The sequence below is a fragment of the Pan troglodytes genome, chromosome 9 (genome assembly GCF_028858775.2).
Source record: "Pan troglodytes isolate AG18354 chromosome 9, NHGRI_mPanTro3-v2.0_pri, whole genome shotgun sequence".
NCBI lineage: Eukaryota > Metazoa > Chordata > Mammalia > Primates > Hominidae > Pan > Pan troglodytes.
This window is the reverse complement of record NC_072407.2, coordinates 95,968,901-96,084,714: the sequence shown is the minus strand read 5'-3', so window position 1 is coordinate 96,084,714 and position 115,814 is coordinate 95,968,901. Positions and strand designations below refer to the sequence as shown.

At 41.9% G+C, this 115,814-nt stretch overlaps 1 pseudogene; it reads left to right on the top strand.

Annotated features, from left to right (window-relative positions):
- The first annotated feature begins 24,479 nt into the window (after nt 1–24,479).
- On the top strand, nt 24,480–102,624 carry LOC129136374 (uncharacterized; annotated as a pseudogene).
- The last annotated feature ends 13,190 nt before the right edge of the window (nt 102,625–115,814 follow it).

The following is a 115,814-nucleotide window of genomic DNA, read 5'->3' as shown; positions in this document are numbered from 1 at the left end:
AAGAATACAAGGAAGGAGCATAGAATGAGTGCCATTTTGTCAGTAGCTTACAATTTCCTTGGATCCACAAGAAATACATACATTGAACAAGATGAAAACTAATGCTGGGAGGTAGAAACAGAACAGTCAGTGTAATAAGATCCTAGGGGAAAGGAAGGTGAGCAAGGGCTTCGACGGACACTTTTTCTACCTGTGTTTCTTCATTGAGCACCCATAGTCGCTGGGTGTGGTGTTAGAGGCTGCAGATTTGACACTCAGTCCCTGTTCCTATGGGCTCATAGGCCAACGTAGCTGAGAGAAATAGTGCAGCGGGACGGGGTGGTCTGGAAAACCTCCCAGAGCAAGTAATCTCTATAAATGGAGCCTAACTACAGAATGGATGCTGTGCCTGTGAAGTCAAAGGAGAGCTCTGAGCAGAGGGAGGGGGCTGCAGATATAGGGGAGGGTAGCAGAGAAAAGAACTCCAAGAAGGAAGGAGGGCTTGGGCTCAATTTAAAAATACTTTTCTGAGGTCCCCCAGATGCCTCTCCTAGGCCAGGACTCTTCCCTTCACTAATACTGTTTTTGCCTAATTGAAGTTAAGGAAAGCACTCCTCCTCCATTTCCTCCATATTTTCTTTCCACTTTCCTTTTCTATCTTTCTCTTCCTGACTTTTGACAGTAGCATCAAGAGAATGTCTATTACCTAAAAAATCTGCCCAGTCTTTCAATTTTTTGGTCATTTGTTTAAAAACAGTATTCCTTATTAAGAATATTTTCATTTGTGTGTGACTTCATTGCCCACAAACTGCTTCTATCACCACAAAATTACATCTTAGATATGACAAGAGACACAATGTCAGGTCAAGGGCTTACTTGCAAATCAACAGAGGGACTCCAGGTGAAACTCCAGTTAAATTAGGCAATGGAGCTGTCCAACTACCCAGATGACCCAGGAGAGCAAAAGTCCACGTGGCCTTGGGTTTCAGCAAGGAAGGAGTGTGCAGCATTCCCAGACCCCTTGGTGCCCATGACAGAGGCCAGGAGTCAGAGGGTCGGGACAGCAACTCAGCTTGATTGCTAAGCAGGAATACTCTTCACCTGCCTATGGCCAGGACTCCGGGCCAGAGAAAAGGAAATCACACAGAGTAATGCCTGTCATCAACTGCAATCACATTCTCCACATAGCAAAAGAAATGGGTCCCCAGTCTCTCTTTTCCCAGAACAAGAACAGGTGGCACCTGGCAGCATAACTCGGTGGTTTCTACACGATGGCCTGGTCCTAAAAGCCTTTGACATCCCCAGCTTCTCAATGCCCTCCCTCTACTCCCTTATTCTGCCCGTTCCTTGCCCATTCATTCATGCTAAAGATCCAAACTCAGGTATGCTCTCCTCATTACTCAAGACAGGGCTGACTACGTAAACAGAAGCAGATCCCCAGTCTGTGCAGAGCTCGTGCCGAGTGCTGGAGCCCAGCCACACACCACCGCAGACCTGACGCCAGCCCCCAGCGGGGCAGCTGTGCTGAGGTTGGCTCCTCAGGGCCACCTCTTGTCTTTACTGCAAGATATATTCTGATTCTTCTAGTGTCCCCAGTGGTAGCTTGTTACATGACTCTGCTCTCCTAGAGAGTTACATGAGTCTCTGCTCTCCTAGAAATAGATGACTGATGTTACTACTCACAGTAAATAAGTTATTATCAATAAATATTTTATCAGTTGTAACTGATATTATCAAAATCATAAATACTTATATTGTAGTCATTACTAATGGTAGTAAATTTAATTGTTTCATAACAATCCTTGTAGAGTTAATGCATATGTCCCTGAGCCCTCAGGATATCAAAATGTTGTTTCTCAGGCATAATATTGTCTTAAGTAATAAAATTAGAAACCATAAATCTATGTCTTGCTGCTCTTTTCATCCAGTTCTCCTTACTTCGCCAGGGTTTTAAGTTCTCACAAGGTTTAGGCTCCCTCTAATGGTCATATTTTGTTACAAAGAAGTTCCTCAGGTTCACCCAGAAATCGGATCTGATCTGCCCCTTGTGGGGCATTTAGTAGCCATGAACAGGGTGTGGTCTATCAGAGGCGGTGCCTCCTATTAGAGGGAACTAGAACCTGAAAAGGTAAAACTCAACCCAAATTCCTCTCGAATCTTTGGAAAAGGAGTGAACATTTAAAAATTTTTAAAACGTGAAAGTTGTTTCAGTAACTTATTAGAGAGGTCGAGGTGATGAGATTTTCATGCTTGATCCAGAAGAGCAATGAAATCATAACTTAACATGAGACAGATCACTAGAGCCTTGGGAAAGCAGGGGTGGGAGAGGACCCACGGTCCATCTAATTCATCCGCCCACTTCATCTTCTTTTCCGTCCACCACATCCACCAGGGGAGCACGCCGCCTCCCCAGTCAAAGAAGACAGCAAACAAGCCAACTGTGCTTGGGGCAAAACTGGAGAAGAAGGTCCTATCTATCTATTCTTTCTCTGTTTCAAGTATTATATATATTCTTAATTTTCTATTTAATTATCTAATTTATTAAAGGCAAGCGAATTACACATATGCAGCAAAACTGTAACTAATAAAAGCAAAATCACTATTTCTGAAGTTATTTTCCAGACTGCATCTTCAGTGTCAGTCCTGAAAATGATCCAACAAGACTGCCGTTTAAAACATAAGAGACTGTCCACGTGTTTGTCTCTGCTTGTTCCTGGATACTTCCTCCAAAAACAGAGTAAATTAATTTAAAAAGGCAAAAGGAGGGAAAATGAGATCATAGAGTAGGAAGATGTCAATGTATTTGGGGAAGATGAAAAGTAAATGAAAGTGTGGTACCTAACTTAGAAGGGGAAAGGTGAGTTTTGAACACCTGCAGAGGACACCAATGTGACTTCATGGAGTCCAGACACACAGTCTGGAAAGGCTTAGGAACTAGAAATAATTTGTAAGGTCGGAGTGAAGGACAGAGCTGAAAACATCTTGTGACTCCAGCATCGACTAGGACATCTGCATCCAGCCAGCAGACAAAAAAAAAAGAGGGTGTAGAATCGCACATGAGGAATTTCTATGGGCCAAGAAGTAGCACACATCACATCAGCCTATATTCTACTGGCCAGAATTTAATCACATGGCCACACTTACCTCCAAGGGAAGCTGGGAAAGGTGATCTAGCTCTGTGTCCAGAACAAAAAGGAAATAGGTTTTGGTAATCATGTACCAGTTTCTGCCACAGGCTAATTCTAATTGCTAGAGCAAATGATAAAGTTCAAACAAGGAACATACCACTTTCATATCACTTATATCTTCTCCATGCTCTATTACGGGGTGCTCACTGAATACTGAGTCATAAACCAAAATACCTCTGAGAGGTTGCTTTGTGTGCTTAACAATAATATTGTATAGTGTTTACTCTGTGCCAGGCATGGTTTTAAGTACGCTACATACACAAACTCATTTAATCCTCCCAACAACCCTGTGAAGGAGATATTATCCTCCTCATCCCCATTTTACAGATGAGAAAACTGAGGCCCATTGAGGCTGCATAACTGGCCCTGATCACTTAGCAATTCAGCAGCAGAGCTGAGATGAGAAATCAGCCAATCCAGTTCGAGTCCACGCTTTTAACCTAAATTCTTCTACTCCAAACTGACTCTATACAAGATCAATAGGAATTCCCCAAGTTGAAAGCAGGTGTTTAATGTGCCTCTCAGGATCAGGAGTTGTCCTGGTATTCGTGGCTCCTTACAGTGCAGGACCATTTTCGGCTTGGGCCTTAGCCAGGAGGTTCTTCTCCCACCATAGAGCAGCAGTGAATGCGACCATGACGCCAATCACTCAGACTAAAGAGCTAGGTTTGTGGGGCCCGTATTCAGGCTCTGGCATGGCTCAGGGCACACTGAAGGAAAGCCGGCCACGTGGCAATGCCCTGGGCAGAGGCAATCATAACCATTTGCTCTGAGAGCAACATTAAGGACTCAGGAGTCGGCTCTTTTTAGCATGATATGAGTGGGTAGCATTTATTGAGCATTTAACCCACCTGAGGCCCTTTCACGCTAGTTTGTGACCAGCATCTTTCTGTTGATAAACATGACTTGCATGTACCAGGAACCTTTAATCCTCACCACAATCTTATGGGCTATGAAATAATCCTGCTATTATGATGATCCCTACTTTAGAGATAAGGACACTGGGGACCGAGAAGTTACGTAACTCACCCAAAGACATACAGCTAGTAAGTAGCAGTGGCAGAGCAAGGCCACTCATGTCCAAAGACTTTTTTTTTTTTTTTTTGAGACAGAGTTTCACTCTTGTTGCCCAGGCTGGAGTGTAAATGGTACAATCTCAGCTCACTGCAACCTCTGCCTCCTGGGTTCAAGCAATTCTCCTGCCTCAGCCTCCCAAGTAGCTGGGATTACAGGTGCCCGCCACCATGCCCAGCTAAATTTTGTATTTTTAGTAGAGACAGGGCTTCATCATGTTGGCCAGGCTGATCTCGAACTCCTGACCTCAGGTGATCCACCCTCCTTGGCCTCCCAAGTGCTGGGATTACAGACATGAGCCACTGTGCCCGGCCTGTCCAAAGACTTCTTGCTGTTCAGCAGCAAAAAAACATGAGCTGTGTGGAAAGTGTAGAAAAGGATCAAGGGGGCCTGGGAGAAGGGGAACTCAGACTGGACCCCAGGGAAATGTCCCTAACTATGAATTTATGTTTTTTTAATTGTTGTTTTGTTTTGTTTTGAGACAGGGTCTGGCTCTATCACCCAGGCTGGAATGCAGTGGCATAATGTCAGCTCACTGCAACCTCTGCCTCCCCGGCTCAAGTGATCCTCCCATCTCAGTCTCCTGAGTTGCTGGGACTACAGGCACACACCACCACGCCAGGCTAATTTTTGTATTTTTTGAAGAGATAGGGTTTCACCACATTGCCCCCGGGCTCAAGCAATCTACCCGCCTTGGCTTCCTAAAGTGCTGGGATTACAGGTGTGAGCCACCACACCTGGCCTGTGCTACTTCTTGAGTGAGATGGAACTGGAAATGTAGAAGTCTATATGGAACTCAGGTCTAGTTATGCACATATTTTGTGTTTATGCAAATAATTATACCACCTAAATCTCTCTGTTATGTCTATAAAATGCCTCCTTGTATTGGGATCAATGTCTGGAGAGGGAGGACCTGGACCATTGAAGTCAGAGAGAAGCAGACCTGATAAGCCCATCACCCCTAGTGATGTTTTAACAAGTCGGATGTTTATGGGTGTTCTTTGTGTTTCATATGCCAACGTGTATAATCATGAGTACACATGAATGTGTAATTATGTGTACAACACTTGTATGTGAGTGAAACAAACATATCCACAACTGGGTTAAAGTGCCACATCTTTCATCTATTAATTATAAGATCTAGTGCAAATTATTTATTCCATCTGAAGCCCAGGTTTCCCCTCTATAAAAGAATAACTTACCAGATTGCTGTATTAAATGTAACTAAAATCTCTATAAATCAAAAAACTTGATTCAAGCATGTACGTTATTATAGGTATATGGATCCGTGTATAAAATGCATCCTTTTTTTGAGACAGGGTCTTGCTCTGTCACCAGGCTGGAGTGCAGTGGTGCAATCACTGCAACTTCAACCTCCTGGGCTCAAGCAAGCCTCCGCCTCAGCCTCCCAAAGTGCTGGAATTGTGTGAACCACCACACCTGGCTAAAATGCCTACTTTAATGGCCTGCTTGAAATTTTATCTTGTTACTTCTGTCCATGGTTTTACAAACACCAGTGAGACTTCTCTGTCTCTCCTTGTGATATGGTTTGGGTGTTTGTCCCTTTCAAATCTCATGTTGAAATGTAATTCCCCATTATCCTTAGCAAACTAATGCAGGAAAAGAAAATGAAATGCCACATGTTCTCACTTATAAGTGGGAACTAAATGACGAGAACACATGGACGCAAAGAGGGGAACAACAGACACTGGGGCCTATTCGAGGGTGGAGGATGAGAGGAGAGAGGAACAGAAAAAATAACTATTGGCTAGTAGGCTTAGTATCTAGTGATGAAATAATCTGTACAACAAACCCACATGACACAAGTTTACCTATATAACAAATCTGCATGCATATACCTTTGAACCTGAAATAAAAGTTTTTAAAAAAATAAATGAAATCCTCAGTGTTAGAGGTGGGGCCTGGTGGGAGGTGATTTGATCATGGGGGTTGATCCCTCATGAATGGTTTAGCACGATCCCCTTGGTGATAAGTGAGTTCTTGCTCAGTTAGTTCACAAGAACTTTGGTTGTTTAAAAGTCTGGGACCTCCCCTTTCTCCGAGTCTCTTGCTCCCACTCCCTCCATGTGACATGCTGGCTCCCCGTCACCTTCCGCCATGATTGCATGCTTCCCGAGACCTTCACCAGAAGCAGATGATGGCACCATACTTCCTGTAAAGCCTGCAGACCGGTGAGCCAAAATAAAACCTCTTTTCTTTATAAATATCAACCGCAGGTATTTATTTAAAGCAATGCAAAAATGGCTTAATATGCCTTTTCTGCTCCTAGAAGCACATTCATTGGGGAATGATGTTAATGCTACTATTTGAAGAAGGTTTGCACTATTTTTGATCCTGAGGAACTGTGCACTCTTGAGGAGAACCATCAAACAGTATAAAGAGATATTTGGCACATCAGGCACCACAGAACAAATCACAGAGTCTCAGCTGGGGGACTCGGGTTTAAATAAACTCATTCAAAGGGCCAGCAACCAAAGATGTGCAGGCAGTGGTTCTAATTATCTGCTGGGTTCACAGTCTACTGTTCCACGATGGGGGAAAAGGCCTCGAAATTACAGCTGGTTCTGTAGCTGCACTCAAAATCACTTGCAGGGAAAGAGAGGCTGCAGGGCCAGAACCCTTAGCACAGGTGGGGAGCACAGACCAGCTCAGGGGTGCATGCCTCCCAACCGAGGACCCACTTAGACACATTGAGGGCTTGACGGAGCAAATAACCAGTGTCCTCTAAAATATGTGTTCACTATTAGATAAAGGGTTGTTATTTCTACTTTATAGACAAAGAAACTGCAACCAGAAGAAGTTCAAGAATTTACCCTCAATCGCACAGATAAAGCACCTAGCACAGGGCCTCTACATTGGCAGGTGTGCCAATTATTTCTTCGGCAAATAATCACAGGTCAACAAATGACACTGTGAGAGAAAGGGTCTTTGGCAAGATTGAGAAGAGAGTCTGAGATTCTGTTGGCAAAATCATGCCCAGATACACCATGCAGAGGTGCCCAATATTAGCGATCTCAACTACAGAGACCAAAAGACTTAAGAGTTCTCATCATCAGCATCACTGCCCACTCTGTCCACTTGGTTGCTGCCACTAGTCCAAGGCTTCATCAATGAACAAAATGAATAGAACCATTGACTGAGAGGTAGGGCCCTGGGAGGAGGTTGGGGAAGGATGGTCAAAAATAAAAGAATCTTGGGCCAGGAGCGGTGGTTCATGCCTGTAATCCCAGCACTTTGGGAGGCCGAGGTGGACAGATCACAAGGTCAGGAGATTGAGACCATCCTGGCTAACACGGTGAAACCCCATCTCTATTAAAAATACAAAAAAAAAAATTAGCTGGGAGTGGTGGCGGGCACCTGTAGTCCCAGCTACTCAGGAGGCTGAGGCAGGAGAATGGCGTGAACCCGGGACATGGAGCTTGCAGTGAACTGAGATCATGCCACTGCACTCCAGTCTGGGCCACAGACCAAGACTCCATCTCAAAAAAAAAATTAAAAAAGTAAAGGAATCTGAAGGAAAAGGAATGAAGAATTACATATATGCTCACCCTGGGTGAGCTGTGTTGACCAATAGGCATCAAAATGGAAAAAGTAAAGAAGTGATTTACACCATTAACCTCTTGCAGAGGAAAGCAACTTCAGTAAAAAAGGAAGTTTAAAATTATGATACAAGGCCGGGTGCAGTGGCTCACGCCTGTAATCCCAGCACTTTGGGAGGCTGAGGTGGGCGGGTTACCTGAGGTCAGGAGTTCAAGACCAGCCTGGCCAATATGAAGAAATCCCATCTCTATCAAAACCACAAAAATTAGCCAGGCATGGTGACGCACGCCTGTAATCCCAGCTACTCAGGAGGCTGAGGCAGGAGAATTGCTTGAATCCGGGAGGTGAAGGTTGCAGTGAGCTGAGATCGTGTCATCGTACCTCAGCCTGGACAATAAGAGCGAAACTCCATCTCAAAAAAATCTATATATGTATGATACAGCCAGGCCTCTGGAGCTACATATCTGATTATAGAATCACATGGTTCCATTTTCTCAAAGGTTTTAGCAATATACTCATTGTCATTGCACAGAAAACATTCAATTTGGTAGATTAAAGGAGAATATGTTCTCTGGGGTAGGAAACGATTGTTGCAAGAACAAAGACAAAGGAGGCATTGTCCCACAGCCACCAAGATAGAGGAGGGAGCAGAGTCACGGAGGCTCACCCCCCTGGGTGATTGGGTGGCCAGACTCCTGGCAAAGTGCTCACTGTGGCTGCTCTCTATCCATCACTCAACACTAGTATCACAGCTTCAGGGGGCAGGGGGACAGGTGATACGGGAGAGAGGGTTTCGTGGACAATCTACTTTTCTTCCTTGGCTGGTTGAGAGACCAAATGCAACAGGAAAACCAAAGCCCAGCCAGGAGGCCCCACTGCCCACAGCATTGTGAAGTGTAGTCGTCAACCGTCCCCTGAGCAGGGGAACTGCAAGATGACAAGATGAAAGATGACAAGGTGATGCTCCAGCCCTCTCAAGCCAATAGTGTGGGCAGTTTACACAGACATTTGCACAGGGCTGGGGACCCACCCGGCCGCCAACATCTGGAGCAGACACAGTGGAAACTCATCCACTGGGAGAACTTCTCTGAGGTTATCAGGAGTGACCCAGAGACCCAGTGACCCAGAGTAAACACAGCACCTCTGCAGCTAAGTTGGCTGGACCCCCTGCCCTGGGACACCTGGCAGAGGAGGCAGTGTTGGCTCTTGCTGAAGGAATCTGAGCCACTTTTTCCACACTGGGAAGAACAGGAGGGAGGTCAGAGCCAGACAGAAAGAGGGAGCCCTGTGCTTCAGAACCCAGGCAAATCTTTGCACTGAGGGGCCACAGAGGAAACTGGAAAGACCTCGGGTTTCAGCCTCTAAAGAGACAAGGGGCCTCCTCCCCAAGGGGGCTTTGGGGGAGACTAAATAGCTGTGGTTAGTTGCTTAAACTGGCCTGTAAGGTGGGTGCCTGGGACTTAACTGCTGTTTAACTTACTGTTGTTAGTCTTTCAAGTGGTCACCTCTTGCCTTCTGAAAGGTAGAAGGAACCAGAGCCTGCCCAGAACCCCCAAGATGGCTGATGCATTCTCTGGGACTACACCCCAGCCTGCAGGGCCCCCTCCACTGCCTCTGAGCCGTCTGCCTGGGGCACTTTGCCCAGGAGAGGCTGCCCAGTGTGCCTGTGCCTGCAGGCCCCACTGTCCGGGTACTGGGTACCGGTACTTTCCCAGCTGGTCTAAAACCTTAGTGTAGTGACCATGCTGTCCAAACTCAAACTGAGAGGATAATAGTTTAATGAATATGAAGATGATTATATGGGGAGCACTGAGCAGACTATATGAAAGGGAGTCTATAATTAAAGAACTGAGGGGCTTGTGATTATCCTGCCTGTGGAGCATGTTGAGGCCAAAAGATGTGGGATCTGGACAGACTCCAAAGAAAACTGCCCCATTGAAAGTTATGTGACCTCAGGCAAGTTCCCAAGCCTCTCTGAGCCTCAGAATGTTCCTCAGCAGATGCATAAAATAGGTGTAATAATGATGTCTCTGTCACTAGACTATTGAGGAACCAAATGAGATAATACCTGCGAGCATGACTGTGACTATTTTTGCTGTTATTTCTAACTATCTAGCCAGAGAACCTTGAACAAATAATTTCAACTCTTTGGGGCTATGTTTCCTAGAAAATGAAGGAATTAGATTTCCCAGATTCCTTCACAGCTCTTAACATTCTTGGCCATCATCCATGAGAGTAATTGCCTTCCCATAGTTTTATTAAGTGCCAACCTTCAGGGCTGCATGGTCCTCCTTTCCAAATGTGGCCCCAGTCTCTACCCATCCCCTCTTTCCTCTTGAAAAGATCTATAGTTTTCCTGTAGTGAAGTGAGCACGCTATATTCATTGCAGCAGTAGTCAGAACATCTAGGAAGCAACAGAAGGCTGCTGGCTTTGCAAGTGCCCTCCAGGCACAACCCTGAGAATGGGGGGAAAAGCCCCTTTCACAGACTGAAAGGTTCCACAGCCCTGGATTCTCAGTGCTTCCAGTTTCTAATCACAAGCCCTAACTGGGCATAATTGGAGGTGGAAATGAGCAGACCTACATTTGAGTGTCAGTTCTGTCATTAATCAGCTGGGAGACCCTGGGATCTTATTTAATTTCTATAAACTTGTTTGCTCATAAAGCTATGGAGCTATCACCTCATTGGGTTGCTCTGAGGATTAAATGAAATAATGTCTATAATGTGCCTGGAGCAAGTAGCAATAATTTTATGTGTTTTTGAACATCATAAAGTGTTATTCCGCATTAAGTGTTGTTGTTTTGTTTTTGTTTTGTTTTGTTTTGTTTGAGAAGGAGTCACACTCTGTCCCCCAGGCTAGAGTGCAGTGGTGTAATCTCATCTCACTGCAACCTCTGCCTTCCAGATTCAAGTGATTCTCCTGCCTCAGCCTCCCAAGTAGCTGGAATTACAGGTGCACACTGCCACACCCAGCTAATTTTTTGTATTTTTAGTAGAGATGGGGTTTCACCATGTTGGCCAGGTTGGTCTTGAACTCCTGACCTCAAGTGATCCACCTGCCTCAGCCTCCCAAAGTGCTGGGATTACAGGCATGAGTCACTGCACCTGGCCCCCATTAAGTGTTAAATTTTCATTATCACTGCTGTTGGTGATCATAATGGGGAATGATGTCACTAGTTTCAACCTCCTTCATCCAAAGAAGCCAGAGGCAGGCAGCACCCCATTCAGGCATCAGCTTTCTACAGCCGTGAATTTGGATATTAGATAGAAATAAGACCCCAGGCATTATCATCCTGCTTAAGCCATTGTTCATGAATAACTTTAAATCTTCTGTGAGCATAAAAAGCTGATGCTGGACATTTTTCCATTTTATTCCCAAAGAGAGAGAGAGGTTCCTGGCTCTTCAAATGACTGCAGGTTTCCCCTGTGGGAAGGGCCATTCATTGCACCAGGCCTCCATGTCTAGGGACCTGAGTGGTGAATGGGCAGCTATTCAAGAGCCAGTTAGCAATCCAGCATGAAGCTGAATTGAGAACGGGCACAAAGGGATGTTAGCACGAGCACCACCTAATCTGAAACAGGAACTCCTACTGGGTCTCAGAGGCACGTTCTGCGACCCCTGGGCCTTGCAGGGAGCACCAGCACCTCATGCTCCCATGGCAGCCTCCATTCAGAAAATGCAATACTGACTTTACTCCAATCTGACTTAAGTTCAGAAAGAGCAAGCACAGAGAAGAAAGCAAGATAGGAAATCTTCCTTTCTCTCCAAGTGCCTCCGTTCTGGCTTCTCTGAAATCTCCAGGCTCAGTACACTCAATCGATGAAGAGAGTGAGAAAGGAAATTTTCCACATGAATAAAATGAGAGGACAAGATGATTCAGATTCCCTTGGCTTTTTATTTCTCCAGCTACCAAGCATCGAGAGACTTTTTAATGCAATCTCTTATTTTCCCCCTCTAAACAATCCCACAGGTGGGTGCCATGGTAAACTCCATTTTGCAGATGAGGAAATTAAAGTGAAAGAAGTTAAATAACTTGCCCAAACTCACACATGGAGGCAGGGTTTGGACCCAGGTTTGGGTGGTCCAGGGCCAAGTTCATAATCACTATGGGAATTGCTCTGGGAAAGAACCAGAATAGGCCAGGTGCAGTGGCTCATTCTTGTAATCCCAGCGCTTTTGGAAGCCAAGGCCGGCAGATCATTTGAGGTCAGGAGTTTGAAACCAGCCTGGCCAACATGGTGAAACCCCATCTCTACTGAAAATACAAAAATTAGCCAGTCGTGATGGCGTCGCCTGTAGTCCCAGCTACTCGGGAGGCTGAGGCATGAGAATCACTTGAACCTGGGAGGCAGAGTTTGCAGTGAGCCGAAATCATGCCACTGCACTTCACAGAGCAAAACTCCAGCTCAGAAAAAATAAAAAGAACCAGAATAACAGTGATTTCCTAAACATTACCTCAGTTCCCCCTGTAGTAGATGTTCAGTAGACTCTCTTTAAAAGATTCCCCATAATCTTTAAAAGAGATAGCTACTATAAGCCAGGTGCTTCCATATTTATTAGACTTCTTTAGTCTATGCACCACTACCCATGAGGTCAGTATTTTCTCTGCATGACAGAAGAAACTGAGGCTCAGAGAGGAAAGTGGCTTCCCAGGTCATCTTGCCTACCAGTGGCACAGCTGGGCTTGATGCATTGCTCGTGCAGGTGTGAGGTTGGAGCACTCTCTCCTGATTCTGCAATGGCTGGAGTGGGGCAGCTTCCTGGTATCAGCTGTTTTCTCTTTCTCTTCCAGGGAAGATTGACACGTGCTCTGACAATGGCTCCAGGTGCGTGGGCATACTGAGCTTGGCCTTGGCTACCACAGTCATCATTGCCAACCTCCTGCTATACTTTCCCAGTGGGCAGGTGCTGGAGCCTGCCAAGATCACAGACTTGGTCTGGGTTTTCCATGGCTTTATAGGAGCTAGACTCTTGGTAACAATGAGATTTATCTATTTCTCCTCCCTCAGATGAAGTGTGTCCCTAAGGACTTGTCCAGTCACAAAGCAATAATTTCATCTGGGGGCCACCTTACCTGTGCCCCCAGAGCATGGCCGGCTGCTCTTCCTCTGTATCCCACAACATGCTATAAATAAACACACTCCACATTGGCACCTGGCACACTGTATTGCAAGCATCTATTTATTTGTGTGCTCCCCCATTAGGCTGTGAGATCCATAAGAACAGAGCCCAAGTATCATTCACCTTTGCCCTCTAAGTGCCTGCCTAGCAAAGTGCCTGGCTTAGATTAGAGCTCAATAAATAAATTGTTGTTAATTGCATGAAAGATACACTTTAATCAAAAGCACAATAATAGGATATTTGTCAGGTTCATCAAAGATGACCATCTTTAAAAAGTTATGTAGCTATCATCAAGGCTTTCCTAGGTACAAGTAAGGTGTTAGCAAATCTTTTCTGTAAAAGGTAAGACAGTAAATACATCCATCTTGGTGGACTATGGGGTCTCTTTTTTTTAACTGCTCAACTTTGCCATAGCCGGGCAAAAGCAGCCATAGAAAATATATGAGCAGATGAGCATGACTATGTTCCAACAAAGCTTTAGCTATAAAAACAGGCAACCTGCCAGAGCTGGTCCACAGCCCATAGTTTGCTGCCCACTGAGACAGGCATGGGGTGTTTTCCTTCCTTTCTACCTTTGTTTTCATTTGGCTCCTCCTCTTCAAGGTATCCAATGGTCACTTACGAAAAGACAATTTATTTGTGTGAAATCCCAGTGCCAAGCACTGAGTGCTCAGCAAATGGGTGAATAAATGGATGGGGCATAAGGAATTCTCTCAAAAACAAGGTGACCACTTCCCCTCTGGGTTTTTCTTCACCCTAGTAGGCACAGTGATGTTGCGAATTGCATCCAGTGACCACCAGCCCCTCACCTACATGGCAGAGGCTGGGGCTTCCTGTGCAAGAGTCTATCTAAATCAGCAAAACTTTGGGAAAAACTGTCTGTGTCTCAGCTCAGCGCCCTTCCTCACAGGCAGCACAGACCTAGGAGTCCAACAGACGCTGCTCAAATCATGAGTCTGCATCTGGCCTGCTCTGCAACTTCCCTGTGCTTCAGTAAAAAGAATCAAACTATCTTACAACTAGGCGGAGGACACTGAATGAAATAACATACATAAAGTGCCTGGCACACACACAGCGGCCAGTAAACATGCATCGGTCCCCTTTCCTGGCCCAGATGACCAGCTCTACCACCTCTGGGGATCCAGCCAAGCACCTGTCTCCTGCTTCTTATCCACCCTATTTTTGAAGGACAGATTTGCATTTCTCAGCTCCACTGCCAAGCAAATTACACAAATCCTTCTAAGCCTCATTCTCATCATCTGGAGAATTTACAAGAACATCACCACCCAACTTCTTTCAATATGTAAATGAACAAATACGGTGCAAACAGCTTGTGGTCACGTAGGTTTCCTAATAGCAGAATCCCAGAGTGTTTACTGAAAAAGAGTGACCCATAGAAAAATATTCTGTGGTCCAGAGGGATGCAGAGTATAGCCTGGCTCACTCATGGACCAGACACTCTGTCTCCATAGCATCCCTTAATACCAACTGGCTTGTCCAGCTCTCACTCCAGCTTTCCAGCAAAACCTCCCCCAGCTCTCCCAGAGAGTGACATGGGAATAATGCAAATAGGACCAAACCAGGCCATGAAGTTCAATAACATAAAATCCAACAAACCAAGCCAGTCTCTATTTCTCTTTTCCTCCTTCTCTCTCTTTTTTCTTCCTTCCTTTCTTAGTTCATTCAGTCATTAGTATACACTCTATACCCTGACAGGCACCCAGCTAAAGCAAACTAAGGCAGCGGCCATGGAAGTGGAGAGGGGAGGGTATATTTGAGCAATGTTAAAAGATCAGATTGGCAGGACGTGAAGACGTATGGGGTGTGGGGAAGGGGAGCAGTCCAGGTTGGCTCTGGCATTCTGGCCTGGGTGCTAGGGGAAATGATGGTAGCTTTCTCCGAGGCAGGGACCTCAGGGGTGAGCTTGGAGGGAGGGCAGAGGACCCTATGTTGCTCTAGTTTACATCTACACCAAGGGATCAGAGGATGGTTGGGCTGGGACTGAAGACCAGGAAACAGACGAGATTAAGAGGCACTGCAGAGAAGTGATATGGGAGCCTCCATAGCAGAAGGTGTGTCTGGAGCTGGTGCATAGAATGAGAGGAGAAAAGAACTTGGGTTAAAACCTTAGGAAGCACCAGAAACTGAGGTATACAGAGGAAGAGAAGCCTGTGAGGAAGACTGAAAAATAACTAGAAAGTCAAAGGCAAAGCAGAAAAGAGGAAAATTAGGAAAGCTGAGGAAGGAGAAAGTTTCAAGGAGTGAGAAACTGCAATGTCAATTGCAATAGGGGGAATATAAGCTGGGCCCTGAAAAGCATCCAGTGCACAGCAATGTGTACACTGGATCTGGGCTGGAGCAGTCCTGGGGGAGTGGCTGGAAACAAGATTGCAGAGGACTGAGGAATGAATGGAGGTGAGGCGCTAGGGGCCTGGTATAGCACTAATCTCCCCAGTGGCTCAACTCTGAATAGAGGAAGAAGGGGCAGGAGATTGAGCTGCCCTTTATAACATAAGGAAAGCTAGAACAAGATCTCAAAAGCCACAAGGGACACTCTGAAGACAAAAACAGGCACAGCCATTTATTTAGCATCAGCTTTATGCTTAACATGGTTTAAGGATTGACGGAATAAAACCAGAATTCACAGTTACTGCCCTTTAATAATAATTGTAGCAGGCATTTTCGCAAAGGTTTAGACTGTATTAAATCTTGCACACAAATCATTTATTTCCTTCTCACAACAATTTTGTGAAGTGGGTATCATTATCTCCATCTTATGGGTGTGGAAATGAGGCCCAGGCAGATTAAGTCATTAGATTATGGCCACACAGCTGGTGCAGGACAGAACTGAGACTCAGACACCCATCTGACTCTGAAGCCTGTGATCTCTCCATTTCTCCACTATTTGACCCATGCACTCACGTAAGATAAGACACAGGGAAAGATGGCATGCCTGAAGTTCATGCCAGCAGAGGCCCTGCTCCACATCCACGGTTCTGCAAAATAGCATGTGGAGTGCTTGGGAGGGCTCTCCAGCTAGCTAAGGGTTGGTCCAAGTTTGTTTGGCACAATGTCTATCAGGTGGAATAACACACCTGAGTAGGAAACAGCCATCTTTAGCACCAATCACACGTCAATAATACATGCCCAAGGATATGTCTTCATCACCATCATGAGAACTGGGGGTTTCCCAGATGTTCACATCTGCAAACACATTTACCAACCATCACACAGGGGGAAGTGATTTTTTTCATGAAGCCAATTCATCCATTGTAGTTAGTTCTTGTTCCTCACCTGTGGCCCTATTGTTCTGCTCTTTCTCCTACCCCACTGCTAGAAGAAACCTGTGGAAATGTGAGCACAAATTTTATCACCTCATCATTGGCTTCTGATTCTGTGCCAGGCACTGTGGTAAAATCTGCTGGTCCACAGAGTTCAAAGCCCACCTGAGCAAAGGAGAATGTCATGTGCTCAGTGCAATAGTTGAGGTTAACCTGAAGGAAGGAACTAATAGTTCTGCCTGGCAGGGGTCACTGAAAGCTACAGAGAGGATTTGCATTTGTTTTCTATTGCTGCTGTAACCAATTATCATAAAGTTGGTGGCTTAAAGCACCAGAAATTTATTCTCTCACAATTCTGAGGGCCAGCAGTCCAAACTCAAGGTGTCAGCAGGGCCACACTCCCTCTGGTGCTCTGGGGAAAATTCGTTCCTCATCCTTTCCAGCTTCTCATGGCCGCTGGCATTCCTTGGCTTGTGGCCACATCACTCCAGTCTCTGCCTCCATCTTTCCATGACATTCTCCATCTGCCCTCACAACTCCTTATGCTTCACTCATAAGGATACAGGTCATTGCATTTAGGACCCATCCAGATAAACCCAAGACAAGCAACTCCTCTCAAGATCTCTAACCCAATCCTATCTTTTGCCCTATAAAGTAATATTCTCAAGTTCCAAGGATTAGGAAATGAATATAACTTTACAGGAGAGTGCATTTTTTCAGACTATCACAGGAGATAGTATCACCCTCAATGGGGCCCTTTTAGAGTGAGTAGTGGTTTGCCTGATGGCAAAGGGTGAAGAGCGTATTCAAAGGCACAGGGGCAGGAAAGTCCTGGGCCATCCTGGGAGCCCACAAGCTGGTGTGTCAGGAGGTCTCAATGAAGGAGAAGTGAAACTCTGACAGCAGGGCAAGACCAGGGCATGAGGGCTCATGTACCATGTCCAGGGCCTGAGTTCATCACATAAACAGTGAGGAATTGTTAGACGTTTTTAAATAGGAATAGAAACAAAACAAACTTTGCTCCAAAAAGCTCACATCCCCTTCATTACGAGAGCATTTTTGTGACCACACTAATGTTGCCCTCCCTAATGTTGTTGAGAGGAGGTAGAGAGGGCTACTGCTTTCACAGATGTGTGGTAAGTACTGTGGGGTCTACAGAATTTTTAACCACTCCCAAGATCTACCCCAAAAGGCTTTATTTCCTAGGCTGTGGGCTTTCCCTCTTTTGAAGGGTAGACTATTGACCATCTCCTAGTACTTGTAACTCCTTCCTTTTAAAGCACAGGAGTGTATGCAGGGCTCTAGCCAACAGAGATGGGCTGTGCTCCACAAGGCACCAGGAAAAATGAGCCTGGAAGGAGGCTTCAAAGAGAGTCATTGCAGTGGACCCAAACACTTATCAGTGCTGGGAGGCCAGCCTGCTGAGGTATTGTTGTTTGTGCTTCTGTTGTCTGTGGAGATGTCTAGAACCTTCTCCTCCCTTGGCTTTCTTATTTCCTCAGTAACCAGTGAGATAACACATCATAAAACTGGTATTCCAGCAAGAAGGAACACTGGAGATTGTACAGTCAAAAACTTTCACAGATGGTCCCTCTCAATGGCCCACGAAGAATAAAAAGAGAAAAAAAAAAAAAAGGTTCGTCCATGATGTATTTATTTCTCATTTCCAGCCCATGGCCATATCATGCTACTGCTCTTTCTCCTACCTGGTACTGCTAGAGGAAACCTGTGGAAATGTCACCACAAATTCTACAAACGTATCCCACATTTGACAAACAAGAAAGGAAAAACCCTGAGAGACTGAGTGGCTGCCCAAATTCACATAGCTCTCATTTTAGAGCTGGAAGGAATGTTTAGGATGACAGCTGACCCCTGAACAACACAGGGATTGGAGCACCTATCCTCCCCACAGTCAGAAATTTGCCTATAACTTTTGATTCCCCCAAAACTTAACTACTAATAGCCTACTGTTGACCAGAAGCCTTACCAATAAAAAATAGTCAATTAACACATATTTTGTATGTTGTGTCTATTATATATTGCATTCTTATTATAAGAATACAGTATAAGTACAATTAGAATACAGTATATAGTACCCACATCATAAACTAGAGAAAACTAGTTTATTGTACTAGTTTTCTCTAGTTTATTGTATGAATACAGTATATAACACACATAACATACAATAAACTAGAGAAAGAAAATGCTATTAAGAATCATGAGGAAGAGGAAATATGTTTACTATTCATTTAGTGGACATGGATCATCATAAAGGTCTTCATCCTTGTCTTCACATAGAGTAGTCTGAGGAGGAGGAGGAAGAGGAGGGTTTGGTTTTGTTGTCTCAAGGATGATAGAGGCAGAAGAAAATTCACATATAAGTGGACCCATGCATTTCAAATCCTTGTTGGTCAACTGCATTTACTCATCCCCAGGTAGATTACAAAGCTCCTTGCTTGGGGACAATCTTATCATCTCTGGACCCCCCCCCCCCCAGACCCTCCACAGATCCTGACAAACAGTGAAGAGCCTGGGGGGTCCAGAGATGATAAGGACACCCTGAATGAGCGTGTGGCTGACAGGGCTGGGACTCAGTCTAGGTCTCCTGACTCCCAGCATCACGCTCTTTCCTGCACATAAAACTGCCCATGTCTCTGATCACAGTTCTGACAGTTTTTGTTCATACATCTTTTTCCTCCCTTAAAGAATAGAAAAAACTCAAATAGCCAGAGATCATCCTGCTCCAAAGATTCTGTGCCCCAACCCTTGCAGCCCCCAGTCAGAGCCTCCCCAGAGACCTTAGACTCCACATCACCTAGGGCCAGCTGCCTGAGTCATTCCATTCAGCTCCCCCAACCCTCCCTGTGGTGAGAAAGACACAGCATGGATGTGTCAGGAATCAAAGCTCATGCTTTGAAGCAAACGCGTCCTTCAGCTTTGCCCCACTTCAGCAACGCACTAATATGCAGGAAGGGTCACTGGTCTTCCCATGGCCTCACCGTCATACTCACCCATCCAGTCAACAAGTATTTATGGACTTTGTACACTATACAGGCCCTGTTTTGGTCACTGACTCAGGCATTAGGTAAGTAAGGTAAGTAATTATTCATTTACTCACCCAATCATACAACATTTACTGAACACCCACCACCAGGATGGCAAATAGGCTTCATTTAGAGCTCCAGTACTGATCAATTGGCCACTCTGTTTTGAGAACTGTGAGGCCTTGTCCAGGCTTGATGGGGAAGAGTGCAGGAATCCATTACTGATGTCTGTCATGAGTGCGGATGAGGGGACTGGCAGCACACTTACTTCTATGTGCCAGGTGGCTCACAGGCCCCAGGAGTCAACCATGGATAAGTTTCACTTCCTGCTCACAATTTTGTAGCAGATGATTTCATTCTTTCAAATTGCAACTGGGACAAAGGGTTTCTCAGCTCTAGTGCCCCATTTTTACCTACTTGGGAAACAAAACAAGGACACCTACCTAGTCTAGCATCTGGAAGAGAAGATTTGGGCCCTCTTCAATTTACCAGAAAACTCAGTGGATGGATCTTTAAAAAGATAAGTTCCCATCACCTCCCTCACCATTGTTGCACTGAATTTCTGGCTCTTTCCCATTTCTGATGCTGTTCCATGTGCTTTAGGACACACAGGGCACTATGGGGGCAGGTACTGTGTGGCCATTTCTTCACTGGGTTTGCTCAGCGGCCCCTTCTGTGACACAGAGAGTGGAAACTATCCCCTTTCAGGAAAGACACTCTGGAGTGAGTAGCATTCACAGTCTTGGAGCAGTGTCTCACATCTGAAGAGGATACAGCTGATGACCACAAAGAGCATATTCTCTTGGTATTGACTGTCCATTATGGGGCCAGGTACTTCCATTCATACCTCCTATCTTGTTCCTCTCTCCCCACTTTCTCCCAAATCAACAATGTCTGAGAGATGATTGGCCTAGGAAGCAGCCCTGCATGGGCCCATGAATTAAGCAGTCCACCCAAGGTATTCAACCCAATACCTTGATTTCATTAGCTCCAATTTATGAACTCCACCAAGTAGGTGTCGAGGGCATGGCTAGGTGCTGTGGGAAGAGAAGGGGTACAAAAGAAGGATAAGACAATTTTACCTGTTTGCAAGAAGCACACAATCTAACTGGGGAGATTTAACTACTAAATTTGGGGTTGCACAAATATTCTGAAGTGGCTGGACCCTGTGATGCACATTTATTTTCCTAAAGGAGTGCAGGAAGAAACCCAGCGGCAGTTGGTTTAAAAAGACCCTGCTTCTCTTGTCATTTCATATTCTCTCCCTTGCAGATTTCATCATCCCCATGGCTTTCAGAGCCATCCATCCATTTATGTATAATCATGACTATGAGTATTCCTCAAGTGTCTCTCTCCAGCCCAGATATTTATTCTACATTTCTGAGCCAAATAACTAATTGCCTCTCTGAAGTTTCCTCTTGAATGTCTCACAGCATTTCAATATGAATATGCCCCAAACCCTTGATGTTCACCCCAAATCCCTTCAGTCCATGCCCTAGATGGCATCTAAAACCTGTGAGTCATCTTTGATTCTTCTCTCTTCTCACTTCCCACATTCAATCCCCTGTAGATTCTACCTCCACAATACATCTTGAATCTGACCACTGCTCCCACCCAGTCTATTGTCACTTTCTTCTAAATGTCCATCACCCTTCGCCTCTGCCCCTACAACAGCCCTCCAAGTATCTCAGTCTCATTTTGCTCTTCAATCCTTTGGCCATAGATCAGCAAAAGAGATTTTTGTAAAATGTAAAGGTGCTGGTGAGCCCCAGAAGTCTTTATTTAAGGAACTTACAATCTCACTTGGAATTCAGTAGGTACAGATATGGACAGCAGTGAAGGTAGAGATAGAGACAGAGATATCAAAAGATATAGAGGCCTGTGAAATATGGCCTGAAAACCTATTTCATATTCTCTTTGTCCAACTAGGGTACTCTGACTCTGCATCCCTTAGGGTTTTTACTTCAACGCTGTTTCTCTGCTGCTAGCCTCTTTCAAGGCCAGGGAACCCCCCTTTTCCCCGTGAAGCTTTCTCCAGCTACTCTAGTCCTCTCAGACCTTTCCTTATTCTATGTTAATAATTATGACATAACTGAAATAGATGCCTACTCCATGACAGACACTGTGCTAATTATTATCTTACCTGATCCTCACAACCATTCTATGCCGTTGATGCTGTTTTAACCCCATTTTAGGCGTAAAGAATCTGAGGTGCAGAAACATTTAGGAAACTTATCTATTTAATAGAACTTCTTAGCGAGAGAGCTGGAATCAAGACCTGGGTCTGTGGGACTTCAGAGTCATTGCTCTTTACCACACCCCACTTGTATCACATGCCTTTCTATCTCCTCCTATGCCCTGTTGAGTGGCTATGTCTGTATTCACAACGCCTTGCTGAGATGTTGTGCTATTAGAGGGAAAGATGTCTGTTCAGCCCTCTCTCTGATGGACACATAATAGGTCTGCTGTCTCTATGAAGGTGAGAGCAATAAAGACCCATAGATCTGTAACCCCCTGTACTAGACTAGTGCTTTTCTGATGCTTGTAAGTGGCAGCTCCCTCCCTTTACTGTCTTTGTTACAGTAACAAATAATAATAGAGCCCTATGAAATATGGCCTGAAATCATATTTGAATTTTCAAATAACTATTTGGAAGTTCTCTAATATAGAGCTCTATGAAATATGGCCTGAAAACCTATTCCATGTTCTGAATTTTCTCCCTTGTACTAGCAGGGACAACTATTCAACCAACCCACCTGGGCAGTCACCAAGAGTCTGTGCATATCATTCTCTGGAATGCGGTCTTACTTTCCATCCTCCTGAGGACTGGTGCTGTGGAAGCTGTGCTTTGCCTTAGCCAAGTTGTCAGTGGACTCTGCAGCCACTGCAGACTCTTCTGTGGTACATGCATCTAAAAAGGACACATCGGTGCTTCTCGGGAATTTCCTATCATTTCCCCTTGACCTATCCCTTGCTGTCTCTCTGCTCCCCTAACTCCACACTCCCAGAGGTAAGCCAGTAACTGTGAAAGGTCTTTTGAAATGGAGAATTTCACTGGCCACTTTTGGCTTAATTGGGTAAACTTAATAGCTTATGGCCAGCCGGAAGAAATTATTGACAGATGCGAAACAGTTTCCCATGGTTCAGAATAACTGGATTTAGTAAATGTCAATTTCCAGAGTTCTTAGAAGCTGAGAAAAAAATCAACTTTCTTACCAGGGCTGATTTTTATAAAGGTCAACAGCTTTTCAACTTCATCTTCTTTGTTAGACTCAAGATCATCATTCCCCCCAAATGATCTCTAAACATGACATAAGAAGTCATTGACTTTATGATAATTAAAATAATAATTATGATGATGATAATGATAGACACTCACATTTATTGAGTTGTTACTATACCCCAGGCCCTGTGCTAAACACTTTATCTATAGTATTTCAGTTAATCCTCTGAAGCAAGTAGCATTATATTGCTGTCTCACAGATGAGGAAATTCAGGCTCAGAGAGGCTTAGTTACTTATTCAAAGTCAACAAATCTAAGTCTTGAGCCTGATTCTGGCATTTATATTCTTGACCGCTCTCCAGTGGTTCTCAAAGTTTATTGCTTAGACACTAGTTCTATGAATTGTATTTCAATTCATCCTATGAAACAAGGATGAACTGAAATATAACTGAGACAATGGGTTTCTCACCTCTAGTGCCCCACTTTTTGTCTACTTGGGTCACAAAGCAGGGACACCTACCTAGTCCGGCAGCCCATCGTGCTACTGGGCCTATCATGCTACTGCTCTTTCTTCCACCTGGTACTACTAGAGGAAACCTGTGGAAATGTCACCACGAACTTTAGAAATGTATCTCCCATTTCACAAACAAGAAAAGAAAAACCCAGAGAGACTGAGTGGCTGCCCAAATTCATGTAGCTCTCACTTTAGAGCTGGAAGGCATGTTTAGGATGGCAGCTGATCCTTGAACAACACAGGGATTGGGGCACAAACCTAATAATAGATGTTACTCATTTATCAAAGAAAAAAGGAGGGGAGGCTTTAGCCAAATAAATTTGGGGTCACTGGATTAAAACAAAGTTAATAGGTTTATCTACTGTGAGAGTTGAGAACTTTTACAAAGCGGGTACATTACTAATCTCCAGGAAAAGAAAAGCAAATGCACAATTCCCCAGTCTTGTTTAACCACAAAAACCATGTTCTCCTGGGACAGTTTTTATGGGGCTAACATCCCATGGGCACACTTGAGAAATATTGCATGACTCACAGTAATGGGGTAGAACCTACCACATTTAACCCTTAAGAATCCAACAGGCTTTTTTAAACCACCAAAGAAGCAGAGAATAATGGGATAAAATAGGTTAAAAGCTACTCATCTATGTTTTTTAAAAAATAAAAAAGCTTTGCTATAATAGCCGGAATCAGAAGGGCCTTTCCAGATTTTTGTCATAATTATTTGCCATGATTGCAACAAACATTTTTGAGAATTTAATGGATGGGTAGAAGCTATGGCAGTTCTTAAAGAGTTACCAGACAAGGTCCCTGCTTCAAGAAGCTTGTAAACTAATATATCTTGCAGTGCTGACTGCTTCCAAAGCAAAATCTAGGGCTTCCGCTAGCCAAAATAGCACCTTTGTTCAAATTGGAGGAAAAAAATTGTGGAGAACACAGCTTGGCAAGCAGACAGAACCACTGGCAACTTTTTAGAGGTGCCTTTTCCTTCAGGCTGATGCAGCCCATACTGGGTTGAGGAGTGTCCCCTAAAAATTCTGTTCAAACAGAACCTTGGAATGTGACCTTGTTTGGAAATTGGGTCTTTGTGGAGGTAATTAGTTAAAATGAGATCATTCTGGATTAGGGACGGCCCCAAATCTAATATGACTGGCATCGTTATAAGAAGAGGAAAAGAAATACACACAGGCATAAAAGAAGGTCCTGTGAAAACAAAGGCAGAGATTAAAGTGCTGCTGCCACAACCAAGGAATGCTAAAGATTTCTGGTAGCCGCCAGAAGCTAAGAACAGATTCTCCCTCTGAGCCTCCAGAACCCAGATGACACCTTGATTTCAGACTTCTGGCCTCCAAAACTGTGAGAGAATAAATGTGTTGTTTTAAGGCACCCAGTTGGTGACAGTTCGTCACAGTAGCCACAGGAAACTAATACCCAGCCCCACGGCAGGCGTAGGTCAGGCCTGGCACAGTCTGGATCTCAGTCCCTGACTCAGACCATGGATGCTCGCTGCCTTGTACAGAAACAAGCTGCTCAACCAAACAGGGTGACCCTGCTGAAGCCGCAAATGCCCAACAGTCCTGCCAACCCTGGATGCTTCTGTAGCTTCCCTTTAACTCTCCCTCCGGGCATGAAACCAGACACAGACTACCCAGAAGATGAACTGAGCACTCTGCAATGGGCCCAGCACACTGCTGCATCTGAGACCATCTTCTCGGCCCTAACAGCCCTGGGGGGCTCTTCTCTCTGGTGGGGAAATTGGGCTTAGGGAAAGGACATCCTTAGGACAGTCATCCCACCAAGTAGAATGACTCTATGCAGCCCGAATACTGTTTCCCTGGGAGGAAAAAAATCCAAAACATAAACTTTTATAAGCTGTTTTAATTAAAACACTCTTTGTAAAGTGATGGATTTGAAGCAAGGGAGGAGAAAGGTTTTCTGGCAAAAGTGTCTTTTGTGGTGTTTCTTTGGTGAGCAAAAGGAACTCAACTGATGAAAACACCAAAGCACAAACATTCTGTGGCCAGTAAAGTGGGTGGAGGGGGCAATGGAGACAACCTCAGGTGGGGCCCAGCTTGTAACGCTGGCAGGGCTCTGTTAATGTGCTCCATAAAGGGCTTTGGAGGGCAGGAGGAGCACCACCAACATTTTAAATGTGAGGCCAACCATAAAACGATTCATGATTAGTCCACTAAAATGTGTTTATTGGCAAATAGGAAAGAGATCCCTGAAAATAAGCAGGAACAGGTGATTTTCAAGGCTGACTTAGGTCTCCTATTCAGCTACTCAACAATTATATCCGAGCTACGTGCAGTGGCTCACCCTGTAATCCCAGCACTTTGGAGGCTGAGGCAAGAGGCGAAAAGTTCGAGACCAGCCTGGGCAACCTAGCGAGACACCATCTCTATGAAAAATTTAAAAATTAGCCTAGCATGTGTCTTGTGCCTGTGGTCCCAGCTACTCAGGAGGCTGAGGTGAGAGGATCACTTGAGCCCCAGAGGTTGAGGTTACAGTAAGCTGTGATCGCACCACTGCACTCCAGTCTGGGTGACAGAGTGAGACACTGTCTGAAGAAAAAACAAAAAGTAAAACAAACAATAACAACAAAAACAAACAAAAACACAATTGTTTCCTGAGTTCCTACTATTTGCAAAGCAAAAGTGTCTGGAGAAAGGAGGGATCAAGGGGCTCTCAGTTATAAAAGAAAGGGTTTAAGTGGAGTGAAGTCTCAGAACACAACACCCAGACATAAGGCAGAAATGGAGGAGGTGGAATTTCCACTTCAATCTCTGTGTCTTTAAGCATATCTCATCTTTTAAAATTCCTTACTCTCATTAAAAAGACAAAATTTAAAGATCTTAATTCATCATTCTAGAATCAGGCAGCTCTCAGAACCAGAACAAGTTCAAAGGACTCCAACCTGCCACGTGGTCAGACAGCACTGACGAACAGAAAATACAAATGAGGTACAGAAATGGAAGTGAGGTATAGAGACAGCCTGATTGGTTACTGCTTGGGGTTTGCCTTATTTGAACTTGGTCTGAACAATTGACAGCCTGTGATTGAATGAAGCTCTCAGCTGCTATGATTGGCTGAGACTCAGCTATATGTTACAAAAGTATATTCCTAAATTAGGCTTCCAATTAGTTTATGTATGAAGTTAGGCTGCAGTTTGTTATGTGAAGACTCCTGTATGGAGACATCCTCAGGTCAAATTTAGTTTAATTTAACACTCAAAAGAAACCACATGTTTTCCAGACCAGAGTTGACTGATACTGTTTTCCAACTCTCATTCTGTATGTTTATAACAATTTTATATCGGGATACAACAGTGTGCATATAATGTGATACATGTGCTATTGGAAGTGTTAAGAATATCTTTCATTAGTGCATTTGAAAAATCTTTCCATTTTACCCTATACACTGTGTGCATAGTACAAAAATTCCCATGTTGTCTAGAATAAGCAAAAATGACTTTTATAAACATACGATTTTTCTAATTAAGCAAAATTATCTAAAAGATTCATCTGTCTGCCAAGCCTGGTGAAAGGCTCTTACAGTCGTGACACTGACTTGAGGCAAATATCATGGTTCAAAGGCTCATTGACAAACCAACATCCAGTATTTCTTTCAAGCCAAGTGGGTAGAAAATAATTTTAAAAGAGGCAGATGCACAGTAGGGAGTGGGGGAAAAATTAAAGCTAAAATAAGTAGCTTTAGAAAATTTGGAAAATTATGTTTTGGCTTTGAAAATTTGGAAAATGTTGGAAATTGTAAGGCTAGAGACAAAGGAAATTGTATATAAACACTGTACTTTAAAGTTGCTTCTCACAGGGGTATAAGTTAAGAATTATGAAACTGCTATACACGTATACTAGGGTTGAATGATGGATGGTGAGAGCCAGTGTTCTCACTGTTAGAAGAAGTTACAGATAAGCAGAGACAAAGCTAGAAGGAGTCCATGTGGTAATAGATCAGAGTCAGAGACATCAATCTAAACTCACATTTAGCTTAACATAGATACAGATGGATAGATATAGAAATATATATATGTGTATGCATGATTATACACACATACCTATATTTCCTAGCTCTGTCTGCTGCAAAAACTAGAAACAGTTATACCTCAGTACCAATGAGCATACCCAGAGCCAAAATCTTGAACTCTACTGCCATTCTCCAAAAAAAACAAAAACAAAAACAACCAGGACTCCTTGAAGAACACAATCTTGATTCTAGGGATGGTGTAATATTGTGACATAATAAGAAATATATATTTGGCCTTCATCCCAGGTTCCTAGCACAGAGCTCCTAAACCCTTAAAGTTTCCTAAGTGATGGGGTGAGAAGAGTGCCTTTTGTTATAATATTTGGTATTTGTTCCTGGTTCCTGACCCAAGAGAGTCTAAAACGCTTGGAATTTCCTGAGTGACAGGAGTGAGAGGAGCATCATTTACTTTTCCTCAGAAGCCCCTTTTAACCATACTTGAGTTTATGCTGATGAGGTATCTCTTGGTGGGCCCATACATAGCTTCAGGATGGGAACTGGTTACCAGAAGATCAGCCAGTGATTAGATGGTTGAAATTTTCAGCCACACCCTCTGACCTCCAGGGCTGGAGATTGATTAATCACCAGTGACCAATGATGTAATAAATCATGCCTACAAAATAGAGACTGCAGAAAAAACCTGGGTTGAAAGAAAACAGTTTTTTCAACTGGGTTCAGACTGCTCCTGGGCTGGTGAACACATCAAGGTGCAGCTGGGGGAGTGCATGGAAGCCTCGCACCCCCATCTTCATGCCTTGCCTTCTGCATCTATGCTGCTCTTCCTGAGTTGTAGCCTTTATAATAAACTGACAATAGTGAGTAAACTGTTTTCCCTGAGGTCTGTCCAGGGATAAGTTCCATTTGGTTATGATATATAACCCTTTTTATATAGTTCTAGACTTGGCCAGTGCTTTTTCACCAGCCACAGCTACATCTCATAGACTCTTTCCCAAAGCAAATCTCCTGTGGTGGCACTAGATCATATCTCTGATCTTAAAAACTGCTAAGTGGCAAATAATAACCAAAAAGCTGAACACTATTCAGCTGGATTCCTCAGGAGGCCCTCAGAAGCTTAATGAGACAAGCCGCAAAGGTGGCTCAGAGGACAGAGTGGTGGGAACCCCCAATTTATAGCAGGTTAGTCAGAAGTACAGGAGGCCTGGACTTGCAATTGGTGTTTGAAGTGGAGGAAGCCTTGTGGACTGAGCCTTGAACTTCAGAATCTGACTCTAACTCCAAGTAGATAGTGTCAGAACCGAACTGAATTGTGGGGCACCTTTGCTAGTGTTAGAGAACTGGTTAGAGTAGGGAAGAAAAAAACACATAGTTGGTGTCAGAAATGTCATGGGAATGAAAAACAGATCTTTGTAGATGGGGATGAAAAATACAAGATGAGCTTGAAGCATCTTGTGTCTGAAAGTAAGGAAGTGCTCAAAAACCAAAAGGGTGGGGGCATGCCAAAAGGAAACAGAGGTCAACCTAAAGTATCTCCCCATGGCCAAAGCAGAAACCATTTGAGCAACAAAACAGATAAAGCAATGTTATGTGTAAATAAATATAAAATAAATATTTATAACTGCATACTGATATAAGTACATAATTACATAAATAATAAATGGGAAGGCTAATCTTCCTCACAGAAGAATTCCAAATAATTTATGTAGATTCCTAGGAAATAGAATTTAATTCCCCCATCCCTTTGAGTATGGAGTGCACCTAATGACTCACTTCTAAAGAATGAGAGTATAGAAAGTGGGAGGAAAGTCATTTTACAGTGACAAAAACTAGAAAGGTCCACCTAGGCCAGGTGATAAAGATTAACATCAGTAGCAATGCCATGTTGATGGCATGTACCACTGAAATGATGTGAATGGAATACAACTATGTTAGCTTCACCTCTGTGGTCTTCCTCCCAAAACCCATGACCCCAGTCTAGCTATGAGAAAAACATCAGACAAACCCAATGGAGGGACATTCTACAAAACATCTGACCAGCACTCCTCAAAACTGTCAAGGTCATCAAAAACAAGGACAAGCTAGGAAACTGTCATAGCCTAAAGGAACCTAAGGAGACATGACAATTAAACATAATGTGATATCCTGGATGGGATCCTGGAACAGGAAAGAACATTAGTGGGAAAACTGGTGAAATGTGAATAAAATGCGGAATTCAGGTAATAGAAATATTCCAACGCTGATTTCTTAGTTGTGACAAGTGGTAATGTCTGATGCTCACAGTAAGGGAAAACTGGGTGAGGGGTATATGGAAACTCCCTGTGCTATCTTTGCAACATTTTTGTAATTCTAAAATAAAAAGCTAATTAAAAAAGAAAAAGAAAAAAAATTGGTTTCCTTGACTAAGGCTTTGAGTTTCCCAGTCTACTCAAGCAGAAGTCTAGGAAACCTGAAATCATTCAAAAATAGAGAGAGACTCAACCAAGTCTTCCTGTGTCTGAGTATCACTGTCTGAGCAGTGGCCCTACCCACAGATGGCTAGAGTGAGCAAAACACAGTGGAGAAACACAGGGCCCTTTATGTGAGGGACACTGATTTGGCCCCTTCCTCCAAGGCAGTATGCTGAGAGTGGTCTAAAGAAATTACGTCATGGAAACGCACCACGCCATCAGACCCCTGACAGGCTAATATTTGGCTGTAGAGTGACTGAGAACATGAGTTCAGGAATACAGCCATGTCATCTAATGGATTCCTTTGTATTGGATGTTTTCTTACCCTACCACATGCAGTCATATGCCCAGTGTATGCCGTCTTACCTTCCATGCAAACAATGCCCTGAGAATAATTGCTGGTCCCTGGTTTGAGCTAGGTGCCCCTTCTGTTCCCTAGACATATCTTAATTGCTGCATCCATCTTGTTGGTCACATGCCAGCTCCCTCAACCTGGCTGGGTTGCAGGCATGTGCCTTATTCGTCTCCTTATTCATCTCTGTATCCACAGTGCCCAGGGCATAATAAACTCTCAATAAATGTTCAGTGGATGACTAAACGTAAGAACAAATGACTGAATGTTCCAAACCCACAAAGGCAATCAGGAAATGTGATTATCCAAAGTAGCTTACACAAACTGAATGCACAGCTCTGTAAAACGTCAGCTTCCTTCTTTTTCTCTTCCTCTCTTTGATCACCCTTTCCCAAATGTGGAAATCCCAAAAGGGAACAAAGCCAGTTCTGAGCAGGATTTCATTTTGCAACTGTAGTTAAAATGTACTCTGTCACTTGCCACCAGCATCACTGGGATTTATATGTTCTTAGTAAGGGCCACGCTGTTCTAGATGAAGCATAAAAAATCCTATAATGATTATGTCTGGGATCTTTGCATACGCTGAATCATCTTCAAAGCTTATTTCCTACATGATCATACCTGACCCTGAAACGGCCTTGTCATGTCTTCCAAGTACAAATAGTTGTCAGAATTTACTGAGGAGGAAATTGAGGCTCAGAGATGGCTGTCTGATATGAGGCAGATACGAGGCTCAAATCTGAACTTTTGACTCCAAGTCAAAGGTTTCTTCTGTGGAATTTCACTGCTGGTCACTTAGATGAAGAGAGAAAGACCAGTACAGAGAAAGGAATTCGAGGGTACCGTGATGTGGTTGGAGCAGTAAGGGAAGGGCTTTGGACAACAGGGACTTGAACTGGATATGTGGGAAAGAGAGGTTGTCCAGGCAGAAGGAACAGCAGGGGCAAAGGGAGGAAGCAGGAGCTGGCAGGGCCTCTGAGAGCCACCCTAAGGGGGCCAGTGACTGGGACAGTGGGGTAACACAGGCAGACCTGGGAGTAGAGAAGCCCTTCTACCTGTGAATTTCAATGGATGAACACTCACACAAAGCTAAGCTGAACCCTGGTGCCAAAGTGCCCTTGACCCAAACATGGTATGAGCATCCTTTTGCCCTCCACCATATTGTAAGGGCACATTCCCTACGCTAGGATGGTTGTAAGGATTTACCATAACTAATTTTTTTTTCCTGGAGACAGGGTCTTGCTCTGTCACCCAGGCTGGAGTCCAGTGGCACAACCATGGCTCACTGTAGCCTTGACCTCCCAGACTCAAGCGCTCCTCCTGCCTCAGCCACCTACTAACTGGGACTACAGAAATGCACCACCATGACCAGCTAATTTTTTTAATTTTTAGCAGAGATGAGGTCTGACTATGTTGCCCAGGCTGGTCTCGAACTCCTGGACTCCTGTGATCCTCTGCCTTGACCTCCCAAAATGCTACTACAACGATTAAGAAGAAGAGCATCCTTACAATGGAAACAAAAGTAGCCATTAAAAAGGAGGTTGAAAGTGATAAGGAAAGAACAAATACTATACATCCTAATGTCTGAGGCATTTGACAATACAAATGATTCTCAAAATCAAAGAAAATTCTGCCACATGTGAGAAGTGCTATAACTTTGCAATGTATAGCAGTCAGCTAGATATGAGAAAGAGATGAGTAAAATGCAAAGATTTTGAGTATGCAACTTGAGGATCAGCATGAACTCTAAATACACATTAGACTATTGTTGGAAATAGACTAGGAGTTTACTTATTCAATCATTCCATAAATATTTGTTGAGCATCTACTATGTGCCAAGAACCATTCTAGATACTGAGCATAGAGCAGTGAACAAAATCAAGTCCCTGCCCCCATGTAGTTTTTATTTTATAAGGAGAAATGGATGACAAACAACATATTTATTAGGTGCTGATATGTGTCCTGAAGAAAAATCAATAAGGACAACTGAGTTAAAGAGTACTGGTGTGGGAAGGCCCAAGGAATATTGGTGCTTGTGTTCAGTGGTCAGGAAGACCTCTCAAATAAGGTGGCTTTGATCAGACACCTAACTTCTTTGAGATCCGGAAGTTTAAACATGATGAAAACGCCATCAATGAAACTTTTTGTAAGTTTTAATTTTTTTAATTTTAATTTTAATTTTTTATTCTTTTATTTTTTGAGACAGGATCTCACTCTGTCACCCAGGCTGGAGTGCAGTGGCACGATATTGGCTCACTGCAACCTCCACCTCTCGATCTCAAGCAATTCTCCCACCTCAGCTTCCCAAGTAGCTGGGACCACAGGTGCACACCACCATGCCCAGCTAATTTTTTTTTCTTTTTACTTTTTGTAGAGATGGGGTCTCTCTGTGTTGCTCAGGCTGGTCTCAAACTCCTGAGCTCAAGCAATCCTCCCGCCTCAGCCTCCCAAAGTGCTGGGATTACAGGCATGAGCCACTGCACCCTGTCAAGTTTTAAATTTTAACTATTTATTTAACTTTTATTTAGTTAGAGAGGCAGTGAACTTATGCTGCAAGACACAGCAAATCCAGGAGGTTCTAGAAGGTAGGTCCCAAAAATGTCATCATGCTCAAGAGACCTGCATGTCAGTCGCGTGCACACCAGAACTGCCAAAGCCTTCTCAGACAGTTGCAGGAATCCTCAAAGAGCAAGGTTACCTGCTTGCCTTGCTCCTGCCTCATTCGACTGCAAAAGGAATAGAAATGCATCTCTTTTGACAAACAATGTGTAATAAAAGAGTCACCCCTAATAGGCAATGAGCGTGTCTAAGTTTAAAGCTTACAATTAACTCACATTTCTATTAGGTAGAAATGATCTGGGAGATACAAACTTGAACTCTTTTTGTTCCTTTGCCTTTAAAACCTACGTTGTTGGTGAGCAGGTAAGGCATGGGAACTCATTTTCCTCTCACATAGCCCTTCACAGGACAGACACAGAGGCATCTGCTTTGCTTTACAGAGAACGCTGGTAAATCTCTGAATGCTGGGATTTTCACGATCTGCCAATGAGCAACATGTGCTTTCAGCTTAGCCCAGAAGGAAAATTCTTTCCAATTTGGAGAGTGTTTTTCACTCATCATGCTGGCATCAGCCTGCCAGTCACTCTCATAATTCAAATCCAGCAGAGCAAAGCAAGGAAAGCTCAGAGGAAACAAACCAGCCCAGGACAGCCCTCATGGCCTGACTTATGTGCTCTATCCCCAGGGAAGGTGGGTTGGCCCCTAATGAATCTCCCACAAGCCAAACTAAGGACTCTGAGCTAGACTGTTCTGGGAGGGAAATGAGATCTTATCCTTTAATTACTTAATGTCCCTAAACACTCTAAAATCCATCCTCTGTGCTGTTTGGACCACAAGCTCTGGGGTCATTACCTGAATTTCTGACTCAGCTTCACCACTCACTGTGTGACTGTGGGCAAACTGCTCAGTTTCTCCACCTCATAGGAATGTTAGGATAAAATGAAATTAAACAAAATGAGAACCTACTATGTGCCTGGCACATAGCTCAAAATAATGTTAGCTAGTGGTATTATTTCTGCCCTTTGTCTCTTGCCTGGACTATTGCAGTGGTCTCCTAATGGTTTTCTACCTCCAGTCCCCCGCTAAAGCCATCCAAAAAATTGTTGCCAAAGTATTCTTGAAGCACATAAATCTGATTCCAAAACCCTGCAGTGATTCCTCACTGCCCTCAGAATATATCTAGATTCACCTGCAGGGCATATAAAACCCTGTCATCTGACACCTCTGTACACCTGCACTATGCTGTTTGTTCAGCCCAGAATGCCAGTTTCTCACCTTGACCACCTGCTAAGCTCCTGCTCATCCCTTAAGATTTGCCGTGAGCATCATTTCCTCCAACCTCTCCCTGCCAATCATAGTCAAGCATCTTTTTCTTTGCTTCCTGTGGAACATTCAGTATTGACTTTATGATGGCACTTAGTACACTGTACTGTCATTGTTAGCCTGGATTTCTTCCTTTATAGAATGTTCAGTTTAGCCATAAGAGGCCAAAGGACAAGAGAGAATGACAACCCACAGTCAATGGGATGCCTTTACTCTGTTTTTCCATCACCTCAGCCAGCTAGCAATACACAGAATACATGCAAAGCCATGCCATCCTATGCTTGTGATGTTAAGGATGTCAGACTTTATTGTGAAGAGGCAATAGTTGTAAGTAGGGAAGTAAAGTGGTTGGTTTTGGAGAGACTGACAGATCTTACAGAAGCAGAACTGGCAAGGGTGATGGCTGACTGGAAAGCAAGATAAAGAAGGAGTTGGCTGGAGATGCTACTAATACAGGTAAGCCAGAAAGAGTGTCTAGGAGAAGGAAATAAATTCAATTTTAAAACACACACACACACACACACACACACACACACACACACACACACACAATCAAGTGTACCTAATAATGCAATTGGACAGTGCCCTCCCTGGTTCCCACAGAGAATGCCCAAAGTTCCAAAGTTCAGGGGTCACAGCAGACTGCAGGGAGCAAGGAACTTGCCAGGTCTAGAAAGCCCAGAAGTGAGAGCTTTCTGCCTTTCATACAATTTTAGGACCAGGCTAAGAGTCGTATAAGATCCCATCACTGGTTCTAATGTCTGGATGTTGGGTTCATAATATCTTGCAACACCACAGTTAAACAAGCCATTTACTTACACAGAGGCAAGATTGGCTTGCCACACTGTGCATATTTTGCTGACAGAGACCATTTATATCTACCTTTATATATATATCATATAGTAGGTGTTCAATAAATGTCTCCTGAATAAATGGAATCTATAAATGAAAATAATAATACCAACTTCATAAGGTTGTATAAATTTAATGTGATAACTAGGTAAAGCCAGGCTACTACACACACACACACACACACACACACACACACACAAATTCTGGTGGCATTTACTAGAAATTTAGGTAACGTAAATGTTTAGCCTTACCCAAAGAAAACTAAATATTGTTTTATATTCATTCAATCACGCAATAAGTGTTTCTGAGTGCACATTACATACAGTACATGTCAAACAAATAGATATCAAAGAGATTTACAATCTAATGACTAAATGCTATGAATAAGAAAAAATAGCAGGAGGGAATTAAGATTGACAGATGGTGATAATTTTATATATCAGAGAAGGCTTCTCTAAGGAAAATATTTGAATAGATACTCAAATGAATTGAGGTGTTGTGCAGACAGACATCTGAGGGAAGAGAGTTCTCAGCTGAGAGAAGACCAAATACAAAGGTCCTAAAAGAGCTCTGGTTCACATTTTCCTATTTTTGGCACGTCTAGTAGTTTTCATCTGGAGCCTAGATTGTTGAGTGTTGAATTTTGCTCTATAAAAAGAGTCATTATTTTCCTGGCAGGTAGGCAAGTCACTTGAAGTCCAGCCTCATCCTTTTGAGTCTTGTTGTTAAGTTTTGTTAGAGGGTATTGAAAGGAACCTATACTCTAGGGCTGGGACAGCCCCACAACTAAGGCATTGTACTTTTGAAGTCTTCACTGAACGCACCAGGAATTCAATAGTACTTGCCCTTTGCTGATTAGAACGCAACCATCTTCTAGCCCTATGTAAGCTCTGGAAATTATTCAGATTCTAGGACTCCAGTCATTCTTTGCCTGGCCTCTTGGAATTATATTCTGTGAGGGCATAGTTTGTTATTCAGCAACAGACTCAAGGAGACCACTGTGCAATTTCTTGCTCTGTGTGGCTTAATTCTCCTCCTCATTAGTCTGCCTTGCAAATTGTAGCTGCTTCAGCCTCTTCAAACTTCAATCTCTCCTCAGCTCAGTAAGACTGCTTGGATTCTCCCTTCCCACACTATAGTTCAGAAAGTGCTCCCAGGCAGCAGTCTGGGGTAACCATAGGGTTCACCATGTTTGTTTCTACTTCTCTGATTTACAGTTTTAAAAGCCCAGTCTGGCTATTCTGTGGAGAATAGAATGAAGGATGCCAACAGTGGAAACACAAGACCAGTTAGGACACTACTAAAGTAATCCAGGTAAGGTAGGGTGGAGCAATGGAGGAGGTGAGAAGACGTTAGGTTCTGGATATACTTTGAAGGTAGAACCCATAGGGTTTACAACAGATGATTTAGATGTGAGAGGTGAAGGTCAAGGATGATTCCAAGGCTTTTTGACATGGGCATCTAGACGAATTGCGGCACCATTTAAAGAGATGGAGGATCGTGGAGGAGAAGCAGGCTTAGAGATTGGGAAAGTGATGAAAAGTTGGGTTTCAGGAATGTCAAGTCTGAGATCCTATTGCATCCATGGAGAAATGATACATAGGCAGTTGGTAATGTGTGTCTGGAAAGTAGGGGAAAGGTTGGGATGGAAATGTAAATCTGGATTATAGAATAAATTTAAAGTCAAAACTAGATGAGATCACCTGGTGAGTGACTGTAAATAGACAGAAAATATTCAAGGCCTAAGGCTTGGGTGACTTCAACATTTAGAAGGTGTATTCGTCCATTTTCACACTGTTGATAAAGACACACCTGAGACTGGGCAATTTATAAAAGAAAGAGGTTTAATGGACTCACAGTTGCACATGGCTGGGGAGGCCTCACAATTACGGTGGAAGGTGAAAGGCACATCTGACATGGCAGCAGAGAAAAGAAAAGAACTTGTGCAGGGAAACTCCTGTTTATAAAACCATCAGATCTCATGAGACTTATTCACTATCACGAGAATAGCATGAGAAAGACCCATTCCTGTGATTCAATTACCTCCCACTGGGTCCCTCCCACAACATGTGGGAATTGTGGGAGCTACAATTCAAGATGAGATTTGGGTGGTGATACAGCCAAACCATATCAGAAGGCAAGAAGCCAAGCAAAGCAAATTTATATATTCTCCACAGAGTCATGACATCATTTCTCAGCAGCATCTAAGACATGAGGTTTCTGGGAAAAAATACAAGATACACGTCACAATCCAGCCCTGAAGAGCCATATCCTATGCTTAGTAAACCCAGAAAGTACAACCACCCCCTCATGGCCAGTGTCGCCTGAAGATAAGATTGTGTCTGAGATCTGATTTGAAAACAACCCATGCAGAGCCAAGGTGAATTTATAACTAAAGTACAGTGTGTTGAGGGACAAATGCACAGAAACAAGCATCAAGGGACATGAGTTCCAGTCCAGATAATGACTTTAACTAACTGAACTCAAGCAAACACTAACCTCCCTGAACTTTGGTTTTTTTCCTTGCAAAATGAAGAGATCGAATGAAGTGGGCTTTGAAGTTTCTTCCAGTTTTTTGTCCTAAAAACCCTGGAGAAACCCTTCGAAAGATTAGAAAAGAGATATTTTCTAATTCCATCCTCCACTAAAAGCTCTTCCCCCTAATTTACCTATGAGATCTCTCCAAATATTCTAGAACAAGCAGTGCCTCTTCAAATATCTATCTGCTCCATGCAACCTGTGCCTTCCTTCCAGAAATCTGGATACCAAGAGAGGAGCCACCAGCTTCTAAAAAGGGAGCAACTTATTATTAGAGCTCTCAGGATTTTCTAAGACTCAGGGTATCAGTCAGAGTGCAAACATCTATGCCACACCAACTACCACATCAGGGATTTTTTAATAGACATTATCTTTAATACACATTTACATTCACAGCAAAATTAAGCAGAAGATACAAAGATTTCCTATATGCCCCCTGCCCCTATACACACACAGCCTCCCCCATTATCAACTTCCCCTGCCAGAGTACCACATTTGTTACAATTAATGACACATCATTATCATCCAAAGCCCATAGTTTACATTAGGGTTCACTCTTGGTGTTGTACATTCTATGAATTTAAACAAATGCATTAGGACATGTATTCATTATAGTACCATACAAAATAGCTTCATTGCCCTGAAAGTCCCCTGTGCTCCATCTATTAAACCCCTTGCAACCACTGATTATTTTCCTGTTTCCATAGTTTTGCCTTTTCTAGAATGCCATACAATTAGAATCGTATGTAGACTTTTCAAATTGGCAGGATTACAGGTGTGAGCCACAGTGCCCAGCCTGATTATTCTTTTTTGTTTGTTTATATATATATTTTTTTATTATGCTTTAAGTTCTAGGGTACATGTGCACAACGTGCAGGTTTGTTACATATGTATACATGTGTCATGTTGGTGTGCTGCACCCATTAACTCATCATTTACATTAGGTATATCTCCTAATGCTATCCCTCCCCCCTCCCCCCACCCCACAACAGGCCCTGGTGTGTGATGTTTCCCTTCCTGTGTCCAAGTGTTCTCATTGTCCAATTCCCACCTATGAGTGAGAACATGCGGTGTTTGGTTTTCTGTCCTTGTGATAGTTTGCTGAGAATGATGGTTTCCAGCTTCATCCATGTCCCTACGAAGGACATGAACTCATCCTTTTTTATGGCTGCATAGTATTCCATGGTGTATATGTGCCACATTTTCTTAATCCAGTGTATCATTGTTGGACATTTGGGTCTTTTCACATTCATGGGATCTGTAGTAATTTTCTCTCTTTCATTTCTGTTATTAGTAATTACTGTCTCTCTCTCTCTCTCTCTCACCCACCTCTCTCTCTTATTCATTCTAGCTAGAGGCTTATCAACTTTATTGATATTTTCAAAGAACCAACTTTTGGTTTATTTTCTTTATTGCTTTTCTGTTTTTAATTTTTGGATTTAATTTGCTCTTGTTTTTCTCTTTTCCTATGGTGGAAACTTAAATGATTGACTTTAGATCTTTCATATTTTCTAATATATGTAGTCAATACCATAAATTTTCCTCTAAAAACTGCTTTCTCTGCATCTTACAAATTTTGATAAGTTGAATTTTCATTTTCATTTAGTTCAGAATGTTTTTAAATTTATCTTGAGTTTTTTTTCTCTGGCCCATGTGTTATTTAAAAGTGTGTTGTTTAATCTCCAAGTATTTTGAGATTTTTCTAGCTATTTTTCTGTTATTGATTTCTGGTTTAATTCCATTTGTTCTGAGACCAAATATTGTACAACCGCTATACTTTTACATTTGTTAAGGTGTGTTTTATGGCCCAGAATGTGGTCTATCTTGGTGAATATTACATGTGAACTTGAAAAGAACATGTATTCTGCTGTTGTTCGATGAAGTAGTCTAAAGATTTTATTTATATACCGTTGATTGATGATGTCATTGAGGTCAGCTATGTATTTACTGATTTTCTGCCTACTGAATCTGTTCATTTCTAATAGAGGAGTGTCAAAGTCTTCAATTATAATAGTGGAATCATGTTTCTCCTTGCAATTCTATCAGTTTTGCCTCACGTATGTTGACATTCTGTTGTTAGGTGCATACATTTTAAAGACTGTTAAACTGTCTTGGAGAATTGATTCCTTTATCATTATGCAGTGCCCCCTTTATTTTTGATAACTTTCCTGCTCTGAAGTCTGCTGTGTCTGAAATTAATATATTTACTCCTACTTTCTTTCGATTAGTGTTAGCATGATCTTTTATGCTATATTTCTTTCATGCCATTTACTTTTAATCTATATGTTTCTTTATATTCAAAGTGGGTTTGGGGTTTTTGCATACAACAGTACAGTTGAGTCTTGCTTTTTGATCCACTCTGAAAACTTCTGTCTTTAATTGACATTTGGACCATTAATGTTCAAAGTGATTATTGATATCATTGAATTAATATCTACCATATTTATACTATTTTCCATGTTGTTGCCCTTGTTTCTTGTTCTTATTTTTTCCTTTCATGCTTTTTCTGCCTTCCGTGGTTTTTGTTTTTATTTTTTTTAACCACAGCTTTTTGTCCAAACCTTCAGTAGTTTTAGTTCGGTATTTTAGTAGGGTCCTTTCCTAGTATATCAGTTATACTTTTTTTTTAGTGGTGGCCCTAAATTTACAATATACATTTCAACTAATACAAGTCCCACTTTCAAATAACACAATACTACTTCACGGGTAATGTGAATATCTTATAATAACAAAGTAATCCTAATTCCTTCCTCCTGTGCTTAGTATTATTGCTGTCATTCATTTCATTTATACATAAACCTTCATAAGAATCTACTCTCTTTATAGATGAGAGATAGGGGCCGGGCACACTGGCTCATTCCTGTAATCCCAGCACTTTGGGAGGCCAAGGCGGGTAGATCACTTGAAGCCAGGAGTTCAAGACCAGCCTGGCCAACATGGTGAAACCTCATTTTTACCAAAAAATACAAAAATTAGCTGGGTGTGGTGGTGCATGCCTGTAATCTCAGCTACTCGGGAGGCTGAGGCACGAGAATCACTTGAGCCTGGAAGGCACAGGTTGTAGCAAGCTGAGATTGCACCACTGCACTCCAGCCTGGGAGACAGAGGGAGACTCTGTCTCAAAAAAAAGAAAGATAAGTAGGTATTTATAATTGAATATATTGTTGATATTATTACTTTGAATGAGCTATTATCTGTTAGAACCGCTAAGAATAAGAAAAATAAAAGATTTTACTTTAAATGGTTTTTTTCTCTGATGTGACTCCTTTTTTTATGTATATCTGAGTTTTTTACCCATATCGTTTTCCTTCCCTCTAATGAACTCCTTTAACATTTCTTATAAGGCAAGTCTACTAGAAACAAATGCCCTCAATTTTTTTGTCTGAAACATTATTTATTTCTCCTTCACTTTTGAAGTATAATTTTACAGAGTACAGAATTCTAGGTTGGCGGTGAGTTCGTGCTCAAAACTTTAAATATTTCACTTTACTCTCTTCTTGCTTGCTTGGTTTCTGAGAAGTTGTATGTAATTCTAATCTTTGTTCCTTTATAGGTAAGTTTTTTTTTTGCCTCTGGTTTCTTTCAGGATTCTTTATCTTTGATTTTTTGTAGTTTGAATATGATATGCCTAGGCATTGTTTTGGGGTTTTTGTTGTTGTTGTTGTTTTTTAATTGTTTGAGGTTTTTGTTTTCGTTTTGTTTTGCACTTATTCTGCTCTGTGTTCTCTAAGCTTCCTAGATCTGTAGTTTGGTGTCTGGCATTAATTTTGGAATAATTCTCAATCATCATCATTCCAAATATTTCTTTCTATTCCTTTCTCTATTTTCCTTCTGGTATTTTCATTACATGTATGTCACACCTTTTGTAATTTTCCCACAGATATTGGATATACTGGGGATTTTTTTTTTGTCTTCTTTCTCTTTGATTTTTAGTTTTCGTTTGATTTTCGTTTTAGATCTCTTTGATCTTCAAGCTCAGAGATTCTTTCCTTAGTTGTGTACAGTATACTAATAAGCCTATCAAAAACATTCTTCATTTCTGTTACAATGTTTTTTATCTCTAGCATTTCTCTTTGGTTCTGCTTGAAATTTCCATCTCCTTGCTTACATTGCCCATCTGTTCTTGCATGGTGTCTACTTTATCCATTAGAGCTTTTAGCATATTAACCATAGTTTTTAAATTCTGGTCTGATAATTCTGACATCTCTGCCATATCTGAGTCTGGTTTTGATGCTTGCTCTGTCTCTTCAAACTGTGTTATTTGCCTTGTAATTTTTTCCTGGTAGGCAGACATGATGTTCTGAGTAAAAGGAACTACTGTAAATAGGCCATTAGCAAGGTAGTAGTATCGTGTGGGGGAAAGGGAAGCATGCTATAGTCCTGTGACTAGGTTCAGTCATTTAGTGAGCCTGTGCCTCTGGACTATGAACTTCACACGTTTCTGCATTCCTCCCTCCCCTTTATGTGGAACAGGATGGCTAGAGTGAACTGGAGGTGGGTATTTCCCTTCTCCCACGTGGAAGGCCAGAAGCAGTTAGAGTTGGATGTTTCCCTTCCCCCAGGTCAGTAAGGTGCTGGAAAAAAACAAAACAAAACAAAACAAAAAAACAATAACAACAACAACAAAAAAAACAGCAGGTAAATATTTTACCTGATTAAATAGTTTCTCCTGAAGGCAGACCTTGTTAAGAAGACTGGAAGGCTCTGGTATATTTCAAATGATTCTTTTTTTTCCTCTCCCTGCTGGAAGCCAAAGGGGATTTTTCTCCCATATTCACTGAGAGAACCTGGTAGAGCTCCAAGAAGCAAAACTCAAAAAAGCATGGGGGACCCTGCTAACTTGGTCCCTGGAGTTTTTATCTATCAGGCTTGTCCACACTAAGCCTCCAGCAATTGGTCAATTATGATTCAAGTTTTCCTACATTGGCAGTGGTTCCACAGAGGTTTCTGCTAGTGGGTTTCTGCTCCTATAAGTTGTGATTCTGTGTATTTGCCTGTCTGTCTCCAGTTTGGGAAGCACAATTTTCCCAGTGACCTCACTTCTCTTGTGGATCTAAGAAGAGTTAATTTTTTTTTAGTTTGCTCAGCTTTTTACTTGTTAGGATGGAGTGTGACTTCTAGGATTCTAACATGCCAAACCAGAAATCATAAGTCTCCACGCTAGCTATTTTAACAGAGAGAATTTCATATAAAGAATGGTTAGTAGATTTGGAGGAACTGAAACAGCAAAAGGAGAACACTGAAATTTATCACAAAGGTAGCAAGTGCAGGATGTAGTTCCCATCCCTAGGACTGGGGAAACAAAGGGAAGAGGCTGGAATTATTGAAATCTAGACACTTAGAGGAGAGATTTTGTGGGGCCTAGGACCCTTCTGAGGAAGGGCACCTCTGAGAAAGAGGCACTGGCCACTGGAGCTGGTGGCCCAGGTTAGGCAGAGAGCAACATTGCTGTGAGGCTGATTCTGCAATTGTTGAGGAAACCACTAACTGGATTCAGCTGATGCCACTGAAACAAACTGGCCCTGCCAAGGTGAAGAAGCATTGCTGGGGTATCTGAGAGGCACAATAAGCCAATGAGAAGAGCCATGTTTCTTTCTCTTCCTCCAGCCTTCCTCTAGCACCCTCTACTGGCAGAGTCAAAGAGTGAGCAGTTGGTAAAGGAGAAAGGTGATTTGCAGCGTCCCAGCCCCAAAGCCCAAGTATAGAAAGCTGAGAACCCAGCACTTTGAGAGGCTGAGGCGGGTGGATCACGAGGTCAGGAAATCGAGACCATCCTGGCTAACACAGTGAAACCCCGTCTGTACTAAAAATACAAAAAAATTAGCCGGGCGTGGTGGCACACGCCTGTAGTCCCAGCTACTCGGGAGGCTGAGGCATGAGAATCGCTTGAACCCAGGAGGAGGAGGTTGCAGTGAGCCGAGATTGCGCCACTGCACTCCAGCCTGGGCAACAGAGCGAGACTGTCTCAAAAAAAAAAAAAAAGAAAAAAAAGAAAAAAAAGAAAGAAAGCTGGGAACCAAGAGTTTAATCATTGAAGCTGGGAACCAAGAGTTTAATAATTGACACACTCAATTATTTTGAAATTACTAGAGACAATACTGAATTTATAATCTGTAATAAGCAATGCAGCATTTTAAAAAATTCTCTACTGAGCAACCTAGAGCTTCCTTTGTTTATTCTTTATGGCATCCAAATTCTGTATCTATAGGTATCCTTCTTATGCCCAGTAAATAAATCCTCCCCACAATATCCAGTAGGTGTATACTTAATCACATTCCATTACACACCCAATCATTCTGTCATCCAGTCAACCAATGTTCGATTGCTTATTCTATGCCACATGTTAATTTAGGCCCTGAGTTCTTAGCTATGTTATTTGAGAGTGACCTGAAATGGAGTTTCATCTGAGCATGACAATAAAGAAGAGTATGGTCTTTAGAAAGCCTAATTAAAATGCAGACATTACCTGGCATGTTGGTTAGACCTGTAACTATATCCCAGCACTTTTTATAAATCCCTTCCTCCATATGGCCCCCTACCATTCACATTCATTATCCAACTGATCCCCAAAACAACTCATGTAGAAATAGTGAGATATCAATGTACTTATGTCACTAAGCAAAAAAGGCAAGATTCAGAGAGGTTGTCAGTCAATGCACAGTTTTGTATGTAATCACATACAAGCAAGCACTCAAACCCAAATCTTCCGATTCAAAATCCAAGGCTCTACCCATCACACGAGGCTGACCTTTGTATGAATTAGCTTATCAGAATGGCTAGTGCTATAGATCTGGGAAAAATTCAGAAACTATTTCATACTCTTCCCCAAGCAGGCAGACAGATCACCTGCAGCCCCACATCATTACATCAAACCATCTTAGCCACCTCACCTGAGGGAACACAGATAGCCCCTTATCTGAAATGCTCCAAGGAGGAAATGCTGGGGCAGTCTGGCAACTCAATGGGCAAACTAAGGATAATGGAGAGATTCACCATGTTCTTGACTCTTTCACCAAGAAAACCCAAGAACTGCCAGAAATGATGGCCTGGAACATACAGGGGTTTTTCTATCAACAATGACATTTCTCGGCCAGTGGAAACAGAAAAAAAAAAATTATAATTGGTCTAACCTGAGGCAAATCTTGGGTGAGCAAGCACCATGACTTCTGAGAGACACATACAAGCCCCTAGGCATTGCCTCAGAGGTGCAGTAACCATTCCCAGACCTGGTTTCTTGAGAATAAAACTCTGGCCCAAACGCCTAGCTAAAATTCACTGGCCCTCCCGGACAACTTTCACTGTAGCAATAAATTCTGATTTTCTTAGAGTTGGACATTTTGTTGTTGCTCTACATTTGGTATTCATTACACTTTCACCAACACATACACTCATATCCTTAATGCTAGGAGCTCCTACGCATTGATCCTTATACACTCTGACTGACTTGCAAAAGAAGTAAAAGAAGAGTGCTTCATTCCTCTCCATTTCACCACTCTCCATCCCCCCACCACTCCCCATGTAAACATGCATGGCACCTCATAATTACATATCCAGTAGTTAGAAGAAGGGATTGTCTGAATGAAGAACATCAGAGCCAATAAGGAAAACCAGATCAGAGCCCTCCTCACCTTCATTAATGAAAACAGACATTTAAAGAGCTCCATTATACAGAGGGAACACTGAATTAGGCAGTGAGGATACAAAGAGGCGTATTGCATGTCTGATGTGCACAAATTATTTAATTGCCCTCCATCTCCAATAGTAGACAAACAGATCAATGAGAACTAGTAAAACTCCTTAAGAAATAGAGCATAGCCTTTTATCTCAGGGATTTCAAAGAACCTTTGCAAACACTCATTAGACCCAACCCATTCCATAGTCAGTGGTTAGAAAATCCAACATTGGCCATAAACTGGTCTCTACCTCTGTCTCTTCCAGTTCATTCTCACACAATTACCTCTCGAATAGAGCCCAATTAACTGACCATTTTGCTTTATTCATTTGCTTCTTTTATTCAGCCCTCGGGGAGCTAGCCAGGTATGCTCCTTATGAAAAAGCAGCTATATGGCTGCAGGGTGGCCTTCGCTCTTGGTGAATATCCGAGGAGTACAGGATGATCACTAGGAGAGCATATTCAGCAAGAGAGAGTGGGAGAGACTGAGGCAGTCTCTGGCTTCCATCCTCAGGGCATTTGGTTATCCCCCAAAGCTGAAGAAGTATCAATCCTACCGCACTCCATGTATTATATTTATCATAGGTAATAGCTTATCATGAGTGTTTACTTTGTTCTTAGTGCTTGCACATGCCTTCTCATTACAGGGCTGAGAGGCTACCTCTGGAGTCAGAAAGATGTGGGTGTCATATAATAACTATGTGACCTTGGAGCATCAGTTTCCTCATCTGTATAATGAAAATCATAATATTAATATCAATATCATGGAGTTGGTGTGAGAATCCAATGAAGAAATTCCTATAAAGCACATAACATAATGCCAAGCACAGTTTAAAAGCTCAATAAATATTTTCCAATATTAAACCTCACCACATGCCCATGAAGCAAGTATTAGATATTATTATTCCCTTTTTATAGGTGAGAAAATGAACATTTAGAGATAATATCATTTACCAAGGTCACCAGCTGTAAATGATAGCCTAGACTTCATGGAGGTGTAACTGACCCAGATCCCATGCTGACAACCACCACAGAATGTACAGAATGGGTAACTGTGCCACAGTGAAGGGAGCTCGTGGTCACCATCTCAACCTGGCCACAGTCCAGTCATCCCAGGAGAGGAGTGCAAAGAGCACTCCAGGCAACACAGAGGTGGGGAAGGCAAAAGATTGGAAGGCTCAGTCATCATGGGCAGGAAGCTGGAACCTTCATATGTAAGTACCAGGGAGACAGTAAGCAAAGACACACCTGACTCTGAAATACTATTGTCATTCATTTCATTAAAATGAGAAAATTGAGGCTCAGAGAGGTAAGCTGACCTTCTCTAAGCCACATAGCTAGTAAGTAGTAGAGCCAGGATTAAAATTCAGGCTTTCTGGTGCCAGAGTCCATGCTCTGAACCTCTTCACGTGGCCCTGCTTGGTTTCATGGCTACAACCCCACAGCCACCACTCTGTTGACTCTTTTCTGGATCAGTGGCTGCAGAGTGTGTTTTTGACTCAAATGAAGGAAAAAAGGAATAAAATCAGCATGTATTGAGCACCTCCTGTGTACCCACATGCTTGATAAATGCCTCACAGACATTAACTTAATCATCACAGCAACCCAGGAGGTAAATTCAATTTTAGAGAGAAGGAAACATAGGTCCAGTCTCCAATTCAAGTAAATCTCCCCAGGGGACCACCTCGTAAGAGACTGGGAACTTGAAACTCCACTTTTGCCTACCCTCCCTCCCACATTGCACTACCTCTGGGGAAGCCTTGGGGAGAGCACCTTTTATTCCTGAGAATAGCAGGTTCTGGACATCCTTAGCCATTTGGAGGTTTTCCTCTAGAACTGGTGCAGGAACATCTCGGACTGTTGGGAAAAGTAGACTCAAACCACCATTTTGTGCCCAAATGTGAAGCTGTCATCAAACTCATTAGAAAGATAGATAAAACCTGCCACATAACACCAGCCTCTTGGACACTTGAAGCGGAGAGATAAGGTGTCAGGGCTGATATGACAGCCCCCAAACCTGTAAATTTTTACAGAGAACTCAGGATTTTTATCCTCCTTCCTTTATCTAGCAAATAAGACCAATACATAATGATGGTGTTTACTGCGGAAAGCCATGAACTCAGAGAAGTCGACTGACTTAATTCCAAATCTAAAACCACATTTCAGCTGTGATTTTATCTATTATTTTGCTCCAAGATGATTTCCTGACTTTTTCCCCCTTTACTGCAGATGTATCTTTGGCCGTGTGCTATAACTGGAGTCATTAATATGCCAGCAGAAGTTGGCTATTATAAATTTTTATCCCTTGGGTTTCTGAGTCTTTTCTCTTGAATTATTTGTATTATTTAAAAAGCAAACAAAACAGATAAGCGGAACCAGGTAGAAAAATTGAGAGTCTGAAGTGGGGGAATCTGCTTTAAGCTAGACCCTTCCCCAAGTCATAGCATGGATAATGATCCACATTACAGAATGTTGCTGTGATTTGGGCTTGAGATCTAGACAGCCTGGCTACAATGACAAACAGAGGACATGTTTTCTAGGCTGAGAAACAGGGCATGTAGTCTGATTTCAGACTACAGAAATTTGAAAATAGGATTGATATAGGAGATTTGGAACACTGGCTCACTAAACTCAAATGCAATTCATGAACATGGCTCTCTTACACACTGGAAGAGAAATATCAGCAGCATCTCAGTGCTTCCCCTGAGCCACCTTTGTGGCTGGTCTCATCAAGCTTCTGGGGGCCTCCTGAGGAATCCAGCTGAATAGCATTCAGTTTTTGGTTATCATTTGCCACTTAGAAGTTTTTAGATCAGAGATATGATCTAGTACCACCACAGGAGATTTGCTTTGGGAAAGAGTCTATGAGATGTAGCTGTGGCTGGTGAAAAAGCACTGGCCAAGCCTAGAACTATATAAAAAGTATTATATACCATAACCAAATGGAACTTATCCCAGGAATGCAGGGTTGGTTTAACATCCAGAAATCAATCACTGTAATATACCATATTAATGGAATAAAAGAAGAAACACATGGTCATCTCAGTGGATAGAGAAAAGGCATCTGACCCAAAATCCAATATCCTTCTATTATAAAAAATATTCAACAAACTAGAAATAAAGGGAACTTCCTTAACTTGATAAAGGGCATCTACAAAAAACCCATGGTTAACAACTTGCTTAATGGTGAAAAGACTGAATGCTATCCCCCTAAGGTCAGGAAGAGGACAAGGATAGCCATTTTCACCACTTCTATTCAACTTTGCACAAGTGCTTCTAACCAAGGCAATTAGGCAAGCAAAAGAAATAAACTCTTCCAGATTACAAAGGAAGAAGTAAAATTATCTTTATTTGCAGTTGACATTATCTTGTCCGTAGAAAATTCCAAGTAATCCCTTAATAAACTGTTAGAACTATTAACTGAATTCAGCAAGATTGTAGGATACAAGAGAATACATTTTAAAATTGTATTTCTATGCTCTAGCAATGGGCAATCAAAAATACAATTAAGAAAGCAATTTCATTTATAATAGTATTCTAAAGGATGAAACACTTAGGGATAAATTTAACAAAAGAAGTACAAGAATCATACACTGAAAACTACAAAATATTGTTTAAAAAATTATAGGCCCACAGAAGAAAGAGAAGACCACAAAACAACCAGAAAACAAAAAACAAAATGGCAGTAGTCTTTATTTATCAATAATAATACTGAATGCAAATAGACAAAACTTTTCAAAAGACAGAGAGTCTAAACAGATTTTAAAAAAACAAGATCTAATGATATGTTGCCTAAGAAATACACTTCACCTATAAAGAAACACATAGGCTGAAAATAAATGGATGGAAAAAAGATATTCCATGCAAATGAAAACCAAAATATAGCAGAAGTAGCTATACTTATATCAGAAAAATTAGATTTCAAGACAAAAACTATAAAAAGAGGAAAAGTTGATTATTATATAATGACAAAGTGGTCAATTCAGCAAGAGGATACAACAATTATAGCTATATATTCACCCAACACTGGAGCAGCCAGATCTATAAAACAAATATTATTACAGCTAAAGAGAGAGATAGACCCCAAAACATAATAGCTGGAGACCCCATCACCCCACTTTCAGCATTGTACAGCTCTTCCAGACAGAAAATCAACAAAGACACATTGGGCTTAATCTCCACTATAAACCAAAGGGACCTAATAGATATTTGCAGAACATTTCATCCAGCAGCTACAGAATACACACTCTTCTCCTCAGCATATGGATAATTCTCAAGGTCAGACCCTATGTTAGGCCACAAAACAAGTCTTAAGAAATTTTTTAAAAATTGAAATCATATCATGTATCTTCTCTGACCACAGTGGAATAATACTAGAAATCAATAACAAGAGGAACATTGGAAACTATACAAATACATAGTAATTAAACAATATGCTCCTGAATAACCAGTGGGTTAATGAAGAAATTAAGAAGAAAATAAATAAATTTCTTGAAACAAATGAAAATGGAAACACAACATACCAAAACCTATGGGTTACAGCTAAAGTATTACTAAGGAAAGTTTATAGCAATAAGCATCTACTTTAAAAAAAAAATAGAAAAACTTCAAAAAAACAACCTAATGATGCATCTTAAAGAACTAGAAAAGCAAGAACAAACTAAACCCAAAATTAGTAGAAGAAAAGAAATAATAAAAATCAGAGCTCAAATAAATAAAAGTGAAACAAAAAAAAAACACACAAAAGGTCAACAAACAAGAAGTTGTTTTTTGAAAAGATAAATAAAATCAACAAACTTCAGCCAGACCAAGAAAAAAGAGAGAAATCCCAAATAAATAAAATTAAAGATGAAAAAGAAGACATTACAACGAATACTGCAAAATTCAAAGAATCATTAAAGACATAATCAGAAAAAAGGTGAACAACTATGTGCCAATAAATTGGAAAACATAGAATAGATAAATTTCTAGATCCACATATCATACAAAGATTGAACCATGAAGAAATCCAAAACCTGAATAGACTAATAACAAGTAATGAAATCAAAGCCATAATAAAAAGTCTCCCAGCAAAGAAAAGCCCAGGACCTAATAACTTCAATGCTGAATTTTACCAAACATTTAAAGAAGAACTAATATGAATTCTACTCAAACTGTCCTGAAAAATAGAGAAGAGAACACTTCCAAGCTCATTCTACGAGGCCGGTATTACCCTGATACCAAAACCAAACAAAGACATATCAGAAAAAAAGAAAACCTATGGGCCAATATCCCCTATGAATATTGATACAAAAATTCTCAATGAAATACTAGCAAACCAAATTCAGCAACACATTAAAAAGATCATTCATCATGACCAAGTGGGATTTATTCCAGGAATGCAAGAGTGGTTCAACACATGTAAATCAACTAATTTGATACATTATATCAACAAAATAAAGGACAAAAAAACGTGATCGCTTCAATTGAGGCTGGAAAAGCATTTGATAAAATTCAACATTGCTTCATGATAAAAACCCTCAAAAAAACTGTGTATAGAAGAAACATACCTCAACACAAAAAAAGCCATATACAACAGACCCACAGCTAGTATACTAAATGGGGAAAAACTGAAAGCTTTTCCTCTAAGATATGGAACAAGACAAGAATGTCCACTTTCAACACAGTTATTCAACATAATACTGGAAGTCCTAGCTAGAGAAATCAGGCAAGAGAAAGAAAGAGCACCCAAATCAGAAAGGAAGAAGTAAATTATCCTTGTTTGCAGACAATATTATCTTATATCTGGAAAAACCTAAAGATTCCACCAAAAAAACATTAGAACTGATAAATTCAGTAAATTTGCAGGATACAAAATCAACATACAAAAACCAGTAGAATTTCTATATGCCAATAGCAAACAGTCTGAAAAAGAAAATAATCTCATTTACAATAGCTACAAATGAGATTAAAAAGTGAAATATTTCCACAAAGAAAACTAGAAAGCATTGATGCAACAAATTGAAGAAGACACAAACAAATAGAAAGATATTCTGTGTTCAGGGATTTCAAAAATCAATATTGTTAAAATGTTCATACTACCCAAAGCAATCAATAGATTCAATGCAATGCCTATAAAAATACTAATGACATACTTCAAAGAAATAGAAAAAATAATCCTAAAATGTATATGAACCACAAAAGACCCAGAGTAGCCAAACCATCCTGAGCAAAGAATAATAATTAAAGGCCTAAATAAATGGAAAGATATCCCATGCTCATGGATTGGAAGACTTAATAATGTTAAAATGATAATGCTATCCAAATCAATTAACAGATCCCACACTATCCCTATCAAAATCTCAGCTGTCTTTTTTGCAGAAATTAGCAGGCTGGTCCTAAAATTAACATGAAAATACAAGGAACCCAGAATACCTCAAACAATCTTGAAAAAGAAAAACAAGCTTGGACGACTCACACTTTCTAATTTTAAAACTTACTACAAAATTAAAATAACTTGGCGTAAGGATACACACGCAGATTAATGGAATAGAATTGACAATTCAGAAATAAACTCTTATATTTACTGTGTAGCCAATTAATTTTGACAAGGGTGCCAAGACAATTCAATGAGAAAAGAATATATTTTTCAATGAAAGGTGCTGGAACAAGTAGATGACCCTAAGAGAAAAAATGAACCTGGAACCCTATCTCACATAATATACAAAAATTAAATCAAAAGGAATTATAGACCTAAATGTAAGAGCTAAAACTAGGAAGTTTTAGATGAAAGTATAGAAGCAAAAATTTGTAACCTTGGATTAGGCAATGGTCTCCCTACATAAGGGACCAAAAGCACAAGCAACAAAAGAAAAAGTAAATAAATTATACTTCATCAAAATTGAACAATTTTGTGCTTCCAAGGACACTGTCAAGAAAGTGAAAGGACAACCCCCAGAATGGGAGAAAATATTTGCAAATCATATATCTGATAAGGAATTTGTAACCAGAAATCAAATACAGTTCTTTAACTCTTACAACAATAAAAAGACAAATAATCCAATTTTTAAAAGTGCAAAGGAAATAGACATTTCTCTCGAAAAAAAAAAAAAAAGATATACAAGTGGCCAGTTACCATATTAAAAGATGCTCAATATCATCAACCATTAGGGAAATGCAAATCACAACTGCAATGAGATAATACTTCATATCCTCCAGGATGGCTAAAATCAAAATGACAGACAATGACAAATGTTAGCAAGAATTCAGAGAAATCGGGACTTTCACACACTGCTGATGGAAAACTTTGAAAAACAGTTTGGAAGTTTCTCAAAATAAAAGTGGCAATTCCACTCCTAGGTATATATGCAAGATAAATAAAAACATATGTTTACGCTCTCCCTCTCCCTCTCCCCATGGTCTCCCTCTCCCCATGGTCTCCCTCTCCCCATGGTCTCCCTCTCCCTCTCTTTCCACGGTCTCCTTCTCATGCCGAGCCAAAGCTGGACTGTACTGCTGCCATCTCGGCTCACTGCAGCCTCCCTGCCTGATTCTCCTGCCTCAGCCTGTGGAGTGCCTGCAATTGCAGGCACGCGCCGCCACGCCTGACTGGTTTTCGTATTTTTTTGGTGGAGACAGGGTTTCGCTGTGTTGGCCGGGCTGGTCTCCAGCTCCTAACCACGAGTGATCCGCCAGCCTCGGCCTCCGGAGGTGCCGGGATTGCAGACGGAGTCTGGTTCACTCAGTGCTCAATGGCGCCCAGGCTGGAGTGCAGTGGCGTGATCTCGGCTCGCTACAACCTCCACCTCCCAGCCACCTGCCTTGGCCTCCCAAAGTGCTGAGATTGCAGCCTCTGCCCGGCCGCCACCCCGTCTGGGAAGTGAGGAGCCTCTCTGCCTGGCCACCCATCGTCTGGGATGTGAGGAGCCCCTCTGCCTGGCTGCCCAGTCTGGAAAGTGAGGAGCGTCTCTGCCCAGCCGCCATCCCATCTGGGAAGTGAGGAGCACCTCTTCCCGGCCGCCATCACATCTAGGAAGTGAGGAGCGTCTCTGCCCGGCCACCCATCGTCTGGGATGTGGGGAGCGCCTCTGCCCCGCCGCCCCGTCTGGGATGTGAGGAGCGCCTCTGCCCGGCCGCCACCCCGTCTGGGAGGTGAGGAGCATCTCTGCCCGGCCGCCCCGTCTGAGAAGTGAGGAGACCCTCCGCCCGGCAGCCGCCCCATATGAGAAGTGAGGAGCCTCTCCGCCTGGCAGCCGCCCCGTCTGAGAACTGAGGAGCCTCTCCGCCCGGCAGCCACCCCGTCTGGGAAGTGAGGAGCGTCTCCGCCCGGCAGCCACCCCGTCCGGGAGGGAGGTGGGGGGGGTCAGCCCCCCACCAGGCCAGCCGCCCCGTCCGGGAGGGAGGTGGGGGCGTCAGCCCCCCGCCCGGCCAGCCGCCCCGTCTGGGAGGGAGGTGGGGGGGTCAGCCCCCCACCCGGCCAGCCGCCCCGTCCGGGAGGTGAGGGGCGCCTCTGCCCGGCCGCCCCTACTGGGAAGTGAGGAGCCCCTCTGCCTGGCCAGCTGCCCCGTCCGGGAGGGAGGTGGGGGGGTCACCCCCCGCCCAGCCAGCCACCCAGTCCGGGAGGGAGGTGGGGGGGTCAGCCCCCCGCCCAGCCAGCCGCCCCGTCCGGGAGGTGAGGGGCGCCTCTGCCCGGCCGCCCCTACTGGGAAGTGAGGAGCCCCTCTGCCCGGCCAGCCGCCCAATCCGGGAGGGAGGTTGGGGGGTCAGCCCCCCGCCCGGCCAGCCGCCCCATCCGGGAGGTGAGGGGCACCTCTGCCCGGCCGCCCCTACTGGGAAGTGAGGAGCCCCTCTGCCCGGCCACCACCCCGTCTGGGAGGTGTGCCCAACAGCTCATTGAGAACGGGCCAGGATGACAATGGCGGCTTTGTCGAATAGAAAGGGGGGGAAAGGTGGGGAAAAGATTGAGAAATCGGATGGTTGCCGTGTCTGTGTAGAAAGAAGTAGACATGGGAGACTTTTCATTTTGTTCTGTACTAAGAAAAATTCTTCTGCCTTGGGATCCTGTTGATCTGTGACCTTACCCCCAACCCTGTGCTCTCTGAAACATGTGCTGTGTCCACTCAGGGTTAAATGGATTAAGGGCGGTGCAAGATGTGCTTTGTTAATCAGATGCTTGAAGGCAGCATGCTCATTAAGAGTCATCACCACTCCCTAATCTCAAGTACCCAGGGACACAAAAGCTGCGGAGGGCCGCAGGGTCCTCTGCCTAGGAAAACCAGAGACCTTTGTTCACTTGTTTATCTGCTGACCTTCCCTCCACTATTGTCCTATGACCCTGCCAAATCCCCCTCTGTGAGAAACACCCAAGAATGATCAATAAAAAAAATAAATTAATTAATTAATTTAAAAAAAAACATATGTTTACACAGGAACTTGTACACAAATGTTCATAGAAGCATTATTCTTAATAGCCAAAAAGCAGAAACAACTCAAATGTTCATCAATTGATGAATACATTTTTAAATGTGATATATTCATACAATAAAATATTATTCAGCAATAAAAGGGAGTAAAGCACTCGAAAGAAAGAAAGAAAGAAAAAGAAAAGAAGGAAGGAAGGAAGGAAGGAAGGAAGGAAGGAAGGAAGGAAGGAAAGAAAGAAAGAAAGAAAGAAAGAAAGAAAGAAAGAAAGAAAGGAAGAAAGAAAGAAAGAGAAAGAAAAGAGAAAGAAAGGGGTTGCCAGCTGCTCGGGGGATGGAGATTGATTGCTAACAAGTATGGGTTTTTTTTAGGGTGAGGAAAATATTCTAAAGTTAGTGATAATAGTTGCATAAAATTATTAATATACTAAAAACTACTGAATTGTATCCTTTTTCATTTTCACTTTTTTTTGGGACAGGGTCTGCTCTGTTGTTGGAGTGCAGTAGCCCAATCATAGCTCACCATAGCCTTGAATTCTAAGGCTCAAGTGATCCTCCTGCCTCAGCCACCTGAATAGCTGGGATCACAGGCACAAACCACAAAGCTCAGCTCTGCAATGTGTATTTTAAAGAATGCATTTTCTGCTATGCAATAAAACTGTTATTGTGGGGGATGGGGGGAGGAAAGGAAAAGCACTGGACTAGGAGTCAGTCACAAGTTCAAATCCCAGCTCTGTACTTTCAACCTTGGGCAAGTCACACTGCCATTCTAAGTTCCTCCTCAGCCCCTTATATATGACACTAGATCCTTTGTAGAAGAGCATGTGCCCAGGCTTAACTCAGAGAGGTTACTCAGTGCATCTTACTTTCTCTCTTCCATCTTCTGTCATCTGAACCCAATCTTCCCTCCTGGATAACAGAAAAAGGCGTCCCATCTCCCCAGAGCATGGATGATCTTTATAACCATTCACCCAGGCTTGGCACTTACTAGTAGCCATTCAAAACTAAAGATAAGAGAGATAAAAAATTAACTAAAAGACAAATTCATAGAGACATAAAGTAGAATAGCGATTACCAAGGCCTGGGGAAGGAAGGCAATGGGGAGTTACTGTTTAATAGGTACAGAGTTTCAATTTGGGATGATGAAAAATTTTGGGAGATAGATGGTGGTAATGTTTGTACAACAATGTGAATATAATTCATGTTACTGAATTGTATACTTAAAATAGTTAAAATGGTAAATTTTATGTATATTTTATCGCAATAAATATTCATTAATTTAAAATGTGTCTTTAGGCCGGGCACAGTGGCTCACACCTGTAATCCCAGCACTTTGGGAGGCTGAGGCAGGAGGATCACTTGAGGTCAGAAGTACCAGACCAGCCTGGCCAACATGGTGAAACCCTGTTTCTACCAAAAATTCAAAAATTAGTCAGGCATTGTGGCATGAGCCTGTAATCCCAGCTACACGGGAAGCTGAGGCAGAAGAATTGCTTGAACCCAGTAGGCGGAGGTTGCAGTGAGCCAAGATCATACCACTGCACTCCATCTCAAAAAATTTAAAAAATTTAAAAATTAAAATAAAATAAAAATAAAAGTAAAACGTATCTTTAATTAAAATACACTATTAATCAAAAATAATTTTATTCAAGTCAGCCCCACCTAGTGAGAGAATGTAGCTGAATGAGTAACAGGTAGGCTACCTGGCTCTTAGGAAGGAATAAGGCAACGAGAGAGAAACCTCTGGATTCGCAGGTTACAAGCTGGGGAAGTGGGTGAGGGCAGAGGTGATTCTGCTTTCATGAACAGAAATTGGGGAGAAACACTATAAAAAGAGTTCAGGTCCTTGTCATAGACTGTGCTATCATAGTACATATCATTTCATCCTGTTAGCATGACAAATTGAATCTCAATACCCTTTCTCCAGTTTTCCTGGGAGATAAAATATGCTAACCTATCCAACCAAAATACTCTCCAGGAAAATCCACTAACACCGAGTCCCCCATAAACCACATCCAATGCAAAGGGAAGCATGAAAAAACCCATAACAGCCTTCTACCCAAGGACTAGGGTGGGCAAACAGAAGCTGGCCAATCTCTCCTTTGTTGATAACCCAATAAACGCCCTTCTTATCCTTTTAAAACTGGTATTCAGTTTAGGAAGAGATCATTTGGGTTGAAGCTTGCAGATGGGCCAGAGGAGGACTGAAATGGGCTGTGTGAATTTTTACAGTAGACCTGCATGGATGTCTTTGGGGCTTCCCTCATTCTTGGAGCACCAAAATATTTGCAAATTTTTAAAAATTAGAAAAAGCTGCCTTATTTATTTTCGATGCATTTTTCCAGGAAGTTCCCAAAGCAGTCTTCCATTCATTCATTTATGTAATAAATATTTACCGAGTGCCTGTGGGCATTAGACTCTGTGCTAAGCACTGGTGCTGCAATAGTGAGCAAGCCAGCTCAGGTCCTTGCCCTTGTGTTGATTACAATCTAAGAGTGCTCAAAATCTCTAATCCTCCGAATCATTGGCCTTGAAGCTCCCCAATGGATTCTCAGTATTCATCTAAAGCATTAGAGTGTGGTGGTACAGGTATGGGATTTAGAGCAAATAAGACCTGAGTTCAAACCCCAGCACTCTCTTCCCAGCTGTGCTACCTTGAAAAAATGTTTTAACCTCTTGAGTTTTAGTTTGTTGTCTGTGAAGTGTGACTGATAATCTCATTTGCTACATGGGGTTGTTGGAAGAACTGAATGAGGTAATATATGCAGAGTATTTCCAGTATCTCCTGGCCAGGTGTGGTGGCTCACTCCTGTAATCCCAGCATTTTGGGAGGTCACTTGAGCCCAGGAATTCGAGACCAGCCTGGGCAATATGGCAAAACCCCATCTCTACCAAAAATACAAAAATTAGTCAGGTGTGGTGGCTCATCCTTGTAGTCCCAGCTACTTAGGAGGCTGAAGTGGAAGGATCATCTGAACCTGGGGAGGCTGAGGTTGTAGCGAGCTATGACTGTGCCACTGCACTCCAGCCTGGGCAGCAGAGTGAGACCCTGTCTCAAAAAAAAAAAAAAAAAAAGAAGAAGAAAAATTTTGATGCTGCAACTTTCTTCAGAAGAAGCAAGGCCTGATAGGAGACACAGACTTACGTGTCAGAGAGTCCAGGGTTTGGTCTCCATCCACATCTTCAAAGGTGTCACAAATTTACCACTTCAGTCTTACCAGACATTAGATGGTAATAACACCCACTGCCTCCTTGCTCTATTGTAAGGATATTTTAATTACTTCTTGCAGAGCACTTTGAAGCTGAAAGTGCTGAGTAAGTATCCCAAAATAAAAATAAAAAAGTGCATCACTTGTTAGAAAAACACCAAACTGGTGCCTGTCCCTTTGTCATTAGAGATGTGGCCCCCACAACACCAGCTTTTCTTTGACCCACACCAAGTGAGATCAGTTTAAATAACACCACGTGTTATTTCATGTGCATTCCTAAGATGCCAGTGCCCACATCCCAAGGAGTATAGCATTAGTCAGGGTGCTCCAGAGAAGCAGAATGAACAGGATGCTATATATGGACAGAAAGATTTGTTTTAAGGAACTGGCTCATGCAGTTGTGGAGGTACAGCGAGCCCACAATCTGATGATATAGGCCAGCAGGCTGGAGACTCTGAGAAGAGTTGTGGTTCAAGTCCAAAGGCAGTTCACTGGCAGAATTCCCTCTTCTTCTGGGGACATGTCTTTTTCTCTGAAGGCCTTCCACTGATTGCATGAGGCCTACCCACATCATGCAAGGTAATCTGCATTATGCAATCTACTGATTCAAATGGTAGTCTCATCTCAACAACAACAAGAAAAAAGACCTTCACTGAAACATCTAAAATAATGTTTGACCAAAGATCTAGGTATCATGGCCTCCCTAGACCATAAGATCAACCATCACAACTGCATGTTCTCAGACGTGTTGCCAGAACCTGCCTTGGAGGGTCACCATCCTTGCTGCTAGGTCCACCTCTGGGGCCCTGGGTTGCTTGCTCCCACTAGCCATCCACACTGATGCCTCATGCCTTCGGGAGTTTCTTGCCCTATGTTATCGCCTACCCACAGCCTGTCTGTGCGTGGAGAAGAGCCTGCTCTGGCCCAGCCTCCTGATCTTCTCCCTCCCCAGAGAAGATAGGATGAGTGGAAGACCAGACCAGCTTCCTCCATTTGTTCCCCAAAAACAGTTGGTCTCAAAATGTAGTCCCCAGTCCATCAGCAATCACTTCACCTGGGAACTTGTTAGAAAGGCAAATTCAGGGGCCTCTCCTCAGCCCTACTGAGTCAGACACACTGGAGTCGGACCTCACAATCTGGTTTTAATAAGCCCTCTAAGAGACTCTGATACACACTCGAGTTTGAGGACCACTGGCTTAAGAGAAGTACAAAAAATGCTGCCTGAAAGCAACTTCTAGGAACCTAGTTTTCTTTCTTTCTTTCTTTCTTTTTCAGAGTCTCATTCTGTCACCCTGTCTGGAGTGCAGTGGCACAATCTTGGCTCACTAACCTCCGCCTCCTGGGTTCCAGCAAGTACTTCCGGCTAATTTTTTGTATTTTTTAGTAGAGATGAGGTTTCACCATGTTGGCCAGGCTCATCTCGTATTCCTGACCTCAGGTGATTCACCCGTCTTGGCCTCCCAGAGTGCTGGGATTACAGGCGTGAGCCACCGCGCCCAGCAGGAAACTAGTTTTATTATCTCCTTTCTCTATCTTTCTTTTCTCCTTTCTGTATCCTTTCTCTGTCTTTCTCCTTTCTACTATCTTGACACTATCTAGTGAACACCTTCCCTTTGCGACATTTCAGGACTGGCTTCTCAGCACACAAGAGTTTCCTAAAGCGTGAATCACACTACGGACTAGGCTCTTTTCTAAAGTGCTTTAATTACATTCAATTGATTTCATTTAAAATGATGTTTTTTCTAAGTTTGTGTGTTTATCCTTCTGAAGGGCATATGGCTTAAAACTACACTAAGACATTGGAACATCCCTATCAGTTCCTTTAATCCTCACAAAAATCCCATAAGCCAAGTACTAATATTATTGTCTCTGTTTCACAGATCAGGAAACTGACACGCAAAGAAGTTAAGTCATTTGCCAAGGAATCTGGTTCCAGAATAACATCTCTAACCATGATACTCTCTTGCATGGGACCCCTCTCTTCACTTCTGAGGTGTGTGTACCTTAGCCTTGAAGGCTGGTTAGACCTTACGGTGGACAAGATAGCCTCCATCCAATGTCACCCACATCTAACCTCAGGCCTCCGCTAGCTTGTGGCTTGCTGGGTGTACCTGCTTCTAGAGCATTTCCCAAAGGGTCTGTGAATTCCCTCCAAGGTGTGTTGCCTGCATCAGTAAATCATGTAATTTGTTCAAACTCTTTCAGCAGCTCCTGCCTACAGTGACCAAGGTGGTCAAGGGGAGTGTGGAATTGCTAAAAAGAGTTTGCAACATGGCCCACTTACCAACTCTGTAGGACCTGGGAGAATAGCTAAATACAAAAGCTCAAGCTCACATGTTTAGCAGTATTTAGTGCAAGCAGAAGTTTACGTACTCAGAACTTTAAATGGTACAAAAAACCCTTCATTACAAGCAATGCCAAGGACTGTTTCATTAAGCAAACATTCTGATTAATAGAAAGCTGCCATATGTTCTATACATGCCTTGTTAATTTAGACAGATTCCAGAATCATAAATCATACATTTTGGAGAGTTGAAAGAGATGTTAGGATTTAAGTCAACATACCTTCTCAGTGTCTATATCCCGCAGTCACCATCCCTGCCTTGTTTATCTGACATTACTTCATGGGAATCCATCCCCAAGGCTGTCCATTCCACATGGGGCAACCCAGAGAGTTAAAAATGTCTTCCTTCCAATGAGCCAAGATCTTTCTCTCTGCAGCCTCCTACTTTGACCCCTGGGTCTAATCCATCTTCCAGTTACCTTCAAATACTTAAAGACAGTGTTCCCATCTTCCCCAAGTCTTCCCATGAGCTCTCAGCTCTGTGATTCCTTTCACCAGTTGAGCATCAGCTCCAACTCTCTCCAGTTTTGTCTATATCCCTCTCAAAGTATGGTATCCAGAACTGACCTCCATACTCCAAGGGATGTTCTGATCAAGAAAAAGAACAAAGCAATCCTCCCAATAATGAATTGGGATACAGATGTATCTGATGCCACCTGATATGTCTTTGTGGATACAGATGTGAAGTCCATTTCTGAGTGCACGCATATAAATAAACTCCAGATATTTACACAACACATTGCTGATTCCCACCATTCCTGAGCTCTTTTATGCTTTCTTCTTTCTTTCTTTTCTATTTTTTTGGAGATGAGGTCTTGCTCCAGCCCAGACTGGAGTGCAGTAGCATGATCATAGCTCACTGCAGCCTCAAACTGCTGGGCTCAAGTGATCCTCCCCGCTCAGCCTCCCGAGTAGCTGGGACTATGAGCATGCACCACTACCTCCTGGCTAATTTTTATGCCTTCCATTTCTATGAGTGTCATGAACACTGAACAGTGGTTGGAAAATTCTGGAATCAGAGGGTTGGAGGGCCACCGCAGGAGCTGCCCCAGGTCCTCCCAACTTGAGTACTGGATTACTGGGTTGCGAGGTACATCTGCCCCACTTCACAATATATAGTCATGCCCTTGGACGGATGAGGCAGCAACAGGACGCATCCTCCCTGGGAAGCCTGTCTTGTGGTCAGGCAAGCTGGACATTTTCCAGCAGCTTTATAAAAGTGGATACAGCTTTCTTCAGGCCCTCTGTGGGGAAAGGGAGGGAAAATGTGTAGAGGACCTATTACATGCCAGGCACGATGGAATTTTATACGTTCTCTCTTTTTATAAGGGACATGTGTTGTCCTCAGGGAGTACAGAGTGGTTGTGTAACCTGCCCAAGGCCACATAGATAAGAAGCAGGTGGGAATGAGCCTCCAGGAGGGCAGCCCAGGCTGACACGTCCCTCTGGCAGGCTCCACCTGGGAAGCCATGTGGGTCATCACTCATAATCAAAGCCTGCACTAAACACTGCACTCTGTGAGATGAGCTGGAGGGGTCTGAATGGGAACCACAAATCAGGTCCCTTTTCAGGAGCAGGGATCTGGGCTCTCAGGAACCTCAGGACCCAGTTGGGTCTTAGCTTTGCCCCATAATGAGTCACTTTGGTTCTACCTTGGGAAATCAGTCCCACACTGATACACAGATGTCTGGGTTTTCTCTGTGGTCTGGGAAAAGCAAGAGCTGGTGCTGGGGATAGTCAGTACATATTAATTAATGATGATGAGCACTGTTCTCCCCTCCCTTCAAAACTGGTGAAATGCTTCGAATTAAACAGATTATTCATAATATATAAAAACTGCCACTTTTCAAGTCAGATCATTTTGGAAGAATGTCAAAAGAGAGGGGTAAGACAGAGATTAAAATCACTTTCAGGATGGCTGTACATTTTCAGGGCTTTAAAGGTTTACTGTGTGGCCAGCCTGGAGGCTGTAATGTCTCTTGTGTGATTGAGGAGCTGAGAGGTGATTAAAGGACTTAAGCCAAAAGGGCTGCCTCCCAGTGTGTTCGAAGAAGAAAAATACCATTAATCATAATAATGATGTGTGCTTATAGAAGGCCTTTCATCTGTGCCTCTCAAAGTGCTTTAACCACCATTAATTATACCTCCCGGTGCACCTCTGAGGTAGATAAAAATTATTATACCCATTTTACAAGTGAATAAAGGCCTACAGGGCGAGTAGGAGTGAATTATTTGGGGTCACACATAAACCAGTGGCAGAGGAAGCAATTCCTGTCCCGGGTCAGGACTGAGGTTACCCTATTCTTGGGTGCCCTCCTCTCTGAAGGATCGGGCTTTGAGAGAGAACCAAAGATGCTTTTGTGATGCCACCTCTAAGGGCTAATGGAATTGATCACTCTTAGCCCAGGCTCTTAAAAACAGAAAGTGGCCTGTTGAGAGAGAGCATGAAGGCAGGATATTCTCATTAATTGGGGCATTGCCCCTTAGGATTCATGTGGCCAGTGATCAACAGGACGTTTCGGACCCGTCTTAGGGTATGACCCAGCTGCCTGGGTCTCTCCAAGGTGTTCATTTCAGGAGAGTCACTGACATGGTTCTCAAAGTCAGTCTGAGCAAACAGATTCCCTGCACAGCAGCTCCTCCCTGTGATGAGCATGCACATCTCTCTGTGGCTCCCCCTTTGCTCTTGCCTTTTGTTCCTGTCACTCACACCACAGGAGCACCTAGCAGGGGCACTAAGCTTGTCTTGGAGGCTTCAGGAGAAGAGCATGAGTAGGTCAGGTTCTTCATGGGGAAAGAAAACATTGTATCTGAGGTAACAATAGGCAAAGGTCCAGCTTTCCAGAGGTGAGAGACAGCCTGGGTGGGAGGAACTCCACTGAGTCCTTTACAGTTGACACCAGTATGCATGAGGAGGAGTGAGTGGCAAGAGCCAAGATAAGGAATTTTATACAGGGGCATCGGTGGAGAGTGGTGAGCTGTGGAAATATGCAATTAAGTCTGTATTTTCAGAATAGGAAGCCCAGGAGGAGGTGCAGGTGCAGGGTGCAGCAGAGATGCTGATTCAGTTGGCACTGTTCACTTTGAGGTGCCTGCAGAGCACCCAGGTGTAGATGTAAAGATGTCCACTGGACTTTGGGTACTGGAGCCCAGAAGTCAGAATCTGGAATACAGATGGAGATTTATAGCTGGGCGTGGTGGCGTGCACCTGTAGTCCCAGCTACTCAGCTGGACAGGAGAATCGCTTGAACCCAGGAGACAGAGGTTGCAGTGAGCTGAGATTGCCCCACTGCACTCCAGCCTGGGCAACAGAACAAGACTCTCTCTCTCTCTTATATTTATATAATATAAATATGTTTATATATATGTTTATATTATATAAAGTATAAATATATATTTATATTACATACAAATATTATATAAATATACATTAGCCCAAAGCAGAGAATTGTAATATATATTATAAAATGTATAATATTGTATATGTATATATAATAAATATATAAAATAAAAATATATTCTATATAAATATATAATAAATAAATAAATAAATATATTTATTTTTGGTATGTATGTTGGACCATTTTCCTCTTCTGCTGGGAACCCTCCAAAGGCTTCCATTTCACTAGGAGTGAAAACCAGAGCCCCACTCGCCTCTAAGCCTTGCCCTTGCATTCTGACCTTCCCTCCCACTCTTCCCCATATCAGCCTTTTTGCCAGTCTTACTCATGCAAGCTCTGCTCCCGCCTCAGGGCATTCATCCTTCTGTTTCCTCTGCCTGCAAGTTCTTGCCGCAATAGACATTGGTTGCTCCCTGGCCTCTCCATGCCTATGCTCAGGCATCTTGCCTGGCACATGACCACCTATTTAAAACTTCAGCTTCCTCCTGCCTCTTCACGTACCCCAATCCCTTTGCCAGCCATGTTCTTCTCTCTCACCATGTTACTTCATGTATTTAGTCCCACATACCATTTCCTCATGTATTTTGTTTGCTGTCTTCCTCTACTCTCTACTGTCTCCTGAGCCACTCTCTGTCTCTCTCTATAGCTCTAGAATATAAGCTAGACATGAAGGCAGGGATTTTTACCAATCTTATTCACTGGTAAACAGTGAAAAATAGAACAGTGCCTAGTACACATAAGGTACTCAATAAATACTTGTCAAAAAATCACTTAACTAAAATTGATCCAACAAAAAAAAGTACAAAGATTATTATTGGAAAAACTGGGAAATTCTAAACATGGATTATAGATTAGATAATACTACTGTTATTACACACACGCCAGTATTAAATGTCTTGAATGTGATGTAGATTATGCAGAATATCCCTGTCTGGGGGAGATACCAGCTATAATACTTAAAGGGAAAGTGCCATGATATTTACAACTTGCATTCCAATGTTTTAGCAACATATAAAAATATTTGGGAGTGGATAAAGCAAAATAATTGATGAATCCAGTGGAAGGGCATATAAATGTCCATTAAACTATTTTTTCAAATTATCTTTAATTTGAAATTCTTTTCTTCAATTGTGGTACAACACATATAACATAAAACTATGCTTATCATTTCAGCCAGTTTTAAGTGTAAAGCCCTTACAGTTCAGTAGTGCTAAGTACATTCACCCTGCTGTGCCATCTCCAGACCTCTTTTCATCTGGCAAAACTGAAACTCTGTACCCATTAAATAACAACTCATTCCTTCATCTCCACAGCCCCTGGCAGCTGCCATTCTACTTTCTGCCTCTATGAATTTGACTACTCTAGGTACTTCATATAAGTGAAATCATACAGTATTTGTCTTTTTGTTTCTAGCCTAGTTCACTTAGCAAAATGCCCTCAAGTTTTATCCATGTTGTAGCATGTGTCACATTTCCTTCCATTTTAAGGCTGAATAATACATTGTTGTCTTTCAATGCTTATTAATTCCATTGTGTGTGCATGTGTGTGTTCAAATGTGTGTGTGCTTCTGTGTGTATTTACATATATTTATATATACATACCACATTTTTGTTTATCCGTTCAATCATTGATGAACACTTGGGTTGCTTCCACCCTTTGGCTATTGTGAATAATACTGCAATGAACAAAGATATACAAATATATCTTCAAGACCCTGCTTTCAATTTTTGGGGGGTGGTATATGTCCAGTGTGGAATTGTTGGATTATACAGTGGTTCTATTTTTAACTTTTTTTCTTTATTATACTTTAAGTCCTGGAATACACGTGCAGAATGTACAGGTTTGTTACATAGGTATACACATAACATGGTGGTTTGCTGCACCCGTCAACCCATCATCTACATTAGATCTTTCTCCTAATGCTATCCGTCCCCTAGGCCCCCATCCCCTGGCAGGCCCCAGTGTGTAATGTTCCCCTCCCTGTGTCCATGTGTCCTCATTGTTCAGCTCCCACCTATGAGTGAGAACATGCGGTGTTTGGTTTTCTGTTCCTGTGATAATTTCCTGAGAATGATGGTTTCCAGCTTCATCCATGTTCCTACAAAGGACATGAACTCATCCTTTTTTATGGCTGCATAGCATTCCATGGTGTATATGTGCCACATTTTCTTTATCCAGTCTATCATTGATGGGCATTTGGGTTGCTTCCAAGTCTTTGCTATTCTGAACGATGCTGCAATAAACATACGTGTGCATGTGTCTTTACAGTGGAATGATTTATAATAATGTGGGTATATACCCAGTAATGGGATTGCTGGTTTGAATGGTATTTCTGGTTCTAGATCCTTAAGAAATCACCACACTGTCTTCCACAAAGGTTGAGCTAATTTACACTCCCACCAACGGTGTAAAAGCATTCCTATTTCTCCATATCCTCTCCAGCATCTGTTGTTTCCTGACTTTTTAATGATTGCCATTCTAACTGGCATGAGATGGTATCTCATTGTGGTTTTTATTTGCATTTCTCTGATGACTAGTGATGATGAGCTTTTTCCATATGTTTGTTGGCTGTATAAATGTCTTCTTTTGAGAAGTGTCTGTTCATATCCTTTGCCCACTTTTTGATGGGGTTGTTTTTTTCTTGTAAATTTGCTTAAGTTCTTTGTAGATTCTGGATATTAGCCCTTTGTCAGATGGATATATTGCAAAAATTTTCTCCCATTCTGAAGGTTGCCTGTTCACTCTGATGCTAGTTTCTTTTGCTGTGCAGAAGCTCTTTAGTTTAATCAGATCCAATTTGTCTATTTTTGGCTTTTGTTGCCATTGCTTTTGGTGTTTTATTCATGAAGTCTTTGCCCATGCCTATGTCCTGAATGGTATTGCCTAGGTTTTCCTCTAGGGTTTTTATGGTTTTAGGTCTCTTGTTTAAGTCTTTAATCCATCTTGAGTTAATTTTTGTATAAGGTGTTAGGAAGGGGTCCAGTTTCAGTTTTCTGCATATGGCTAGCCAGTTTTCCCAACACTATTTATTAAATAGGGAATCCTTTCCCCATTGCTTGTTTTTGTCAGGTCTGTCAAAGATCAGATGGTTGTAGATGCGTGGTGTTATTTCTGAGGCCTCTGTTCTGTTCCATTGGTCTATATCTCTGTTTTGGTACCAGTACCATGCTGTTTTGGTTACTGTAGCCTTGCAGTATAGTTTGAAGTAAGGTAGCATGATGCCTCCAGCTTTGTTCTTTTTGCTTAGAATTGTCCTTGCTATATGGGCTCTTTTTTGGTTCCATATGAAATTTAAAGTAGTTTTTTTCTAATTCTGTGAAAAAAGTCAATGGTAGCTTGATGGGGATAGCATTGAATCTATAAATTACTTTGGGAAATATGGCTATTTTCATGATATTGATTCTTCCTATCCATGAGCATGGAATGTTTTACAATTTGTTTGTGTCCTCTCTTATTTCCTTGAGCAGTGGTTTGTAATTCTCTTTGAAGAGGTCCTTCACACCCCTTGTAAGTTGGATTTCCAGGTATTTTATTCTCTATGTAACAATTGTGAATGGGAGTTCACTCATGATTTGGCTCTCTGTTTGTCTATTACTAGTGTATAGGAATGCTTGTGGTTTTTGCACATCGATTTTGTATGCTGAGACTTTGCTTAAGTTGCTTATGAGTTTAAGGAGATTTTGGGCTGAGACAGTGGGGTTTTGTAAATACACAATCATGTCATCTGCAAGCAGAGACAATTTGACTTTCTCTGTTTCTATTTGAATACCCTTTATTTCTTTCTCTTGCCTGATTGCCCTGGCCAGAACTTCCAATACAATGTTGAATAGGAGTGGTGAGAGAGGGCATCCTTGTCTTGTGGCAATTTTCAAAGGGAATGCTTCCAGCTTTTGCCCATTCAGTATGATATTGGCTGTGGGTTTGTCATAAATAGCTCTTTTTATTTTCAGATATGTTCCATCGATACCTAGTTTATTGAGAGTTTTTAGCATGAAGGGGTGTTGAATTTTATCAAAGGCCTTTTCTGCATCTATTGAGATAATCATGTGGTTTTTCTCATTAGTTCTGTTTGTGTGATGGATTACGATTATTGATTTGTGTATGCTGAACCAGCCTTGCATCCCAGGGATAAAGCCAACTTGATCATGGGGCATAAGCTTTTTGATGTGCTGCTGGATTCAGTTTGCCAATATTTTATTGAGGATTTCCACATTGATGTTCATCAGGGATATTGGCCTGAAATTTTTGTTGTTGTTGTTGTGTCTCTGCTAGATTTTGGTATCAGGATGATGCTGGCCTCATAAAATGAGTTAGGAAGGAGTCTCTCTTTTTCCATTGTTTGGAATGGTTTCAGAAGGAATGGTACCAGCTCTTGTTTGTAACTCTGGTAGAATTCGACTGTGAATCCATCTGATCCTGGGCTTTTTTTTTTTTTTTTTTTTTTTTTTTTTGGTTGGTAGGCTATTAATTACTGCCTCAATTTCAGAACTTGTTACTGGTCTATTCAGGGATTTGACTTCTTCCTGGTTTAGTTTTGGGAGGGTATATGTGTCCAGGAATTTATCCATGTCTTCTAGATTTTCTAGTTTATTTGCAGAGAGGTGTTTATAGCATTCTCTGATAAAACAGACTTTAAACCAACAAAGATCAAAAAAGACAAAGAAGGGTAATACATAATGATAAAGGGATCAATGCAACAAGAAGAGCTAACTATCCTAAATATATATGCACCCAATACAGGAACACTCAGATTCATGAAGCAAGTTCTTAAAGAACCACAAAGAGACTTACACTCCCACACAATAATAGTGGGAGACTTTAACACCCCACTGTCCATATTAGACAGATCAATGAGACAGAAAATTAACAAGGATATTCAGGACTTGAACTCAGCTCTGGACCAAGCAGAACTAATAGACATATACATAAGTCTCCACTCCAAATCAACAGAATATACATTCTTCTCAGTACCACATCACACTTATTCTAAAATCGACCACATAATTGGAAGTAAAACACTCCTCAGCAAATGCAAAAGAACAGAAATCATAACAAACAGTCTCTCAGACCACAGTGCAATCAAATTAGAATTCAGGATTAAGAAACTCACTCAAAATTGCACAACTACATGGAAAATGAACAACCTGCTCCTGAATGACTACTGGGTAAATAATGAAATTAAGGCACAAATAAATAAGTTATTTGAAACCAATGAGAACAAAGGCACAATGTACCAGAATCCCTGGGACACAGCTAAAGCAGTGTGTAGAGGGAAATTTATAGCACTAAATGCCCATCGGAGAAAGCAGGAAAGATCTAAAATCAACACCTTAACATCACAACTAAAAGAACTAGAGAAGCAAGAGCAAACAAATTCAAAAGCTAGCAGAAGACAAGAAATAACTAAGATCAGAGCAGAACTGAAGGAGATAGAGACAAGAAAACCCCTTCAAATAAATCAATGAATGCAGGAGGTGGTTTTTTGTAAAGATTAACAAAATAGACCGCTAGCAAGACTAATAAAGAAAGAATCAAATAGACACAATAAAAAACTATAAAGGGAATATCACCACTGATCCCAGAGAAATACAAACTACCGGCAGCTGCTATTTGAATCTGATGGTAGGGATAGAAGAGGTGAGAGGAGCTCCTTGTCCCTTCCCTGAGACACTATTTCCCTTTTGATATAGGCTGAAACCTTGAGTCAGAAGAGTAAGGAGCTAATGGTGGAATTTCAGATATGAGTGAGTGACAGGTGACTGAAGAGCTATGAAACAGATTCTTTTTCTTTTTTTTTTTTTTTCAGATGAAGTTTCACTCTTGTCACCTAGACTGAAGTGCAGTGGTGTGATCTCAGCTCGCTGCAACTTCCACCTCCCGGGCTCAAGCGATTCTCCTGCCTCGGCCTCCCAGGTAGCTGGGATTACAGGCACCTGCCACTACACCCGGCTAATTTTTCTGTTTTAGTAGGGATGGGGTTTCACCATGTTGGCCAGGCTGGTCTCGAACTCCTGACCTCAAATGATCCACCTGCCTCGCCTCCCAAAGTGCTGGGATTACAGGTGTGAGCCACCACGTCCAGCCAGCAGATTCTTATTCTTCCAGCTCAGGACCTTCGTCCAGGCCTCACCTTCCCAGTGTCTGCTCAGAAACTCCTCACACCTCAAGTTCCCTCCGTTTTGACCCACTTAGCTTTCATCTTAACCTGATTTTCATATAATAGAACCTAGGACTTAATAACCCTGGGCATGGACCTGTCCCAGAAACCCACCAGGTCCTGCCTCCTCTTGTTCCCAGAATCCTCTCCATGTCCTTCTGTGGGTACTACACGTCCACAACCCTGACCCACCCAGGTATGCTCTGCTCCCCCCACACAGGCCATGGGGGGCGCTGACACACAGACACAAGGACAGCATAACATGAGAAATCAGAACTGCCAGCCTGTTGGTGAGCCCTCCTGCCACTGTGCCCTGCAAAGCTCTTCTTTAGGGATCAAGCAGGGCCCCTTCCCACCAGGTACAGGTGATTTATCAGAGGGATTGCCTCCCCAGGTGTGTTTAGTCTGAATCCTTACTCTGAGCCTGAGATACTATTAACTGGCTTGTGAGGAAGAATGGCTTGTGAGGAAGAAATATCAGTTATAGGAACTAAGAAGCTGTGTTGGCCGGGCGCGGTGGCTCATGCCTGTAATCCCAGCAACTGGGAGGCTGAGACAGGCAGATCATCTGAGGTCAGCAGTTCGAGACCAGCCTGGCCAAAATGGCAAAACCCCATCTCTACTAAAAATCCAAAAAAAAAATTTAGTTGGGCATGGTGATGTGTGCCTATAATCCTAGCTACTCAGGAGGCTGAGGCAAGAGAATCCCTTGAACCCTGGAGGCAGAAGTTGCAGTAAGCCGAGATTGCGCCACTGCACTCCAGCCTAGGTGACAGAGCGGGACTCCATCTCAAAAACAACAACAACAACAACAACAACAACAACAACAACAAAAAGCTGTGTTATCTCAGTACAACTTAGCACAGCATGAGAACATTGACCCCACTTCATCCAGTAGGTTGGTTATTCAATTAACAGCTGTCTCTCCTAGTAGACCCTGTTAGTTGTTCTCACCGTTGTATTCCCAGAACCTATCACATAGCAGTGATTAATAAATGTTTGAAGAATGGGTGAATAAATGAACAAATAAATGGAAGACCAGACAGGGATAGGATTCATGTTGACTACAATCTAAGATACCTCTTCCAGGATCACGGGGAGGGAAACAGAGGACAAATGGGAGTATGGAGTGGTCCAAAGGTGCACTTAGAAAGCTGAGGGAGACTCCACAAGGCGCTTTCCACTTGAAACGTGAATTGGGGCTCAGAGAGTAGAGAGTCACCTCCTGAAACAGCGGGGTGGGATGAGCAAAGAGGGAGGAGGGAGGATTGAGAAGTGAAGGTTTAAAACAACTACTGCAGGTAATGGGACTAGATGCCAACTGGACTCATGGAGAAATTGCTGAGCAGCAGGGTGGCTCTGAAGTTTTAACTCTAATGCTGGGGCCCGCAGACACCATCAACCAAGAAAGGGAATGGAGGAGGAGGAAACTTAATTCAGGGAAGAGTTTATGGGGGTCAGGCTTCCACATAGAGCTAGCTGTCTCAGTTCAATCAGAATTTATCAATTCTTGTATGGAGTACAAAGTAAAATAGGAGAGCTCTGCCCTAGAGGAGCTAGAAAATGCTCCTCAAATCTGAGGGAATCATAAATGCCTAAGTAAAACCACAGAGGATCTCATACTATGGCTCAACTGTGAATGAAAAGAATGCCAAAACCAAAGGTTTTTCTCATCTCCCTCCCCCTTCTCCTTCTTGCTCCTGTTTTAAACCAAAATGCACAGATTTCAGCTCCTTGGCAGGTGAACAGCATTCTTTTTCAGCAAGTGTGAACTACACTAGGCAGTCTTGGAGCACCCCCTGTTGAGTCTTCAAGGTATTAAATAGTTAGCTCTTGGAAGATAAGCTTCTAGATTGTATACGTAGCAGAAAAATGCACTCATTCAGCAAACACTTTTTGCCAAAACATTGTAACAGGCACCATGACTATAAATATATGCCCTCAAGTTTCTTCTGGTCTAATAAGAAAAAAAATATCACTGTTCATTAGGACTGGCACTCATTTCTAAACAGAAAGCCTGTATCGAAAGCAAATTTAATGGGAACTGAGATCTGTTGACTGAATTATGGTTCCCCTAAAAAGACAAGTGAGTATAGTATCCTGTTAAGTAGAAAATAGAAAAAATCTAGTCCCTGTAAACTGTTTTTCTTCTAGGTCTACTCTCTAGCTCCCCAAATATTAATCTGATCAGGCACTACAAAACACTGCACGAAGCACTACAAAAACCCACACCTTCAAAGGTGCCAGGTGGTGAGGCAAATGTGGGTCAGGTAAAGAGAACAGACTGAAGTCAATAGTTCTGAACTGGAGCTAAATAAAGCCATGCAAACTTGAGCAAGTCTTTTTTTTTTTTTTTACTGTAAATCAACAAATTACAGTTGTTTATATTCATGGAGTACAAAGTGATGTTTTGATATATGTATACAGTGTGGAATACTTAAATTAAGCTAATTAACATATCTATGACCTCAAATACTTACCATGTTTTGTGATGAGAACATTTGAAATTCACTCTCATAACAAGTTTGAAATATGGAATACATTATTACTAATGGTAGTCACAACACTGTGCCATGGATATCCAAACACTTATTCCTTCTGTCTAACTAAACTTTTGTACTCTTTGACTAACATCTCCCCATTCCCTACCCCCAAGTTGCTGGTAATCCCCATTCTACTCTCTGCTTCTATGTGTTTGATTGTTTTAGATTCCACATATAAGTAAGATCCGCAGTATTTGTCTTTCTGTGCCTTAGTTCACTTAGCATAATGTCCTCCAGGTCCATCCATGTTGTCTCAAATAGCAGAATTTTCTTCTTTTTCAAGGCAGGCACAATAGTATTTCATTGTGTATATATGCCAAATTTTCTTTATGTGTTCATCCATTGACAGAATGAGCAAGCCTTTTTAGCTCCCTGAAACTGTTTCCTCACTAGTAAGATGGAAATTAAAATGTCTATTTTCAAGATAGTTATAAGGATTAAATAAGATACTAATGTAGGAAACTTTGCTTTTTTTCTGCCCATATGATATACAGGAAAGGGAAACACTTTTTAAACTGCTGATCATGCTATTGAAATGAAATATGGAAAAGAAATTTAAAAAATAAAGTGCTGATCAAGTTTTGGTTATTGCTGTTATTAGTCCATAGAAGGGTACCCTCCATCAAGGAAAAACACGCCTCTGTCTTGCTGGTGAGCCATCACTGACCCAGGTAAATGAGAGGAAGGTGAGGTAAATGCAGAGGTTTTATCAAAGAGTCTTTTTCATTTCACGAATAATCAAAGTTACACAGAAAAATTTTATGTATCTGTGGCAAACAGACTCTACCTTTTTAGCATCTTCAAAAAAAATATGAAGTACCTAGGAATAAGTATGACAAAATTGTGCAGATCTTAATGGTGAAAGTTGTAAAACATATTGAGAGATATTAAAGACAGCTTACTTAAATTAAGAGATATACTATGTTCATAAATTGGAAGACTCAGTATTGTAAACATGCCAATTCTCCCAAATCATTTATAAAATCAATGCAATTCAAGTCAAAATGCTAATCAGTTTTTAGTGGCATTTGAAAAGATGATCCCCAAATTTATGTGAAGATGCAAAGGACAAAGAATAGCCAAGATGCACCAGAAGAAGAAGAAAAAGAAGGAGGAGGAAGAAAAAGAAGAAAAATGTAGGACTGGCACTGTCAAATGTCAAGACTTGATATAAAGTTACAATATTTTAAACAGAATGGATTGGTACATAGATCAACAGACCGATACAATAGAGTCCAGAAAGAGAACTTTGCATTATATGAACACTTGATACATAATAGAGGCAGCACTGCAGGGCAATGGGAAAGAACGGTTTTTAAATAAGTGCTGCTGGGACAATTTGCTATCCATATGGGTTAAACAGAAATCAATTCCAGGTATATTCCAGTACTTAACAGAAAAGGCAAAACTAGGCCAGGCTCAGTGGCTCATGCCTATAATCCCAGCACTTTGGGAGGCCAAGGCAGATGGATCATTTGAGGTCAGGAGTTCGAGACCACCCCGGACAACATGGTGAAACCTTGTCCCTACTAAAAATACAAAAATTAGCTGGGCATAGTGGCATGCACTTGTAGTTTCAGCTACTTGGGAGGCTGAGGCAGGAGAATCATTTGAACCCAAGAGGCACAGGTTGCAGTGAGCCAAGATAGCACCACTGCACTCCAGCATGGGCAGCAAAGCAAGACTCTGTCAAAAAAAAAAAAAAAAAAAAAAACGAATGAAAGAAAAGGAAAGAAAAGAAAAGAACTACAAAGCCTTCAGAAGATAAAATGGGAGAATATTTTCATGAGCTTGGAGAAGATAGTTTTCTTAAACAGTTACCAAATGGCTGGGCGCGGTGGCTCACCCCTGTAATCTTAGCTCTTTGGGAGGCTGAGGTGGATGGATCACGAGTTCAAGACCAGCCTGGGCAAGATGGTGAAACCCCATCTCTACTAAAAATACAAAAAAATTAGCTGGGCATGGTGGTGGCGCCTGTAATCCCAGCTACTTGGGAGGCTGAGGAAGAGAATTGCTTGAACCTGGGAGGTGGAGGTTGCAGTGAGCTGACATCACGCCACTGCACTCTACCCTGAGTGACAGAGCGAGACTATGTCTCAAAAAAAAAAAAAAAAAAAAACAATTACCAAATGAACTAACTGCTCAAGAAAATATCAATAAATTTTTACTACATTAAAATTAAGAAGTTCTGCTCATCAAGTCTTCACCATTAAGAGAGTGAAAAGGCAAACTTATATTCACAATACTTATAACTGATTAAAAATTCATATCCAAAATATATAAGGAACTTCTTCAAATCAGTAAGAAAAATGGACATACCAATAGAAAAATAGGAAAGATATTAGAACTGAACCAGTACTTTACAAAAAAAAAAAGGAAGAAAGAAATATAAATGTCCCACAACCTTTCTTGGTTGCAGGGAAATGCTAAATTAGAACCACGATGATATAACAGTATATAAAAACCAAACATTTGGCCAGGCACGGTGGCTTACATCTGTAATCCCAGCACTTTGGGAGGCCAAGGTGGGCAGATCACTTGAGGTCAGGAGTTCAAGACCAGTCTGGCCAACATGGCGAAACCCTGTCTCTACTAAAAATACAAAAATTAGCCAGGCATGTTGAAGTGCACCTGTAATCCCAGCTACTCAGGAGGCTAAAACAGGAGACTCACTTGAACCCGGGAGGCAAAGGTTGCAGTGGTAGTGAGCCGAGATCATGCCACTGTATTCCAGCCTGGGTGACAGAGCAAGACTCCAACTCAAAAAAAAAGCAAACATTTTTAAAGTTGATAATATTAAGTGTTAGTGAGGATATAGAGCAACTGAAACTCTCACACACTGCTGTTGGGAGTATGATTTATGATTTGTACAACTGCTTTGGAAAACTGTTTGGGGTTGTCTACTAAATTTGAATATGCATATATTAAGTGATCTAGAATTTTTATTTCTAAGTATATACCCTACAAAATACAGGTACATGTGTGCTAGAAAACATGTACAAAAATGTTCAGACCTCCAGCCTGAAGTAGCTTTTGTTAGAAAAAAGAATGTTCACAGCAACATTTCTCAGTACTCAAAAAACTGCAGACCACTCAAATTCCCATCAAGAAGGCAGCAGATAAGTAAATTATGGTGTATTCATATACAGCCAGGGTTGAAAAACTTTTCTTATGAAGGGCCAGATAATAGGATATAGGATTTCGGGTCATATGTAGTCTGCCTCATATTTTGGCCTTTTTAAGGGGGCAGCAGTGGAGAGTTGTTTGTTTTAAAATTTTATAATTGTAAAAAACATTCTTAGTTCACAGGCCATACAAAAACAGCCCACTGGCTGGATTTGGCCCATGGGCCATAGTTTAGCAACTCCTGATATAAAGAGAGTCTACCTATATAGCATCAAAAATGAATGAACTATAGCTACTTAAAACCCTATAGAAGAATCTTACAAACATAATACTGAGCTAAAGAAGCAAGATATAAACATACACAAATACATAAAAAATCACATATGCAAAAATATCATAAGCAAAAATCACAAAAATATAATTCCATTGATATAAAACAAGTGCAGTGAAATTATGGGGCTTAGGAATGCATAAATAGACCTTAAAACCACAAAGAAAAGCAAGAAAATAGTTACCATACAAATCACAATTATGAATACTTCTGGGTCAGGGAAGGGATTGGAATCTGAAGGGGACCTCTGGGGCACTGGAGACATTCTATTTCTTGACCTGGACAATGGCAATATAGGTATTTGTTTCATAATTATGTAACTTATACATTTGTGTTTATTGTTTATCAAATTGTATGTCTATATTTTATGCATTTTTCTGTGTGTGTCATGTTTAAATGTGTCATCAATTGAAATTTACAAAGACAGTGGTACAGATGCAGCCTCGTTGTCTGGGATAACACCCAAGGTTCTTTGTCCCACAGCTATGGAGATCAAGGATGTGGACACACAAAAGGTGAGGTTAAAGCAGAAGTTTAATAGGTGAAAGGAAAAGAATAGCTCTCTGCTTCAGAGAAGGGCCCCAAATGGGTTGCTGTACTGCAGTAAAATGTAAGGGTTTTTATAAGTGAGCTAGTAGGGAGAGGGTACTTTATCTACATAGGGCATGAAAAACCAGTTAGGACCAGGTGTGCCATCTGCATGGAGTGAAACCTCTGGCAGCCCCACCCCACTCTTTTATCAGGCAGGCTGGTTCTTACCTTGGACTATTCCATGTTGCTTATCTCCTTCCCACCATGCATGTGCTAAAAAGGGAAGGGGGAGTTTCCATGCCTGGTCCCAGGTACCTCCTTGCAGCTGTAGGCATCTGCCCCACCATGCAAGCTTCCAGCTTCCCTATCTTAGCGTGCTCAAAAAGGGAAAGGAATGTGCTCATTAAGGCCCACTGTTTTTACTGGGATCAATCATATGTATGTGAAGTTTGGTGATTACCCTGGAAGCTCTCCCTTTATGCCAGAGTTGTTTATCTATGTTTTACAGCCCGATCTTCCAGGCTGGTCTTTATTAGAAGAGAAGTGATTTCTTTGAACTGCGAGTGGTTAGAAAGGAAGTAATTTCTCAAGCTGCTTTTTGTTAGAAGAAAAGTTTTGCCGGGGACTCTTTTGCCCTATCTACCCAAATAATTTCCTTCTATCTCCTGTATCAGTACAAAAAAAGAGTTAAAAAGAAAACCATAGGGCAGATAACATAATGCTAAAATAACATGAGAGAGGGTCTGAATGAGAGAGGGTGATACCCCAAGAATGGTGGGAGGCTGGTAATGTTCAAATGTAAGGACAGCAAAGGTAGAGGGGCCATTGAAACTAGGAAGGGAAGCCTGATTAGAAGCAGCAGCATTCAGTGGAAAGAAGGCTGCCCAGGTCTCATCCCTTTGGGGATTGGGGCTGCAGAGTTGCTCCCACAGGTTCCACTGGGCACAGACACTGGAGGGGCTGGAAGGGCTGTCCACAGAGGAAGAACAGGGCAGGATGGAACAGGTACAAAAGGTGGGAGGTAATAATCAGTTTGTAGCTTCTCTGATGCCTCACCCCTCAGGCACCCTTTCACAGGCACAGGAAAGCAGACAAGGGAGCTGTATACACAGGTGAGAGAAGAAGAGATTTTTAAAAAGTAGATATTGTTGGCAGGGTATGGTGGCTCATGCCTGTAATCCCAGCACTTTGGGAGGCCGAGGCAGGTGGATCACCTGAGGTCAGGAGTTCGAGACTAGCCTGACCAACATGGTGAAACCTCATCTCTACTAAAAAAATACAAAATTAGCCAGGCATGGTGGCTCATGCCTATAATCCTAGCTACTTGGGAGGCTGAGGCAGGAGAATCACTTTAACCCTGGAGGCAGAGATTTCAGTGAGCTGAGATCATGTCATTTCACTCCAGCCTGGGTGAGACAGAGTGAGACTAGGCTCCGTCTCATTAAATATATATATATATATTCTTGGGCCGGGTGTGGTGGCTCATGCCTGTAATCCTAGCATTTTGAGAGGATGAGGAGGGAGGATCAAGTTTGAGCCCAGGAGTTCAAGACCAGCCTGGGCAACATAGCGAGACCCCATCTCTATTGCTTAAAAAAGGGTATTGTTTATATCTCTGTTACAGATCAAGAAATTAAGAATCAGGGAAGTTAAGACATGTGTCCAAGTTCACAGATTATTAATTAGTAAAGATGGAATGGGACCTAGGTTTGTCAGCCAGGGTTCTCCAGAAAAATAGAACAAATTAAATATATGTAGATTAGGTATTGGTATATATAGAGAGAGAGATTTATTGCAGGCATGAAGTAGAAATCTACCTTGATAATTATGGGCAAAGATTTTCCTTTCCCTTAGAACCTCTCCCCTTTCCTGTCCGACTTAAACTTAATTAGTTAGTTTGTCCCTGAATTTGCCTGGAAGCCCAGCTACCCCAACTAATGAGGACCTTTCACTCTTCCTATCTCTGTGAGGAGAAAAAAAAAAAGCCAGATAAAATCCAGTGTGTTTGCCCCACAGGGAAGAAATCCCAGTGTCCCTGAGGCCTGAAGATGCACAATCTCTACCCTGGCACCCCACCCCACCCCAGAGCAATCGTGACTTGCTGGAAGGGTCTCAGAAACTTTGATGTTATCACTTTGCTTTTCTCTCTCCAAAATTATGGCCAATTACCATGATGCAATGGAAAGAGTGTGAGCTTTGAAGTGCAACAGATCTGGCTTGAATCCTGGCTCTGACCTTTTTTTGATTCTGTATTTCTTTGACTTTAAAATGGGATAATAATTTTCATCTCATGAGGTGGTTGTGATAGTTAGGTGAAATAGTTTTATAAAGCTACTACATGGTTCCCACCTCCACCAACATCAATCCTTTCCCACAAAACCCTCAGCTGCTCTCTCCACTGGCATTACCTAGCCTGAGGGTAGTCATATGGCACAGGGGAACAGGAACTGGATTCGGTATCAGGAGCCCTACATTCTTTAGTACTTCATGTACTAACGTACATGGCTTTAGTACTTCAGTTGGGCGCAACACCCAGCCTGTCTGGCCCTCAATTTCTTCATCTGTAAATGCAGATAATGACTGATGATTATTCCAGCCCTACCCATCTCACAGAATGTATAGGAGATTGAAGAACTCTAGCTAATATGATTTGTAAATACCAGCAAAAATAGACTACATAATTAAGTTCATACTAAAGTACCAGTATGTGACAGCAGCCTGGAGTGCTCCTTCCCTGGGGAGTATTTGCATTTTTCTCTGCAGTGAAATGTAATCAGCCATTCACTTAGAAAAACTGTACTGGGGTCGGGCACGGTGGCTCACGCCTGTAATCCCAGCACTTTGAGAGGCCGAGGCGGGCAGATGACAAGGTCAGGAGATCAAGACCATCTTGGCTAACACAGTGAAACCCCGTCTCTACTAAAAATACAAAAACAAAATCAGCTGGGCGTGGTGGCAGGCACCTGTAGTCCCAGCTACTCGGGAGGCTGAGGTAGAATGGTGTGAACCTGGGAGGCAGAGCTTGCAGTGAGCTGAGATTGTGCCGCTGCACTCCAGCCTGAGCAACAGAGCGAGACTCTGTCTCAAAAAAAAAAAAAAAGAAAGAAAAAGAAAAACCGTACTGGGCAGCTACCAATCTATGCAAAGAATTTGTTCATAAATAATCCTATTGGATACATAAGATTAACATTTATTCATTCATTCATGCATTTATTCAATAAATCTTCATTGAATCCCTGATATTTGGAAGAAGCTGCAGCATTTATCTCTTTAAGGACATATTTTAGTCTTATTCGTAATTTATTTGATTGTCACCTCCCACTAACTGGATTGTGAGATTTTTGAGGACAGGTGGGATTCAGGCAAGGGTCAGCGTTTGTTACTGACCAAAAGAACATGAAGAACTGACCAATTCTTTTTTGTTTTGTTTTGTTTGAGACAAGCTCTTGCTCTATTGCTCAGGTTGGAATGCAGTGGAGCAAACACAGCTCACTGCAGCCCTGACCTCATAGGCTCAAGCAATCCTCCCTCCAAAGCCTCTCAAGTAGCTGGGACTACAGGCGTGAGGAACCATGCCCAGCTAATTTTTGTATTTTTTCTAGAGACAGGTTTTCATCATGTCGCCCACACTGGTCTTGAACTCCGGGCTCAAGCGATCAGGCCACCTTGACCTCTGAAGGTGCTAGGATTACAGGTATGAGCCACTGCACCCAGCCAATTCTTAAATAACACAACTACCATAAGCCACTTTTCTCTGACCATTAACCACACCCACAGGGGCTGCTTGTCATCCTGGTCAGGCCAGGAGGACCTGGACTGACCATGTTTTGATCAATCACCTCAGAAGAACTCCTCCATGCCCTCCAGATCACTCAGCAGCCTCCAGGCCCTGGCCAGGCATCCAACCTCAGATTGGCCCCAGGAGGCACCATCTCTGTGAGCACAGCCTGGTGTCTGCCCAACCCACATGTTAGCTCTCCAGTCCCTTTGCAGCCCACACAGCTCAGGGACCATTAAGGCTGGCTGGAGCCTCTGATATTAATGAGGAATACTCTTAGCACAACTTGGCTCTACTTCCCCCATCAGGAGCATAGACAGATCGCGCTGGCAAATGCGTTTTGCTCCAGTCCTGAGCCATTCAAAAGCTGCCTAATGGATGGCGGCATAGGAAGGATTTGGCGTCTCTCCCTCTCTTTTGTCTCCTTTCTGTCTTCATCTTCCATCTCTATCCTTCCCCTTCTCTGTCCCTACTTCACTGTCTTTTTTGTATCCCCCCAACACACACCTCTTCTTAACCCTATTTCTTTATCTTTTCCCCTTTTTCTTTCTTTCTCATTGTCCCTCTACTCCTTTATCCTGTGCCCACCTCCTTTCCCTCACTATCTATTTTTTTAATCTTTGTCTAATTCTACTTCTTTTTCTCTTAACATCATTTTGTGCATTTCCCTATCTTTAAAATTCTTTGAAAAGTATCCCTTTTAGTGGATATTATATATCATCATAAAGCTATATCATAATATACCTAACCATCTCCCTATTGTTGGAAAGTATGGTGTTTCTAATTTTTCCCTATTAGAGATGGTAATGCCATAACAGACATAAATGGAAGTGTGTAGAAATGGGTTTTTACATTGAGTTAGTGATTTCAGAGCATGGGCTCTGGAGCCAGACCAGGTAGGTGTGAATCTCAGTTCTGCCACTAACTAGTTGTGTAATCTTGGTAAATGATTAAACTGTCATGGCTTCAATTTCCTCATTAGAAATGGGGGAGGTTGCTTTTATTATTATTTTAATTGACATTTAGTAATTGTACATATTTATGAGATACACTGTGATATTTTCAAACATGTATACAAGGTATAATGATCAAATCAGGATAATTAGCATATCCATCACCTCAAACATTTATTATTTCTTTGTATTGGTAACATTTAAAATCTGCTCTTCTTGCTATTTGAAACATACAACAAATTGTTCTTAATTATAGTCACCCTACAGTGCTATAGAAAGCTAGAACTGGCCGGGCATGGTGGCTCACGCCTGTAATCCCAGCACCTTGGGAGACCGAAGCGGGCAGATCATGAGGTCAGGAGTTCGAGACCAGCCTGACCAACATGGTGAAACCCCGTCTCTATTAAAAATACAAAAATTAGCCAGGCATGGTGGTGCATGCCTGTAATCCCAGCTACTCAGGAGGCTGAGGCAGGAGAATCACTTGAACCCGGGAGGCGGAGGTTGCAGTGAGCCAAGATTGTGCCACTGCACTCCAGCCTGGGTGACAGAGCAAGACTCCGTCTCAACAAAAAAAAAGAAAGAAAGCAAGCTAGAACTTGTTCCTCATATCTAGCAGTAAATTTGTATCCAATAACTAACCTCTGGGTACTGCACCCATCCCCCTACCCTTCCCCAGCTCTCATAACCACTATCCTACTCTACTTCTGAGATCCACGTTTTTAGAATCCACATATGAGTGAGAACATGCAGCATTCATCTTTCTGTTCTTGGCTTATGGAAATGGAGATATTAATAGTAACTTACCTCATAAAATTTTTGTAAGGTTACATGGTATAATAAATGTAAAGCGCTCAGAAGAGTGCCTAGCATTTAGTAGGCCCTTAAAAGGTATTAGCTATTATTTGTAATATTATTTGAGGAAAGACATAAAATGAGGTTTAGAACAATTGATGTTGCAAGCAAGTTTTTTTTAAGTATTATTATTGAAGGATGAGGAGAGACTGGAGAGAGTTATTAGACTACTCTAAAAGCCTATATTTGGGTTAGCAGAATCCAGACTTGGGATGGGGATGACAGATCCCACATTTGCCACATCCCTTAACCTTGGCAGATATAACGATTCAATTACCGCACTTTTCTCATAGAGCCCATATATAGCCTCACAATCCCATTCATCACTCCAAGCTTCCATTACTACTTAGTTTGAGTTAAGGTAAGGGATGGGCTTCTTCACGTCCCTGTTCTAGGGCAGTGGTTCTCAGCCCTGGTACACATTTGAACTGAGGCTGGAGAATAGGTCTGGAGGCAGGGAACATAAGGCCAATTCACACTGACTTCCTAGAACTAAATCAAATGGAAACACTTCAGCTACTACCGAAAATATCCTCTTCATTTACATAGGGCATACACCGAGTAAATGACTTTGTAACTTTACTTCGTCATCTTCATTTACATAGGGCATGTACACCAAGAGACCAATGGAAACCTCTAGAAGGTATTTAAACCCCAGAACATTCTGTAATGGAGCCCTTGAGCCCCAATGCTCAGGCCTGTACACCTATGGGGTGTACTTTTGTTTTCAATAAATCTCAGCTTTTGTTGCTTCATTCTTTTCTTGTTTTGTTTGTGCATTTTGTCCAATTCTTTGTTCAAGAAACCAAGAACCTGGACACCTTCAACTGGTAAGAGAACCACCTGGGTCGTGGGATAGGCAAATTCCCACAATGTTCTCCGGCATCCCTACCTCTTAGCAGCCACACTTTTGTGTGAGCCTCTCCATGTCTTTTTTTTTTTTTTTTTTTTTTCTGGAGAGATAAGGTCTCACTGTGTTGCACAGGCTGGTCTCTTAACTCCTGGGTTCAAACGATCCTCCTGCCTCCACCTCCTAAAGTGCTGGGATTACAGGCATAAGCCTCCATACCCAGCCAGCCCCTTCATTTAGAGTATGGGCTGGACCTAGTGGCTTGCTTCTAATGAATATGCCAAAAGTAATAAATATCATTTTCATAAATGACTTATAAAAGATCATAGCTTCCATCTTGCTAGCAGACTCTCTTGCTGACTTATGAGGCAAGCTTCCAGGTTGAAGAGGCCCCTGGTGCAAAGGACTGAAGGTGATTTATCAGCCAACAGTAAACAGTCAACAAGGAACAGATATCCTCAAGTGAACAGCCTGTGGGGACCTGTATCCTGCCAACAGCCACTGAGTGAGCTTGGATGCAGATCCTGCCCTGTGGAACCTAGACTGCAGCCATGTGAGAGCCCCTGAGCCAACACCTTAACTACAACTTTGTGAGAAATCCTGAAGCAAGGGACCCAGTAAGTTGCGTCTGGATTCCTAAACCACAGAAAATGTGAGATTATAAACATGTGTTGGGGTAATTTGTTACATGGAAATAGATGATTAAAACAAGTAAAAAGGAAGGGCTTAAAAAAAAAACTGATGCAAACTAATTAAATCAGAATCTCTAAGGATGGGACCTAATCATTTGTATTTTTAAAATCTCCCCAGATGATCTTAATATAAATCCAAAGTCCAGAGCCACTGACCGGACTTCTCAAACTTCCAGTGAATGAGAATCACCTAAGGATTTTGTCAAAATGCAGATCTAGGGTGGGACCCAAAGTTTTGTATTTCTAACAAGCTCTCAAGTTATGCTGATGCTCAAGGTCCCTAGAGTACACCAGGAAGCAAGGATCTAGAGACTAGACAAAAGACAAGGTAGGTCTGAGCTAGGTGTATGGCTCTGGAAATGGTGAGAATCAGGAGTAAGTGACTTATTTAAAGGAATAAGCCTCAGGTCTTGAATCATTTACGTGTCAAGGGCTAGGGTGAGGCATGCATGACAGCTGCCTTGAGGTTTTAAGTCCAAAGAACAGGGAGGAAGTAAGCATTTGTAGCTGAGATGAGGATTAAAAGAGAAGTTTGGGAAGAAAAATAATAAATGCTCAGAGGAAAAGTAATACATGCTGGAAGTAACCTATTAAGGATGATCAGGACATAAATTGTGGTGCCCAATACAAAATAAAAATGCAAGTCCCCTTGCTAAAAAATTATTGAGAATTTCAAGATGGCAATGACAGAACATTAGTTCAAGCATGTGAGGCCCTCTGAGCATGAAACTTGTGCTATTGCTCAGGCCATACTGCCATGTAGTCAGCCATGGGACAGATCAGTCAAAATCAAGACTTACCTACTCCAGGAAAATATTTTTCATCCCTGTCACACCCTCTCCCTACCCTCTGCCCTGGAGATGCCATGCTGTGTGCCTGGGACTCTCTCACATATTATTCTATAACTGAGGTCTGGCCTGGTTAGCTGCTGTACCTTGCCAGTGAGACTGGAAGCTGCCAGAGGGCCAAAGGAGTGATTCTTTTGCTTTTTCCCCCCACCTGTCTCAGAGAAGATAGGGTGCAGCTTATACTAGTTCCCCCAAGGTCAGCATGCTGGGAGCAAAGTCAGCCCATTTTTCCTTCATTCTAGCTCCACCCTGGATCCAAAGGCCTCTCCCCAATTGGCCACCAGGTAACAGGCTATAAACAGAGTTCACAGCCTGTAGCTCTAAGAATATCCTCAAATAGTTATTTTTAGCACAGTGCTGTGTGGTTCAAATTGGAAAATATAACTGCCCAATGAGTTCACGTTGTCCACTGCCTAGAAAGAGCCAATTTATCAAAACAGGGGAACTGCAATAGAGAAAGAGTAATTCACCCAGAGCCAGCTGTGTGGGAGGTGGGAGTTTTATTATTACTCAAATCAGTTTCCCTGAGCATTTGGGGATTAGAGTTTTTAAGGATAATTTGGGGGGTGGGGAAAGGCCAGTGAGTCAAGAGTGCTGATTGATTGGGTCAGAGATTAAATCATAGGAAGTTGAAGCTCTCTTTTTGTGCTGAGTTAGTTCCTGGTTGGGGGCCATAAAATCAGATGAGCCAGTTTATGGATCTGGGTGGTGCCAACTGATCCATCAAGTGCAGGGTCTGCAAAATATCTCAAGTACTGATCCTAGAAGCAGTTTAGGGAGGATAAGAATCTTGTAGCCTCCAGCTGCAAGACTCCTAAACTATAATTTCTAATCTTATGGCTAATTTGTTAATCCTACAAAGGCAGTCTAGTCCCCAGGTAAGAAGGAGTTTGTTTTGGGAAAGTGCTGTTATTGTCTTTGTTTTAAACTATAAACTAAATTCTTCCCGAAGTTAGTTTAGCCTACTCCAAGGAATAAACAAAGACAGCTTGGAGGTTAGAAGCAAGATGGAGTTGGGTAGGTCAGATCTCTTTCACTGTCTCAGTTATAATTTTGCAATGGGGATTTCAAAAATAGCTGATCCATCCCTTAGGGCTGGTACCTGTCCCACACTGATACCTTTGATATTTACTGGTCCCATGTGGTTCTTGGTGAATTGCAAAGCTAGGCTGACCACTCTCAGGATTAGACCTCACTCTCAGGCCAGATCCAATAATGGGCTTGGGAGACCCTTTCTGGGACATGAGTATGAACAACTGTTCACAACCAATTTACCAAAAAAAATAAAGTCAAACTGATTTATTTGACAAACATACCACACTTCCCCATGCTTATAATCATGTCTCAAACCCAAGAAATTAAAATGTCAAGATGATGAAAATAATACTATATCACACAATCTACAAAATTCTACTGAATTTTACTTGCTACAACCTTTCATATATGATCCCAAAAGTGTAGGTAAATAGTGAGATGTTTGGCATCTCACTCTATGACTTTGTACCTAAGAAAAAAAACAATATTTATTGTGAAGGTAGTATGTGTTGGATACTGTGCTATGCACTTCATATACTACCTCATTTAATAGCATAGAGAAGCAGAATAACAGAATGATGGGGAGAAGAGTTTTATAAGCTAAACAGCCTGGGCTCAAGTGAAGCTCTGCCACTTACTAACTCTGTGCCTCAGCTTTGCAATTTATAAAATAGATAGAATGAAAATAATAGCACTTTTTTGGCCAGGCACAGTGGCTCATGCCTATAATCCCAGCACTTTGGGAGGCTGACGTGGGCAGATCACTTAAGACTAGGAGTTCGAGACCAGCCTGGCCAACATGGCAAAACCCTATCTCAACTGAAAATACAAAAATTAGCCAGGTGTGGTGGGATGTGCCTGTAATCCCAGCTACCTGGGAGGCTGAGGCGCAAGAATCTCGAGCCCAGCAGGCAGAGGTTGCAGCGGGCTGAGGTCATGCCACTGTACTCCAGCTGGGGCAACACAGTGAAATCCTGTCTTAAAAAATTAAAAGGCCAGGTGTGGTGGCTCATGCATGTAATCCCAGCATTTTGGGAGGCAGAGGCAGGTGGACCACTTGTGGTCAGGAGTTCAAGACCAGCCTGGCAATATGGTGAAACCCCATCTCTATTAAAAATACAAAAATTAGCTGGGTGCAGTGGCCCATGTCTGTAATCTCAACTACTCAGGAGACTGAGGCAGGAGAATTGCATGGCCCAGGAGACAGAGGTTGCAGTGAGCCAAGATCATGCCACTGCACTCCAGCCTGGGCAACAGAGCGTGACTCAGTCTCAAAAAAAAAGAAAGAAAGAAAGAAAGAAAAATAAATCATAGTACTTTATTCATGGGGTTGATTAACTGATTAAAGGACTAAATGAGTCATTACAGGTAAGGCAGATAGGACAGCATTGGCTTTCTAGTGTCAGAAATTCACCTTTATCTTCACAACAACCTGGTGAGATTAGTATGATAATACTCAATTTAAAGATTAAGTAACCATAGTTCAGCGAGGTGAAGCAATTTGCTCAGGGTCACAAAGCCGATAATGTGATAGCTAGTATATGAATTCAGGAATGCTTCAAGTATAGCCCAGGAATGAAATTCCTGGAATTAGTTCACACATGAGCTCCTATCATGCACAGGCACTGCAGATAAAGTGAAGAACAAGAAAATGAGATCCTGTTGGCTTAGTTGGGGAAAAGAAGAAAGTCAAATATAAACAAATAGATGAATAAAGTAATTTCAGATAGTAAATAAACAAATAGATGAATAAAGTAATTTCAGATAGTAATAATGCAGTGAAGATGATAAAACAGACTGATGTCAATAAGCAAAAACTAAAATTAACACAAATGTTCATTAAAGATGAATTAATACACTGACTCTACTATATCCATAAAATGGAATAGCAAGGAATACAATATTGATACACACAAAATAGTGGATGAATCTCAAAATCATGATGGCAGGAGAAAACCAGAACTAAATGCTGTATGATTCTATGTATATACTGTCACGTGCATCCATGTGAAGAGACAACCAACAGGCTTTGTGTGAGCAACAGGGCTGTTTATTTCACCTGGGTGCAGGTGGGCTGCGTCCGAAAAAGGAGTCAGCAAAGGGTGGTGGGATAATCATTAGTTCTTATAGGTTTGGGATAGGCATACAAAGGACATTCTCAAGCGTGGGGAGAATATTACAAAGTACCTTCTTAAGTGTGGGGGGGAATATTACAAAGTACCTTCTTAAGGGCAAGGAAGAATACTACAAAGTACCTTCTTAAGCGTAGGGGAGAATATATCGTATCAGTTAGGGTGGGGCAGGAACAAATCACAATCATGGAATGTCATCAGTTAAGGCTATTTTCACTTCTTTTGTGGATTTTCAGTTGCTTCAGGCCATCTGGATGTATATGTGCAGATCACAGGGGATATGATGGCTTAGCTTGGGCTCGGAGGCCTGACAATAACATTCCAGAAAATGCAAATGAATCTCTTAACATAAAACAATTCAGTGGTTGCCTAGGGCTGAGGGCAGAGGAAAGAATAGACTGCACAGAGTAAACTTTTGGGGTTGATGGAAATGTTCTGTGAAAGAAAAATAAATCTTCAGGCCCCCAAATCACTAAAGAGAAAAGTCAAGCTGGGAACTGCTTAGGGCAAACCTGCCTCCCATTCTATTCAAAGTCACCCCTCTGCTCACTGAGATAAATGTGTATCTGACTGCCTCCTTTGGAGAGGCTAATCAGAAACTCAAAAGAATGTAGCCATTTGTGTCATTTGTATCACACCTGTAATACCTATGACCTGGAAGCCCCTCCCACTTTGAGTTGTCCTGCTTTTGCTTCAAGCTGTTCCATCTTTTCTGGACTGAACCTACGTTCATTTCACATATGTTGATTGATGTCTCATGTCTCCCTAAAATGTATAAAACCAAGCTGTGCTCTGACCACCTTGGACACATGTCATCAGGACCTCTTGAGGCTGTGTCACAGGTGTGCATCCTCAACCTTGGAAAAATAAACTGAGACCTGTCTCAGATTTTCAGGGCTCACATTCCAGTAACCACAGAGGGATTCTGAGTGGAGATGCCCCTGACTTTTGACAAATCTCTTATCAGTGCTTAATACCAGCATGAGCTAACTTTATGGTCAAACCAATAGCACAATTTGCTGAGGTCTGGGAGCACCCCCTCCAGAAAGGACCTGATCTCCCAAAATTTGGTCAAGATCTAAAGTTTGTTTTGCTATACAACTCCCTTTTTTGGTAGTTTTATTTGCTTCCAACAAGGAAGGCAAGTTTTCCTGCTTCAATGATGAGGGAAGGCAGGTAACTCCTTTATGCAGTTTGAGCTGGCTTCCAAAAGGGAAGATAGGTTTTTCTTCCTGCTTCTAGGATGGTGGAGAGCAGTCTTCAGCCTGAGACCCATCCCTAAGTAAGTAGCTGAATTGGGGTTTTGTCTTGGCTAAATTTAAGAACCAGCTGGTTTTAATTTCTCCTTACCATAAGAGTGCTCAGTAATCATATAAGTTTTGTGATTGTTTGTTTTCCTTAACAGTTTTGTTGTTGTTGTATATTTCTGATTTTGTGGTTCTTTTAATCTTTTTCCCATTGGGTTTTACCAACACTATCTGACTCACTCAAGTCCAAAGGAAAGTTGCAAATTATGGGGAACGAGTCCTCTGAAATGGTTAAATTTCCCCCAACACATACCAAAAAAGGTGGTGTGGTGGGGAAGAAAAATGGCCAAAAAAAGAAAAAAAAAAGAGGAAAGATTTATTATTTTGATTTTGACTACTAAAGGGATTTTATTTATATAACAAGGCCAACATTTTGTGAGCCACGCTAAACTGAAAGCAATGGCTGTTGCCCCACACTGCAGGTCAGTTCAATAGCTAAGGTTCTGCATTATTTTTTCCACCATGACAGGTTGGGTTTGGTTCCTAAATCAAGACCTTTCTGGTTTGATACTTGGTACTTCTGAAATAGTGCCTATTTGTCCTAGCTGAAATATGGTAATGAGATTTTAAAAGATTTTTTTAAGGAGCTCAGTGGTTAAAGTCAGCTTAACAAAAAGCTAACATCCAAGATGTGTGTATGTGTATGTGTGTGTGTGTGTGTGTGTGTGTGTGTGTGTGTGTGTGTGTGTGTGTGTCTGTGTGTGTGTGTGTGTTTGTATTTAAAAGATCATGTTTTTGTTTTTGTTTTCTCTCTCCTAGGACCTTGTCTTTTTTTGAGCAAAAGTTATTTTCTTCTCGGTTGACTGAATTCTATTTTCTTCATTTACTTCTGCTGTCTCTCCTTTCTCTTGCAACTTCTGCTGCATGAAGGACCTAAACTCGTTTATAATAACCTGGGGTTTCTTAAAGAAAATGGAGAAGATGCCAGACTCCCTTTAGGGGAGAAACCTGTTTTTCTTTATGGAACCCCAAGAGTATAAACAGACAAGTTCATCTCAGCTTTTAAACTGCTTCCTTTTGGACTGATTTATTGACTAAAATCATTATTGCAACACAAGATATTCTTGTTTTTTGTTTGTTTTTTGGTTTTTTGACAGAGTCTCAATCTGTCACCCAGGCTGGAGTGGAGTGACCTGATCTTGGCTTACTGCAACCTCTGTCTCCTTGGTTCAAGTGATTCTCCTGCCTCAGCCTCCTGAGTAGCTGTGATTACAGGCACCCACCACCATGCCTGGCTAATTTTTATATTTTTAGTAGAGATGGGTTTCATCATGTTGGCCAGGGTGGCCTCGAACTCTTAACCTTAAATGATCTGCCTGCCTTGGCCTCCCAAAGTGCTGGGATTACAGGCATAAGCCACCATGCCTGGCCAATATTCTTGGGCTTTTAAAGAAGAGTATAGTTTAGACACTTAGAAATGTCTTTGTTTTTAAAAAAAAAAAATTTTAAGTGCACTATAAAAACATCATGTGGTCTGATCTCATAATAATTCTTCCTTTTTGGAAACCCAGGATTCAGTATGGGCTCTCCCCAGAGCTCAGAGATCCAGTTAAAAGATAAGAAGTCCCTATCTAAATAAAACTGGTCTCCTTATACAATCCTCTGACAGATTTTCATAATTTTATGTTTGATTTGGCATCCATCTTTAATCTCCCACTAGCATACCAGACTTTTCTTCTCCATACCTTATGATGTAAATTTTGCTACTTGATTTTCACCACAGTTGTTTCCTTTAATATGCAAATATAAGGCTATTTAGCTGACACCTGCCTAGGGTTATAAAATAGGTTATCAAGAATCTGAAAGTCTAAGATAGGGGAAAAAAGGGAGGGTTTTATGAACCTATAAGATGTACTTCTATCAGCATGCCTAATATGTGTATATATTTATGTGTGGTGCACACAATGTTCCACCACTGAAAATATATAAAAGAGCTCTAATTAGTTGGCTTAAAGAAAAATAAAAGTGCTTAAATCAAATACTTTATCAGAAAAAAAAGACGAGTCAAATGCTTTTTCAAGTTTACATGACTTAAGTAAAATCTTTAATAAATAAGCTAGCTTTAAAATTATTCTTGAAATAATAACAGAAACATCTTAAGAATTGTCAGCATACATTTTGGTTTGCATTTATTGATCAAGCAATTTTATATTTATCCTGGCCAAATAATACAAGGTGTCAAAATTTGGCATAGGGGTTACAAAACTATAAACCCAGCCCAAAACACAATGTTCCTCACTTGTGTAATTTTTAATAAATAAGATATTGATATTAGTTTAATGAAAATAGCTACATCTAGAATTTAGAAACATTACCATAACTTCTAAGCCTGTTGTTTTAGGTGGTCTAGTCCACAGGCAGTAAGGAAGTTTGCTTTGGGAAAGGACAGCTACCGTTTTTGTTTCAAAATTAAACTATAAACGAAGTTCCTTCCAAAGTTAGTTTGACCTGTGCCCAGGAATGAACAAGAACAGCTTGGAGGTTAGAAGCAAGATGGAGTCAGTTAGGGCAGATCTTCTTCACTGTCTCAGTTATAATTTTGCAATTAAAGTTTCATAAATTTAAATGATGACTATTGCAGTTTTCGTTAATAATGCAGGTAAGTGATTAAAATAATTAGGTAAATGTAATGAGATAAATACTTGTAAACAAACTCATAATTTAGAAACTAACATTATATAAAATAGTAGAAATTTCATTATTTGAGTATTTACCGATAAAAATATATCCGTAGGAAAACATTCTTTCTTTAAAAAAAAGTGTGTCCTTTTAAAAAGGTGAACAATTTTTGTCTAATTCAAAGCTTATTTAAAGGTCATGTATAAAACAAGGTAAAAGGAACCAGGAAATAAGAGAGATGTAAAGAAAGTTGTAGAAATAAAGAGGGCTTTTTGGTTTTTGTTTTTTGTTTGTTTGTTTTTAGTAAGAAAGCTTAAAGGGAAGTAATTTCATATGAGAAAGAATCTTGTATGGTAAATTTAGTCCTAGAGTGGAATGACTGGTTGTTTAAGACAAAGGGATATTCAGGACAAACCAGAAAGTCCAAGCATTTCATGAATGGTCTATGTAATTCACAATAAGAGAATTTAGATTTATTAAACAAATAAACAAAAACTTTTACATCAAATAAAAACTTTTAGATCAAGTTGTCTATAATTAAAGAAAAATTATAATTGTCTTTCTAGAGACTGATCTCTATGTAAAGAGAAAATATTTTTTTAATTAAGGTTACAACATCTCTGTATCTTTCTGTACATGCTTTTAAAGTCCTTGTGACATTGAGTTACAGGTCTTTGACTCCTGGGTCTTAAAAGAACACCAAACCAGGCGCTGTGGCTCATGCCTGTAATCCCAGCACTTTGGGAGGCCGAGGCAGGTGGATCATGAGGTCAGGAGATCGAGACCATCCTGGCTAACATGGTGAAACCCCATCTGTACTAAAAATACAAAAAATTAGCCAGGCGTGGTGGCGGGCGCCTGTAGTCCCAGCTACTCAGGAGGCTGAGGCAGGGGAATGGCATGAACCTGGGAGGCGGAGGTTGCAGTGAGCCAAGATCGCGCCACTGCACTCCAGCCTGGGTGACAGAGCGAGACTCTGTCTCAAAAAAAAAAAAAAAAAAAAAAAAGAACACCAAATCTTAAACACAGACAGCAATTAAAGCCTCATCTTCAGTCCCAATAGAAGACACCAATAAAAATAAACTGCATTCCAGAGACACAGGGCCAGAAATCAAAGCTATTTGACTCAAGGCCTGGGGACTATCATGGAAGAGATGTACTCATGAGATTGTAAGGGCTGATTTTGAATGATAAAATAAGATACGTTTCTCTATAAATTAATCATTAATGTCAAAGGCACACTGCTATTAAGACCAGCATATGGGCCCCTAGGTCAGATTAACAAGGTTTTCTTGAAGCATTAACTGATTCCTTAATAAATGTTATAAAAGTCTTTCAAGTTGTATCTTATGGTCAAGATTAAACTTTTATAGACTTTATAAAATTTTGAAAAATTAATTGGCATCCTGCTGTTTTTATTAGGGCTTATTATTTGGAAAATTAAGCCTCCTCTCTCAAAGAATGAAGGTTTTTTCCTATTTTTTGAAATCCTTGAGTTATCACTTTGGTTAAATGAATGATCCTATTTTGTGATATCAAGTGTTTTAAACCTTTGATATTTGACAAACTTTTCAAGATCAAATTATAAATGATGTCTTTTTCTGACCTAATTAATCTTTTAATATATTAGTCTCCCTAAAGTCCAAAAATGACATAGTTTGGCTTATTTAGTATAAAAACTTTACAGAAAACATGGTGAAATATGAAATGGTGTTTGGTTCTCTTTGGGCTGTATTTGTTTAAATATGTTATTGGTATGTGTTACAAGATTATGGGAAACTCCCATAATTCTGATATGACTTAGGGTATAATTGTTATGTTAAATTATTGTGTGCCACACACATAGCAAATTTCCTTGTCAATTGTGTCTTTGACTATGGCTGCCCTAAAACTTTTTGTCATCCACAGACAATTGCTGCCTTGTTTTTGACCTCTTTAGAAGGTGGTTTTATAGTCAGCTACAAGACTCTAACAGGTACTCTTAAATGCAAGTTTCTGATAATTTTGGAGATTGTGACATCAGAGTAGAGGAAAACTTTCAGGATTCATGGAGACCTGAAAGGTTGATGAATATCAAGCATAACAGGAATTAACTGCATGGACCAAACTAATAGAAGTCTGAAGTAATTTTTTAACTTTTTGCTTAAAACATTGCTGATCCTTTGTTTTGCTTTTCAGAGTCAAGAAAACTTTTCTTTTAAGCTATTTACAGATTTTAACAATTGAGTAAAGTATATTCCTATGAACAAAATTTGGAGCATGTTTGCCTTCTCTCTACCTGATTTCTAGATAATTTGGAAACGATTTGTGAGTATCTCAACTTATGACAATACAGTTATTTGCATAAGTGTAATAAGACTCTGTATTCATTTATAACAGTACACAATTGGAGAAACTGGTTATTTTACCAATGCTTTGACTGGAATGGTGTGTTTTCCTTTAAGAAATTAAACCTGACTTGTGGAGCCAATAAAAACCCCTGGGAAAACTGGCCTCATACTGGTCTACACAGTCCCTGTACAGGGTTCTGACCTGTGGTAAGTAAGGAATGTCACTTTCTGACAGTCCTAGGAGACCCACATTTTATCTTGGAACTTCAAGAGGAGAGGCTCACCCAACTGATAGGTATTTGATGGTACAAATACATGGCTGGGCTCAGCTTTAAAAAAAGTCTTATCTGAGATTCCTTCTACAGAACAAAGTTCCATCAAAGCAAATTTAAAAGCCTATGTAAAAAATAATTACCCTTGCTGTACTATATACAAATAATCAGGCCAAGTATAATAAAGCAAACCAGCCCTACCATGATTTGCCTTTAGTAAAAATGGGAAACTGGAGAGAGAAAAATTGTGTTTCAGAAACTATAGTATACCTGTTGTTAGATTCTATTCTTTCCTAATGTTTTTCTATTTTTATTATTTTCTACAATTTGGACTGAATTCTAATTTTTCTTGGCTACAAGTCTTCAAAATAATGTTTTCAATTTTTTTCTTCTTTTTTTCGCCGCATTTCCAAATTTGGAGTCACTGAAAACTAAGCTGTGCTTTCGTAAAGTCCTGAGAACTGAAGCTAGACAACTTAAATTTCAGAAGAAAATAACAACAACCTGTTTACATACATAAGCCACTTTCATACCCACCTACTGATGTATGGACTTCAGAGTAATGTAGTCTATATGGTTTTTCCAGGATTTTTTTTGTTTTTGTTTGTTGTTGTTTTTCTCCTCTCCTCCCCCATTGTCTCTTCACAGGACATGAGACTTCACAACCTGCTAATGATGAACTTTCCTAATAATTCGGAACCCACCCATCTAGAAATAAACCATCCTAGCTATGAGAGATCAGACAAAACCTGAGACCAAAGACTCATTTTCTTCTAAAATCCTGTCTCCAAAATATTTTTTAAAAGAAAAGGGAGGAAATGTGAAAGGAAAATATCTTGGGGCCCCCAAATCACTAAGCTAAAGGGAAAAATCAAGCTGGGAACTGCTTAGGGCAGACCTGCCTCTCATTTTATTCAAAGTCACCTCTCTGATCACTGAGATAAATGCATCTTTGCTTGCCTCCTTTGGAGAAGCTAATCAGGAACCCAGAAGAATGCAACCATTTGTCTCTTATCTACCTATGACATGGAAGTGCCTTCCTCACTTTCAGTTGTCTTGCTTTCCAGACTGAACCAATGTTCATCTTACACATGCTGACTGATGTCTCATGTCTCCCTAAAATGTATAAAACTAAACTGTGCTCTTACCACTTTGGACAAGTTACCAGGACCTCCTGAGGCTGTGTCATGGGTGCACATCCTCAACCTTGGCAAAATAAACTTTCTAAATTAACTGAGACCTGTCTCAGATTTGGGGGATTCACAAGGTTTACTCTCTTTGTATCCTCTCTACTTGATAATGAAGAGGCTGGGGAGCACATTCATTAAGACTCTGGGTCTGTCTTACTCTGGCTTTGAAGTCAGACAGACCCAGGAAAAACCTAGGTCTTCCACTTGCTAGTTGTGTGACCTTTGGCAAGCTATTAACATTTCTTTAGCAGCAGTTCCCTTATCTGTATAATGGGATTCTAATATTACCAGTTAATAGCACCTTTGTAAGGGTTAGATAAAACACAGGTGTGAAGTGGGATGGTTGTATGGTAAATCCTTGATCCACCTCAGTTATCTCAGTATCCAGCTCAGTGCCTGTCATAACAGGTGCTTGGTAACCGTTGAATAAATTTCCCTAGTATTATTCATGCTTTTTAGTCTTAGCCTCTAAAACTGCATAATTCTCAAGAGCAGAAACCGTATCTTTTACATCTCTTATGGGCTGTCTCTTCTTGTGTTATATAGAAGGTTATATAGAAGGTGCTCAATAAATGCATAGTGGGTGCACTGTGGGGGAATCCAAAGTTCGAACCTAAATTTTGATCATAGTTTTTCCATTATGGACAGGTTTTCTGTCTTTAGGTCTGTTTCTTTATCGGCAAAAATTAGAGATAGGTATTGGATATGTGGTCTGGGGACAATGTCATATGCCTACCTGAGAATATGGTCAGCAAGAGATTTCTCAGTCAAACATAAAAATGAGAAAGACAGTTTTCCTGATTTATCTGGCACTGTGAGCTAGTTGGGCATCAGGGCCTGGCATTACCATCAGGTCCCTGGATGAGCTGGGAATTTCATGCACAAGATGGGAATTGAGCTGTTCAAGACTAATTTCAATAAAAGTTAACAAAAAAGTTATGAAGGCGTACTGCCCAAGAGAAATAGGGGTGATAAAATCTTGTAAGTCACATTCAAAAATTGTAATTCATCACTGTACTCAAGAAAAATTAATATGGCCCATGTGCTGTGCAAAAATTTCTGATGCTGTGGACCATGACTGGAAACATTGGTATAAAAGCTCTCTGCTCCAACAGGGAAGAGTATTTTATCACTGACACTGTCTAGCACTACCAGTGCACGGTGATGATAACAGCTTTTAGGGGTGTCTATTCTTGATGTTAAGTCCTCCTTAGGCATTGTATCTCCTCATTGACTGTATCAGGTGCCAGATGCTTCCTGCCCATTGTTCTCCATGGATTGAAAATATTTGAGTGTTCTTGGGCTAGAACTGTTTTGTTTCTTACAACTTGAACATTCTTTTCATCATTTAGTTCTCAGCACAAATTTCATCCTGTTCGAGAGGATTAAAGTAGCCCTGTCCCACTCACATTAACAGTTGTCATCCCAGGTTTTAAAATCAACTTTACTGAAGTTTCATTTATGTGAAGTGAGCTGCACCCATTTAGAGTGTACAATTTGATGAGTTTCGTTATATACATTGTCAACCTGGAATAATCAAAAGGGTCAGAATCCAGTTTTATTAAAGTGTTTATTCAAGCAAAAAGCTGGGAATAGCCATTCTGGGATGCAGAAATTCCAGAGAAATGGGTCAGTGCTCCAAAGCTAAAAGCCAAATTCTTGCTCATATAGGCAGAAAGCAAATAAATTTAACAAGATTATAGCATTTTCTACACAAGGCTCGTTTATGAGTTATAATCAATTGTTTTCTGTATAGCTGGTTTTCATTTCCTTTCTGAAAGGTTCTCCCTGGGTCCTGAAAGTCTGGGGGATGAATAATTCCTCCCTCCTCAGGCCCAGTCCCAATGCACAAGGCCACTTGCACCAGCAGCGTGCATCAGAAAGATAGCAGAAGCAGGAAGAGAGATGGCCAGAAGGCATGGATCCCCTGGAGATCAAGAGAGAGAGGCTGTCCGGGTACCACGTAGCAGTTACATCAGACTAGGACACTTCCTGTTTACAGGAGAATATAAAACGCCTGCCTCATCCTCACTTGGGGCTGACACCATTTTAGGCCTCAGCCCATCTGCACCCAGGTGCTCATTAAAACAGCGTGTTGCTCCACAATGCCTTGTGTTGTTTGTTGGCATGTTCTCGGGGTTCGAACCAATACAAGAGCTTTGCATCTGTTGCCAAAACCTGGGACAGGCTCCAGTGCACATCCCCTGTGGACCTACTCCTCCACCCTGGAGAGCAGGCCACAGCAGTTGGACAAAGGAAGGTCCTCAGCCTCCAGTCGCCTCTCTGTGCACGCACATCGGTCACTGATATTGCCTACTGGTAAGTATCCTGCGAGCCTGGTTAACAGAAACCTGCATAGCCTCTCTTGGTTTCTCCAGTACAAAAATCCAACGTTGGTCCAAGAAGGTTCCAGCATGTGCCAGGCACTTGCTGATAATCTGGTCTTAGGGGGACACCTCCAAGCCATTTGATCCCATTCTGGGAACAAAAAAGGCAGCGGTGATGACTGCTCCTTTTATCATTTCCCTCTGGCCATCCAGGACAGTCTCCTTTTCCCTGTTCTCCCAAGCCTACCCTCCGTTATGGGAAATTCCCTGTCTTCCATTCCAAAGGACAGCCTGCTAGGCTGTCTCATAAAAAAACCCTGCAAACCTTAGGCCTCAGGCAAGGTATCCACCCTAAGCATCTTGTCTTTTTTTTGCAATTCAGTCTGGCCACAGTACGAATTGGATAATGGGTCCAAATGGCCCGCAAATGGAACATTCGACTTTACAGTTTTAACTGACTTAAGCAATTATTGCCAACGACTGGAAAAATAGGGAGAAATTCCTTATGTCCAGGCCTTTTTCGCACTCAGATCACAACCAAACCTCTGCAATTCTTGCTCACCTGTTCAAATCCTGCTCCTCCATTCTCACCACCCTGATTGCCTTCTCCTCCTGACCCTACCCCTTTTTCCTTGTTCGATCCAGCAGACTGCTGTCCACCCTTCCCAGCCCCTACCTCTCCCTCTCAACCATGTTCTTTAACCCCCCAAGCCTCCTCTTTGTCTTCCCAGCTGCCATCTTCCCAGCCGCCATCTTATCAGTCACCACCTTCCCAGCCATCATCTTCCCAGCCAGCAACCCCTCCAGGAGTATGCACTTCTCTTCCTACACCATCCTCTCCTCAGAACAATTCTAGCACTGCCTGTACCCATTCTCCTCTCCCACCACCCTCTCCTGAGGCCTATAAACGCATCCCACCACCTTATGCCCCTATCTATCCTCCACTGCCTATTAACTCAACCCCCCTTCCCCTTCAAACCCTCAACAGGAACCACTTCCAGGTTCTTCCTTGTCTCCCACCCACACTCGCTCAGGTGCCATCTTTGGCCCATGCCCCACCCTTACTTCAGCACATGTGCTAGAGTGCCCCCTTCAGGAAGTAGCAGGAACTGAAGGTATTATTAGAGTTCATGTTCCATTCTCCCTCACTGATCTCTCTCAAATTAACAAAAGACTCAGTTCATTTCCAGAAGACCCTACCTCTTATATTAGAGAGTTTCAGTACCTCACCCACTCTTATGAACTAATTTGGCATGACCTCTACATTATCCTCTCTTCCACCCTCACCCCAGAAGACCAGGACCGTATCTGGACCCTAGCTCAGGTGCATGCTGATAAAATTCATCACCAGGCTCCTACCCAGCCTACTGGCATAGAGGCAGTCCGCAACCAGGACCCCCATTGGGATTATCAAGATGGGGCCCCTGGGCACCACCATCGAGACCACATGATTGTGTGTCTCCTTGCAGGACTCAAAAAGGGTGCCCATAAAGCGGTAAACTATGAAAAACTTTCAGAAATCACCTAAGGTCCTGATGAAAGCCCAGCCCTTTTCCTCTCTTGTTTAACTGAAGCCATGAGAAAACATACCAACCTAGACCCAGCCAGCCCAGAAGGAACCACTGTTTAAAACCTTCGGTTCATCTCTCAATCCACCCCCGATATCCAGCACAAGCTTCAGAAGCTTGACGACGGCCCTCAAACCCCACAATAAGACCTTCTTAATTTAGCCTTCAAAGTCTTTAACAATCGTGATGAGGAAGATAAAAGGCAAAAACAGGCAGAATTTCAAATGCTGGCCTCTGCAATCATGGCCCTGCACACCCACAGGGCCACAGCTCCACATAGACGCCTCCTAGTAATCCACCTCCACCTGGCACCTGTTTCAAGTATGGCAATGAAGGCCACTGGTCCAGACAATGCCCAAACACAGGTAAGCACATCAGGCCATGCCCCTTCTGTGGAGGACCCCACTGGAAGTCAGACTGTGAGTGGCCTCTAGAAGGACTACCCCCATCCCTTCCTGAGCCAGCCAAAACCTCCTACTTGGATCTCATTGGCCTTGCCACTGAATACTGATGATGCCCTGGATTGGATACCCTGGCAACTACTATCTCTTCATCTGAGCCAAGGGTAACCCTGATGGTGGCAAGTAGGCCAGTATGTTTTTTAATTGATACCGAGGCAAGCTACTCTGCTTTACCTAATTTTCAGGACCCACCTAGTCCTCCCAAGTCTCTGTTGTGGGAATTGATAGACAAGTCTCCAAACCCTGAGCCACCCCTCCACTCTTCTGCTCCCTTCACACCTTTTCCTTCACTCATTCTTTCTTAGTCCTGCTCTCATGCCCAACTCTGCTGCTAGGCAGAGACATCCTTTCAAAACTCCACACTACTCTCCACGTCCATGTTCCCCATGGTACCCAACACCTCCACCCAGACCCCTCCAGTGCTTCTAGCTTTCTTCTACTCCTCCAACCTCCCACCCTAAAACATGCAGCCTTTCCTAATCCCCCATCCATAGTTAACCCTGCTGTTTTGGATACTTCCACACCCTCAGTCATGAAACACCACACCCCTATCCACATTACCCTTAAAAACCCCACCCAGTTCCTATCACAGAAGCAGTATCCAATCCCCCAAGCAACTCTTGTAGGCCTAAAGCCTATCATTTCTTGCCTCCTCACCAGTCACCTACTCCATCCAACAAACTCCTCTTTTAACACACCATTTCTACCTGTTAAGCCAGATGGAACTTGTCGCTTAGTCTAGGACCTCAGGCTCATTAACCAAGCTGTACTCCCAGTATGTCCAGTAGTTCCTAACCCATACACTTTACTTTCTGCAATTCCCTCCAATACCACCCATTTTTCTGTCCTAGACCTAAAGGATGCTTTTTTCACTATTCCTTTGTACCCTGATTCTCAAGACCTCTTTGCCTTTACATGGGAAGACCCCAACACTCACCTTTCACATCAGCTCACCTGGTGTGTACTACCTCAAGGTTTTAGAGACAACCCCACCTTTTTGGACATGCCCTTGCTTGCGATCTCTGTACCTTATCCCTAAAACCATCCATTCTCCTTCGCTATGTTGATGATCTGCTCCTGTGTAGCCCCTCTCAAAAAGACTGGAATGCCCATACTATCTCTCTTTTAAACTTCCTGACAGAGCAGGGGCATCAGATCTCCCCTTAAAAAGCAAAAATATGCACCCCCTCAGTCACCTACCTAGGCCTAGCCCTTACCCTGCAAACCCGAGGGCTCACAACCGACCACATATCCCTCCTCCAGTCCCTCCCACCTCCACAAACTAAGCAAGAAATTCTCTCTTTTCTAGGACTAGTGGGATATTTTAGGCTCTGGGTTCCCTCCTTCGCTCTACTTGCCAAGCCTTTATACCAAGCTGCTAAAGGCCCTCTCCATGAGCCTTTAAAACCAGCACAGCCTATTACCCAACCTTTCTGTCTACTCCAAAAGGCTCTCATCTCAGCCCCCATCCTCACCCTCCCAGACCTCACCAAAACTTTCTCCCTCTGTACCGACAAATGGCATGGAGTTGCACTAGGTGTTCTAACCCAGTCTAAGGGACCCACCCTCCAGGTTATTGCCTACCTCTCCAAACAGCTTGAAACCACAGTTCTCAGATGGCCTGCCTGCCTCCAAGTGCTGGTGGCAGCTGCTGTCTTCACCCTTGAAAGTCTAAAACTATCTCTTCATGCCAACCTAACAGTTTATTCAACCCATAACATCAAAGACATGCTAGCTCACCGCAGTGTACTAAGTCTCATCTCTGCCTCACGGCTCCTCCAACTGTATGCTTTATTCACAGAAACTCCCCAAATCACCATGCTAACCAGCTCCTGTTTAAACCCAGCCATGCTCTTACTTGAAGCTATTACCTCCCAAGACCCTGCACACTTCTATGTAGACACTGTTCAAACCTTTCTTATACCTTTTCCAAACCTAAAAGACTAACCCCTTCCAAATGCCTCATTTACTTGGTTTGTAGATGGCAGCTCCTTCCTACATCAAGGACGCTGACATGCTGGCTATGCTATAGTGTCACCCCACACACACACTATTGAAGCCAATCCGCTCCCCCTAGGAACCACCTCCCAAAAAGCTGAACTCATCACCCTCACTTGAGCACTCACTCTAGCAGCCGGACAACAAATTAACATATATTCAGATTCTCGTTATGCGTTCCACATAGTGCACTCACACTCATCCATCTGGAAAGAACAGGGTTTCGTAACTGCAAAAAACACCCCTGTCATAAATGGCTCTCTCATCAGCAAGCTCCTTCAAGCTGCCAGACTGCCACAGAAAGTTGCCATCATTCATTGCAGGGGCCGCCAAGCCCCAGACAATCCTATATCGGCTGGAAATGCTCTAGCAGATCAGGTAGCCAAACAAGTAGCCCTGCAACCTGTGCAAGGCCAGTTTCCGTCCCTGTCTTTGTTCTCTCCTCTTTACTCCTCAGAAGAAAAGGAGGACTTCAAGCCCAAAACCTTCAAAAGCAAGGACCATGGTATGTCAAGGAAGGGTGCTTCGTTCTTCCTCATTCTCAAACAATCCCTATCCTCCAAAGCCTTCACAACTCTTTCCATGTCGATTACAAACCTCTCTTGCAACTTCTCCACCCATTTTCACTTGTCCTCACCTTTCCAGCCATGTTCGAGAAATTACCCAATCCTGCTCTATCTGCCACTCAATGTCACCCCAGGGTTCCCTCCAGCCACCGCCTTTTCCTACCCACCAAGCCCAAGGCCAGGTACCTGGGCAAGATTGGCAAGTAGACTTCACTCACATGCCACCCGATAAATAGCTCCCCTATCTTCTAGTTTTTGTCTGAGTGGGTAGTCTCCAGGTGGGTAGAAGTGTTCCCAACAACTTCAGAAGCTGCAAATGTCATCACACAAACTCTCATCATGTATATAATTCCCCATTTTGGACTCCCAACATCCATCCAGTCTGATAACAGGCCTGCGTTTAACAGCCAAATTACCCAAGGCATCTCTACATCCTTGGGAATAAAACGGGTTCTCCACACACCCTACAAGCCTCAATCTTCAGGCAAAGTTGAAAAAGTCAGCTCTGTCCTTAAAGCCCAACTCACCAAGCTGGCTCTAGAAACCCACCAGTCATGGACAAAAAATCTCCCTTTTGCCCTCATGAGACTCTGCGCAACAACAAAGGCACCCTCTTTTTATAGTCACTTTGAAATGATGTATGGATGAACTTTTGTCTTAGGGCCTCCACCCTTACCAGATTCTGAGCCACTCAGGAATTACCTCCCATCCTTAATCCAGACACGGTCTTTCATTCGTGAAGCAGCAAATGAGGCCATGCCTCTCCCTGTTGACACCTCCTTGTCCTCTCAACTGTCTTGCAGGCACAGACGTGTTTATCTGCCAACCCGACCCTCACAAAAAACTACAACCGAAGTGGACAGGCCCCTACACTGTGTTACTCAGCATGCCAACTGCAGTGAGAGTCCAAGGACTCCCCCACTGGATCCATCGCACCAGGGTCAAACTCACCCCCAAGGCTACTTCTTCCTCTGAAACATTAACAGCTAAGTGTTTGTCTAGGCCAATTTCTTCTACCAAGCTTAAATTAACCAAAAAAATTTTTTCTTAGAACCAAAACACAAGGAAGACTAACCACCTGCTTTTAGAAATGGCCTGTATCTACTCAACTGCCTGCTGTACCTCACTTACAACCAAAAGTCTTAATACAGGAATATCCCTCACCACAATGCTAATATTGTCAGTAGCTGCCCTGCTGTCCACAGCAGCCCCTCTGAGCTGCCGTGAGTGTTATCAGTCTTTCCACTACAGAAGAAAAATGCAACAGTCCTTTATTTACCATACTCATATAGAAAAATCCTGTTATGGAACCTTAATCGAGGAATGTATTGAATCAGGGAAAAGTTATTATAAAGTAAAAAATCTAGGAGTATCTGGCAGCTGTGATGGGGCTATATGTCCAAAAGGTAAGCAGTGGCTTTGCTTCACCAAAATTGGACAAAAATGGGGAGTAAACAATCAAGTGCTAGAGGACATAAAGAGAACAGATTGCAGCCAAAGCAAAAGCCAAAACCAACAACTCCTTCCCCCCAAATCACCCATGGTATTTCCCTTCCCAAGCCAGGAAAAAACCTGTTTGTAGATCTAGGAGAATGCATCATGCTTACCATGAATGTGTTCAATTGCTGGGTATGTTGGGGAGCTTATATGAGTTAACAGTGGCCGTGGTATGGGATAGACTTTCCCCCTTACTTACTAACATCCCAAAACCCCAGCCTCACTTTCACTCCTCAGGAACACCCGCAGTCCTGGACATTTACCAACCCAGTAAGAAGGACAGTGTGCATATCCCACAAGCGGACTGATGAAACCCATCGCACCATAGGTGAAAGCACCTGTCACCAAACCCTAACAGTCAATGCCTCCACAGCAGAGTGGTGGCCAACGTTACCCCACAGAGCCTGGTCTCCTTCTAACTTAAGCTACCTCGATTGTGTCTTGTCCAAAAAGGCCTGGTACTATACAAACACCACTAACCCTTATGCCACATACCCCCACCTAAGTGCACTATGGGACAATCCTATGAACACTAGCCTACAATGGATTGCCCCTGATGGATTCTTTTGGATGTGTGGAACCCAGGCTTACTCATGACTACCTTATCACTGGCAAAGTACTTGTTTCCTATGCACAATTAAACCTGGATTCTTTTTACTTCCAAAGCAGGTGGGCAACACCCTTGGAGTCCATGTATATGATAACCTAAACAGAGAAAAATGATCCTTAAAGGTAGGAGGAAGCCAAAGATGGCAAGAGGACAAATGGCTTCCACAATGGATCATTGAATATTACAACCCTGCCACTTGGGCTGAGGATGGTTCATGGGGTTATTGCACTCCTATATATATGCTAAATAGAATAATTAGACTATAGGCTGTTCTAGAGATAATCACTAACCAAACCGCCTCAGCTCTGGACATGCTCGCGCAACAACAAAACCAAATGCATGTGGCAATTTATCAAAACATGCTAGCACTAGACTACTTATTAGCAGAAGAGGGTGGGGTCTGTGGTAACTTTAATATCTCTAATTGTTGTCTTAACACAGACAATAACAAAAAAGCAGTTCTAGAGATCACTTCAAACATCAGAAAAGTAAGCCATGTACCAGTCCAAATCTGGAAGGGATGAGACCCAACGAACCTTCTAGGGGGTGGCTCTCTAATTGAGGAGGATTTAAAACTCTGGTAGGGACAGGAATCTTCACCATTGGGTTTCTCCGCTGTATTATCCCACTGATGACAAAAGCCATTAAAACTCTTGTTGAAACTACAGTTAACCACCAGACAATACAGACGATGCTCCTGCTACAAATGACACGATGGATACCAACCCATCTCTCAAGAATACCCCAAAAATTATATTTTTCTTTTTTTCGAGGTGCCATTGAGAAAGTCATCCCTTTTCCCTTTTCTATAACCAAACACACAGGAAGGAAAGATTCTCCTGGGGGCCTGAAAGCTTGGGAGGCTGAATAACTCCTCCCTCCTCAGGCCTAGTCCCAAGTGGCCTTGTGCCTGCAGCGTGTGTCAGCAAGATAGCAGAAGCAGGAAGAGAGCTGGCTGGAAGACACGTTCCCTCTGGAGATCAAGAGAGAGAGGCCATCTGGGTACCCCATAGCAGTTACATCAGATTGGGACACTTCCTGTTTACAGGAGACTATAAAACCCCTGCCCCATCCTCACTTTTGGGGCTGATGCCATTTTAGGCCTCAGCCTGTCTGCACCTGGGTGCTCATTAAAACAGCATGTAGCTCCACACCGCCTTGTGTTTGTTGGCGCGTTCTCTGGGTTTGAACCAATATAAGAGCCTTGCACTTTCCAATGAAAAAAAGCACATTTCACATTCCATCTTTTCCCCCAAGTTTTAATGAATGATTTTGCGTGTGTGCCTCTTTTTTTAACTTTTATTTTAGATTAAGGAGTTACATGTGCAGGTTTGTTACAAAAGTATATTGCATGATGCCTAGATTTGAAGTATAATTGATTGAACCCATCACCCAGGAGTTGAATAACATTCCATTTTAAGGCAATGTGACAATCATGAAATCTTTGTGTGAAAGGTAAGAGAGAGGTTAATCTATAATAAAAGTCAACAGTGGAGAGGGAAGGGGTCTTCCCTGGTGCCTTTTAGCCATTTGCAGCATTTTACAAAATAATGCAGGTAAGGAAAAAGATTCTGTATAGTCAGAGATACTAAGGTTTACAACTTTCTAGGTTATAGCTGCCTGTCATGTGACTCAGGCCCTGAAATTCACATTCCTTTAAGGCTCAAAATAGTTTAGAATTCCAACAGCTTAGATTTTGAATTACTTATTTTCATAATGTATACCCATGAAACTACCCCCAATATCAAAATACAGAAATGTGACAGGTCTCAGTTAATTTAGAAAGTTTATTTTGCCAAGGCTGAGGATGCGCGCCTGTGACAGACTCAGGAGGTCCTGATGACATGTGCCTAAGGTGGTCAGAGCACAGGTTGGTTTCATACACTTTAGAAAGACAAAACGTCAATCAACATATGTAAAATTAATATTGGTTTGGTCTGGAAAAGGCAGGATAATTTGAAGTGGGGAGGGGACTTCCAGGTCATAGGTAGTTAAGAGTCAAATTGTTGCATTCTTCGGAGTTTCAGATTAACCTCTCCAAAGGAGGCAATCGGGTATGTATTTATCTCAGTGAGCAAGGGGGTGACTTTGAATAGAATGGGAGGCAGGTCTGCCCTAAGAAGTTCCTAGCTTGATTTTTCCCTTTAACTTAGTGATTTGGGGACCCCAAAATATTTTCATTTCACATTTCCCCCCTTTTCTGTTTAAAGTCTTTTGGATTTTGTAAACTCTATGCCAAATCTTGACACCTTATAGTATTTGGCAGGGATAAGTATGAAATTGCTTGATCAATAAATGCAAACAGAAATGTATGCTGGTAATTCTTAAGGCATTTCTAATATTACTTTACCAATAATTTTAAAGCTAGCTTATTTATTAAAGATTTTACTTAAGTCATGTAATCTTGACAAAACATTTGGCTATTCTTTCATTTTTCTGATAAAGTATTTGAATTAAGTGCTTTTATTTTTCTTTAAGCCAATTAATTAGAGCTCTTTTATATATTTTCAGTAGTGAGACATTGTGTGCACCACACATAAATACATAGACATATTAGATATGCTGATAGAAGTACATCTTAAAGATGTATAAAAACCTTTTTTTCCCCATCTTAGACTTTCAGATACTTGATAACCTATTTCATAACCCTAGGCAAGTGTCAGCTAAATAGCTTTAAATTTGCACATTAAAGAAAACAATTCTGGTGAAAATCAAATAGCAAAATTTACATCATAAGGTATGGAGAGAAAAATTCTGGTATGCTAGAGGAAGATTAAAGATGGATGCCAAATCAAACATAAAATTATAAATACCTATCAGGATTGTATATGGAGACCAATTTTATTTAGATAGGGACTACCTGTCTTTTAACTGGATCTCTGAGCTCTGGGGAGAGCCCACACTGAATCCTGGGTTTCCAAAAAGGAAGAATTATTATGAAGCTAGACCATGTGATGTTTTTACAGCGGACTTAGAAAAAATCTTTCTTAAAACAAAGACATTTCTAAGTGTCTAAACTGCACTCTTCTTTAAGAACCCAAGAGTAGCCTCTGTTGCAATAACTATTTTAGCCAGTAGATCAGGTAACACAATACAAAAGGAAACAGTTTAAAAGCTCAGACACACTTGTCTGCTTATACTCTTTGGGTTCCATAAGGAAAAACAGGTTTCTTTCCCAAAGGGAGTTTGGCACCTTCTCCATTTTCTTTAAGAAACCCCAGTCTTTTATAAACTAGTTTAGGTCCATCATGCAGCAGAGGGTGCAAGAGAAAGGAGGGACAGCAGAAGTAAATGAAGAAAACAGAATGCAGCCAACTGAGAAAAAACAAACTTTTGCTTAAGGTCCTAGGAGAGAAAAAAAAATAAAAACACAAAGGCCTTTAAACACACACGCATCTTGGATGTTAGCTTTTAGCACATGTCATCAGGAACCCCTGAGGCTGTGTCATGGGCACACATCCTTAACCATGGCAAAATAAACTTTCCAAATTTACCAAAACCTGTCTCAGATTTGGGGGGTTCACATTCTGGTAACCACAAAGGGATTCTGAGTGGAGGTGCCCCTGACCTTTGACAAATATATTGGTGCTTGGTACTAGTTTGAGCTATCTTTATGGCTCAAACCAATAGGACAATTTGCTGAGGCCTGGAAGCACCCCCTCCAGAGAGTCCCTGATCTCCCAAAATTCGGTCAAGATCTAAAGTTAACTTTGTGGTACAATTCCCTTTTTTGGGGGAGTTTTACTTGTTTCCAACACAAGGAAGACAAGTTTTTCCTACTTCCATGATGATGAAAGGTAGGTAAACTTCCATCTTTATGGAGTTTGAGCTCATTTTCAACAGAGAAGATGATTTTTTTTTTTTTTTTCCTGTTCCTAGGATGGTAGAGAGCAGTCTTCAGCCTGAGACCCATCCCTAAGTAAGTAGCTGAATTGGGATTTGTCTTGGCTAAAGTTAAAATTAACAACCAGCCGGTCTTAATTTCTTCTTACCATTAGAGTGCTCAGTAATCATGTAAGTTATATGTTTGCTTGTTTTGCCTCTCCAAAGGAGGCAATAAGATATGCATTTATCTCAGTGAGCAGAGGGGTGACTTTGAGTAGAATGGGAAGCAGGTTTGCCCTAAACAGTTCCCAGCTTGACTTTTCTCTTTAGCTTAGTGATTTGGGGGCACCAAGATATTTTGCTTTCACAGCCGTATAGGGGAACTAAGGTTTGCATGCATCAATCACCATGATTTCTGGTTATAGACACTAAATACGGGCTGCCGCATGGTTCAGGCACTTTGTACCATCGAGTTCAAAGAAGGAACTAGTGACCACCTAGTACACATTTTCCTTTTACTAGGCTTGGCCTCCACGTGGTTCCAGGGTGACGTCAGGAATACAAATCAGCTCAGTTTGGAGACTTAGCATGCTGTATAGCACCATAAAAGCCCAAAGGAACAACTTTAACAAAGGTTTGTATAAACTTCCTTACTGCATGTATGTCTTCTATACAGTAGCATTCAACACAAGTTCCCCTTGAAATTCAGCCAACTGCTTGGCACCATAACACACATCCCATAATAAACAACAAACATATTTTCAAGAAAGATGAAAGCACTAAGAACTTGTGAGCCATCTGAATATGGTGATCTATTTTGCATATTTTCACAAATTCAAATGTACTTACAGGAACAACAGAATAGTATATTTTAATTAGGACTGTTCTCAAAAAGGAGAAATGCATGGGGATGTGCAGCTATCATAAAGCTAGGTCACTATAAACAGACACCATTTACTTCTTTTAGAAGTGAGAAATATATCCTAGGATTTTGAGAAAACAAACACTGGTGGGTGTTGTTTTTTTCCAGAATGGCTGACTATTGAGAAGAGTTAAAAATACCTGAGGGATACAGCGTGTGCCAAAGATTGCAAAGGAAGAGCCAACATTTCCTACTAATTATGAATCTTGAGTTATATCCTTTCAGCAAAAAACAAGCATTGTGAGGAGTCAGCATACAGACCCAATCTGCTTCTCACACCTCTCTTCCCTGCCTTCACCCCCGCTGACTCCACCAGCTAGTGCCTGCCGTGCCTGAGATCCTGTATGCACTTAATTAATATTTGTTGAATGAATAAAATGGTAAATACAATGTCTTAAATGGACCCATGTGATCTCCTTCCTCCCCTCTATGAAATCCTGTACTACAGAAAAGATATAATAAACTTGGACCTAAAAAGGCATCACACATGACTGTGAGAAGCCTCCAATCTAGAGCAGTGGTTTTCTACCCTGGCTGCACGTCAAAATCATTCAGGGAGCTTTCTAAAACACTCATGCCTCAGCCCCACCCTCAGAAAATCTGATTCAATTGAACTGGAGCAAGGCCCAAGCCATGGTGTGTTTGTTTGTTTTTTCTAATGTGCAGCCAGGACAGATAATTTCTGGTACAGTCCAACCACTTCAAAAGTGCAGAGGCTTGATGTCACTTCTCCATAGCCAGAGAGCTTGGAGAAGGCAGAGGCAGGACACAAAATCACAGCATCACTGAGTCACTCCAACATTTATCAGCTCTTTATCTCATGAGCGTCTTCCTTCTCACTAACTTACATTTCTGACTTCCATTTTTATCATTCTTATATCCACTTAACAAATTGTTATTAAGCATCTACCATGTGCCAGATGCCAGGTGCCAGGTATATGGCAGCGTGAAAGAAAAATAAATCTTGGGGCCCTTAAATCACTAAGTAAAGAGAAGAGTCAAGCTGGGAACTGCTTAGGGCAAACCTGCCTCCCACTCTATTCAGTCACCCCTCTGCTTACTGAGATAAATGCACATCTGATTGCCTCCTTTGGAGAGGCTAGTCAGAAACTTAAAAGAATGCAACTATTTGTCTCTTATCTACCTATGACCAGGAAGCCCCTCCCCACTTTGAGTCTTCCTGCCTTTGCTTCAAGTTGTTCCACCTTTCCAGGCCAAACCAATGTACATCTTGCATATGTTGATTGACGTCTCATGTCTCCCTAGAATATATAAAACCAAACAGTGCTCTGACCACCTTGGGCACATGTTGTCAGGACCTCCTGAGGCTGTGTCATAGGCATTCATCCTCAACCTTGGCAAAATGAACTTTCTAAATTAACTGAAACCTGTCTCAGATTTCCAGGATTCACGTTTTGGTAACCATGAAGGGATTCTGCATGAAGATGCCCCGACCTTTGACAAATCTCCTATCGGTGCGTGGTACCAGCACAAGCTAACTTTATGGCTCAAACCAAGAGGACAATTTCCTGAGGTCTGACAGCACATCCATAGAATCCCTGATCTCCCAAAATTTGATAGAGATCTAAAGTTTGTTTTGCTGTACAACTCCTCTTTCTTGGAGTTTTATTTGCTTCCAATAAGGAAGGCAAGATTTCCTGTTTCCATGATTATGGAAGGCAGGTTACTCCTTTATGGAGTTTGAGCTTGCTTCCAACATGAAAGATTAGTATTTTTTCCTGCTCCTAGAATGGTAGAGAGCGGTCTTCAGTCTGAGACCAATCCCTATGTAAGTAATTGAATTAGGGTTTGTCTTGGCTAAAGTTAAGATTAACAACAAATTTGTCATAAATTCTCCTTACCATAAGAGTGCTCAGTTATCATATATGTTGTGCCATCATTTGTTTTGCTTAACTGTTTTGTTGTTGTTGTTGTTTCTTTCTGTTTTTCTTGTTGTTTTGGTCTTTTTCCCACTGGTTCTGATTAACTCTATCTGACTTGATCAAATCTGAAGGAAAATTTCAAATTATGGGGAACAAGGCCTCTAAAGTGGCTAAATTCTGCACCCCCCCCCGCCCCCCCCCCCCCCCCACACACACAAAGTTGGTGTGGTGGTGGCCGTATTTGGCCAGTAAAAAGGAAAAAAAAAAAAAAAAAGCGAAGATTCTTTACGTTGACTACTGAAGGGACTTTATTTACATAACAAGGCCACCTTTTTCTTTCTTTTAAAAGGCTCAAAATAATAATGCTCTCCTTCAACTCATTTTCAACTCATGTAAGTTTTCTTCCTCAAGTTCTGTTTGTTGTGCGTTGATGCTAACAATATTTTCTTAAGCATCTAAAGGAAATATTTCCTTCTAACATAATATTCTGTACACTACAGAGGGTCTTTTCTTTTGCCTTTTGGTAACTGGCCTAACAGATTTTATGTTTTTTTATCAAAATAATTCCTATGCCATTATTATTGAGTTTTGGTTTGCTTAGGGAAAAACTGAGATTAAAAAAAATTTGAATCAAGGTTATTACATCTGTATGTGCTTTTCTGTATGTGCTTTTAAGGTACTTGTGACATTAAGTTACAGGACTTTGACTCCTGGGTCTAAAAAGGACACAAAGTCCTTCTAAATCTTAAACATTGCAATTAAAGCCTCATTTTCAGGCCCCATAGAAGATGTCAATCAAGGCTGGCGTGGTGGTTCATGCCTGTAATCCCAGCACTTTGGGAGGCTGAGGAAGGTGGATCAGGAGTTCAAGACCAGCCTGGCCAACATGGCGAAACCCGGTCTCTACTACAAATACAAAAATTAGCTGGGCGTGGTGGCAGGCACCTGTAATCTCAGCTACTCAGGAGGCTGAGGCAGGAGAATTACTTGAACCTGGGAGGCGGAGGTTACAGTGAGCCAAGATTACACCACTGCACTCCAGCCTGGGCAAAAGAGGGGGATTCCATCTAAAAAAAAAACAAAAGATCCCAATCAAAATAAACTGCATTCCTGAGACACACAGGACCAGAAATTAAAGCCATTCAACTCCTCAAGGCCCAGGGTGTATTGCAGAAGAGGTGAGAGTGTGAAATTATAAGGGCCGATTTTTAAGAGATAAAATAAATTCAGTTTCTCTATAAATTAAACATTAATGTCAAAGACATACTGATGCAAGACTAGCATATGGGCCTCTGTGTCAGATTAACAAGGTTTTCTTGAAGCATTAACCAACTCCTTAATAAAGGTTATAAAAGGCTTATGGAAGCTACATCTTATGATCAAGGCTAACATTTTATAATTGTTTATAAAATTTTGGAAAAATTAATTGGCCTCATGCTGTTTGCATTGGGGCTTATCATTTGGAAAATTAAGTCTTATCTCTCAAAGAAGGAAGGTTTTTGCCTTTTTTAAAAAATCCTTGAGTTATCACTTTGGTTAAATGAATGACTTATTTTACAAGACCTGTAATCCTATTTTGTGCTATAAAGTGTTTTAAACCTTTGATATTTGACAAACTTTCCAAAATCAAATTATAAACTGTCTTTTTCTGACCTAATTAATCCTGTAAGATATTATTAATAGGTACCCTAAAGTCCAAAAAATGACAAATATGGCTTATTTATTTGGCATATAAATGCTATAGGAAGGATTGTCAAATATGAAATGGTGCTTGGTTTTCTTTGGGCTGTATTTGTTTAAATATATTATTGGCATGTGTTACAAAATTATGGAAAACTCCTATAATTCTGATATGACTTAGTGTACATTATCAGTAATAATTATAACTGTTATGTTAAACTATTGTGTGCCACAGAGGTAACGAATTTACTTGTCAATTGTGTCTTTGACTATGGCTGCCCTAAAACATTTTGTCATCCACAGACAATTGTTGTCTTGTGTTGGTCCTCTTAAGAGGTGGTTTTATTATTGGCTATATGACTCTAACAGGTGCTCTTGAATACAGGTTTCTGATAACTTTGAAGATTGTGACATCAGAATAGAGGAAAACTTTCAGGACTCATAGAGAGCTGACATGTTCATGAATACCAAACATAACAAAAATTATCTACATGGACTAAGCTAATAGAAGTCTAAAGTAATCTTTTTAACTGAAACATTGCTGATCCTTTCTTTTGTTTTTCAGAGTCAAGAAAACTTTTAAGCTATTTACAACTTTTAATAATTGAGTAAAATATACTCCTATGAACAAAATGTGGAGTATATTTGTTTTCTCTCTACTTGATTTCTACAGAATTTGGAAACTATTTGTGAGCATTATTAACTCATGACAATACACTTATTTGCATAAGTGCAGTAAGAATCTGTTTTCATTTGTAACAGGACAAAATTGGAGAAACTGGTTATTTTGCCAAGGCTTTGACTGGAATGGTGTGCTTTCCTTTAAGGAATCAAACTTGCCTGATGGAGCCAATGAAAGCCCTTGGGAAAACTGGCCTCATCCTTGTCTACACAGTATAATGTGGCCTATATCAATTTTTCAGAATTATTTTTTAGTTTGCTGCTTTTCTCCCTTCCTCCCCCTATTTTCTCTTCATAGGACATGAGACTTCACAACCTGCTAATAATGAGCTTTCCTAATAACTTGGCACCTACCTGTCTACGAATAAACCATTCTAAGCCACGAGAGATCCAATGAAATCTGAGCCCAGAGACTTGGTTTCTTCTAACGTGCTTTCTCAAAAAATTTTTTAAAAAGAAAAGGGGGGAAATGTGAAAGGAAAAAAATTCTTGGGGCCCCCAAATCACTAAATTAAAGGAAAAAGTCAAACTGGGAACTGCTTAGGGCAAACCTGCCTCCCATTCTATTCAAATTCATCTCTCTGCTCACTGAGATAAATGCATATCTGATTACCTCCTTTGAAGAGGCTCATCAGAAACTCAAGAGAATGCAACCATTTGTCTCTTAGCCATCTATGACCTGGAACACCCCTTCCTGCATCGAGTCTTCCCACCTTTGCTTCAAGTTGACCTGCCTCTCCAGGCAGAACCAATGTTCATCTTGCATATGTTGATTGATATCTCATGTCTCCCTAAAATGTTTAAAACCAAGCTGTGCTCTGACCACCTTGGGCACATGTGTTCAGGACCTCCTGAGGCTGTGTCACAGACACACATCCTCAATCTTGGCAAAATAAACTTTCTAAATTGAGACCTGTCTCAGATTTCCAGGGTTCACAGCAGTAAGCAGAACAGCCAGTTTCCTCTCAACTTAGCCTTAGCAGGAGAGACCTCTGTGTCTGGAAGCCTTTCCCAACTTGAATCATTTTGTCTCCACTAGTTTGTGAGTATTTTGAGACTAGGAATCATGAGTTATTATTCATCTTTGGAGCTGCAGTGCCTAGCACATTGCCTGATATGGGGGCAGATTTGATGTTTGATGGATAAACAAATGAATGCAAGTAATTCCTGAAGCCTTTTACATCTAATAAAGAAAACAGAAAAATGTCAAGAAGACTGCTTGCTTTAGCAGGGCATTCTCAATTTTATATCATAAAAATCCAACTTAAATTTGCTGAGGCAAAAAAGGGCATTTATTTGCTGATAAATGGCAAACCCAATCATGCAGAATCCCAGAGCCCAACCCATGTAGTTAGGCCTTTATCCCTTTCCTCAGTTCCCCGCTCAGTTTGTCTCATCTTGGTTTCATTCTTAATCCAGGGCCTCTCCACATGACAGACAAGATCGTCCACCAGTACCCCCAGGTTCATATCCCATTTTTAGCATGCCAGCAGTGGCCATACATTTCCAGGGAAGATGCTGATGGCCCTGTCTGCCCATCCTTGAACCAAATACTTTGGTTGGCAGAGAGGGTACTTCAAATGGACAGCATGGTTGACAAGCCCACCCCAAGCCAGTCAGCAGGGTAACACTAGTATCGGCCTCACCAGGAACACATCGGAATTGGCAAGAAATCTCCTTTAGAAACCAGAAGGAGATAGGAAAGTACAGTGGATTACGATAGTCTTCTATGTCTTCCTTCCTATCTTTTTTTTTAAACAGGGTCTCATTCTGTCACCCAGGCTGGAGTGCAGTGGTACATTCATGGCTTACTACAACCTCTGCCTCCTGGGCTCAAGTGATCTTCCTGCCTCAGCCTCCCAAGTAGCTAGTACTACAGACGTGGGCCACCATGCCCAGGCTAATTTTTATATTTTTTTGTAGAGATGGGGTCTCAGTATGTTGTCCAGGCTGGCCTCAAACTCCTGGGCTCATGCAATCCACCTGCCTCAGCCTCCCAAAGTGCTGGGATCACAGGTGTGAGCCATCACACCCGGCCCTTCTAGGTCTTTCTATCTTCCTGCTCCACCATCCTTACTTAGCATGATGGTTTTTGCATTCATTTATGTAACTTAATGGATGCAAGACACATGCCACAGATCTGAACAGAATAAATGTTTTCAAGGCAGAAAGAAAGGGGGAGGGGAAGTCCCAGCCTTAGCTGTCCTTTTTATGAGGAAAGCAAAAACTTTTCCAGAAACACCTCAAAAAGACTTCCCCTTAAATATCACTGGCCAGCACTGGGTCACACTGCTATCCCTTGTGGCAAGTGAGGCTAGAAATTCTAGTTTTGACAAAGTGAAATATAATTTCATGACTAGTTTGGACCAAAACTGATTGCCCCACCCCTCCATCGACCTCTCCTGGAGACTAATTACACTTGCTCTGAGCCCCCAGAGCATGCTGGGCCTCTCTGATCCTAGCGACATATGCACTGTACAGCGGTTGTTTTTTTTTTTTTTTTTTTGAGACGGAGTCTCCCTCTGTCGCCCAGGCTGCAGTGCAGTGGTGCAATCTCGGCTCACTGCAAGCTCTGCCTCCCGGGTTCACGCCATTCTCCTGCCTCAGCCTCCCGAGCAGCTAGGACTACATGCACCCACCACCACGCCCCTTTAATTTTTTTTTTTTTTTTTTTTTTTTTTTTTTTTTGTATTTTTAGTAGAGACGGGGTTTCACTGTGTTAGCCAGGATGGTCTCGATCTCCTGAACTCGTGATCCGATCCGCCTCGGCCTAGCGGTTGCTCATTTTTTGCAGCCCCCACCCCTTGCTAGGATTTCTAAACAGGTGCCCACATCCTTGTATCCCCAGCACTTAACACAGTGCCTAGCTTCATTCCACCGGTTTATTTGAGTGACTGCCATGTGCGAGGCTCTGTGCAAATAAAGCAGGCGATTGGTGAACATTTCCTGGATGGATGGAGGGATGGATGGATGGACAGATGGGTGGATAGATGGATGGATATCATCACTGTGCAGTGGTTCCCATCAGGGCAGCCTGAGTCTCCCCACCCCCTCCCCTCATCCCTCTCACTCCAGGCTGTCATTTCACTTTCCTAAAAGCCTTCCCTTTGCCCATGATGCCAATGACTAGCTCTGTCCTGAAGCAATAGCTAATACTTTCCCTCCT